Source organism: Lonchura striata, chromosome 10 (genome assembly GCF_046129695.1).
Source record: "Lonchura striata isolate bLonStr1 chromosome 10, bLonStr1.mat, whole genome shotgun sequence".
In the NCBI taxonomy this organism is placed as follows: Eukaryota; Metazoa; Chordata; class Aves; order Passeriformes; family Estrildidae; genus Lonchura; species Lonchura striata.
The window spans coordinates 16,695,280-16,837,819 of record NC_134612.1 but is presented as its reverse complement, the minus strand read 5'-3'; the positions used below and the strand labels follow the sequence as shown (position 1 = coordinate 16,837,819).

General features: G+C 46.0%; 1 protein-coding gene across 1 annotated transcript; it reads left to right on the top strand.

Moving 5' to 3' along the window:
* Positions 1-34,206: 34,206 nt before the first annotated feature.
* Positions 34,207-134,427, top strand: TP63 (tumor protein p63). Its single transcript, XM_021536798.2, has 15 exons — positions 34,207-34,272; positions 36,556-36,645; positions 55,035-55,163; positions 55,883-56,015; positions 88,405-88,659; positions 115,164-115,350; positions 117,039-117,154; positions 117,477-117,586; positions 117,832-117,968; positions 118,969-119,051; positions 119,969-120,105; positions 130,804-130,961; positions 131,853-131,997; positions 132,800-132,893; positions 134,131-134,427. Exons 1-15 carry the CDS (start codon positions 34,235-34,237, stop codon positions 134,425-134,427), a joined length of 2,109 nt encoding a protein of 702 aa, XP_021392473.2. The 5' UTR covers positions 34,207-34,234.
* Positions 134,428-142,540: the final 8,113 nt, after the last annotated feature.

The window sequence follows — 142,540 nt, the reverse complement described above, 5'->3', positions numbered from 1 at the left end:
AGCCATTTGCTAGTGTCTTGGGTGATTTCATCAGCTTATAATATTGTAGCATCTTTTGCTAATTCAGCATTTCATAGAATTGTAGCTGCTGAGGGGGGAGTCAGATTTTGGGGAGTCTCAAGATGGTGTCATTTTGTCTCTCTCTGCAATGACAGCTGGAGCTTTCACATGCTGAAACCCAAGAGAGAATTAGAAAACTTATGTTCAAGCTTTCCATACCATCTGCCAGCACTGGCCAGTGAACTGTAATGTATGTACTGTCATATAATGGACATCTAAGCATTTATATGGAAGGGAATTAGCTCCGAGAGGAGAACTCCAGGAGCCCAGAGATCTGCTAAAGGCTAAGGACTGGAGTAAGCCAAGCACTGCCTCTGGCTGTACCCATTTATGGCTCGGAATAAGTCTGAAAACAGGACACGTCCTGGTGCTTGCAACCAGGTGCTTTCCCAGACCATCCTGATACTTTCATGATACTTAATAGCTGAAAATTCCGTGAATGTGTTTGGTCACCTCTTCCACTCGTTTAAGGTTTTAGTGACTTGCCCTTTCCTTGAGCAGATGACCAGTCCACAGTGCCCAATGCTGCACATCTCACTGCCATTGAGTGGCAGAATCTTGCTTGTATTTTCCTTAATGTTCTGCCTCCTGGATGTGATCCTGGAATATGGCTTTTGGCAGACCATGGCCTTTCCCATCCCAAAAGCTGTCAGAGCTTTGCTGAGGTTGAGGTATGTTAGGTCAGGACCTGGCAGAGGAAAAGGTTGACTCTTACAAAATGTCTCCTTTTGTCTCCAAAATCCAGTACAACCATCACTTCTCACCTCAAGAGTCAAAATTTAATTTTATTACTGAATTTTCTCCTGAAGTCTGAGCTTATGGTGCAAACGATTTATGAATTTGTTTGTGAGGAATTATTCCCCCAAGTCTGCTGGCTGTGTGTCCGCCCTGCTGGTTATTCAGATGTTCTTCAGAGCAGGGATTGTTCTGACTGTGCACCAGTCAGCAGCTGCTCCCTGGGGTGTCTCATCAGTCACCTGCTTCATGAGCACAGCTCTCACTCTTCAGTGAGCTGAAGCCCACAATATTTTCATGATGCCCACACAAGCACTTTCAGGATGAATGTGCCTCAGTGAAGAGTGTTTGTGAACCTTCCTTGTCTTTCTCCAAGGACCTTGCCAAAGGAAAGGACCCTCCCTTTCTTTTTTAAGGAAAAATGCTCTCCATTGTACATGAAGTGAATGCACTTGGAGCAAAATTGTTCCATGAAATCTAGTATTTATTCAAGATCACAGATGCAGGTATTTAAGCACCTGAGGCTTCATAGAAGCACCCAGAGACGCCAACTTTCAAACATCCCTTGTTCTGCAATGCCAGTTTTTTTCAGACACTCTCAGGAGAGGTGAGAGAGAGTCTGGAAGACAGCCCAATTTTGAGACACTGCTTAGTCCATATTTTTCTCTGTAGGTAAAGTTTCTTACAAAAAGAAAGCTAAGAATTTGGGAGTTTAATGTCTCTGGGGAATTGCAGCTCAACCTCTGTCTTACTTTATACATCTGGTTTTCCTGCTTTGCAGGATTGTATTTCTTTGATCAAAATCATGAAGGATTGGCTCCATTGGGATTAAGAAGGACCCGTGAGCCTGGTTCCCATTGCTGAGTTTTAGGCACACAGCTCCCTGATGGAGTTGCAGAGAGACAGAGGTGCCTTACTCAAAAAGTGTTAATATAGAAACAGTTAACAGGAGATCTCTCTCTGATTGGTGTTCAGATTTTCAGGACCTTTCCTTTCCTAACTTTTCTTGCTAAATTTACAAGCCACCCCATTTTACAGAGTTTTCATTCAAGAGGTTGAGTTCCTGCCTATTGTGTCAAATGCAGCTCCCTAGGAAAGGACACAGGCACTGTTCCCTTTACAACAGCTCAACACTATCCATTGCCATATGATAACAGTGCACACATACAGACACTACTTTGCAGTGAATTGCATTTAATGTGAAGAAAGAGAGCCAAGCTTCATTTGCTGCAGTCAAAGCCCAGGACATAATCTCTTGCACCATGTCAGAGGATGTGCAATAGTTCATTAGGCAATAGCAACTTCATCACACATCAGATCCTCATGTCCTGACCAATGTGGGAGGAGGATGGGAAGTAGACCATCCAATTTCCTGATATCCCTGCACGATTCTGTCATCACAGTAGCTGCAAATCTATCTTGAAGGTATTTTTACTCAAAATTTCACTTCAGCCTGAAACCAGTGTACACACTCCTCACTGAAAAAAAGCATGTCTCCAAGCAGGCAGCTGAGCTTAGATCTCCCAGAGTGTCAAGAAACGTTCTCCAAGGAGCAGAACAAATTCAGAAAAACTACTGAAGGGTTTTTGGCATCATCAACATTCACTTTGGTTACCACTCAGCATCTTCCTGAGGCAAGGCAGATCTCCCTCCACCTGTGCTCCTGTGTGCCCTTTGTGCTAAGATCACAGCATGGGATATTTTTGTAAATTATCTAATGACCAAACTGAAAAGATAGTCTTTCTAAGGTTACCACTGAAGGCAGGACACGTCTGCAGAGCACAGTATCCAAGCATCTTTGCTTACCCTGGGAGGGTGGTTGGCTGCAGTGTCTGCCCCCTGCACCCAATGAGAAGGGCTGCAGGGCTCGGGTGAGCAGTATCTCCGTGATATGAGCCCCCATAGGGTTTATGTCATACCTATATTTCAGAAGTTACAGAATGTGGAAGATATTATTACCAAAGAAGCATGTTGCAGAGCCAGCTCCTCTGGCCTAACGACACCTTCTTTTTAAAGGTGTCTGTGTAATGCAAATTTAAAATAAGGACTGTGGAGTGGTTCTTTATTAGAAGTAATATGAATTCCTCTTGTCCCTTTACACAGAGAATGGAATAGTTGTGCAGCAGTAAATGTACCTCAGGAGGAGTCCAATGTATAAAGCTGAAATCTGGTTTGGGAGAGCACAATATTAGCAAGGGCAGGTCTTGTGGTCACAATGACACTCACAATCTCTCTTCTGTACCTGATATGAAGCTGAAATTATTCCAGGACATGAATACTGTCATATTGATCCTGCTGATGCATCTGTTAGTCAAACACATTGTTCAAATATTGTAGTGTTGGAATTCAGTTTGGTTTTTTTTTAATATTTGTGAAGCCAGGCAAAATGTTTGTCCTTGTTTTTTAATGGAAAATTATAGCTCCTTTGGTTTGTGATTTTTGATCCTACTGAATTGTTTTGTTTACTTGTAATCCTGTAAGATAAATAAGCTTACATTAGATCTAAAAAAGGGAATCTAAATTTAGAGGGGTTGGTTAAAAGAACTTTTCATCTAACAATTTTCTTCCCACTTTAGTTTGCACTCTGGTGTTTTAACTTTTATATTCTTTTAAGCAATCTTTCCTGATTAGACAAAACATTTCCTTCAGAAGCAGTCTTTATTTTCCATATGTGCTATGCAATGAAATTACCAGGCTTCTGTCTACATCCCAAGACAGCAGAGTTCTCTCATTCTGATTATCAAAACTGCCTGTGATTGTAAAAAAGCAGTGATTTTAGTAATTCTGGGCCTTGGGCTGAGCGAGGGCTCCTGCCCTCCCCTGGAAGGAATGCCAGATCTCTGGTCATGCCTAAGAGCATCCATTCCTAATTCTGGGACCAAGCCCTTGACCATGGCTGGAGCATTTTTAGGACTAGGGCACATAGCACAGCAAAGGTGGTCCCAGAAGTGACTTCAACCAGCAAATTGCAAGCAAATATGGTTCTGTGCACCAAAAACTAACATAAGGAAATTCTGTGGCCAGCTCTAATGGAACAGGAACTTTATTCCTACTTTTTCTATTACTAATTGTGTCCAAGTGGCAGTATCTTCTACTTTGGGGAGTAGAGAGCTCTGGAGGTGTATCTCATCCCCCAAATGAATGCCAAGAAATTGTTGTGAAGTGATTCAGAAAGACTATTATTGCCTGTGCATGGGCTAGTCCCCATCATTCCCCCAGAGCTGGAAGGACTTGGAATGATTCACTGTACCACTCTTTAATACAAATTGGGCTGCTATGAAGAGGCAACCCCCAAAAACATACAACAGAGAATGAAATCAGAGCAAAGTTCTCAGTCATGGCTCTGAATTAGCAGAAATTTTCACTGTGTAAATGAAGCAAGGCACATAAGCCCAAAGGTTCATAGGCATATGAGAACACTTGCCCCTCAAGCAACAAAGAATTATTTAAAGGTAGGATACTGGAGAGATCAGGTTATAAGTTAAGAGGCAAAGCTGGGGCATTATGAAGAGCTCTCCTGTAGGTCATCTGGAAAACTGTTCTGCTTTTTGAGAGAAAGAACCATACACAGGTGTCTGTCCTTCGTAGGGATATGGTCTCCTGCAGGAGATATAAAATCCCTTTGGATGCTTGAGGTCCCTTATCTGGCTTTGGAAAAGAAAAGATGCAAAAACTTTTTTCAAAGGACAGAAAATGGGGCAATATTTGACTTAATCCATTTCCAGTCCTAATTCCCTCTGCAGGTTTTTGCTTTTTGACATTTTTCCTAGCCCTTTTCCTTTCCCCACACGATCTGTGAAATTGGTTGGACAATATCCCATCTCTGCGCCTGACTTTCTATGCCTGACAGGCAATTCTGCTTTTCCCTCCTCCCAGGAGTCATCAGGCCTAAGGGGATAGTGGGCAGGAGTGAATGTTTGCAGGATGGTGTGAACTGGAAAACCCTGAAAGGGTCACCAGGTGGGATCTAAGGCTTGTGAAGTTTTGTAAGGTTTGAGGAACAAAACAGCAGAAGCCCAAAGTGTGTTTTTGCTTTCTCTCTCCCAACTTCATTTACTTGCTCATTAAACTCAGAAGCATGTAGCTACACCCAGAGAAAATTACTGCATTTCGTAACCTTTAATTGATTTGCCTATTTATGGGGAAACTGGTTTCGGGACTATCCAACTGTGCCATCACTATCTCCTTTTCATGGGTCTCTGTCTGCTTGGTGCTGCAGAGAAGCCCTGATGTGTGTTTGCCTGGCACAGACCTGGCAGACCCATAGGCTGAATTCCTCACTGCAGGTTACTGAAATCAGGAGAGCTCTTATTTGTAGATGGGGCAGATATTAGTTGCAGCATGCTCAGCTCTGTTTATTTGCCTGGGTGTTGGTATTCCAGAAAAGATTTTGAAACACATCAGCGTGCTGTTTGCTGCTAGTTATGTTCCTTTTCTGTATTGTTAGGAAAGGTAGGGACATGGCTGGCATGGAAAATGCTTCAGCCCACAGTTACTGACAGGGTAATTGCTCCCTGTGTTACTTCTCTCAGTCTCCTGGGATTTTCAGCCATTGTAAATTCAGGGATGCAGTAGGATGTCCATGTGAGCTGGGAAGGAGGTAAAGGTCCTCCCAACTCCTCTTCTGTCTCAAGGGCACAGTTGCTGAAAATCCAGTTCAGTGGCCCCAGCCTTTGCTTTGATGGTCACAGCTGTAAGGAGACCACGCGGGACAAGAAAATGCTGCTTAAAGCACTTTGTTGACCTCAGTTTTAACTTCTGCTTCTACCTTGTGAGGCTAGAAAACCTCACAGATAATGCACTGGCCATGAAAACTGATCACTGATCACTTGGTGTCCTTTCTGTAGCTATTGCTGGGTTTGGAGTTGGGTAAACTGCTAACCCTGCTGGTGTGAAAACTATTGCTTCAGGCTTGGATGTTACAAGAGTCTTGCCGTGCATAAATAATGTTTGGGCTGCCCAAAATAGCCCAGGACAAGACCACCCAACCCACAGCTGATGTATAATTCAGAACTGAGGGTCAGCTCCAGCCTCAGCTGAGGGGTTTGCCACTGCTCAAAGGTGGTGCTGGGTACTTGGTCCAGTAAATCCCTCCTCAACAAACCTGGTTTCCTCAGGGAGAGCACAGCCCAGTGTGCCCTGCTCTGCCTCCAGCAGGGATTTGGAGCATATGAGCAGAGTGGGGCCTTGCTGTTGATGTCCAGACCTTCTTGGTGAAGCTGCAGCCAGCTTGGGCAAGCCCAGGGTGTGCTGGGGGACAGCCGGGCAGTGGTGGCAGGGAGACCACGGCTGCTGCTGCCAGCTTTAGGAACTGATGTCCAGCCAAGCTGCAGCCTTGGCAGGAGGACAAGCAGGGCAGGCAGGAGGCTCTGCAGGAAGCTGAGACCGTATGACACAGCAGTGAGGAGAAGAACCTGCAGCCCAGAGGCACCTGAGGTCACTCTGTGGCAGCTGGGATTCAGTGAGGCTTTCAAGCCAGACTGGCTCACAGCAAGCTGAGGGCACTGCATGACCATAATGTGACCTGCCTTTCTTTCTAACCCAAGAGCATGAACACTTATTAAATTTTCTATGTCTGGTGGGAAAAACCATTCCTCAGCAGCTAGAGTTGATGCAAGAATGCTTTGTGGAAAGCAAAAAGAACATTCATCTGTAAAACACCCTGCCCATGCTGTGGGACCTTGCAAAAGTGTTAGCTCAGGGTCGCTTTGCAGCAGAAACTGGAGCTGTCAGATGGGGCTGTATTCACAAATGCAAACCCAACAAAAGAAACCAAAGTGGAGAAAGAGTCTGTGTTTTCTTGCAAGCATTTTCAAGCACTGCAGTCTTCATGGGTTTTCTGTTCCCTCCACCACACCCCCACACCCCCACCCCCCCACATTGTTCCTCTCTTCTATTTCTCCATCTCTTTCTTCCTCTTCTTTTTGGATGCCAAGTTATGCCCATTTGTTCAAGCATCTCTGCAAACCCCAGTCTGAAACCAGTCACATTGTGTAAGAACCCCATTTCACTCCATCCAAACTGTGGTCCTCAAAGGGGTCAGACTGACAGGCCAGGAGCTGGATGTTCCTTTGTTGCACTTGGCCCAATGTCTGGAGCTTATTGCTACACCAGAAGCCATCACACACCCTCTCCCTAGAGAAAAATGACCTCAGGCCATGCCACCATCTCCAGGTTATCCCCTACTAATTGCAGGACATCCTGGGGAAGATGGTGGCATTTACACCTTTGATCCCAGTGCTGCAAGGTTGGATTCTCTCTTCTGCAGGCTCAGGAGAGTGTAGGTGTTTGCTTTAGGCTACGATGACATGAGAAATACCTCAGTGAGGCGAGGCGTGGGTGTATTGGGGCGTGACTCAGAGGAAGTCAATGTACAGGGATTTGTTTTGTGTGCAAGAAATCTATTCATTTTAGTTACCAGCATGGGTGTAATTACATTTTTTTTTTTATATTTTATTATTTTGATTATTAATCATGGCTTAAGAATGGCTGAGCCAATGAAGATTATGTATGCAATTTCAAAATGCCCAAGATACATATTAACAAGGGCTGACTTGGGAGAGCCAGGGAATTTGATGACAGTTCTCTAGATTCTGATGAGGGACCAAGGCAAATCAAAGGGGCTGGTAGCCTGGGGCAGGATGTCTTTCTTTAGAAAGAGAATAGTGAAGGATATGTTTAAAATTGGATTGGAGAGGTCTTGTCAGACAACTGTGCAGAAGATCAGTATGGAAACAGCAAGATTCAAAGAAAAGGAAGCTGCTTGTTTAATTAATCCAGATGCCCTTGGATTTGGAGTTGGACATCTTTTTCTCTTATTTGTTTTAATTGACAGTAGACAAGATTAACTACAGTTCTTATACAGGACAAGAATCACTCTGAGGTTATTCAAGTTTGCAGAGCCCTTAGCCTTGTCTGAATACATGCAGAGTCAATCTCCCTGAAGCAAAAGTCTTGCCACTGTTTGGGGCCCTATTCTGGTTCTGGACTCCTCAATCCAGGAGGGACATTGAGGCGCTGGAGCAAGTCCAGGGCAGGGCAATGAAGCTGGCGAAGGGTTTGGAGCACAAGTCCTGTGAGGAATGGCTGAGGGATCTGAGGACATTCAGCCTGGAAAAGGGGAGGCTCAGAAAGGACCTCATCCCTCTCTGTAACTCCCTGAAAGGAGGCTGTAGCCAGGTGGAGGTCAGGCTCTTCTCCCAGACAACCAGCACCAGGATGAGAAGACAGAGTCTCATTCTGAGCCAAGGCAGGTTTGGGTTGGACATTAGTAAGGAATTCTTCACAGAAAGGGTGATTAACATTGGGATGGGCTGCCCAGAGAGGTGGTGGAGTTACTGTTGCTGGAGGTGTTTAAGGAAAGACTGCATGTGGCATTCAGTGCCATGGTCTAGTTGACATTATGGTGTTTGGTCAGAGATTGGACTCAGTGATTTCAGAGATTGTTTCCAATCTAAATGTGACCTGATTCCATTAATCTGTGATTCTGTGATAGGCCAGTAGAGCTGCTGTGGTGTGTCTAGAACAAATCTGAGAGGAATGCACAAGGACCACACGGCCCTGCTGCAGGAAAGCTCCTCTTGTCACCACCCTGCTGCATTCAGCAGTGAGATCACTACAGTAATACAACAATTTATGCCAAACCAAGTCAGCAAGCAGGTTACAAATCCTATAAAAGTTAACTTGAGAGAAATATTACTTCAAAGCAAATAGTAATTCATTTTCCGAGAAGAAGAGGGTAGATTGAAGTGAGAGGCATATGAATCATGCTGCCTGTAATTTGACTTCTGCCCCAGTTTGAGAATAAAATCACCATGTTAGGAGGTGAGTCAAAAGAAGCACCTGGGCCATCTTGTGCTGATCAAAACCAAAAAACGTTCCTACAAACTGTGCAAGCCTGGAATGTTCTAATAGGCAGGTTCAGAGGATTTGATAATGTATTTCTGTTCCTTTGGAAACTCTAAGATGTGTTTGCATTCACTCTAAGAGGGAGAAACAGTGTCAAGATATTCAGGAAATAATGAAGGGATTTTTTACAACTAAGTACAGTATGTTGATCTGGATATATTCTGTAAAACTTCTGTAATATATTTGATTTAAATGAAATTTTATTGGATCTGCAAGTATTAAGAATTCTGAAGCAGTTCTCAAAAGTTGGTTTAAAATGAAAGGTTTTGGTTTGCTTAGAAATTCCAGTTCAAATTATACTTGAGCCAAGACAGGCAAGAGGAAGAGTGAGGTCTGGAGGTTTTTGTCATGGGAAGATCTGGGTTGTTTTTCCATGGTAGAACATAAAACGGTCAACTGGACACATGAGACAGTACGAGCAGGCTGGAAAAGTGCCATGTCAGTGTGTTAACCCTGTTCAGAAACACAGTGACTGGGTTTGCACAGCAGTGCCTGGAGCTGTGACCAGGCCACCTGCAGAGTGAAGCTGCTTGTGTGCCACCAGCACAGGAAGATGTGCATGCGCTGCCTTCACACGTCATGTCAACCCAAGGCTGCCACGTGCTGAGCCTGCTTGGGCATCCCTGCACTACTGCACTGACTCCTGTGGCTCTGTCGTGTTTTGGGAGGAGTGACAGCCTCACTGCAGCTCCTGGAGAATCAACCAGTCTTCTTCCCTTTTGCATTTCCAATGCTCCCACAAATGAGGTGCCAGCATCTTCCTCTTTTTATTGCTGGAAAAGTACATGTCAGTGCTGATGTTGAGGTGATGAAATTACAAAAGTCTCTTATCAAGGACAAAAAAGGGAAAGAGACAAAAAGAGGCCAGTGCTGGTGAGTGTCAGGCACAGTAAGGGCTGGGAAAATTTCCAAGCTCTTTCTTGCAGTTTCTCAAATCCCTGGTTGACTTTTCCACAACTCATTCCTTGTACCTTATAAATAATACTTAAGTCAACGCAGACAATTGTGGCTACTGGTGAAAACCACAGAGAGCAGCTAAACACAATGGAAATTACTTATTCCACCATTTGGTTTTACTTTGGAGCAAGCAAAAAACTTAGGAAAAGAAATGAGTCATTCCTTTTTTTCATCTGTCTTGGCTTTTGTCTGTTCAACAACATGTCCTTTTTGTGTGTCGTTGTGGTCTTAATGTTTTTTGTTGCTTTTTATTTATTTACTTTTTTCTTGCTTTGCTTTCTTGGTTTATGATTGTCTCCCAATGACAACTGCTAGCACCACAGGGCTAGAACCTGGTAAAAGACAAAGCAAAACCACCATGCCTTTGGGGAAATGACTCTGCTACCTTGCCAAGAAACATGTTTGTCAGGTTTATAAGCCAAGGTGGAGTTGGAGTTCTCTGAGCACTTCTGCCCTCCTTGAAAGATGTCAGGTGGGAACCTCAGCAAAGCTAATATCTTGAGTAGCATCTCCAGGGTTGGGCAAACTGGTTCAGGTAGAAGAAACTGTAGCTCAGACTGAACCTTTGCCCATTTCTTGATGGGTTGAGACTAAATTTTGTCTTCTTCCACCTTAGAATTCTAAACCTGGAATATGTCTGTCCTCAGAGCTTAACCTTCACAGACATTGAGAAATGTATAGTTGGTATCTTAACATCTCTTGCATGTCTGCCCCTCTGTCCTACCTTGAGGCTGATTATTTGAACATCAGCCAGAATATACTCCATGCACACCTATCCCAGAGTGGTGTAGGCTCCAGGCCTTTGGTAGAGATTTACTCCCCACAGGACCACAAACTGATGTGTCCCTCTGGCTTTGCCAAGAGGGTGTTAGAAAGTAGGGGCTGTGGGGATGCATGTGGTTAGCCCAAGCAGCCTCTTGTCATTGTTAGAGAGTCTGTGTGGTTTTTGTGAGGAAAGGGATTGAATAGTCTTCCTCTGAGTTGACTTAGATAAATAGAGTGAGGGGCTACATGGAGAGGTTAATTTCTGCCCTTAGGGCAATCCTGGTCATTACACCTCCATAAAAAATTGGTCTTTGCACAACAAAGTTGTTTTTGGTTGTAGTAGCCCTAACTCGTTGCTGAAAGGGTTACAAGCTGCTCACCCAGCCTTTGTCTCAGCTGCTCTAGGAGGAAGAACAATGAGCTAGATTTTGTAAAAGGACACTTGGCCATTTAGGGAAAGGTGATCTGCCAGTTACTTCCACAGAAGTAACCTGTTAAAGCATTGGTCCCTCCCAGGTCATGTAGAATGGGAAGTACAAGATGGCCCAGTGATAAGGAGATGCCCAAGGAAAGGAGCCTGCATGGAGGACATCTAGTATACAGATGGAAAGAAGGCTACAGGACACAGAGCAATGGGAGAAGGCACAGAAAAGGGAACAGCTTCTGACAGGGTAATCAGAAGCATTTGCTGGCTCAACATCTTCTGACATTTACCAGCAACAGGAGAAAATGGTGAGTGATGAAGAGCAGGGCTATGTACTGTATCCCTGAAATCTGGGATGGGCTCTGGACTGAGGATGTCTGTGTACATTTTGTCAGTAAGCCACAATGAGCAGGACAACATCAAGATTTGTTTTAAATTAAATTAAGAATTTTGGTTTAAAATGGCTCAAAATCCAGACTGTTGCCTTATTTTGCAACTGCATCTGAATCTGTAAACTCCTGATGCCTCTGCCAAAGGGATGGAGGTACCCTTAACAGCTGCTCAAGCCTATAACACCAGCAACTCTTCTAAGCAGAAATCACAGTCCTTGAGTTAGCAAACTAATGCTCCTCTGGCCTGAAACTCAGCTCAGAAAATGCTTCCTGGGCTCCTTATGCAGCTGCTGCCCTGCTGCAAATCTTCATAGAACAGAGAGCCTTCTGTTTATATTTTTGCTTGCAGTTGGCAGGGGTTGGCAGGTTATCTGAATACTCTATCTCTGTCTATATTTGCCTACTTCTGATCTGTTGACAGTATAAGAGTGTCAATATTTTTTTCCTTGTAAGGTGATATAAGCAACTGCTTAACTGTTGACTCAACTGAGGATTACTAATTCCAATAGCTAGTTAACAAATCAGCCTACACTCCAGGGAGACAGTAAGTGCCTGCCACTTCTGAAAGAGCCCTGGGAAGCTAACAGTGATCAGTTGCTTGGAGCCCAAGGCTAAGCCAGGGTGGAGCACTACGATGCTCCCTTTGGGAGGTGGCTCACCTGGCCAAGAGATAACCTGGGTGGGGCAGGAGCAGGAATGGTGCTCCATGGGATCCATTCTTCTAGTTCTTTGGATGGTAGTTTGCAGTAACTGTTGGATTTCCCTTTCCTTCTCTTTGCATGATTTTATAAAACTTACCCATCTTGCTTGAATCTCTTCAGAGAGAGAATGGAAGAGCAGGCTATAGTTAAGGTTTGTAAAAATGTTCACAGGGAGATTGCCAGCCCAAATCCCACCTGGCTGGGTCATAGAGAGTTTTTTTTGCCATGTGGCAGCTGTGAAGTGCTTTTAAGAAATAGGGTGGTTCCATGTTGTGCTGAGCTGTCTTCCTCCAAGCATACAGGCATTGACTCTGAACGTGCACAGTGTCTTCAACATCTGTGCCAGCTCTGTAGTGCTTCTGCTCTAATTTTTATTTTTAGTAATCTTTGACATACCAAAAAATGTCTCAGTAGAAATCTCCTGTTCCATTTATCTTTGTCTTAAAATGCTATTCAGATGGCCATGAGAACGTGGCATCGGCTGGCTGTATTTATCTGGCTCTGCTTTCTATTTGTTCTGCAATTATCTTGTGAAACACTGTGTATGCTTTTAGTCATGTTTTGTTTTTTCCCAGCTCTGCTCATCCCTTTCTTTTTCTCATATGCACTTACAGTTAATGTTTTCTAATGGAAATAATGTCCTGCAAAGGTCTCGGGTTGAGGGAAGGGGAGGAGCTGTGTGTGAGCTCTTTTCATTACACTGGAAATGAGTGTTGATCAAGTTCCACTAGAGTATTTTCATGTAACAATAGCCTGGAGACAAGTTTTTTGTCTTTTTTTTTTTACAGTTCTCCTATGTGTATGACCAAAATGAGCTCAAAATCTCAGCAAAAGATGTGGTGATGGGAGATGCCCATCTTGGCAGTTTGGGCACATATCCACATTGCTCTGTTAAGAGTTGATCTGGTGTCCCTAACTTTCATAAATGTTTTTGTCAGCTTCTGTGGAAAATACCCCAAAATTATCAAACCTATTCATATTTTCTGTCAGTGCTGAGGGACATGCATTTTGCCTAAAAAGCTTGCATTTCAGTATTCAGCTACCTACCCAAATGCCCAGTGACACACGAAAGCAGCTGGCACCTCTGCAGGACCAAAGCCACAGTTTAGTTACAGGTACTGTTCATTGCCACAAATTCTGGGTGCCTTGCTGTTTCACACCACCTTTTACATGTAAAATGACTTCTCACATAGATTGACAAGACAAAGAGTGGGAGAAAGGAAATATTGTCCCTCTTTCTCTGGGGGGACCTATTGCCCAGACAAGTTCATCGATGCATCTGAGGTTATTTGAGGACTCTGTAGCAAGCTCTGAGCTGTGCTGGAGTGAGTGGGACACCATCACCCCTCTTCTTTCTACACAGCTGGGACAGTCATGGTGTTGATGTGACAGAGGGAATTGTGCACCAACTCTGTGGTTAACCCATGAGAAGCTTCTCAAGGTCCTCTAGGTTGATGTAGAGACATAAACCTGCACCTCCTGGTGTCTCACTCTGTGACTATTTTGAGCACTGAAGACCTTCAATTTACAGATTCAGTTGCAGTTTCAAAATAATCCAATAGAGTTGGATTTTGATCCACTTTAAATCAAATCCCTAATTTGGATTAAAATAAATCTTGATCATTTGGACCCATTATTTCTCTTTCAGTGATTAAAAAGTTCCTATCCAGGTTGGTTGGGATAACTGTTTGCTCCTTACCTTCTTTACAAGAACAAGTATTTCCATGCTTATCTCACTCAAAATCATCTATTTCACATTCATCATCTGAATTCACTTAAAAATAACCTGCAGCTGTAATTGTTAAGGGCTGTTTTTAACTGAACTCCCTTCATCCCAGAGCATGTGGGATTTCCCCCTACAGTTTTAAGAGCAGGTGGTCAGTGGGAAATTCCTATAAGCTCCTCAGTATAAGGTTGCTCTTGGGGGCTGTTTTCAGAGTATCAGATGTGATTTAGCATTCATCCCTCCAAAGCACAAGACTGATTACTTCCCCACCCCCCTTTCTATCCAGACTTGACACAAGCTAATGTGAAAAGGGGGGTTATGAGATGCAGATTCATCCCTGAGTTTTCCAGAGCATGTGTAGGGTATTTGCAATAGCCAGCCAGAGCATCCTCCTGCAAATAAGTTTGTGCAGCCTGCAGTACAGTGCAGGGGCAAGATGTGCCACAGAACCATTTTGGTTGATTTTAAACATACAGACTTGAAGTTCCCTGAAAAACTTGTGTGACTTGGTTTATATCATACAACCATTAGAAGTGAATGGGTTTGGAGAGTATGTAAAATTTCATTTGTCATCCATCTCTTATTGTTAATGGGAAGCTTCCTGTTAAGAACTGGGTGAGGCACTGCCTTGCAGAAATGGGTACAAGCACCGTGAGAGATTCTTGCTTTTGTTTCCACTTTGTGGGAACTGTGCAGAGTCTGCAGCTCAGACTGAACTTCTGCAAAATCCACACCTCAGTCATGGAGACAGAGCTTACTGTAGATGAGAATTATGTGTTTTGGCTTGAGTTGTCTTAGCTCTTCTATTCCCTGCTCCTTTTTCAGGAATCTTGGTAAAATGTCCTATCCTTTTTTTTTAATTAGACTGATATTTTGGTTTGTTTTTTTTGGTTTTTTTTTTTTTTTTGGAAATTCAAGGCTCCGTGGTTTAACTCTCCTCTCTGACTAATAGCAGAGAAAAATGTTAAAACTTGTTACTCTTTCTTTTTGTTCAACTTGGCACGTGAGGAGAAATAGTTTACTCAGGGAAAATTTGGCAAGGGAGTTATCTTGATTTCATCCATGGTCTTTGAGTGTTGTAGTGAAAATGGGTTTTGATTAGACAAAGTCAAAAGCCCTTGAAATTCTAATATGTACAATGTAAGAAGTAGAATCCTTCTCTTGCAACTTGTCATCACCGTGTAAATTTGAGCTCTTGGTACCTCTTTCACTGGCTTTGAAAAGGCTTTGGATCCAAGAGCTGGTCTTAGAGAAAAAGGCTTCTGCTGTCTGCTTGTCTGCTTGACAGCATGTTCTTTCACTCGTGGTCCGAGACAGAGGCACACTGTGCATGTCCCACCCCATCAAACAGGAGCATTCAGTGTGGAGCAGTGCTCCCCACAACCTGCTCTGAATTAGGGATCTGCTTGCACATTCTGTCATTTTTCAGCTGGAGAAGCTCCATTTCTGCTCCAGCTGGGGAACTTGGCCTCCCCCTCCCCTGCTTCCTCATCCCTCAATGCAACACTAAAAGTGATATTAACTTAGAAAGGTACTCAGCATCCAAAATAACACACCCATACCGGAGCTTGTCCAAAGTTACATCTCCAAAGCAACCAATCCTATACCCACTGATGACTTTTTCAGTGACAGGGTGGGTGTCCCTGAGGTCCAGGGACACATCTTTGCAGCCATACTCTGGAGCAATGTTTGGCTCCTGTTCCCAGTGTGTCCCTCCCAAAGCCCTGCTCAGGTAGGCAGTTTCATTGCAGTGATGCTCAAGTGGTTGCAATCAGAGCTGCAATCACAAAACCCACCTCCTGTCACTTGTGTTTTGCAGGGCTTTCCTTGCCTGTGCACATCTGCTTCGTGTGTCCCCAGGCCAGCTCTATCCCTGCAGCACAGGCTCTGGGACAGGAACCCAGAGCTGCTTCCTTCTGCAGTAAATCCACCCCCAGCTCCCTCTCAGCCCAGTGGGAAAGCAAAGCTTGTAAAATGAGTGCTTTTCCAGGCTCTCTTTCTCCATGCTGAGACAGACCATGAATTTTTCAATTTTAACAATAGGCAACTGGGTTCAGTGATTGGCAGACAATGAAGTCAGATTTCCTAGGGCTTTGTCTGGTGGATAATGAAGGACTGGCTTTGTTTGGGTTTTTCTCCAAAACTTTCTTTCCCCTACTGCATTATATTGAGGCTGCAATATAATAATAAGAATTATAAATGCAGAGCAGAGATCCCCTGATGAACAAAGGGATCCTCTACTGTTTAATAAAATAGTCTCCCCCGTGGCTACTTCTCCTACATCCTAGTTTTGTAGATGTTCTCATTAAGATTAATTTAAATCTGATGAAGGCTGAACCACTTCTTGCATCCTTCCCTTTAAGGAACATAGGGCACTCATGTTTTCTACCTACCTGATCACCAGGCAGCATAAAATTTGTAAGAATTGGGAATTTTCCTGAGCATCTGTCAGCAGCATTGGGAACTAGCCAGTTCCAAAAGGAAAGTAGGGAAGTTGTAAAGGCAGAGGGAGGAAAAGCATGTTATTACGATCTTCTTTCTGGCAAAGACAGTACTGCCTTCTGCTGAAACCTTTGTAAAGAGAAATGGAAACAAAGCATTCAGACGCTGTCACAGTGCACAGACCCTGAAGAAAGACACCCTAACTGTTCTCTGGAGGTTTCTACATGTGTACTGTAGGGATGCAAACTGGAACACATACTCCTTTTTACTTGTGCTTGAGAAAATGGCTCAGTTCTTGCAGGTCTCTCTCTCTGTGGTTTCTTACATTTCCTGTCCTGTTCCCCAGCACTGCCACATATCTCCCCTATAGAGAATGTTTTTCATTCACCAATTCCTAGAAGGTCTTACCAGGTAAGAAGAGCTGCAGCATCTGCATGTGGTTGACATACAGATTTTATCTGAGCCAGGGCCCCACTACAGCTCTTCTTTTCCCCTTTCCATCTCTGCCTGATACCTCTTAAGGGATGTGTGTGCATCTCCCTGTGCTGCTTGAATCCCAAGCTACAGGGCTTTACAGAACCATCCAAAGCAGTTCAGTAATGTCCCTTTACTCTCTGCTGATCACATGGCCATTTCAAATGACTGGAGCATTTCACATTTTTGTGTAATCTCCTTAATGTGGGGACACTTGGGGAGCTCTCGGATTGCAGGGACTTCAGGGTAACTTGAACTTGTTGGAACACTGCAAGTTTCCACAGATCATGGATGTTTGGTGGGGTTAGGAGCTGCAATACTTGCCTGAGAAATGAGGAGGGGAATCAGTAGGTCCATTTGCCTTTCTGCAGGAGCAGGCACTTACTGAATGAGTAAGGACACTGGCTGCCACCCAATAGCCACCTTGCAGTGATGAAGGCACAAGGAGATCTGCATGTGGTCCTTTGCAGAGGTGATATTTCAGATTGAAGTGGATAATGATGCTGCCTGGAAAAGTTAATGTAGGTATTTGCTGAAGAGTTGGACTTCATTTTACAAGGTTACCATTCAGTCAGGTTTTATTGACAGCTCATTGACACACAGATTATTATGCAAATTCTCAGAAATGCTTATCTGTGGTTTGTCATCTATTAACAGTTATAATCTCCTTGCCTTCATAAATTTTCCTGCTCTTGGGAGATGTAAAATGTTACAGGAGTAAAAGGTATTTAGGTGTAGCAGTTACCCTGAGTTTCTTGCTCATTATATTTCCCTGTGAATTTTTGGGAAACATTTAGGCTTCTGGTAATGTAGTCAAGATTCAAATGAATCAATTGATGAGTAAAGATATGAAGCAGTTCTGATAAAAGAGACAGCTAAGGAGATGATAATTCCAGCCTCGAAAAAGTGAGGGAAAGGGAAAGAGGCATCCACTAACTAGTGAGTGACAGGGAGAAGGTTATCCAGATGCTTCCTGCTCACTTTCTCTCAGGAACTGGAGCATAAAAGTGGCTGTGAAGAGCAGAACAACCCAAAGGAGAATGCCTGCAACTTGCAGCTGTGCATTTCTTTCCTTTTATCAGAGTTGTTCTTGTCACACTTAGCCATTACACAGTGTAACTTGTTACTAGAGGAAGCTGTGAGTACAAAAAGCTCCTTCCAGTTTAAAATTAGGTAACTAATGAAAGATATATGACTGGGTTATTAAGTGCAATATTAACATCTCTGACTTGATTCTCACTATTCCAGCTTCCCAAAGGTGGAAAAGATTAAAGAATGATAAAGTGCTGCAGGTAGGGTCCTGGTGAGTCTGGTGTGCTGTAACCCACCCTCTTACCCAAGGATGAGCCTGGTCCCTCTCCCTTAAGCTTCTCTTCAGGGTCGGACAGAACAGCAGAAAATGTGGGAGATTAATTGTCCTGTATTAGCTGCAGGATAATGAGACCTGTAAGGCACCAGCTCAGGAAAGATATTGCTGTGGTTGAGATCCCACCATTCTCAAGTGGTGCAGAAGGAAGTCTGCATTGGAACTGGGTTCAGCCTTCAGAGGGCAGATTTTGTGTGTCAGCATCAGTGGGGATAGGGTGATGCAATAAACTTCAGCAGCCTTCTCTTTTTTTTTTTTTTTTTGGAGAAACTCTATCTGCTCCTTGTCCTTCATCCTCTAGCTGAAGCCTAGAACATGAATCCTTGCCTTGTGTTTGTCCTTGGGAAATCATGAAGAGAACAAATGCTGAGCCCAGGCTGAGTCTGCTCCAGCAGTCAGAGAAAGAGAGTTTGCAGGGTTATGTGGAACATCTGGGGCTGAACACAGCAATGGCAAAAAGCAGAACATGCTGAAATACAATGCTGAATGTGTGTTGTCTGGCTCCCTGAGACATTAGTTCTTGAAACAGAAGCTGTGAAGTCTGAGAGGTTCCTGTGTGCCAGCTACCCCCAAGGCCCGTGGGCATCCTGCTCCTGCTCCATGCTTGGTGGCAGGGTCAGGGCTGCAGATGCTGCCAGCATCCCTGTCTCTGCTGACACCTGGGAGAGATGTGAGGAAAAGGAGCTTGCTGCCTTCAATAGCTAGACTGCATCTGATTGTCAAAGACAGCCTAATTTAATTAGAGTTGAACTGGATCTTTATTTAATGAGATCTGAGACTAATTAATTTTTGGAGTCACAGTATGAAAGACGCTTTGTTCCTTTTGAATAGGTAATTAAGTAAGGCATATGCAGACAGTCAATGCCCTGCTGCATTTGCAAAGGGTTTGTTCTCCTTCTTATCTTCATCTTCTTTGTATAAGCACTTTGGAATTAGGAATTAATTGTTTTGCTGCTAATGATGTTGGGTATAATTATCTTGCTTTAGAACGACAGACTTTGTCCAAGTCATGGGTCATTGGTACAGAGTAGAAGACAAGCTGCCCAGGATGATGAGTTGTCTTTGAACTTCCCAGAGCTAAAGCTACTTTTGCTCAGGAGCAGAGTGGCCAACTGGGATCCACTGCAGAGTGGCAGGTGACAGTATTTCTCAACACCAGCTCCAGCTGGCTTTCCAGTGTGGACAAGTTGTCTTTCATGTGGTTTATCCTCACCTGGTTCTACCAGAGTAGCATGGTCACACCACAGTATTTAGCTGCCTGGTTCTCGGAGAAGGAGATTTTTTTGTCCTTTTTCTTTCATTTGTAGTGGCGCTGCGTGTACCACTGCACTGGATCAGAACAGCTTGGCTGTTTTGATCCTCATGCCCATAAAAGCCTCAGGGCCTCCGATGTTTGCAAACACAAGGCAGCATCTCCTTAATTGAAGTGACATTCATTTGCAAGCCAAGAATTAATATTTTGAGTTCTGATGTTTATGAATTAATCTTGTGTGACTTGTTCCCCATTGGCACCAGCAAATAACCCACAATGTTCAATATCTAGCAGGTCATTTCCATTAGAAAGCAAACTTGGTGTTTGAGCCCAGCATTTCTTCGCATGTTCTTGATGAATCTTTTTTCATTTGTCATGCTCAAGGCAGAGGTTCATGGTCACTGACAGCTGTGTTAGCACATAGATGAGAACAACTTTGATTTTTCTGAGGACCATCCTTGTCCTGACTATTTTGTAGGCTCTCTTTTCTACCTCACTGCACAGTTATGTACATAATCTATACCTGGGATGTATATCTGCATGAGTCTGCAAGGAAACCAGGTGACATTCACAAGAGTTTTGTTTTGTGTGCACGTGTTCTTTGTTGCAAAAGCTCAGTCTTTAAGGCTGTGGGTTGGTACAAGATCATGGGTGTATGATCAGCTCAAGACATTGGCATAATGTACGTACTAAAACTTCTGACCTCAGCTTGACCCATTAGTTCAAAAAAAAAAAAAAAAAAAAGAAAGTAAAATTGTAACTTCATGATGACCCAACTTTATCAGAAAGAAAAGGAATAGTTAATACTGACAATATATAGAAGCTAGGGCAATGAGAGTGTATCCCTGTCATGATACCACCCTGCCACATCTCTAGACTGATTTCTTTTTTTTCCCTCCCACCCATATCTTTGGAGATCCATTCTCATGTTCCAATGTCTTTCCAAGATTGTAGCAAAACCTCTTCCAGCAGGCTGCTCCAGAATGCCACATATTTCGGATTTGTAGCACAAACAGGCAATGACTGTTAAACCATTTCTGCAAATCCTAGTTTCTACAGCTATATATGCAACTTTGGAGGAGACCTGTACTCAAACACATCATCAGAGAATCCCTTAACTTTGGGACCCCAGCCTATCGTCTCTGCTGGGGTCTGTCTGTGCTGAATAGTTTGCTATAATCATGCTTTTTTAATCTTTCATTGCTTAAGGGCTGCTTTCTTATTCCCTGACAGAGTCATTAATTTTTTCCTACGCTTATGAACATCTTTCTACACTTTTAGATGGTCCAAACCTCTTGGATTTTCTTCAGAAATTCCCCACAAGAGGGATCTGGTGCTCTTGCCTGTAGGGCAGTCTGTAACCACAGGCAGTCGCCTGTGTTAGCTGGCTGCCAAAACTGCAAGGCAGTCCTGGCAAAGCTGCTCTCCATTTCACTGAGACTGGAGCCCAAGAAAGCCATGCTGGTGGCCACACCAGCTGTGTGCCTGCTGCAGGACACTTGGCCCATATGGCTCTTGCAGGGCAGGGGATGTTTGCAGAAAGGGGCTGCTGTTCCTTTGATCCTTTCCACGTGGCAAACAAGCAGTGACCGCAGGGCTCTTTGCTCTTTCTCTTACCCTTTCCAGCTCCCTGTCCCAGCTCTGCCCCTCTCCCTGCTCCTGTTCCTGCACTGCTGGGAATTCCTGAGCTGCCTCAGGCACGGAGAGGTGCACGGGGCTTGCATTGATGTGGCAGTGCGGGAAGGCGAGGTGAGGGTGCCGAGGGCTGGAGCAGGAGAGCCTGAGAGCAGGTGCACTGCGGTTAGGGCATATGACTCTATCCACTTAATCACTCCGAGCAGGTCTCCACCTATTCCTCCCTCTCCTTTTCTGGAAAGTTACTGTAACTCGCATATTTGTGATGCTTTCTGCTGCTGCAAGCGGGATGACTTGTTTACTGCTGCCCAGTCACCTGCAAATAACTTGCTTTTGGTCAGCTGCATTACCTAAGGACAGCCTGAATCTGCTGAATGGCTTCCCCAGCCTGGCTTGCACAGTTCTGGACCATTGTGAAGTGCAGGAGTTTCTCCTACAGCCTATGTTTGTTCTGAACAGAGATGATGGGGCTCAGAGCCCTGCAGGATCAGAGCTGGCTGGATGGAGAGGACGGCAGTGCAGCGTTTGCAGCCCCTGTTTGGCCTGGATTAAGGCAGCACTAGACTGAGCCATGGCCACGCTGGTGCTGGGTTTATTGGTCTGGGGTCTCAGCCAGACTCAAATAACTGCACAGCTTTGGGTCCTGAGCTGAACCTTGCCTGGCTGGGGCTGAGCTTGCCATGGGTTTGCTCAGAGACCAGCAGGACAGCTCCACATACATGTCTCACAGACATGGCAAATTTGTCTACAGAATCTAGTAGATAATCCATCCAGATTCCTCACCATTAATCTTCATCTGGTATCACACATCTTAAGGTCAATAGTGTTGAGATCAGCCAAAATCAATATAATTCTACTTTGCTAGTGTAGCCTCAGTGCAGTGCAGCTGTCCCTGCTATGCAGGGAGCATAACTTCATCTCCCAGAGCGTCATGTTGAATTTATTGCTTGGGTGTTCAGCAAATGTGGGGTGGTGGGTGGGGAAAATCGGGGGGGTTGATTCAGAATTTGTGCTATATCTGCGAGTAAGAACACACATCTGACTCAAAGCACACAGCTCCTGTTTGGGCTCCTGTCTTCCACTGTGCTGCTTCCTCCCTTCTTGGGCTTTGCAGTACAGAACTGGCTGGTTCAGGGGTGCAGTAAAGGAAGATCAGGAACAGAAATCATCTTGAATAAAATTGATAATGTGTGGGAAGAAAAGCAGGTTTTTATCCTTTTATGCAAGGGGGAGAGGGGATAATTCATATGAAGAGATTGATTCCCTTTTAACTTAGTTTTGAAAAATGCCACAGTGAATTATTTAATCTCCTTAAGCAGATCCCCTCATCTGGCTTCCTTGCAGGCATTTGCTCACAATCTCCATGTCAGCCTCAGCACAGGGAAAGTTGCTCACAGCTCTGGCTCCTGTGCTAAGAGGGATTTCTGCATACATGCTCCCCAGGTTGCTTCCTTGCTTCCTTGCTGAGCACTCCCCAGGGCATGAAAAGTGGGAAAATTAAAAAAAAAAAAAAAAAAAAAAAAAAGATACAGCTGGAGTCTGTTAATTAAACTGAAAACAATATCCCAGTGGCAAAAACATTACTTAAACCTTACTTAAGTCAGTGAGAATTCTTTTGTGACTAGAATAAGGAAAGTTTCAGCCCAGGCCTTGATCCATGTGTCCTGTTTAGATTGCTTTTGGGTAATTTAAACCTCTGCTGCTTATATTTAGGCTTTGAACTTCATGTTGCACTCTCATCCGTGGGCTTCTCTTGGTTCTGGTCATTTCTCAAATGGTTCCTGAATGCAACATCAAGTCCAAACCAAACAGACCTCTGTGGCAGAAAGGGAAGACACCACTTTTCAGGATCTTTGCAGAGATAAATAAGACTTTGCTTTGCCCAAGGGCATAACTCCACATATGGTTCTGGAAAGCTTTAGGAGGTTTTTGGAGAATGCTAAACTTTGTTCTGCTTCTTCCTTGAGGCTGAAGCAACTGATATTATTCTGCTGCTGCTTTCCCTATAGCCTAAAGTTGAACTAGAATGACAGAGCAGGATTTTCTGGCTCTAGGACCAACTTCAAGGAAGTCATCATGGAGAGTGGCTTCTTTTCATGCATGGTGTCTCCTGCAGGGTTATTCTCAGTGTGCATGTTATCACCTTGTGTGATATATAATCACCCAGAGCCTAGGACATGCAAGCACATGGTTATGAATACCCACAGAAACACTGTGATCCCTTGCCCTGATGTTAGAGATAAATACTTTGACTCTGGACTCTATTATATTCTCAGAACCAAACCACTCAGCAAACCTGCCTCGTGATTCCACTCAGCCCTGTCATAATGATTTTAGAAGAAAACCACAAGAAACGTGGTGGTTTTGGGTCCTTGTCAAAATACAGCAGAGGAGTGTTGGTTGATTACTTTTTAAAAATTCAATTTAACATTACATTCAGAGTGAAAGTCTGGGCGTATACCTAAATGTTAGAAATGTAAAGAGGGTCTTACATATAATTGTGGTGAGGAACCACTGGATATAATTTGAAAATTTACTGTGGATACAGGAGATGAGATAATATAAATATAACTATGTGAAATCCCACCATGGAAACTGTATGAGCTTCTGGGTTACTCTACCCTTCCGTAGCTTTCTGTTTTGTCTAAAAAGCTATATTGTTTCTGGTACACTAACAAATACAAACATTCACACTTCAGCTCTGTGAATCCAACCTTTTCTTCTCCTTTCCTCTGTCTGTGCTTTCCCCAGACATGCACACACACAAAAAGTAGCCCATGGCATATACCTGGAGAGGACGTGCCTTCCTCTCCACAACTGGGCATGGACACAGTTGCAGGCAGCTGCTGTGAAACCAAATCTTTTTGTGATGAATAACAGCTCTGGAGCTCACCAGGCATCTGACTCTGACTGGTGAAGGGATTGCTGAGGTCAGTGGCGGCGTGTGCAATTACAAAACACCGGGCAGTTGTCCAGGTGGCTGGTGGAGACACAAGCACAACCCTACAGCTACGAGTGCACTTGAGGCTCTGGACAGGGCAGGGTTCAGGACAGGGCAGTGTGGTGGTGGCAGCTCAGACAACTGCAGCAGTGTCTCATGACAGTGAGCAGAGCTGTGGGGAAGGTGACTGAGAGGATCCAGAGTCTGCAGCAAGCTTCTCCTCCTGGGCTATCCAACAGCTTATGGGCAAGGAGAGCCAGCCCCAGCTGTGCAGGGACCATGCATCTAACCATGCTCCCAGCCAGGCCAGATGTGCTGCTCTGGGTGGTTGGGGTTCTATCATGTCTTCATCCAACCCTTTTCTCTGCTGAGATAATTATTGTTGCAGCAGGCATGGAACACAGTGGGGGATTTGTCTTCAAATGCTTCTGACCACAGGATGATGTCTGAAGTCCCACCTTTCCTCTTGTGGATGAGAAACTGGCCCATGAAGTGACAAAGCTGAAGCACTTGAAGGGATTTACCCTAGCAGGATGTATGTGGTGTGAGAACAGCCACAGCAAGAGGAGCCAGGTGGGCAGCTGGGGTTGAAGCACCTTTAGCATCCACACCAAAAAAACACAGAATTTATGTCAGAGTCCTTTCCCAATGCTGTAACTGCTGATGCATCAGGTGTTCCGAATTGCTCATCTTTCTTTCAAGTCCTTGTGGGACAGGAACATCTGGGTTAGAGGCCACCAGCACGTAGCACTGCCGTGGCTCTCTTTAGTTTACAGTCCTTCCAAGAGCTGTGACATAGCAAAGGCCTCAATTAATAACAGGATCTGCTTCATGTGCATAGGACCCACTGCTTTTCCCCAGTGCTTAATAAAGGAGTGCAAAGGGCCCCAATGAAGTCAACCTTGCACACCGTAGATGGAGCTTTCTTAGATCTCTTTAACGGTCGGAATTGTGAAATATTTGTTGCATCTGTAATTAGGGAGTAGAAAAGATGGCTAAAGCTTAGCTATAATTAAAGTCTAATGCACAGGAAAATAACCCAATGCAGCTGGTGATTCAGCAACAACCAAAGAATTTCATTTCTTCCTTTGCTGGGCTTAAGCTTCAATTGTAGGAACTGGGACTTCAGGGAAAGTCTGTTGCATCATTTATTATGTAGGGACATGGCTTTATATTAAAAGATGATGTGGAAATTTTTGATTGCTATGTATTAAGTTATATTGTGTGGTCTTGCCTACCTTAGTGACTTGAAATCATGTGTGAAAAAGGCAGGTGAATTGTTTAAATAACACAGAATCTGCATGTTGCAATTCATTTTAGAAGAGATTTTCTTAAAACCTGTGTGCCTAGTCATTGATTGCCAATGCTTCAGGTTAAGGTATTTGGAAAGAGGCATTAATTAGGTGCTCTTAGACTGAAACATATTTTATTTGTAAATCTGTTTTAAAAGGCGCTTTCAGAAATATCATTTAAATCACATTTAACACCACTTTCAAGTAGAGACCTCATGACGTGAGAACTGGAAGCAATTGAATAAGTTTCTCATTTCCTGGGAGGCAGGAGAACAGATCAGGAGTTAGTGTAAGGCAAAGAAACATGGAGTAGTGTTACTGAGAGCTTTGCAGACTCTGGAAATGGTTTATATGTTTGGGGTGTTTTTTTTTTGCACCCTGCTCTTACAAGAGCAGAAGGAGGTCTATAAAACATCCTGGCAGAGGTGTGTGAAGCCAGCTCTCCCAGAAGGAGAACATGAACAGTTCTGGACCATTCCTGGAAACTGGAGAAAACATCAGAGAAAAGACCTTTTGAGCATTCCCTTTCTCATCTTCTGAGGAGGTTTACTGGAAAGATTCACCTGTATCTCCTTGGGATATGGGGACATCCACTGCTCCATTACTGATGCTGGGGCTACAGCTGCCTGAGAGGTTTGACAGGCATCCCCTCCTCCCTTTGCAGCAGGCTGGAAAGAGCAACGTTAAGTGACAGGTTTTTCTCAAAGCTGTCATCAGCCTTGAGTGGCCACTGCTCTTTCAGAACCTGTCCCTGGAGGACCTGAATGGCATGTCTTTGATTGTGAGCATGAAGGGAACAATAAATGCCAGTTATTTGATATTTATGGTGGATTATAGGCATGTAGACAGCCCATCACTGCTCAATGGCTAACCAGCATCCTTTTCATTTTGGTTGTCCCTCAGTGCTGTCTTAATCTATGGCAGATTTTGGTGTAGGAGTGGTGTGTATTCTGTCTGGGCTCCACAGGACTTGTAAGAGATGCTAGGTTTAGTGGAGATATTGCTGGGAATCCTTGAGCAGGAGGCAGGTGGTGTTAAGGTTTCTGAACTGATGCTGTTTGAGCAACTTGTGCCATGCTTTGGAGCCCTACTTCTAAGAAGGGTGACTTGGGAAAAAAAAAAATCAAACAAAACAACCAGAGGGGGAAAAAAAAAAAAAAAAAAAAAAAAAAAAAAAAAAAGTGGGAATATTTCCCATCTCTTGTCTAAATGTGGACCTAGGGGCTAAAATACCCTTGCTCTTCAGGGCTAGAACACTCCTGCAAGACAGAGCTGACCTCTGCTTTCACACCCACACAGACCATGGACTCTAAGTGAATCTGGAGCAGCCCCCAGGAAAAAGCTATGGAAAGTTAATGGCCACCATGAAAGGCAGGATTTGGCTCACAAAGCCTTTTCATGGATGGCAATAGGATGGGGAATAGAGGGACCTAGCTCGGTTTCACTAAAACTCACGCCTGCAGGACTTTCCAGGAAAGCTAATCTGCAGGGAGAACAAAAAGCACCCTCCTTCACCTTTATCCCTGCTCTGGAGTGTTTCTGACCTGTTACCCCATAAGACAGCAGCAGTGAGACTTGGCAGTAAAGGGTCTGTGGAGCACGTTGGAGCCAGTCCCACTGGCACCAGGAGTTTTGGGTGCCACTGACCAGCTGTGAAGAATGCCATGGGCAGGGATCCCCAGTGACAGGGATTCCCGGTGACAGGGATCCCCAGTGACAGGGATCCCCGGTGGCAGGGATCCCTGGTGGCAGGGATCACCAGATGTCTGGGATCCCCAGTGGCAGGGATCCCCAGATGTCTGGGATCCCCAGTGACAGGGATCCCCAGTGACGGGGATCCCCGGTGGCAGGGATCCCCGGTGGCAGGGATCCCCAGATGTCTGGGATCCCCAGTGACAGGGATCCCCGGTGGCAGGGATCCCCGGTGGCAGGGATCCCCAGATGTCTGGGATCCCCAGTGACAGGGATCCCCGGTGGCAGGGATCCCCGGTGGCAGGGATCACCAGATGTCTGGGATCCCCAGTGACAGGGATCCCCAGTGACAGGGATTCCCGGTGGCAGGGATCCCCAGTGACAGGGATCCCCGGTGGCAGGGATCCCCAGTGGCAGGGATCACCAGATGTTTGGGATCCCCAGTGGCAGGGATCCCCGGTGGCAGGGATCCCCAGATGTCTGGGATCCCCGGTGACAGGGATCCCCAGTGACGGGGATCCCCAGTGGCAGGGATCCCCGGTGGCAGGGATCCCCAGATGTCTGGGATCCCCAGTGGCAGGGATCCCCAGATGTCTGGGATCCCCAGTGACAGGGATCCCCAGTGACGGGGATCCCCGGTGGCAGGGATCCCTGGTGGCGGGGATCCCCGGTGGCAGGGATCCCCGGTGGCAGGGATCCCCGGTGGCAGGGATCACCAGATGGCACTGTTACGTGCTCCACAGTCCCTTTCCTGCACGCCACTGTCTCGGATCAAGCAGCGTTGCCGAGTTTTTTAAGAAGCTGATGGTTGAAAACCAACTCTTGGTTCTCAGGCTGCCCACAGTGCTGCCGCCCGGGGGAGATTTGATCCTCTCAGTAGGAGGGATTGGGCTTCTCAAATGTAGGATTACCTGTCACCTCTGGTTTTAGCTGTGTTACCGATGGTGTCACTTCTGGCAGCTTCACCTCCCAAGGATGAGCAATACTGGCTTCTGCCATCCCATGGCCGTGGGAAAATTACCCTGGTTTGAAGAGCTGAAGGCTGAGTTGGGAGTTTGGGACAGGGAGTTATCTTTTGCCTACTACAAGAGTGCAATGTATGACGTGCTTAGGCTGAGTCACAGCAGAAATTGTTTCACTTTGGAAAAAGTGAGGTGCGAAGATTTGATCATATCACATACGAGGCTTTGTTTTTTTTTCAGGGATGCATGTATGGTTATTAACATCAAAGCACAAGGATGGGGGTAATGCAAGAGACTCTCTTTTAGTTGTTATCTTCTCCACAAAGACATGAAACACTGGCTCTTCAGCTTTCCTCAGCTTTGCTCTGAGACAGGAAAGATGGTTTTATTAATTTAAGTGATTCCAAACTCTTATTTTATGCCCATGTACTGTACTGTCTCTGATTAAGTGGGTTTTATGCTCCATCCTGAGGAAGATGCACCAACTAGCAGAGTTAAGCATGTCCCACCCCTAGTGTTTTTCAAACTGTAACCCTGGAAAAGGACCTGTGCCCCTAACTGCAGGCTTTCTTGGGCTCTATCTCCAGCACAGACAGGAGGGAAATTACTACCTATGTGAACACACCCACCTTAAGGTGAGCTGGGTACTGCTGGCTGGGGAGGTGTGGAAGTGCAGGCTTTAGCAGAGGATATGCAGGTTTGCAACTAGGGCTTCCATCGCTAGTGGTTAATGCTTTAGGGATTTTTGTTTTAATTGCTACTGTTCTTGAACTGGCTTTAATCCCATTAGTTCAGGTATGCCTGCAGGAGCTGTGCTTGCACCTTGGATTGCAGGAGAGACATAGCCTTAATCCTGGGAACTAGAGCTCTGCCAGCCAAGCAGTGAGATTTTTTTGTATCCTGTTTGGAAATGAGAAATTCTTTTGAGACCAATGCTTTTGCATTGAGGATTTATTTTCTGAAGCTGCCAAAAGGGCAGAGAGGTTTCTACTTTTGCAGAGCAGGCAGGAGATGGGAAGGTGCAGGAACAGCAGGGTTGATAGCAGCATGACATTGCTACAGTTCAGCTCAGCTCTGACTCACAAGGAAGAGTCTGTGAAAGATGAGTGATGCAGCAATAAACTTGGTTTACTGCATTTCTGTGTCTTCCATCGAGGCTGACAGTAAATGCTGTCCTTGTTAGGAACTTTCTCTCTGAGTCAGTCTCTCCACACAGACAACTTCATTCAGCAAATCTTTTGCTTTGCTTCACATAGAGGAAGCCTCTTCTTTCATTTGCTGCTGGGCTGGTACTGCTGCCTGTCACCAGCACTTCAGAAGCTGATACCGTGGAATTCCATGAACCAGCCTCTGCAGCTTCTGATGTGAACACCTGGAAGATACAAGCAGAGCGTGAGAAAACTCTGGGATGGGTCTGGGTGAGAGGATGAGTGTGAGCCTGTGCTAGAAAACTGATGGGAAATTGCAGGGAGCTCCCCGTCCTGCCGTCCTTCACCACGCACTCCACTGCACAGCAGGGCTGGGGCAGACCTTCACCCACAAGGGATGTGGCCACTGAGGTTCCTGTCCCCAACCTGGGCTTGACCCTACAGGGTGTGATGATGCTGTGTGTATTTGTGGCGCAGTTCTTGCCAGAATGCCAGACATGTCGTGTGGCAGCTGAATGGGGAGACCAAGCCTTCCACCTACACAGCCCCTGCCACCCCTTTGATATGCAATCCTGACCCCAGGGCAGGGTGGTGCCACCTGTCCTGGGGAGCTCTGTCCCCCAGAGCCGCTTTGGGCCGGGCTGTGGCCCCGCTGTGTCTCGGAACGCCTGGAGATGTGGTGCAGCTGCGCTGACGTCAGGCAGGGAAATTCCCTCTCTCCTGCCTCGGGTGGCAGGAGTTTCCCGTGGGAGTTGCACAGTGGCCTGCCAGCTCTCGAGGACAGGGCAGGCTCTCCTGGGGCCAGAGCTGAGAGAGAGCCTCCTTTTGGCCTTGTTTTTGATTTATCACTGTCGTCGCTGCTTTGTGTGTGGCCTTCTTCACATGTGCCTGAATAACCATAAAGCTTGGCAAGGGAGATAGAGCAATATTCCAAATATTCCAAATTTGGTCTCTCAGACCTGCTTCCCCCTGCTCCCTATTCTTAGAGAGAAGTGCTCTTTTTTTTAGTAACAGTGGAAAGAAACTTCTCCAGTGCTCATATCTGTTTTTCGCTGATGGCATTACCCTTATAGTTAGTTTTGTTTGATGACCCCTCAAAGGGGAGAAAATGGAGACTGCAGCTTCCAAAACGTATAGTCAACTCAAGTCTGCTCCTATGCCATCTCCTTCCAGCTTGAAGACAGCAGCTTCTGCTGCCCTCACTTTTGGAGAAAGAAGACAAAATGTGGCCCTCAGTGGTGAGAATGTCCCCATAGAGGGGACAGCCATGACTGTACTGAGGTTTAACCAACAGACTGTGACACAGGAAACTACAACTCTGAAAACTTTGATGGGGGGGGTCAGTGAGATAAAGAGGCTGATGGATTAGAAGTGAGGCCAGCCTTAGGCAAGCTTTTTGGCGTGGCCCGATACCATGAAAACACAAAGAGTTGGTGCTTGCAGGAAGCCCAGAGCACAACTCAATTAACCTGCTGAGATGGGTGCTCTGGGCTTTCTCCTAGAACCAGTCTCTGCCCTGGGACTTGGAAGATGGGAAAGCCTAGAGCAAACAAAGGATGCCACTATGTGTCTCGTGGGAGATGGAAGTCTCCATAATCATGTGGGAGAACAGGAAAGGAGCAAAAGGTGCTTTGCTAGAAGCTGTGGGGTTGGAATAGAAAGGGAGGCAGTGGGAAACTCCTGGTGTAGCTGTTCTGGGTTACTTAAAAGTATTAATAGTTTCAAGATTGCTCAAGCAGAGAACTATGGCATGCCCTAAAAAAACTACAAAGTAGGTGATGGTGAGGGATGAGATCATGGAAGACTTGAGCTTTTCCCCTCTGAGGTGGTCAGTCCTCTAGTCCCTGTCATCTGAGCTTCTGCTGAGATAAGATCCTGGGGACAAACATTCAAGAAGTGGTTTGTGCCTCATGAAAACATCTGTTATCCCTGCAAATGAAAACACCAAACTCTACTGACCTTTGCTCTGTGTGCATGATGCTCTGACACTACAAGTGTGACACAGGAGATACCAAAGGCAACCAGACAGCTCTGAAAGCAGTTCCCATTGTCCTGTTGAACAGGGTTGGAACAGTGCCCTGTCCTTTGTTTCCTCCTAACTCTACTTAAGCAGTTGATGACCAGCATGAGGATTGTGCAGAGTTCCAGGTGTGTGGTATTCACATGGAGATGGTAGCTTTCAGCTGGTGTGTATTGCACAGTTGTTGGCACTGAGATGTCCAGGTTTAGCTGGAGAAGGATGTGAGGAGTAGGACATTAAGACACCTTTGCCATCTTCTCTCCAGTTGTGCCCATAGGGTTGTGCTGGACTGCTTGCACACTGGATTGTCATCAGTCCTGGGCCCACACTTGGCCATCAGTGACCAAGCATGACCTGCACAGATGTTGCACAGATGTGAGGAGCTGCTGTCTGGGCTCAGCCCCCACAGCAGGTCTGTGCTCCCCAGGCAGGGCAGTGCCAGCATGGGGGGCCTGGGGTATGAGTGCCCTTCTTTACTGCTTTGTGTTTGCACTAGGAAAAAAGATGCTGGGAGGAATGGGCAGGATCATGTGTGGAATTGTGGTGGTTTCATTTATTAGTTTATTTTTTAAGTTTGCTCTCCTCCCCGTCCGTCCCTTGTCTCTCAAATATGGAAGGTGCAGGGGGGAAGGCTTGAAAAAAAAAAGCCAGAAATTTGACACTTCTGAAGCAGTGGGATCAGAAATTAGCTGGAGGCAAAATCTGAATTCTTAACGAAGCTTTTCCCCTACCATCACAGCATTTGGGTACATCCTCCAGATTCTGTGAGTGTCATACTCCTGTTTCGTCTTTCCCTTCAATTGCGTTGCTGAAGAGTCATCTTTTCTTACTTCTGTTCATGAAACTTCTAAAGCCTTAATTCCTTTGAAACCTTTAAACATCCCTAATATTTAGTTAAAATTGAAAAATGTGCTCAAAAGGCATGCTGACGTGACTTTCTGTTGCCTTGGATAGCCAAGCTAAAAACATTTCATTGATGATAGGAGGGAATTATTTCCTTCTCTTCAACTTTTTTAAACAAAAAAAATTAAAAAAAAATCCTGAAATATCCTACAGACTTCTTACTCTTAAAAGAAATAATTAAGTGTAATGTAACAAACAGACAAACAAACAAAAAAAATCAAACAAACCAACAAAGGACCACAACCACTCCCCTGGAAACCCCGAGCTGTGAATGAATCGTTTCATGCCCTGGCATAAAGGGTGGGTCTGATTTCAGGCAAATCCTGAAGCCAGCAGTTGCAAAGGAGACTCAGAGCAAAGCATCTTTCTGTCTTCTTCAGCTCCAAGTGGTTCAGGGGTCCCCGAGCAATGGAACATGCATGGCCGGAGGCGCAGAGATGCCAGGAAACTGCCTCTGCCTTGTGCCCTTTTCAGGAGTGAGGCTGCTCGCAGGCATCCCGACCTCGGTGCGGGGACCATCATAAATCCCCCGCGGTCTCCTCCCGGCGATAGAAATGTTTGCCTCTGCTATAAAAGATAATCTCCCGGTCATTTCAGCGACAGCTTAAGTCGAGCGAGGGTGCACGGAGGGGTAACGGGAGAGTGTTCCACAGCTGTTTCCTGGCTGTTCGTCCGCCGCAGCCGTGGAAGCGGCGGAGCGGAGCGCATTCCTGCCCACCTACACACATGCTTGGTGCGCTGCCTGCCCGCCGCTCGGCTGGAAAAGCGCTGCGCGGGCAGATCCCGCCGGCCCCGCTTCCTGAGCGCCGCGGCGGCTCGCCGGGGATGCCGCCTGCCCCTTTTCCTCTCCAGGTCTGCCACTGAAAGGAGCTCCCCATCCTTGCCTGTGCTCCCAGGATCACAGAGCCGTGGACTGGTTTGGGATGGAAGGGACCTTACAGATCATCCCGTTCCAAGCGCCCAAACAACCTTCCACTAGAGCTTGTTTCTCAGAGCTCCGTCCTGCCTGGCCTTGAACACTTACAGGGATGGCGCTCTCCTGTTCTACTGTTCTCCTGTTCTACTGTCTCACCAACCTCACAGCAAAGAATTTCTTCTTAAAGATTTTCTCCTTCAAGAAAGAATTTCTTCCTAAATGAAGTTTACTAGTGGTCACATACTCACTCAGACCCCCCCCTGAAATCCCCAACACTCAATCACCTCGGGCTCCATCTCCCTGTAGGTTTCCTCTAAGCCAGTGCAAATGAACTTGGCCAAATACCACTGAGCCCTGAGAGACTCCCAGCTATGCATGGGGCACTGGCAATTCCCACAGGCACACACCCTGTGTTTGTGTTTCCACTGCTGCCTGTGCTATGCAATGTGCCTTGCAGCTGAGAGGAGCTGCATGCAACCTCGCTGCACTGGTGAATATCTCTGCCCAAATTCCTGGTCGATCAGCCCATAGCTATGTGTTGGCTGTGAGCAGGAGGGAGGAAGGCTGTTTGGGTTGTTGCAGGAGAGAAATCAAAACACTTGCTGGCTTTTGCAGGGGGCTTTTGTACATTACTGCCACTGGGTTTGCATGGCTCTGTTTTCCAGCTGGGTAAAGCAAAAGATGGACATTTTGAGCTACCTCAGAATGTGTCCAGATCTCTGTGGGAGACTGAAAATGTCCAGTTCCCTGGGAAAAGCAGGCAGCAACTGTGTGCACTGCCACAACAAGCCAAATCATGAGCAATTTGTATTTACCCAACCCCTGGCATGAGGGGTTGTACATGTCTTAGGGAGTTGGTGGCCCCTTTTGAAGTTTTTGTGGAAATGTCCTTGCTAGAAATGTCTCTCATCAATGCCTTGTAAGTGAGAAGAGAGCCCTGCTACAAGCCACTATTTCTCATCAGAATTATGTGGTGCTGCTTTTTAAATTTTTTTTTCAGAAGTTATTATTTTGGTGTGAATTGCTAGCTGGAGACTACAACTTCTTAACTGTGGCACTGCAAGACGTGTTCAGCACTGCAAACAGGAGCCACAGGATGGTTTGGGCTGTAACAGACTTGTATTTACTGTGCCTGGGGTACCACGGCTGTGCAGAGCTAGGGCAGGGTAAAACCAGAGGGCACATTCACTCTCTGAGACAGGGGCCAGCCCAACAGCAGCAATGTCAGGAGCTGCCAGTTTTACTTCACAAAGCCCTTGGGATGTGTGGTCTGGGCATGTGCTGGGTGAGGAGACTGGCCAAAATCAGAAGAGGGTCTATCTCCATCTGGGAGTTATTCCCAGCTCCTAATGCATTGGTCATTGCACCCAGGCCATTCTAGGAAAGATTCTCCAGCTCCCATGAAGAAGTAGGTAGAGCAGGGTTTCACAAAAACTGCACTTTTCTCACGACATTTCTTTTGCCTTTTAGGTTGAAACCTATGAGGAGAGACAAACTTTTCCAGACTGTTTGGAGAGCACACAATGCATGACCACTCTTCCATGAAGTCAGGCTTGAGGAGGTAACAGCTAATCCCACCATGGGCATGGTAGATGAAATCCAACCAGCTTCTGGTGTTTCTCCAGGAGCAAGCACGAGGTCTCAGCAGTGTGTCCAGAGCCCAGCCTGCTGCCTGTGTGCATGGTTGTTTATCCATACCCACATCCATGGGTGCAGATTGAAACCATGACCTGGAATATGAGAGCACGAACCCAAGCTCTTGCTCCAATGGTCTGGGCAGGGACAGCACTTCTTTTCTGTGTCTGTAGTTAAGGGTGGATGCTCAAGGCCTAGAACAGAGCCAGGCTGGCAGTGTGGACCATGAGTTGGTGTGGCCCTCCTTGCCCATTCCCTGGAGGTATTTGCCCACAGCCCTGATTTCAGCAGCAGAAGAAGATGCAGCCACTCTGAAGCTCTCCCTGGGCTGCTTTGTGTGCGTGCAAACCCTGCTGTGAATCTTTCTTTCTCCTCCCCAGCAGATTTGGAGATTCCCATACCTCTTCCCCAATAACACAAGCTAAAAGGCTTGATGTTTATCCAGGGTTCAGCCTAAGAGAGAAAAGCTGTTTGATATTACATTTCTTCCCTGGGCCAGGTAGGGAAAGCAGCTTCCAGCAGTAGGGAGCCCTTGACTCTAATTAATAAACATATCCTTCACTTCCAGCCTCTCTTCCTTGGTGAGTGCCACTTAGTGAAACTGCTTGGACTTGGCCAGGGATCAGCCCTGCGAGTTTACAGGATTCACAATTCACAGATGTTAGAAACTATCAGGCTGAGTGTGGGTGGAGAATGTCAAGTCTGAAATAGCTCTCCTGCCACCCTGGCAAAGGCAGCAAAGAAAATGTTTCCACGTGACATTCTTCGAACCAATATTTCCTACAAGGAAAACACAGAGGGGAAAAATAAGAGGCAACTGCTGCCATATCGGAGGTTCTTGACTTTTGCTTCAGAAGTGGCTGGAATTAGTGCTGACACTGGCACAAAATATGCACTATAGGTGAGCCATAGGGCAGTCCCTTACACTTCTCCTCGTCCACACAAATGTATAGGTCTGCTTGAAGATGCAATCCCTCTGGTGCACAGATATGTGGGTGCTATTTTTTTCCTGCTGGAATCCATTTTAATTTAGCTCCTGATTCATATTTCATTCATTCTCCAAACCCACAAAACCAGGATAGGTTTACAGCCTGTACTATTTGGATAAATCATGGAGGGGGAAAAAACAGGGGGAAAAACCAGGTTGCTTTCCTGAATGATTTTCTGTGTGACTCAAAAGAGAGAAGAAAAAATAAAACGAGGTGGTGAGGAGGGAATTAAAGCCATCTTTTTTTGCTTTCATGCTTCTTCAGGAAAATCAGATCTGCTTTTCATCTTTGGTGGTTTGTTTTGGTGGACTTCACTCTTGTTTCTCTAATCTTTAATGTCTGACAAAGATGTGTTTTCTGTTTTCTTCCTTTTACTTTCTCCTCAAAAGAATTGAAAATATTGGGGTTTTTTAATGTGGAAAATGTCTAGGTTATTTATAGGACACCAGAAAAATGCAAGATTTCTGTATCATCTCACTTTTTTTGGAAAAAATGAAAGGCTATAAAGGGAAAGATTAACACATATAACTGACAGCTTTCTTGCAGGGAGGAGGGCAGGAAGGGGAGGCAGAGAAGCAAAAGTAAAAAAAAAAGTTTTAAAAAAAGTTATTTTTAATCGAGGAATTTCCCCGTATTTTGTCATTCACTTTTGAAACTGTGACCACAACAGACTGTGTGAACTGTGTGTGGTGGGAGGGAGACTGAAAATTTCCCCAGGCAGCTATAAGCAGGTAGTAACCCCAGCGCCAAAAAGCAAAGCTTTTAAAGTAGGATGAAATTCAGCACGGGTGCTGCACCCAGCAGAGGAAACTCCGGCCATCTGGAAACGAGGATGACCAGCAGCCACAGCAGTTTGTAAAATTGCAAGAGCTGCCAAAATTAAACTGTGAAGTCAGGCGGGAAGGCAACCAATGACCGGCGAGATCAGAAGTTCAGAGAAGCCCCAGATGAGCTCCCAACAACAAGTGTGGCCAGCGTACACCAAAGTTTATTAAGGATGTTGAGAGGAGGGGAAAATATCTGTGCAGAAGATGCCCAGCTGGCGAGGAGGGAGTGGTGGTGATGCTCGGGTAACTGGATGAATCCCATTGGCCAAGTCCCTGGCAGATCCCACCCATCCACAAGTGTAAAATAAATCTCTAAAGTTGTACCTCGTGTACCACTTGACCTTATTGCTTTTAGCCTGCTGGCTTTATATCTATTTATTTATTTTATTTCAGTTTGTCCCCAAGGAGGGGCTGGAAGGCAATGAATTTTGAAGCAGCACCTTTCAGCACCTTGCCGTACTACCCTGATCCCTGCATCCAGCGGTGAGTGTGAGCGTGACGTAGCTCTGCTATCGCAGGTTTGATCGGAGCCTCCTGTGTAATTGTTAACTTTCCCGCTATCGGCCGGCGGCAGCTGGGCTGCACGCGGAAAAAATGCGCCGCTCTCTTCACGCTCAGTGGAGCTTATTATTATTTTTGGCTTTCTAACAGGTTACTGTTTAATTATAGGCATCCGTTTAAGATATCCCCTTTTCCTCTTTGGCATTAGAGGGGAAAAAAAATAGATGATAAATAAGACAAAAGCTGATATTATCTTTCCCTGGTGTTTTGGAGCAGAAGGTTACATTGTGCTTTGGGTAGTACAGGAATGGCTTTAGGTTTCTGTTGTGTGTTTGTTTGTTTGTTTAAGTGAAAAAACTCCTGGGAATAATATGAGCTGAATGATTGAGCCATGAGATTTTTGGAATTTAAAGGATAAATAATTAATTTAAAAGACTGAGAGATGAAAAAACTGTCTTCTAAGAGAGAGCAATTTTCCAGGAATATTTTTTCCTTCTGTCCAACAGCCAGCATCAGAGCCTGACAACCACTCTTATTTTAGCTTTGTTGTTACACCGAGTTTTATAACTTTCCAGCAGATAAAAGAGCATGTCCACACGAGGTGTCACAGTATCACATTGTCGGTTTGTTTGTTTCTCCCAATAGAAGATACTATATTTAAGCATGCAAATGACATGTAGATGGTATTTTTCCAGTCATAAAGTTCAGAGAGGTGAAATCCTCTGGGCACAGTCACTTGTTGAGCTCCTTTATAAGACTGGTTTCTGTCTGTGCTTTGTAAAAGCCCTGGCTGGTGTCACACGGAGGCATTAATCCCTGGAAGAGTTAAATATTAACTCTGCATCCTCCAAAGGGTGCTGGGGAAGGCTACCCTGCTGCATTGCTCTGTGTTGGAGAAAGGGCTCGGCCACCATCACCCAGCCCATGGCACTGCAGGCAGCATTGTGATCTCTGTGTTCTTTCCCCGCTGTTGTGTTTTGTTACAAGATTTGTGGGGGCTTTTATCCCCCCCCAAGTCCGGGTGTTTGGTGCCACTGCTGTGTGAAGGTCCTGGGGAGGAGAGTGGAGATCTGGCAGCGAGGAGGGGCCGCGTTTGGGGCCAGCAGAGGGAAAGGAGAGAGGCTGGGAAATTGCGCACGGTCCTTGGCCGCGCTGCGTGGCACAGGAAGATGAAATGAAGCCGGGGGTATTGGATTCCCCAGGGAGACCTTCCACAACACCAGCCCAGGGCTGGCCAGGCACATGCAGCCACGCTCTGACCTCCTGCCAATGCAGCCAGCCCTGCTGACCCCGGCGGGGATGTGCCTGTGGCCAGGAGAAAGCGGTACCAGAGCAGTGCCCACCCAGAAAGGTGGATTTGGGCTGGCAGCACAATTTGAGTTTTTAGTACATTAATCTTTCCATGACTGGAAGCCCCAGCCAGGCAAATTCCAAAACTGAAAATGAAGAAAAAGGAAAAAAGGGGGAAACCCTGATACTGGAAAGCGAGAAGATGCACTGGGAAGTGTACCTGAGCTCTGGGACAGCTTCCCAGCCCGTCAGCTCCTGCTGGTTTGTATCCACCTCATGCCAAATAACAGGTCCTGAAAATTGGTGCTGTGGCTCAGGAAAAAAATTCAGCTGAAGCATGAATTAAAGAGAAAAATAATCCACTGGCTGTATTTGGTAGAGCTTTTTAACAAGCCTTTCAACCCCTGCAAATCTGCCTCATCCAGCAAGTCAGGCCTTATAGTAGAAATGCTGCTCCTCACCACATGCCTTAGCAGCATGATGAGTTTTTAAGTGACCATTGCAGTGTGGGAAGCCTCAGGACACACAGAATTTGTGACACCCCTCAGTCATAAAACCTGTTTGAAATAGAGCTTACAGTAACAACATATCTCAGCTGTTATGCATGTCTGTTTACACGAGTCAAGAGTGGCATTTGTTCAATTATTAGTGACTGTGCTCTGCCACAGGTCAAAATCAGCTCAAAGCTGATCCCAAAGATATTTTTCTCAGTCTGAGACATAGATGGTCTTCATCTTTAAGCTCCATTGGTTGCATATTCATGAGGTGTTATGTGACATTTCTCTGAGTGCTTTAACAAAATTCAATAGTTTCAGAATTGCATTTATTTTACACAGTTTGAAACACTTCTGCTTTGATGTGGCCAAAATACTTTATTTAGCTAATACCAGTGTGCTTCTTTGCAACTTTAAAATTGCATCGAGTAATTATCTAACCAGCAAACTGATAACGTTGAGGTATGCTGGCAAAAAACAAGAGTGAAAAGTGTTTTAAACTCTGTTAAACTGGTGGGAGGGTATGCATGCCATACTGATTTCCCTGTAGTTCAGTGTGGAGGGGGAAGCAGTTATAAATCCCAGTTAACTCTAAGATTTGTGGCTTTGATTTACCCTCTGCTTTGCTTCATCTAGTTCTCTCTTCAGGTCGGGGGTGTCCAGCAGGAGGACACGTGGGAGCCAGCAAAAACATTTCCTCTGTCAAGAGGTTAACACAGAGCACACTGAGGAGCATTAGCTAATGCACCTTTATGATGCTCATGTGCCTAATGCCTGTCATTTCACATGCCACTGTGAAATGATATATCCAAAGAACACAGTAATTCAGTGCCACAGATGAGGAAAAATAGCTGAGTGTCCAGAGTCTGTGCTGTGTGTGATTGTTGAGGCCACTTCAGCCTCTGTCTCAGCAGCCCAGCTCCCTCATTAAGTTCTTTGTAAATGTGGATATCAAAGCAAAGCATCACAAAAAATCATAGGGAACTCAGCTGGGTCACAGAGCAGCAGCCTCCTCCTTCACAGCCCCTCACTGCTGTGTGCTGGAGCTGCAGCCCAGCTGGCAGAGGGGCAGAGGAATAGTGGGTGCTGATGGGATGCAAATGTAGGTTGTGACTGAAGTGAGGTTGTTTGGACAGGTGTATCCTGAGTCTGCCCATCTTTCTTCCTCTTAAACAGAAAGAGCTGAGAGATGCTAAAATTCAGCAAACCCCAAAGTCTTTTTTCTTCTACTTCCCTTGAAATCAGGAATATGCACACTCAGTGCTCTGGCTCTGGGATTTGGGAAGTGCTGCTGTAATGACAGAAGCACCTGCACTGAAGTACCAGGCCACTGACCCCCATGAATTCCTGCCTTGGATGGTACTGTGGGAGCTCATCCTGTGCTGCAGAAAACCCAGGTCAGCTCTGAGTCATAAAAAGAGCTGGTTATCTGAAACAGGCGGGATTTCCACCTTCCAAGAAGTGCCCACCTAGCTACAGCTGAAAGCCACTAATGTAAGATGAAAAAGGCACTGTAATTATGATCAAAGTCCAGCTGTTGAGAGCTATGTAATTAGTATCTCTCCCCAAAGCTGCTTTTTTTTCAGCTAATGCCTGGTTGGGGGAGTGATGTTTACAGATAAGTTACTTGTGTTCTTGGAAATAATGGTCATTAGGCTGTGTTTTACCCAGGAGCCCTCTTCTCTGGGGGCTGTTGGGAATGCACCTGCTGGTGCACTGGACTGTAGTCCTGCCTGCTCTGCTCCTCCTGCTCCCCATGCCCAGGCTAATTGGTGGCTTCAGGATTTCACATCGGAGCTGTGTTGAAGGTGTTCACTGTAGCTCACTCTTCCCTTTTGAATGAAAGGGCTCTCACACAAGCTGCTCTTTCTCCTTTCATTTCTCACTTTGTATTCTCAGCACAATGTGATACAGTCCAGCCTCCCAATTCTCGCTAATAACAGAGGAACAGCCCTGAAAATCACTGCTCTCTGCAGCATCTGTGCTGGAAACCTGATTTCTCAGACATGGTCCTGGGTTTTGAGGAGGTTGCTAAAATGAAAAAAATCAAACAAAACCCCTTAACCATGTATGTAGGAAAAAAAAAAAAAGAAAACAATGAGGAAAACTGTAAGAAATTACTTAAGAAGAGTATTAAAAGTTAGTGTTTGGGCCATGGAAACTTCATCTATTGGGTGCTGTATCTGGATGAATTTTGGTGAGCAGGGCCTAGTTCCAGCCAGCCAGAGCTCCAGGGTTCAAAGAGATCTTTCATCAGGAGCATTGCTTGTGTCACCTCACCTTCCCTCACTGGCTCCCACACGTATCAGACAGGGCTGTGAGTGGACTGCAGTTGTCAGATCGGAGTCTGGCCGAGCTCAGTGCTGCAGTAGGGCACAAAGGTGGAAACTCACGGTACCCCGTGCTCATCAGTGCCAACAGGCACTAGTGAGACTGCAGCCTTCTGTCCCTTGGGCTGGGAGGGGACAGATCAGGCAAAACATGCTGGCTGCAGGCAGCAGAGTGCTGTACCCCTCATGGCTGGAGGAATCAGCCCTCCTTTCACTCGGGGATCAGCTGGGTGACACTGTGACAGAGATTTGCTAAAGTTGTCACAGGGTCGTGTCCCACAGGAGCATCTCATCCCACATGCAGGCTCTGCAGAATCCTTGCATTTGAGCAACTTCACATTTTTTTCTCTTTCCTCATGATATCCTTTGCTGAGGAATACCTATGACAGAGTGGACAAATTTCAGTTGCCTTCACCTATGCAATGGGAGCCCAAATTTGCTGTATTGGCAGAAAGATTTGAAGTCAAGTAAAGGAAGACACATGACTTGGTATAGATCTGTTTGCAGAAACAGCCAGTGATAGTGCAGGTACTTTCCAGAGATTCAGAGGGGCCCAGGAATTGTTCTGAGCAGCTTGTGGTGTGCTCAGGGCAGCTGGTGACTCCTGAAGGAGCAGAATTGGCTCGATGCAGGAAGGAGAGGTGAGAAGGTGCTTTTGTTTCCGACCTTTGTGAGCTCTCCTGTGGTCACATTCACAGCTATGCTGCCACCACTGGAAAAAATTCCATGGGAAAAAGACCACAGCTGGAGGCAGATGCACATGAGAGAACAGCACTCCATGTGCCAAAGCAGCTCTTGCAGAGTGGCCTCCTTGGCAGGAGGGCTTTGCAGAGCAGCTCTACAGTGGATGCCAGCATGGGACCTCTCAGCTGCCTCCAGCACCTCATCAGGCATGTGTGCTGCTCATGGTGAGGAGGGGAGGGTATTTATCTCATCTTTGAGGTCTGTTTTTTGGTCACTGTCCTGTTCTTGTACTGCAATCTCATCAGAAGATCGGTTTGAAATACAGAATCTTTGCAAAACAGAACTCAAGAGTTGCATATTAAACCCTCTTCAGTTCTCTCTTCGTGGCAGAGCCCCTGAAATCTGCTTATCCCTGCTGCCCTCCTCCGTTCTGTCTCTGCTGGACCTCTTTACTCCACAGTCAGTGACAAGGACAGCACTTTTCCCTCTTCAAAACAGTATAGGCTTCTCAAGAAAATACCTGTCTTCTTGGAGGTCCTTTTAGTGCTGCTTAAAGCATTAAAGTGGAAGCAAACCAAGCACTTTTTTTCTCAGATCCCAAAGGACTGCGAGGAGAATATGTAAAATCTTTCATGGGTTCATTTGTACTGTGAGGAGATAATATCTGATTCATAGTGCCTTGCCCAACTTCCAAAATCCTGAAGGAATTAGAAAAGCAAGTTCTTAATAGTTCATCTGTTCAGAGGTGTTTAGGATGTTCATGGTGCATGTTATATTCCATGCTAATTTACATTGTACCTTCTGCTACAAGCTAATTTGCAAAAGTTCCTCTCAACAAACACCAAGATTTCTGGCCTGATACAAAGCAAAAGGGCTCAGCTTTGATATGGGGAAAAATAAAACCCTCTGCCATTCAACAGGTGTCCAAAACTGTATTGAAGCCTTCCGCATAAAAACATTTCAATAGGAGTAATAAAGTATGGGGGAGGAAGGAGGGGCTTCGATGAGGAAGAAATCAAAGAAACTTGGCTTTCAGTTTGGAGCTTGGCTCTAAACTAATTTAAAACTTATGTGAAAACCTTCCTGGGAATATGGACATGGTGGTGGGAGCCAGTGGTTATAATGCCATACAAATTGTGACTTCTTTTTACCTTAAAATTTTGTAGCCTGCGATCAACACTGAAATAATCAGAAGGAAAATGTTTTGCTGTAATAGATTTCTGAGGTTTGACTAGCTCTGCTGATAGTAGATAACATCGGCTCAGATAGATTCATGAAAACATCTGTATCTGTTCTTAGGCCTTACTTGGGAGTTTTTGGTGCCTGTTTACAATCACTCCTGTGTAGCAGATCACCTCCCCACAGGATTTTGCTGCTGTGTCATTTCCAATCAGGTGTTTAAATGCCACAGGTGGTCTGATGTGATAAATACCAGTACACACAAGCAAGGGGAATTCAGTTAGTGCATGGAGCTATAAAGAGAACAGCCACCTCCCCAAGTGAGAAGGGGGAAACCCTGCAGTAAGTGATCAGGGCTTCAGTAGGTTCTTTGCAACATAAAAATAAGCCTGCTTACAAAACCTTGCCCTGGGAGGTTCAGTGCCTGTATGGTTTAGCAATGTTGATAGGCACAAAAGCCACTGCAGGCTGAAAAAATGCATGGAAAGAAGCCTGAATTGTGCTGGTGAGCTGGATGTTGCAAACAGCAGTGTATTGCTCGTATTGCCAGCAGTGCCTGGGGAGCAGGAGCTGGGGGGAAATATCAGTAGGATGGCTGGAATTACTGTCAGTGGGGTATATGAAGTGGTGGTAGCAAGTGTGAAACTAGTTCAGCTGGCTTTGAGAGTTAACATGGGCATTAGGTGGTCAAATATTGCAGAGCTAAAACTCTCCACGTAAAACAACAAAAGTTCTTTACACAGTTTTCCAAGTTTGGTTGCTCATATTTGTGAATTTTCCTCTTAAAATGAACAGGCTGGAAACATCATTCCTGTTTTTGATGAAAAGGGTGATGCTATACGTATTCATAGCACTACAGCAGCTACAGCTTTAAGATTATCACAAGCAACAATCATAAATCTCATTAGGTGTGGCAATGTATTGATAAAATTATAGGGAGCCAACCCTGTAATTTCTTAGCACCCGGCATAGTTACAAAAGCAAAGATCCTGTGAGCGCTCCAGGTAGCATTCCCTTACACACCAGCAGGGCTCCTGACAAACAGTTCATTTGTTCCTGTCTTCCAGGACTATAATCTGCTCTTAATTCTTTGTCCTTCATCTGCCCTGTCTTCGAGCTATTTCGTGACACACAGAAAGGTTTTTGTAAGTGCTCTTATTTTTGAGAGAAGGATTCTCTGCCCTTGGGCTTAGGAATAGCTGCCCTGCCACAGAGTTGCTACACGCTGAAAAATGCAGCCCACATGGTATTTAGCAGAGCTCCTTTTCCTGTAGCAGTATCACTGGTGGCAAGGGTGAGGAGAGGGAGTTAATGCTCAGTGTCCAAAACACACCAGATCTCACCAGTTGGCTGGGGGTCAACAAGTTTGGGGAGCTGCAACCAAATTCATATTACAGGAATCTGCACTAACATCTGCTTTGCTGGTGTTTCTGTTTTGCATTTTAATTATTTACTGAAACTCAGGATGTTGCTGTTTACAGTTTCCTGCTTCTAAAGAGTTCTGGGGACTTTCTGTATTATCATGATGGTTTATTTGATATTTTTTAAAAATTCAACTTGTGAGAGAAAGCTTGTGAGAAGAACTTTATTGTCCCCTGAGTAGTTCATAAGGAGTTTGTGTAACTAAAGATAGAAGCAGTTTTTGTAAGAGTAGGTACCTTGGGGAGCCAAGTGTCTTACCTAGCTCAACAAAAAATGTCACAAGCCTTTTGCAGTAGTCAGTCTGAGAAGCCTCCAGTTCTAAAAAAAAAAAGCATGTATTTCATGCCCCCTGTCTGTCCCTCTCTTCTCTCACTATATTTATACAACTAAATGCCCTGCAATGCATAGTTTCCCAGGGCTGAAAATCAGTGTGGGCTGCATGATTTCTCTTGCTTTGCTTCCTCTTGGTGGGGGGACCATGCTGAGATAGCCCATGTGGGATGTCCTCCCTGCCACCTCCTCACAGTGGCTGAATTTGGGAAATGCCTGTCCTGCATGCACTGGGACAGCTCAGCACCTGCTGCTCAGCATGCAGGGGTGCCCAGTGCCTTCCTGGAGGTTGCAGCTGCAGCACATCAAGCACTCAGCCAAAAAAAACCCAGGAGCTGTTGGGGCAACCCTGGCAGAGACACGATCTGCCTCCTTGACATGTCAAAAATGTTCAGATCTCAGCAAGTTTAAAAGCTGCACTCTTGGCAGAGTGTGTTGCTGTCCTTGGGAGTACTGATAGTGACATGGTGCGAGCAGGGAACATGCCAGATTTTGAACAGAGCTCAGAGCATGTTGCAGGGCTACAACCCCATCATGAGCCATCAGGGCTGCAGGCTTTTGCTCTTTGTACCACACAGTCTCCACTCATGTTGCCAAGAGCAGGGCAGTCAGGAACTCAAAGAGATCTCCCTTGCAGGGCTCCTGGTTTGGGGGCCCAGCCATGCTTGTGATGAACCTCATCTGGGGTTTTCTCTCAGGCTCTGGTGTCAGGTACTGCCTGCAGCTGGCACTTGCTCTGAGGCTGCACGGTCCTTAGGAAGAGATGAGCTCAGATCATTTGGGGGTGGGCTGGACTGACACTGTGCCTAACTTACCTACACTACATCAAATGAGAGGTTTGGGTTAACAGTGCTCATGGGCATTTCTTCTCCAGTCAGCCCAGAGCTCAGGCCATGGCTTGCGTGTAGGTAAGGGATAGTACACAAACCAGACCTTGAACTCTGGCCAGAGCAGCAGTGTGGATGTAGCTGAGGTCTTTCCTTGCTACTCTCCTCCTGCTGCAAGTGGAATTTTCTGTTACGTTTGGATATTTCTTTTCCTTTGGCTCTGGCCTCTTTCAGAGCCTTGTGGAACCAGAACCAGTTTCTGACATCCTGACTGCCTTCCCAAAGCTCTGATCTGCTGAATTATTTTACCATCTGTAATAAATAAAGCAATTTTTCATTCTGTGCTGTGGTCTCTGTATTGGTGTGATGGAGGTAGACCAGTGAAAACTTAGAGATGCTGGCTTCACTCAACACTGCAAAAGTTTGGCAGACAATAATTAAGACAGTCCCATTTCTGTGGGAAATACCGAAAGCTCCTTGTAAAAAATAGTAATGAAATCGGGTAGATATCTTTATTGGGTAAATACTGTGATAGCAGAAAAATTACTAATAACCAAATCTCAGAAGAGGGGAATTTGATTTTGCAAGCCTCAGGAAGATGACTTCTGGCTATTGCCTCTCCAAAACTTTGGAATTTTCCTTATTAAATCTCTAAAATCACTGGAGAAGAGTAGTGATGAAGACCTGTGATAGCTGTATTTTTCTCATGACTGTTTCCTCCTGAAAATTACCTTGCCTACTTTTATTTCTGAGTTTGTTGTTTTATTTCTTCTAATATTCCCTGGCACTGCAGAGATCTGAGTATCTGAAAGGATATTGTTAACTGGTTTAGGCTCCTTTGGGCATTTAACACTGCTCCTCCAGGAAAGATGAGGCGTCTCCCCATTTGTGCAGGAGAATGAAAAAGCAGAGGTGTCTGAGCTCCTACTTCCCCACATGCCCCCAGGCACCTGCTGCAGATTATTGATGGTGGATGGGTGGGCCATGGAGTGATTTTGAGTTAGGCACTGACCCCAGAGAGACAAAAAATGGTCTCTGTTGTCTTCAGTTGCAGCTGCAGCTGGACAGCAGAGGTTGGCACGTGGCAGCAGGGCTGGAGGCAGCACTGACCCATCAGGAGATGCCTCAGCAGAGAGCTGTGAAACTACCAGGGCTGTCTGGCTACAAAACTCCTGTATAAACTTTGAAAGTTAGACCCAAATACATGTTCTCAGCTGGGTATTTCAAATAGAGCAAATGATATCTGTTACTTAGACCAAAGAGATTTCTTTTTTATTAAGGGACTTGTAAATGCTTTGTGGCTTATGGACAGTTTGCCTGTAAAGTTTTTCTTACAGCATTTATTTTTGGACTTGGACCAAAAATACCTCAGAATTTTGAGGGCTGGGCCTGGATTTTCCACTTGTGCTGCTTTTGAGAAGACTTTCTCACTTACTGCAGTAAAAGATCTTATCTCTGTCCAGCAGCTCTGACTCTTTCTTCTCCAGATGGGCACTGCTTCTCACCACCACTACAATAGGTTTGGGAAAGGGATTGACTGGAAAAGTGAGTTACAAAATAATGCAAATGCTTTTAATTGGTTTTGGGTTCAAGGCTCTCTTAAAATTGATTATTTACATTTTCTTTTATTATCTAAATTTGGAAAGTCTTGGGACCATGTTTCCCTGGAAATGCACTGATTGTTAACACGTCTCTATGTGCTTTACCAATCTGGGGATACTGTTATACCTTTGGAATGGAAGAACAAAGGTGGACAGGTCACCCGGGGGCTGGGGGTTGAGTTTGGTATCCTGAGCTCCAGGTTTGCATTCTAACTCTGGGCTTCCCCACACAGGTTGGACGGTCTTCTGCAGGTTTTGAAGAGTTTGTACCTCAGATGAAAAAGCACCAATTGCAGTGGGCAGGTGGGGAAATTGCTGTGGCAGTGCTTCATCTTGGCCAGGGCTGAGAAAGAGAGTGGGTGTCAGGGCTGAGCAGAAAGGAGGGGATGTCCATGGCTGAGCTTCTGAGGATGGATAAAAAGAGGGTGTCAAAAGCTGAGTGGGAGATAAGAGATGTCTGGGAAAGTTCACAAGATGCTGAAGGAAATCCTGAAGGAAAAAAATAGAGTTTACAGTTAGGGGAAAGTGTCTCAAGTGCTGGTGGAGTGCTGAGCTGCCTGAAGCCCTGAGGATGAAATCTCTGTTATGCAAAAGTGGTCCCTGTTGTCAGGCTGACAATGATGATATGCAGATAGCTGATTAGATGAGCTGTTGATAGGAAATGCAGTGGGTTCCTGGGCTGTGGAGGTACTGAACTTGCTCAGCTTCAAGAAGCCACTCCCAGCAGTTTGCAGAGAGCAGGCCATGCAGTGCTCATTCTGGGAACCCCAGTGGGAATGCAGAGGGAGTCTTTTCCTCCCAGAGGAGCCCTGCAGCCAGCACTGGAGCAGGACACTGGTGTGGGGCACAGGGCTGCAGTGACAGAATGTGCTTTGAGGGGCTGCCACAAAGCTGCAAATGTTGCATTCACTGCAGGCAGTCTTACTCAAGATGAAAGGAGATGATGAAAGGAGGAAAATCCCCCTTGTGTTTTGCAGCATGGTGAATTAGGATTACTCTGTACAGCCAGTTTCACTTTCTTTGATTAGATCAGTGTTGCCCATGCACTGAAGACTTGAGTAAAGAGCAAGCAGGAAGCTGAACCATCCCTTCCTACCACTTTCCATTCATCTCACACACTTATGCTTCCAAAAGACAAATCCAAGTCACAGGGAGATCAGGAGGCACTGTTAGAGCAGACCCTAGCAGAACACTCAGCATTCCTGTGAGACAGAACTGCTTTATTTTGCCAAAATACCATACAGCTCACAGCTGAAACAGGGTGTGTGCAGGAGAAGCTAACAGTCCTCCCTGGTCTGTCCTTGACAGATGCCATAGGACAGCAGCAGTGTCACAGAGCCCTTTGCTGCTGCCACTCCCTGTTCCTTCATGTGTTCCCCACATCTCCTTGCTGTTGGCCTCTTCTAAGATCAGGGTTCACCCTTCTGGCAGTCAGCTGCTTTCATTTGCTAATGCATATCCCTGTGTGACTCGGCCACTTTTCTCACTGCTGCTCCTCTCCATAACCTGTGCTGCTGTCCACATTTTTTTGTGAAAGACCAGATCATTGACAAATCTGACAAATGTGGGAACTGGAAAAAAACCTGAACCATAGGTGGAAGTTTTATTCTGTCTCAAAAGAATCCTGTGTTGGTGTTATTCCTTACATTTGTTCTTTCTAACCCATGCATCTGTCACTATTCACTTGGAGTTATTTTTTAGGACTGACATAGGAGCAGCATTATGTGCAAAGACAATCTGAAGGATTTAATGAACTTGCTGGAAGCCTAAATTTTAAAATGCTAAACCTGAAACCTCGGCTTAAAATTGAAAGGAGAATAACAACTTGTGAGTTCAGTTCAGCACAACCTACCTCTGCCAGGATGGGAGTCAGTCTTTTTTGGGCTCGTGTGAGTCAAGACCTTGGAATATGGCATCAGGCAAAGAAAGAAGCAGGAAAATGCATCCTACAGTTCAATTCATGCTGCAAAGAGAGTTTTCTTGCTGAAGTAGACATAGAAAGAAATGCAAAGGAGGTAGATGAAATTCAACTGCAATCTCCTCCCTATCTCCCATTTGGCTTTCATTTTGCCCTCCTGTTTAGGGGGGTAGCACAGAACCTGTTTGATTTCCAAAGGTCTCTAGGCTTCGGAAAAGCGTTACAAGGGGGAGCTTCCAGGGTGTGCTCTGCTGGCTGAGGGTGGCTGCTCCAGGCAGGGGGACAAGAGCGCTCCGCAAGCCGGGGAATTCCAGATGACATCGCCTGCCAGGCGCACGCCTGGCCCGTGCTGCCAGACCCAGCATCCTTCTCCTCTTGCACAGCTGTGAGCTTCATTAGGTACCGATGTCTACAAATCACTGCAGTGTTACAATGCAGAGCAGGGGGAATTCCAGCAGGACAAGGGCTGCCAAGTTCCTGCAGTTTTAACGGTGTGATCTGAAAAGGAGCCCCCTCCCCACGCAAAAACTAAAAATACAACTGACTCCAAGATTCAGGCATTTAGACATAATGTTCATGAACTTTAAATCGTTTCCCATTGCTTTTGATGAGCTTCAAGGTGTAACTGGAGAAGGCAAGGACGAGCATGTGGACTGGGATTGCTGGAGCTGAAACTGTCAACTCCTCTGTGACTTAAATCTCTATCCAGCTCACACCCTGTGGTGGCTGAGGGCTAATATATTAATATGCACACGGATTAAGGGATTTTAAGGGTTAAGTGCTGTATAAATTCAGGAAGAAATATTAGATTTTAGTCTGGATTGGAATTCTCCTCCACCCTGAACTCTGTGTGTGTCTTAAAGCTGGTCACAGCATTTCTGCAGCCCCTTGATTTTCATTACTGGGCATCAGCATTTTGGGGTCTGAAGGTAAATGAAGTATGAGAGTTTCTTAGTGCAGGAGGTACAATATATACTCTACATGAAGACATTAAAGCCTTTCTGAATTTCTCTATCTAAACACCCAAAATCACTAGCTCCTTTTAGAGCAAGTCCCACATTGTGACTTGGGTGACCAAGGTTGTATTTATGGCTTGCTGACTAATGGTGAGTAATTCTATAACCTCCTGGTGTCTTCGTTTTCTCACAGGTAATATGGGAGTAATCACACGATCTTGCTTTGTATAAGACTTTGAGAACGATGAATAAAATGAGGCATATTAGATATCATTATTTAGACCTTATTAATAATTTGTCGGGTATGTTTGTATCATGTGGAAGTGCTGTCTTCACCAGAACAGATGTACTTCTCTCTACATCAAGGTTTCCTGAGTACTCCACTAATATATTCTTTAGGGGACTGTAACTTGTGAAAAAAGAGTGAAATTTGTAGCTTACAGAAAAAGACTTCGCTGACCCCATCTGCATGTCCACTGACTGAGAACTACAGGATCAGTGACAGAAAATTGTACACCATTGATAGATGTTTCCTAGGGAGAAGCAGAAAGCAATGCTCTGTAGTTTGGGAACAAGCAGAAAGAAAGCTCCAAATCATTTTGCTCATCCCTGCTGTGAAAGATTTTATTTTACAAAATTTTACACTGTGGCTTTACACCAACATCGAGCCACAAAGATCTGCACCCATAAACCATACTGATAATTTCTGAGAACCTGCATACTGCTGGAGAAACACAAACCAAACCATAGCTGCAGTTTTTTAAGAGAAGTTATGGAGAAATTGAGGTGCTTGGACCTCTTGAAACCCAACACAGCAGCTTCACTGAAATACCTTATTCATTTCTGGCTTCCTCACAAACCATACTATTACCCCAGAGTGTTGAAGCACCAAGCCCATTTTGGATGAAAACACAAAGGAAACCAGCTACCTCTTGGCTGCCACAGCCTTTATTTTCGGGAGGAGGTTGCTGGACTCCCCTTGGCCAGCGGTGCTCGGGCTGTGCCCGGTGTCAGAGCTGACCCCCGGTCAGTGCAAGCAGGAGCCATCTGCCTTTAAGGTTCACAGCTACAGAGGAGGGGCTGGGCTGTGCATGCTCAGTGTCAAGACTGGGTCTTGCTTTACTCTGGAGCTCGTGGCTTTTCCCCAGTGGTAAGTCAAACCTGGGCGTTTTGGTTTAAGCCCTTTCTAAGAAAGATTGGTCACAGTGGAAGGTGGTATTTTGGGTGAGAAGTGTTGCTGTGTTGCAATAGTTGAGTTTAATGGCTTTCTGTCATTGTTTCCTGGGGTGGAGAGTGGTTTGTTTGCTTTTATCTTTAACCTCTTAATTTTGAAGGTAGGAAGGGGGTGATGTGGTGAAGAATGGAAGGATGTGCTTAGATGGAGCAGTGGGAGCAGAAGTGGTCTTGTTTCTCTCCACTTTTATGTCTTGCGGGGCCAAGAAGTCAGGGCTTCATTTCCTCCTGTGATGGGACACTCAGCTCCAGGGAAAGGTGATAGCAGTGTGGCCGCAGCTTATGAGAGACAAATGCTGTGCTTTTCCTTTTTTGGAAGGGCGGGTTGGTTTTGGTTTGGGTGTTTTTCTGTAAACTCTGAAATGGAGCGCTGTGTGGGCACAGCTACAGGTGCACGTTGCTGTCACTGCCGTGCTTTGCAGAGGTGTCACTCATCAGTGGGGTGGCAAGGGGGATCAGCTGGGACACATCCCCAGCACAGCTCTGCTGGGGGAGTGCTCAGGAGGCAGCACAGCAATCAGTGTGCCTGCGGCTCCAGCCCACCCAGAGAATTTGGAGAAGTGCTTTCACCTGGGCTCTGGGCTGCTCTTGTTTCAGCAGATAAATAGGACCTCGGTGGGAGGGCAGGGCTGCCTGAAACCTGTCCTGGGATTCACCAGCTCGGGAGCAGTGCCCAGCACTGCACAAAGGAACGCTGCTCTTGGTGAGGTGCTGCTGCTGCTGTGAGAAGACTTAACTTGCTATTAATAATCCCCTGGTGGTTTTTAAAGGAGGGGATTGTGGATGCAATGTCCTATTCAGCTTGCAGTTTGATGGGGTTGTAAATCCCCCTGTAGTTCCTGGTGCAGTTTGTGCTCTCTGTTTGTGAAAAGCATCCTGCCAGGTAGTTCAGCACTTGGTGCAGGGACCTGGCAGACTTTAGACAGAGACAGCCTAGACAAGACTTACTGCTATGCTTTGTTCTGTTGCAGTCAGTATTTTAGTATAAGAGGCTGTATTCAGTAGTGCCATGGGCCTTTGGGATGATCAGATGTAGGTAAAAGATTCTTGTTAATAAAAAAAAGCATCTGGTTCATAGAAGCAATTTAAGCAATACAATCTTGTGATTAACTTTAGGCACTTAACAATTATTTTACTGAAAGTAGAGCATTTGCTGATGTGGGAAAAGACAATTAACTAAACTAGTGAAATTTATGCACAGATTTTACATAGGCTTTAGCTGTTATTTTCCAGTGGAAATTCAGACACTTAAGTATGTGTTTGGAGACAGAAGCTTTTCCTCTGTGTTGAAGGCTGTTAGTTAAGGAAAGTAGCACTAGGTTTGGATTCTGCTGAGACCACATGGAAGGATAGAGTTTATCTTGTATGCAGCTTTGTGCTGAGCTGAAGTTGGTTTTCTTGCTTTTTGACTGCTGTTTCCCACCTGGGAACCTGGTGCACCAAACTGAGTTTACTGTAGTGCAGTGGCCTTGCTTTGCCAAGGCTGACTGACTAATCTTTCTGCCTCCTTTGGAAATAGAGCTGTACAGGTGGTAAAGGCGTTGAAGGCATCTCTGTGAAAACATTAACCAGGAGACTCCTTGTGCTTGGTGCTTTTGTGGCCCTCGGGTAAGATCTGGCAATGCTTTTCCTAGAAACAGTGAGCTGGGAGCTTGTCTGACTACAAGGATAAAGATGATGAAGCTGGAAAGTGTCCCTCTCTGGAGAAATTTGGAGTTGTGTTTAGTAGAGGGATGCACCAGCTGTGTCCTGAACTGGTGCAATGCTTTCCAACAGCTCTGTTAGCTGCAAAGGTGTAGAGGAACAAACCTGGCTGTATCAGTTTGTGCAGCTGGTGTCTCCTACACTGCTTGTTTGGGGCAGGTTTGTGGAATTGCATTTGAACAGGACCACCAGGACCAGAACAGGCAGGGTGAACTGGGACACTGTGCCTTGTTGAGACAGAACTTTGTCCAGCAGTGAATCAAAGTTGGGGCATGCCATGGCATGCAGGAACCTTGCTGTACTGAGACTTTTTGAAGGAAAGGTATCTGAGAGAGGCCTAGTTTGTTATAACTCTCTTTTCATTGAAATCAGTTCCTGTCTGTGTAGTAATGAAATGTGATTTTTAGTGTATAAGTCAAAAGCAGTTGTTATAAGTGGCAAATAATGAGCACTTTGATGGCTTGAGAGAGCCCATTGTGGAGTTTCTCTGCCTGTTCCTGGTGGTCAGGACTGGGTGCAGGGGATTGAGCAATGCCTGTGGTCTGCCTGGGTTGAGCAGCACAGGAGGATGCAGTTTCCCATTGTGCTCCTCCAAGGCTTGTGGTGGCATTGACCTGCAGTTTGTATGACAGCCTTTAGGGCAGATCTGTTCTTCTGGGTTTCAATATGGCATTCTTGAAAGTGTCTTACCTCACTGAAAGCCTGAAAGGAGTAATTTTGGGTACTTTGTGGGATAACTGCTGTTCTCAGAGGATTTGTGATTACTTTTTCACATGTAGTGTGGGCATGTACTCCCATCTGTGAGGCAGAACTATTATCCATGCACATCTGCATTTCATTTTTGTTTCTGGCTGTTCATGAACTTCTAAATTATGCTACAGGTTTTTTCCCTAATCACAAAAAGGATGAGGAACTGAAGTGATGTTTTCACCTATTTTGGGGCGTACCCAGCACTGGCTCCAGGGGGTTTTTAAGGCACTTTGATTTCCTTTAGCTTAGAATGTCAGTCTGCTCTTTTCTAAGAGCATGCAGCTCTGTGGAGAGCAGAGGTGTGGTATGCCCAGCTTTTTGCAGACCAGAATCATCCTCAAAATGAAAGAGGGTATAAAAGTTCAGTAAAGAGAGCTAGATATCTCTCTGACAGCAGCCAAAAGTGAATACTTCAGGAAAAGTTGAGTAAAAGCACTATAGTGTTACCCTCCCTCTGAAACACTTTCTTAATTTTGGCAGCTTGATAAATTAGGGTCTTCCATTGTGTTAATCAGGACCAATATGTGCCAAACCAAATATTAGTTCCATTTTCTTTGGAATCCAGTTGTAACCTTGGCTCCTGCCGTGGCCATTCCCCTGGCAGGGAATGTGGTTGTTCACTTGCATTGTGCTGAAATAACTCTCATATGGAAATTTTGCAGGACAGCCCCAACCCTGTAGCAGGAAAGGTGGTCACCTGCCTCATACTCTGAAGTTGAACTGAGAGTTTTTGTCAACTGCGAATATTCTGGAGAAATTCCTCTCACCCCCTTTACATCCTTAGAGCCGTCAAGTATTTTGACATGAGTATAAAAGCTGCTGTGTTTGAATTTAGAAATTGGCCAGTGGGATGAGAATGTGCAGCTGTGGAAGGCATGAGGGCTCCAGCTCTGTCACTGCTCCTCTTGGGCCCACCTATTTCTGTGAGGCTTGTGGGAGCTTAAGGGGATAAAAATGGCCAAGATAATTAGCAGATCTGGTGGAAATTGGTTGGTCTGGCTCAGAAAATGGTGGATGTGAGAAGGCAGTAGATAAGCAGATAAAATCTGATGTAATTTTACTTATTTCCATAGAAAAGAAGACAAAAATATTATTTTATTATTATTCAAAATAAAAAGAGAAAAACATCAAAAACCCCCAAACCAAGCCAAAACACAATCCAATACTTGGCTCTTGACCTCAGCTGTAGTGGCTGGGTGTAGAAGTCACTCAAGTCATTCAGGGGCATGCCATTTAGATAGGCAAACAGCCTGGGACAGTGGAATCCCACATTGCTTAGCTGCTTCACCCACTACAAAGACTACTTGCTTCATGTGGGAAGTTGATTATTTGGGGGAAAAGGGAAAATGGTTTGTTTAGGATTTTTTTTCCCCCTCTCAGGGATTCTCACAGCATCCCAGTGGACTCTGATGGTATTTAACTTACAGGGAAGGGTGGCCAGATTCTCTCCCATCTAAATACAGCATCTGCAGCAGTGTGGAATGTGTGTTGTACAGCTGTGAATGTCTCAGGCATTCAGCATGTCTCCTTTTTCACACAATAACTTCTGTTTATGGGTTTTCATCAAGTTGGACTCATGAATTCAATATGTTTTTGTGTGTGTTTTTCTTTTGGTTTGTGATTTTTTTTCTTTTTTTTTTATTATTTTTTAAGGTTTGTAGAAACTGCGAGCCCCTTCTCCTGGAAGGAGAGTTACTACCGATCAGCCATGTCCCAAAGCTCTCAGCCCAGGGAATTCCTCAGCCCAGAGGTCATCCAGCATATCTGGGACTTCCTGGAACAGTAAGTAGCCCTTATGTGGAACATATGGAAGGTGTTTTAAGACAAGATGCCTCTATAATTAGGCTGCCCAGGGATTGATGCTGTGGAGTTTGGAATCTTCTGTACTCGTTGATTAGATATGGATGTGATGATTGGATGTGTCAGTCTGTGGTGACTGACGGCTCTGGAGCTCTCCAGAGGTCCTCACCCAGGCTGTGGGGACCGAGTGCAGCAGTGAGCAGTGACACTGATTCTCTGCCAGCCTCTGGTGGCTGAGCTGGCTGCTTCCCATGGCTCATTTCACCTCAGGAAACAGGCTCCTCACGCCGTGTCCAGGCTGCATGTTTTCCCCTTGATGATGCCAGGGAGGGAGAGGAAGTGAAGATGGTGCAGAGTTCTCAGGTCCATTGGCTGAAAGAAAACCAGCTCTCTTCCCATTCCTGACTTGCCATGACTGATGCTGAAACAATCACTGCTGTAAATCCTCCATGAGTTCTGTCTTTGAGTGATTTGACTCCTCTGCTCCTCAGAGCAAGTGACAGTCCCTCAGGGCCCTGTCCTGTTCAGGGGCTGCTGTTGTACACTGGTGAGGAGGTGGCTGTTCCCCAGTAATTCCTGACTTTGTCATGAGACCGGCTTGTGGTAATGCCAAAATTCTGGGTACAGGGGAAGGGAAGGAAGGTGGGGTGGTGGAAAACAGAACTTGGCCAGTTTTAACTCCATTACTGTGTTCTTCCCAGGCCAATATGCTCAGTTCAGCCAATTGACTTAAACTTCATTGACGGCCCATCTGAAGATGGCTCCACAAACAAAATTGAGATCAGCATGGATTGTGTCCGGGTGCAGGACACCGAGCTCAACGACCCAATGTGGGTGAGTAATGGGAAACTTCCTTAACCTTTGGGGACAGAAGGGGAGTTTTTGCAGGAGCTATTCCAGCTGCATTGCCCCAGGGCCATTGTCCCACCTTGGCTGGCTCCTCACCTGCTCTTCTCCTGCAGCAGCAGTGGCAGGAGGGAGGGATGAGGCAGCTGAACTGGCAGGAGAGCTGAGGAGCCTCTTACACAGGCTACTCGACCATCCCTGCACTCTCCCTGCTTAGAGCTAGTTTGACCTCAGGGTTAAAATGATTTGGATTCTGGGCACAGTTGCAATTTTGCTGACCAAGGCCAGAGAGTCTTCGCTGGTTTTTGTTCTCTTGAGGGTCATATATGAATGTAAACTTGTTCTCGGACCATGGTTGGGCTCTTTTCCCCTCCAGTTTCTTCAGACTAGAGAGGGTTTGTAATGAGTCTTGGCCATGGGTGTCTCAGGGATATGGCTGAAGACTGGAATGCAGATGAGGCACTGGTACTTGCTGGTTCATTGCCTTTGGCACTAACAGACTGGCTCTTTCTTAGCAATAGCTCTTCTGAAGAAGCCAGGTGCTTTTCTTGCAGGCTGGAGCAGGAGGTATTTCAGGAGTTTGAGTTGCTCATGTCCTGTTTCTGTTCTTCCTGGGTTTTTTATACTTTGGGGTAAAAATAAAGTGTAGTTTGGAATTTGTGTTGCTATCTGTAAATTTTCTCGTTGTACTGTTTCCATCCTGAGAAGCTTGTTTAATTCCCTGGCTAACCAACCACAATTTCTGATGTGCCCAGTGATGGTGTGTTGGCAGGCTGTATCCTGGTAGTGTTTGTGACCTGGAGGATTGTGTCTGCAAGGAAGGAGCTCCTGGGTCATTGTGGATGCAGTCCCTGGTGACAGGAGGTTTGACCTGTCAGTGCCGTGCTGGGGAAGCTGCAGTGCTCTTCCCTTTCCATGCAGGTTACAAAGGGTTAAAAAGCTGCTTTGAGGTTGGGTATGTGCCTGGATAATGAGGTGAACTAATCCAAGTGCACAAGGAGAGATGACCTACATCATGTCTGGTGATCTTTTGATAAAGATATTTGGTGGGGCATGAGGGGTGCAAGCCTTCCATCAGCATCTAGATCTTGTCTTTTTCCACCATTACAGCACAGCTCCAGTGAAATACTGGCTCCTTCATAGTCCAAAAGATTCTCCATGTTTACAGGGGATTTGTATTTTCAAAATTGATCTGTTTGAACTATGTCCTCCTAAAAAACAATTCCCAACACTTTAAAGGTCATTAGCAGTAAGTTTTCTCCTTCCATACTCAAATCTGGATTTGTGGCATTGGGCACAAGCTCACCTCCCCATCTCCCATTCCTCCAAGGTGTCTGCAGAGCCCTGTGGTGGCTGCTGGGCTCACTGAAGGCCTGTTCAGTCTCCCTCTCCCTCACTGGTGCAGTGAAACATAAATGGAAAGTCCCTTCCCCTTCTTCTCTCTGAGCACTGCTGCCTGGGAAGGGGACAAAAAGCTTTCTCTATGCAATTACTTCTTGCTGATGATGAGTTTGAGCCCAGCCTTGCAAGAGGCATTTCTGGAGAGGCCAGGCTGCAGGGTGACTTCTTTTTAAGAAGTGTTTTTCACTGACATGACAAGCTGAAGGGGGAGCGGGGAAATTCCATCCCATCCTCACCCTTACTGTAAAGGCAGCAGCTCGGAGTACATTAATGTATGTACATTAATAAATGTTCCAGTTTGTCTTTGGTGGAAGACAGCACCTTCTCTCAGTTGAATGCTGGACAAAAGCCTTCACAAAGCAAAATATGCACTGCAAACCTGTGCAAACAGCCCGTCTTTTAAAATGAGGAAAGCTCTTTTTACTCCCCTTACCACCACCACCACCTCCCTATAAATTTGCAAACATCCCTGACAGGTGACAACTCCCCTTGCAGAGAAGTCTGTGTTTGCTTTGCTGTTTCTGGGGCTCGCAGCGGCTGCAGCTTTCATTGGCAGAGAATGTGTAGCCTGGGGCAAGGTGTTTGCTTTAATCTGAAATACCTTACAACTCTCTTCCCCTCCAGCTTCTCTTTTCCTTTGGATGGCTTCGGGGCACGAGCTTCCCTTGCACCTGTCTCTCCTGTAACCTCAGCCATGTCACTTCTAGACACGAGGTGCTGCACGCAGCTGATTGCAGCAAAGGGTTGAAGAGGGCAGATAAACACAAAGGAATGCAGCAGAAACAGAGGGGCCCTAGGAGATGAGCACTGAGATCAAGGCAGAGTGCTTTATAGTATTACATTTGTTTTACAAAAAGAGCAAGGCCAGTTTTTCTCCAACATGCATCACCATGTGAGATTTAAATGGATGCAGAGCAATTCAGAGTGGTTTATTTAAATCAATTGTCCTTGTGTGGTATTTAAAGCAATTACAATCAGCTTTTAAAATAAGATTTGCACCTTCTTGAAATTTATGGCTGAAAAATGAAACTTGCAGTCTTAAAAGATGTCTATGTTTGAGCCTAAGAGTTGTGCTGGTGTAACCTGTGATTTTTAATTGGCTTAGTGTTTTTTATTATTTGACTTTTGGGAGTTCACGTGCTTGTTCACAACAGAACTAGTAGTGGGAAAGAAGCTGCAGGGCCTGAAGAAACTGTCCCACAAGTGGGCTGGAAAATGAGCACGAGTCCTGCCCTGTTCAGCACCCATCAGTTGTGTCCATTGCCTTGAAAATGCAGCTTTTTGGGGAGAAACCTAGGGAGGAGGTTGGGTGACAGAGAAACCCCTCTGATCTGGGCTGTAGCCCTGTCTCTTGCTGAGACCTTGCAGTTCTGACACACTTGTTTTGAGAAAGGAATAAACTTCTGTGCCTGTGTAAGAAAGGAGTAAGAGAAACTGGTGATCTGCACTACCTTGGGATGAAAAGATCTGAAGGGGGCAGGAGGAGTTTCTGGGTCTGGTATAACTTTAGGCAGTCAGCAGCCTTCCCCAGCCGTGTGCCTTGTGACCAGCTCTTTCACAATGTCCTGGGTGACCCATCCTGGCTGTCAGCTGTGGCCTTTCCTTTCCCCTGCTGTGAACCACAGGCAGCCTGGGAAACCCCAGCGAAGATCTGCCTTTTTTGCATATCTGGAGTGAAGGGCTGGTGGTCCCTGTGGGTGTGGAGAACACTTAGTCTGTGCCATGGCCCTGGTGTGGGAAGGAGCTGCGGATGGCCAGGAAGGTAAGGTGCATGTGTGTCCTTGTGGGCCTCCTGACATTCATTAAGTGCACCAAAGAAGGTGGTCCCCAGCCTCCCCTCTGGTCAGGGATGTGACCAGCAGCTGTGGGGTGTGGTGGGGTGATGTCTAGTTCCCTGCATTCAGGATGAACACTGATTGCAAAGCCTGTATCCTGCAGTGCTGGAAATCAGGTAATGTTACAGCAGTTTTATATGTGTGTCTGACTGGTTAAATGCCCTGGGGAATCAGGGAGGAGGGGTCTGGAGATATCTCTCTAGGAGTGGTGTGTGGCAGTGCAATAACCCCTGCATTGTCCTGGAGCCTTCTTAGTGCTGTCGGCGTGCTCTACCAGGTGCAAAATTGCTTTCTCTTACCATGTCTCAAAAGTCCTGTAAACTCTCTGATGCTAAGAGATGCTGGTCTGGACCCAAAGCTGCTTTGGGCTAAGGATTTCAGCAAGAGCACCCTGGTAAAAGTGCTATTTGAGGGGTTTGTGGAGTCTGAGTCTCTGCCACCACCATCGCAGCAGTGTGGCCAGGCCTGTGGGGACCCTGTTGGCAGGAGCTGGAGAGTTGTCCCCAGGGATGGAGCAGCTCATCCCCCTCCCCCTGTACATACCTTCCTGTCATGCCCCTGAGCGAGCCGCCCCTTGCCTAACCAGTTCAGCGGAATGCCTGCTCCCCAGACAGTGCCTGGTCAGAGTTTTCTTAACCTGGATCCATCCCTCCCCATAAAAGGCAGAGAGAATTCCTTGCCTTTTTTTTTTTTCCTTTTCTTTTTTTAATTTATTTGTTCTCCTCCATCTTTCGCAAATAATCGTGGGGATTTGCTGTGTGTGGCTTGATTAGGCAGTGCTGAGCAGCCTGTGGGGTGGGTTTCTGGGGATGGTGGTGTGTGTAGGGCTGTGTTTGGGTTTGGGTGTACAGCTTTATGGGCTGTTGGTATCCCAAGCCTGGTAGCTACAGAAATTTTGGAAGTGCAGCGTGTGTATTTCATAGTTCTAAAACTGAGAGCTTCAACTCTGTGGCTCTGCTGTTCTCCCTTACACAGAGAGGTGGAAGTAACAGTAGGCTGTAGGGTAGCTAGATCGGATTCATCTTGTGTAGGAAATGGAGGTGTTGAGGCTCTCAACCTCAGTCCTTTTCCAATGACATGTCTCAGAGTTGCTATGATGCTTCCCAATGGAAACAAGCAACCTTTCCCATATTTAATCTGCTGTAGGCTCATGAAAGTGCCACCAAACCACCCAGTACAGGATACATTCCCAGGCTGCAGCCCAGCAAGCTGTAGAAGAGCTGTTCTGCCCCAAGGTGGCTGCTGGCTCTCCTGTGCATGCTCTCAGCCTTAGCACCATGTAAATCAGTAATTCATATTTGATGTCCATGCACAGAATTCCTGGTCTCCATGTGGGCATTGTGGTCAGGATCAGCTGTGCATCTGATAGACACAAAAAGCTCCCCCCTCCTGTCCTGCACAACTGCTGCATTCTATCCAGTGCTTTATTAAAGTGCAGGCTCTGAACTCTGTTAATTTTAATTGCTTCTTGCAATGTTTTTCTGGGTCAGGAGAAAAGAACTCCACTTGTTGCAAGGTAATGGCTGAAGAAGGAGATGAAAGCTGGTTACGGGCTGGTGGAAGTGTGGGATGGAAGGATGTCCCTGTGTGCCCACAGCAGGGCGGGGAGCTGATGTGGTGAGCAGTGCAGGAATGGTGCCTCCATGCAGGGACTAACATGTGATGTGTGCTGCCACGGGCTCTGGCAGCTGCCACAGCCCTGTGTTTTCTTGGGAAATGGTTTTGCACCTGGAGGATGAGGCTGATTTGATAAGGAGATGCAGCAAAGTGGCTTGTGTGGCCATCTGTTTCCATGCCTATGTATTCCAGGATTGACCATAACAGAGAAGGAAGGAAGGACTTTGTACAGCACAGGGATGTGATCAAAGCTTTTATTACTGTCTGGTTTTTGTTTGAGAGAGTTTGAGGCTTGCCAAGTTTCTCTTCTTTGTGGTTATTTATTCGTTCCATAGCTGTGCAAAGAAAGTTGAGATTATGCAGAGACATTTCCATAATGAGCAAAGGCATTATTCTATTGGAAGCTTCCCTCCAGCACCTCTCCTGTTTGCAGTTGAACTCAGAAGTTCTCCTAATTTAAGCTTGGCTTTGTAAGCCTGCCAATGTTAATTTGCTGTAGGTCCCTCCAAATGGTCTGATGATTACATTTAGGGATGCTGATCTAGATCCAGAAATGGTCACTTCTTTCAGATAAGTAGGTATCTGTATGTTCAGTTTAATCAAATTCTGAAGACTTCCCTTGTCTTGTGTGTAGCAGGGCTCTAAAGACATAAATATGTTTCTTTAAAATAATTTTTTCCTATTTCCCTTTCCTCTGCTATTTGGTCCTGGTTCTGGCTGCAGACCAGGGATGGGTACGTTCCTTCTTGTAGGAATGCAGCCAGTTGATGAGTATCCTTGCACCAAGTGTTTTTTTTTTTAATGTCACTTCCCAGGATTCTCAGTGGTACTGAAGAAAACTAGTGGGTGATCTGTATGCTGTGTGATCATTTTGGAAGCATATTTAAAATTCCTTTAAATATTTATTCCCTTCCAGCATCTGGCTGTACATTCATCTTGGGAAGGAATAAACTAATTTTAAGCTGAAAAAAACCAAACCTACAGGGAGAGAGTCACAGTGAAATGGGGTGCTTCAGGAGGTGTGGCTTTAACTCCCCAACTCTATTGCTATGAGCACCTGATGTGGAAGAGTGTGGTAATTGGACTCCTCTGCCTATATGCAAATGCCTCCAAACAAAAGAAGCAGTCACTTCAGAAAACATCTTCCTCAAGCAGCTGGGACTACCTCCAAAGGTTTCCATGGTGCTACACATGCTCCTTGAGCAAGCATGGAGCAATAATGCATTAGTGCTTATTTCTCATCTTTAAAAGATCTCCACAAACGCCTAATTAAAAGGCATCTTGATCTTGAAACAATGGATGGTAGGCACTTTTTCCTCTGGAGCAAGTTTAAGGTTTATGCTGTCTTGATGGGAACTTCACTCATTGTTTATACCTAGTTGATAGGATCTTCTTTTTTCCCCAAAATTCACCTTCCTTTGGCTGTTTTGTTTTGTGTTGTTTGGGGTTTTTTGTTAGGGTTTTTTTTTGGTTTTTTTTTTTTCCATTATAAACCAGATTATGTGAAGAAGGAAAATAAGGTCCGTTTCTCCTGTTTGCTAGAAGGGTGATGAATTGAGCTGTCCATATCCAGCCAAATGAAAACTCTGTGGAGCTTTATGGTACCCCTCTTTGTGGGGTGAGTAGAGGATGGGAAGAACCTCAGTGCTGTTTCAAGCTGCAGAGCTGACCATACCAGGGAGAGGTTTCTCCTTCCACACTAAAACAAACCTGGAGTGCAGCCCTGGGAGTGTCCTGCTCCCCTTCCTTGTCCAGCACAGCAAAGTGTCTGTGCTGCAGCCAGCTGTGGGGTGTAGCTTTTGTTTTAAAAGTTCTCTTTTGCATTAATTGGGATTCTTGCTTTGAAGAGTCTCAGGCATCCAGAGTCTCACTATATATGTTGCTTTGTGGTTCTGCAGATCCTGCCCACAGTCCTCTTAATGACTGTTATTTTTTCCCTCCAATATTTCACTAGGAGACTTCTGGAATAGGCAGTGTTTTCTACTGAATGTCTCTACCATCTGCTTTCCACCTCACTGTCACTGATTTGATAGCACTGAAATTAATGAGGGAGTGAATTGTCAGGCAGTCACAAAAAATTACACCTGTCTCTGTGAAGCATAGATTTAAGGAGTGGTTTGTGGCCTGGGTTCGTTTGCTCACTGCTGACTGAACTCTTCTCTAATCAGCAGCTGAATTTGCAGAGATTAATGAAAGATCAAAGGAGTTTTCAGTAACAAATATAATTGTCACTCTAAAAGTGTAGATTTCTATCTCCAGCCTGTTTAAGTAGAAGGAAAAGGTACTCTGAATCACTTTTATTCCTCCTTGAGAGCATGGATGGGTATAGCGGACCTATGGTAATGTCCAGACTGGATTCAAATTAAACAACTCTGAAGCAAAAGTGATCAATCTTCTGGGGAAGACCAGCACTGCAAAATGCAGCATTTCTTCATAGGAAAAAAAGGCATAAACAGGTTTCCAGGCTTCCTGCCTTGGGAAGTCTGTTGTACTCCAAAGTGCCTGGGTAATATTGGGTAACAGTGATGTTTTAATAGGAGAAGTGTGAATGGCCATGGGTTGTAGGGTCAGGGTGTAACCACACATTTGGAAGGCTCTTCTTGAATTATTGCAAAGTGGTAACTTTCTTTTAAATACTGGATTATTGTAAGAGGGGTTGTTGGGTGGGAGGGAGTTGGCAGCAGAGCAGAGGCTGGTTAGAGAGAGCTGCTGTGGTTGTGCGTTTAGAAACAGTTGTGCATTTCATGAGACCAGTCTGTAGTTTATATAAGATAAGGGACTTTCCCCTCATCTGCTTGTGCAAGAACAGCCCTGGTCTGTCAACAGTTGCTCCTTTCTCTAAGTGAAAACAAAAGCTCTCTAATCTGTTGCTATCTTGCTCTCCCTTTCCCTGGCTAAAGCGCTTGGTCTTGGGGGATGTAGTTTGTGCCATGACCCTGTCCTGCCTCCAGCTGGAGGGATGGGACTGTTTATGCCAATTAGGAGCAATTTTCATTAATTTTCTTGTGTAAGTTATTCTCTCTTAACTTTTGAAAACTATTTTATACGTATGGGGTGTTTGGGATGGTCAATCATGCTGTGCTGAGCATCCAAAGATCCTCATGAGGCAAAAATGCAGTTTGAATGTTGAGGGTTGTTACTCCAACCAAAGAGCTGCCCTGGCTTAAGCCCCCAGAGTCCCCTGGACACATCTACATGCATGAGTGTCTACTGACCCGTGGGTTTGCATTCATCAATGCAAAATTGTCTGCTGGCTGGTAGTTTTGTGGGCTTGTGTACTGCCTTGCCAAGATAAGAGTCCATATAGTTTTACCTCTAAGCTTTCATAGTGAAAGCAAATTCCTTTGAAAAGAATCACTAGGGTACAGTAAAAGTGGGAAAATTAGATTAAAGGTGTGCCAGGAAGCAGAAACACTTTTTGATAAATGATCTCTGTGCTTTGTCGCCTCCTACATCATACACCAGCTGTGGGAGGTCAGTCGCTGCTGGCACTTTGCTGGGAATGACCCTTGATGGGGTTACAGGGTTTTTGGTTGTGCAGACAGTGGGGAAGGTGTGGGTACCTTGCATCACCTTGGCTGGAGAGCTGAAGCTCTCTGGAGGAGTGTCTCGCTCCCCCTTATTAAATGAAGCTCAGCAGCTGCAGGGCAGAGGCCCCGGGGGCTGCGTGCTCCCTTCCTAAACCAATATTGCACAGCGGTTGTGAAGGGAACTGGTTTTGTTTCACAATTCCTTTCCACCTTCCCTCTCCCTGCTCCCCCACCACGTAGCGTTATCTCTTGACATGATGCCATTAACTCTCTAATTAGCCCTCGGGGTGTTCTGGGGGAGATAAGGAGACTGTAGGAGCTCAAATAAGCAGCGTGTGCAGATGTTTACCCAGGGTCGGAGGGCAGGGCTGTTGTGACAGGCGATTGCCTTGGGGAGGGCATGTTCCTTGGGAAGGAGAAGCTAACCTGCACCATGGGCAGAGCCAGGAGCTGGGCTCTCCTCCTGCCTTTGGCAAGTCCGGCTATTTACCCTGCCCTTTTAAAATGTGGGGGAAAAAAATGCAGTTAGGAGTCCTTGGAAGAAGGGATTGAACCTCAGTACTAAAAACTTGCAGACAGGGCATGTTTCTAATGTGAAGGTTTGTACATATGAGTGCATTTCAAAGAAATTCCTGGGCTTCAGACCTGTCCCTGGGTGAGTGGTGAGGAAATCAGGAGGTTTGAATTGGTGCTCCCAGGTGCAGCAGAGAGGTTTCTCTGAGAGCTGGCAGTGCCTGGTCCCTTTCTTGTGTGTGGCTCAGCTGTGGTTCCATGCGGTGCTGGGATGCACACAAGGCTGTGGCAGTCAGCAGCAAGTAGGATAATGCCCTTTATACCTCATCTTTTTTTTATTTGTTCTGTATTGCCATAAATGGTTGGATTGAAAACAAACAAGAGGAAAGTCCCTGTTTCAGGGACCATGTTGTTTCTCCCTCTCTTCCTTGTGGTTTGGGCAACGAAGATCAGCTCTGCATGAGTTTTCAAGAAGGCAGGTAGATTTTTGGGTTTTTTTTGAAAGTTTTCTTTTTGTTCTTTAACCTGGCTTCCTTCTATCACAGAGTACATGTGTCCCTGTAAGATCTGCTCTAGAAAGACTATTAAAGCAAATTGGCAGAGGCTTGTTTTTCAAGCATTCAGCAGTTATTCAGAGGTAACAGGGAAAAGAAATCCATCAAAAACTATGTTCTATTTTTTCCCTCCTCCTCCTGTTATCTCAGGTCTAATTTGTAAACATTTCTGAGTTAAGTGAATGTCACAGTCTGTGGTGACGCAGTCTATCCAGATGCTATTTTTATATGAGTGGAGAGGTCTGAGCAGATTTTTTAAATTTGATCTGCAGGAAATTCTGCATGAACTGCCTAACATGCAGGCAGGTGTTCATGCACACACACCCCTTCTATAAGAAATTACACAATCTCCAATAAACGCTGCAGCTGTGGTAATGACATTTTTAATCGTCACAATTTTTTGCACTTACCCTGGGACCAGAGAGGGTTATTGAGAACTTGCCCGTGGTACTGGTGAGAGGAGCTGGGATGAGCCGTGTAAGAGCACAAGGAAAGAGCATTCAAACAAAGACTCTGAATCAGCCGTCTGACTTGGCCGACAGCTCCTTTTGGAAACTTAGGGGTCTTGTTTACATTTTATTTTGTTCTTCGGCATACCAGCGGGAGCCACAAAGCATTGCCAAAAGCTTTCTAGAATATCTGAGTCAGACCTGGGAGAGTTGCAGCTGAAACTTTTAAATCTAACTAGCAATTATTACTTTTAGTTTCCTACAGTATTGGAGGTAAATTGCTTTAGGAAGACTTCCTTTCCTGAGGCTGAGCTACTTTTTTAATTTCAATCCAACTAATCATCCAGAGCATAAGTGCCAGGTTTTTCTCTTGGCACTTAGTTTTCTTTGTTTTCTACTTTATTCATTTTCTCTTTGGGGTGGGGGAGAGCTTGTTGGACTCTAAAAACAAAGTTAAACCTTGTTCATCTGCCCTCGGTGTGAAGTCATCCTAATTAATGTGCAAAAGGAGGCCCTTTGCCTGAATCTGTTTGCTTTTTCTGATTAGGCTAATTGGTATGATAAGGCATAATCTCTGTTTACAAAGATTGTCTTGCCATGACTTCAGAGCATTACAGTTGGTGATTCCCTTGCAGACTTGTCCAGAAGGCTCAGACAAATTATGACTATCACTGTCCCACAGCTGAAAAGTGAGTGTGCAGTTTGAGGACGGTGGGGGTGTCCTTTTGCTTTTATGACTCAGCCGTTTAAGCATATGATATTTCAGGAAATCAAGTTTTCCTCTGAGAACCCCAAAGAGATGCAGCCTGGCTGCCATTAGGTGTTGTTTCATCTATACGAAAATTTTGTACCTGCAAAGGACAGAATCAAATGAGGGTCTGGAAGCTTTTCTTCCTTTTGATAAGGTAGAAAGGTTCAAGCCTTTACTTTTCACTGGTGCCAGTGTAAATAATCAAGGCATGGCACCAGCCTGGGAGACAGGAGAGTATCTTAGGAGGAGAGTGCATTTAGATCTGAAACCAGTCAACAAAGTTTGGGTCTCTGGGGTGATGAGAGGGACAGATGACCTGTGCCTGGGCTGCAGCAGTGTTGGTGGGCTCAGTGTCTGGTGCCTGCTCTGTTACCTCCTACAACCCCTGCTGCCATGGTGGTGTCCTCTTTTGTGTCCCATGTGGATGACAGATTTGCAAAAAGCCACTTGTCCAGCATCTGGTTCAGGGTGACCACCCAGGGTAATGCATCTGAAACACTGAGCCAGGTTGGGGCTGTGTGTACAGAGGGCAGGGATTTGTGCTGACATGTCAATTTATTCATGCTATATACACCTCTCCTCGTGTTTGACATGCAGATCTCTTTGGATAAACTTCCACGTATCTCTCTGTATCTGGGTGTTGCTTCACCCACAGCCACCTCCAGCCACCTGTGGGGCAGAAGATGGCAGATACCTCACACAACAATGCTGCATTAATGACCTGGAAAAGGAGGCTCTTCCGAGTTTCAGAGCATAGCTATGAAAGAGGAGTTTACAATACCTGCTCAGATTGGGAGATTTATCTATGTACCTTCTCCTGCTGTCTCCTTCCCCTCCATAGTTTTTGAACTCAGTATGGGCCAGTTTGAAAAACTTAAAAATTTGACAATATTTAGGGATCAAAATGGTCATCTGAGCACAGCATAACTTTTCCTCACTATTAGACAATAGAAGATCCATGGGTGACATAAATTCTTGCTTTGTGTCCAGCTCTGTGTAAGCTTTGCAGTGGTACTGCAAAGTGCCCCGTTCGGCTAACGGAGCTGTGGCTGCTCCCTGCAAACTTTACCTGGATCTCCAGATTAGCACTGGTGTGGCTTTTTGGCTTGTGCCCATCTCGGGTGAGGTCAGATAAGTACATCAGGCACAGTCCCTGGTCTAAGGTGGTGCTGGGGAAGATGGAGAGGAGGGCAAGAGGCTGTGACAGTGGTCTGTTGAGTTGTTCCTATGCTGTGGGAAACTGGCTGTGTGCTCAGCAGCTCTAGCTGGTAGCTCAGAAGCACTGAAGGTATGTGTGAAGCTCAGGTTGCCCCGAGCTGAGCTGGGATGTTGCTGGTATGTCGGGAGGGCTCAGTGATCCTCTCTGCAGCCTGTTCTCAGAAGTGCCTCCTTGCACTGTGCTCGGTGAGGAGCAGTAGGGAAGGTGCACTGGAAATGCTTCCCACCTTTTGCTTGCACCCAGCAGCTTCCATGAGCTGTGCTTGCAGGGTGAGAGCTACATCGGACCCCTGGTTCTTGTGGCAAGTGGCTGCTGCAGGGGAGGGGGACACTGTAATCCTCTATTTTGTGTTCTTGTTTCGCTTCCTGCCTGAAGATGGTTTTGCCCCGTTTTATTAGTGACAGCCTTAGGAATGTGCAGCCTGCTCCAGCCTGGAATAGGCTGGTGAGCTTGCAGAGCTGCCATGTGCTGGGAAGGCAGCCCAGGAGCCGCCAGTGCTGTGAGCAGCTCAGGCTGCTCGCTGCCATCTCCCCGGGAGCAGCTCAGTGAGCAGCTCAGGCTGCTCGCTGCCATCTCCCTGGGAGCAGCTCAGTGAGCAGCACAGCCTGCTCGCTGCCATCTCCCTGGGAGCAGCTCAGGCTGCTCGCTGCCATCTCCCTGGGAGCAGCACAGGCTGCTCGCTGCCATCTCCCCGGGAGCAGCTCAGTGAGCAGCACAGCCTGCTCGCTGCCATCTCCCCGGGAGCAGCTCAGTGAGCAGCTCATCTGCTCGCTGCCATCTCCCCGGGAGCAGCTCAGTGAGCAGCTCCTCTGCTCGCTGCCATCTCCCCGGGAGCAGCTCAGTGAGCAGCTCAGCCTGCTCGCTGCCATCTCCCTGGGAGCAGCTCAGTGAGCAGCTCATCTGCTCGCTGCCATCTCCCCGGGAGCAGCACAGGCTGCTCGCTGCCATCTCCCTGGGAGCAGCTCAGTGAGCAGCTCATCTGCTCGCTGCCATCTCCCCGGGAGCCCGGGTCCCTCCCTGCGTGCCCGGAGACGCTGGGGTTAGATGATGCCCGGGGCCAGGCGTGGCAGGAGCAGCAGCGGGGAGGTGCTGAGGCTGTGTGTGGGTGGCAGCCCTGCCCAGGACCCCTGTCCCTCCCTGCCAGGTGCCTGTGGTCGGTCTCTCCGCCCGCAGCGGAGGCTCGGTGTTCCCGGCAGCGCTGGCATCCGTGCTCTGCGTTTGAGGACAGGTCCTCCAGCCGAGTTCGGAGCGCTGTCGTGATGCTGCGCGGGCCGGGCCGCGCTCCGATCGGGACGTTTGGTTTCCTGCCTCTCCCTGCCCAGCCCTTCGCAAAGGTGTTCTGCTTCCCCCGGCGCGGCGCTTCGGGAGCAGCTCCCTTTGTTCTGCCGTGCGGCCCCTCTGCCGGCGGATCTCCCGGGGCTCGGGGTGCGCAGCGCTGACCTCGCACCCCCGGCACGCTCCGGGGGCTCCCTGGGGGACATCAGAACAGAACAGGGGGATGGTCTAAGTAAAATCACACTGGGAATCTCTCCTGCAAATCTCGGCTAAGTGCTCTTCCTATCTTTTGAAAAGTTTGCCGTGGGCATCCTGTCCAGGTGGCTTTTACTGAGCGGCACCCTAAAGTTTCTCCCGTGTATTAATTCAACATCGCGAGTCCCTTTGGACGAGTTGGGGCTTTTTACTTATTTTTTAATCATGATGCAAGTTCGGAGCAACTGCAAAGGAGGGGGGGGAAATATAGCTGGAGTGATGCCCTGCAAGCACAGGACCTGTTGGCTGTGTGTGTGGATGGGAGCACACAGGTGACGGAGAATGTAGCTGGATTATGGTGCATGGAACCAGTGACTGATTCTCAGAAAGCTCCTTGGGGAGTTTTGTCCCAGATCCGCACACTTGGCTGCATTACTGTTCCACTGGTGTCGAGCATTGCATCTCGATCCCTTCATGAACGTTTTGGTTCTTGGTAGCAGCAAAGTTTGTGCCTGGAAAAAAACAGCCCTAGAATCTTTGTAAAAAATAAATAGGAGAAGTTTCTTGGAGCAACTCCTTTAGCGCAATTTCATGTCTCTCTTTTGAGTTCCCAAACTTGTAGAAAAGTGACAGGGGAAAGTTATTGTTTCCTTTCTTTTCCCTGCCTGTCTCTTTTTTTCTTTTCTCTTTTTTTGGCCATTTCCACACACACCCCCCCTTCCCTTCCCTTTGCTTTTTAGAGATTGGTGATAAGGAATTCTAACTACTTAATGAGCTGGGAGAGGCCTCTCTCCATTGGAGTGGAGGACTCCAGGTGGCACTTTGACAGATTGGACAGGTAAGGCAGGAGAGCCCCACCTCCTCCTCCTTGCCTATAGTTAGGTATATAAGGGAAACTTCAATTATGCAGAGAGGCACACTCTGAGTCCTGTTATCTCCACAGTAGCATCACATATTTTTAGGGTCTTTTAGGGGGTGGGAGGTGTTTGTCAAAATCCTGGAGCCAGAAGAAAGAACAGCAGCGTTGATCAATTTGACTGCTAACATGTTGTACCTGGAAAACAATGCCCAGTCCCAGTATAGCGAGGTAAGGACTCTAGGTTTCAGCTGTGATATCACTAATGTATTTTTATTTTTAGTGAATACGTGCAGTTTCTTCACCCCTGAAATTAGGTGTGGAATATACACTTGTTTTCGTGAGACTTTTGCATTTTATAGTGGGAAGCAGAGTTTGTTGGAGTAAATGAGAGTGAACTTCAAATCTTTGTTTGGGACAGCGAATTTGTTTTGGGAAGCTTGATCAGCCAAGATAATTTTTTTCACTGGAGAAGCAAGGCAAGGCAGTTTTTATGGTGGGCAGTGCACACAGATTGCATTCCTATAGCAGTCTGAATACTAGCTGTGTTGTCTGCATTATAACTCTTTTACGAGTCTTTTATTGCCAAAATTGCTGCTTGTGGTTTCAAGTGGATGGCATCTTGGAAATAACTAAAAATGTGTTATAAATCCCTTCTTAGGTTACTTTTCAAAGCAAAGTAATGTGAAAAGGTTTTCTGCTGCAAATACTGCGTTAGTGTCCGCACCAACACTTCTTTTACTCACTGCTGTTAATACCTTGTCTCATAACTTGCAGCAGCAAGGTATTTTACACAGGGTGTTTGTAGAAGTATATTATCCACATATAAATGCGTGTACAATAGATGATTTTGCTTTCTACAGCCCTTTGCTCTTCATGGGCATGAGTGGGACGCAAACTTCAGATGCAGCTTTGATTTAATTTTTAAAAATTATTTATTTAATTGCTTTTAGCCAGCTCGGGTCGATGTTTTGTAAGGTGGTAGTGGAGAGGATTGCCACACGCTGTGCAAATCTTGGAGGAAGTTACTGGGGTTGAGGGAGATCTAACGACAATATTGGTTTACATTCCAGCGGAGACAGCAGCTGTGTTGACACTTGCCAGAGTGGCAAAGCAGCCAAAGCTCTGCGTGTGCGTGTGTATTCCTGAAGAAAAGGCTTCAAGTGGAGGGCATGGGGTACGAGCCCCAAAGCAGACAGAACCTCAGCCACTTGGAAGAGAAAACGAAATAGAGACTGAAAGGCCGAGAGCGTAGCTAGGAGATGAGACAGGTGGTGAGGAGAAGTCTGTTGAAGGTTTATTTGAGGCTTGCAGGCCTGGGGTGGTGGGTCTGTGACTGGGGGACAGCGAGAGGTAAACTGAAACCAGCGTGTTCTGCCCGTCCCTGTCTGCAGGGAGCCCAAACCCCTGCGTGTGCCTGGCTCCTCCGCTGCCTCCGTGCAGGACACCCAAACGGGTGACGTTTGGTTTTTTCCTAGGTTAATTATAAACTCTTAAATGTGGAGAGAGCACTTCTTGGAGTGTTTGCTTGGTGTTATTTGTCTGCTGCTATCTGATCAACTTTCGCTGAATAGCAGCGGTGGGGCTCTGGAGTCCCTATGGTTGACTGGCTGGGCTCATCTGTCAGAAGCGATGCGCTCAGCAGCGTTCTCGCTCTGCTTAAATGCCACTCGTCACTGTTGCTGTCAGGGGAGGCTTTTAAAAGGCTTTAGCTCTGATTTTATTTTTTTCTCCCCCTCCCCTTGCTCTCCCTCTTACCTTGTTGGATTTGAACAAGGTGCACTGACTTTGTTCATCCAGCGAAGCATTGTACTCTGGGGACAGAAAACCCGATTAGCATTGACTTGGCTTCGTTTCTGAGGAAGAGCAGCCTCGCTAATGACTTGTCTCAAAAGAGAGGGAGACTTGTTAATGCTCAATTAAAATATATTGGTGATGATGAACCTCGCCCATCTTAAGCTCGCAAACAAGAAGTAGACTTTGGCATGATTTCCTTAGAAAAGAAGAAAAAAAAAAGTTCTCAATGTGCAAATAAAATCAGTGCTTTGTTGTCACTGGTAATTGCAGTTCAAATTTTGGAGCTGTTGCTGGGTTGGTCACAAGGCAGACATACCAACTCATGAAAATCTTAGTATTGACTAGCTTCTGTATTTAGAAATGGACTTTATTTAAGGGGAGGAAGTCATTCCCCCCATATTAAAATCAAGTTTCAAGATGAAGAGCAGGGATTCCTCTCTGATCCCAAGCCCATTTCTTGGGGTGCTGTGTCCAGCCACCCCAGATGTTGGTTGTGTGCTGGCAGATGCCGGGCTCTGCCGTCCTCACACGTTGGCTGTGCGGTGCCTTCGGCCCCGGGAATGCGTTCCCAGCCTGGGAAGGGGCCATTGCACAAGCCCCAGTGCAGCTGTGTGGTCAGGGCGGCGAGCTCGCACCATCGCCCACGGCCCTGGGCTGCCCGTGCCTGCGATCAGATGGGTTCCTTCCCAATGGGTCAAATCTGCTTGGGAAAAGCTGAGAGAGGGAAGAAGGGTGTTCAAGTGAATCACAGCCCTGAGAGGCTGGAGGTGGAACCTGTTTGAACCACTTTTTCAGCTCAATCTATCCCAGCATTTGATCTGGGTCAGCTGTAAGAACAATTAAGTTCTTTGTTGGTAGAGTGCTGGACTTGATGACCCTGGAGATCTGTTCTTGTGAGCTTATGAGTGGGAGATGTGAAAAGGAGACTTTGGATAGTTATTAATAGGATGATGAGGTACTGAGGAATAGAAACCCTTTGAATGTCATTGTGTCTTCTTGCCTCATCTCCACATGTGGAATTTTGTGTTGTGTACAAATGTTTGTGAGGAAGCATGCACAGAATTGGGTGTGAAGGAGAGAACCTGCAAGTTTGTCTGGTCTTGTCCAAGTTTCCTGTGTCCTTGTGAGGGGAGATGAGAGCAATAGAAATTCCCTTTAGGGACTCCGAGTTCCTCTGCAGTTTGGCTGAGTGATGATGCAGAGTTTGGAGCGCTTGCTAAAATGAAATTAAATCATTGCCAAAAGAATAAACAAATCTTGTTCAAACACTGATAAGAAATATGTGCCATGACTTTTGATTATATCCGTCATCCTTCCCAAAGATCTTCCTGCTCTTTGTGGGAGACGAATTAAAGAATCTCTTTCCGTTAAGATTTTTATCATAGTTTTGGGAGGGGTGGGGGGGAACTAGTTTTATACTAAAAGACCTTGTGCACTGCTTTATGGGTTTTGGCAGCATTCCTTAACGCTGAAAATTAAGAAGAGCTATATACATATGACAAATATCTTTGAGGTTTAGGATAGCCTCTTCAGAAGGGTGCATTTTGGTTTTGCTTTTCTTTTCCCTCTTAGATTTTAAGTAATAATTCAGATGTGTGTGTTTGAGCTACAGTGCCCTGGGTGTGAGTCCTTTCTTTGTAGGAGCAGGCCTGTGGGGCTCTGGGGTGGTCTGTAAGGATGTCCTGAGAGAGCTGCACCTCCTCAGTGAGAGAAACATTTGTGTCTATCTGGGATATTGGTTCAGAAAATCTTAGTTTAAGGTGAAAGAGTCTGGGGGTTGAGATATAACTGGTAGTTTGAGCATTAGCTTCATTTGTGTGCACTAAAAGTGTGTCCAGGGTTTATCATCCTTGTCAGCCTGGATTTGGCTGAGAAGTACCAGAGGACAAAGCCGTGGCTTTCCTTGGCTGATTTTGCCACATGGCATAGTCATGACTGCATTTGACAAAGGCTCTTCCCCTCTTGCTGCCCCTTCTCTGTGGACCTCAGCCAAACCCTGGGGTAAAGGAAGAGATCTGAGGGATGCTGCCTGGTTACTGCCCAGAAGAGCAGCCCACCTGCTTCATTCCCAGAGGTACCAGGAAGAAAGGATTATCTGTGCATTACCCTCTGAACCCCACATCTTGTTCTACCCTAAGATGAAAACACTTGGATAGATGCTATATAAAGCCTAATTTTTTTTTCTCAAGGAAGAAGGCTTTGGCTAAATCTCAACCAATCTCCTGCTTTCCTATTTGTGATACTATCTTGGAGTTCTGCTGGCTCTGAGCAGGCAAACAATTCCCAATCCCTGGGGAAGGAAATCTCTTCTCATCTGAATCTCTGTGCAGGATTCAGATGTGAGTTCCATGCCTTCCAGTGGCCTCTCTTTATTTAAATGGTATCAACGCCCCACCTTTTTGGGCACAGCCTGTCATTAAGAGCAAGAAATTGGGAGATGCATTGGAGGTTGTGTTTCTTTATGGTATTCCTGCAATTACAGCTACGCTTCTTTTGCATTCATCCTTGATTTTGCTGTAATTGCACTTACAGGATTAAAGCTTTTGTGATGTGATGGCATCTGTGCAGGCTTGAGAGGCATATGTCGTATCCTTGAGCTGCAAAGGTCTTCTGCAAGATTGTAGAGGCCTATATAACCAGGTTCTTTTTTTTTTCCAAGAGGTTTTCAAACTGCATTCCAGTTGCAAAGGTTTAATCTGTGGTAGAAAAGCCTGAGGTTGGAAATAAGTTGATCTTTTATTTGGAGAGACTAAGTGGATGCTACTGCCCTGTTTGGGTTTGCCAGGGAAGAGGGTTAAGTAGACCAGAAAGATGGGTAGTGGGAAGCTGAGACCTGCCTCTTGCCATGTGCCCACCTCCCTCCTGGCTGAAACAAGGGGATGCTGCTGCAGGATAAACACAGGGAAGGGCAAGAGTTGAGTATGCTTCCAGTTAAGATCCAGCCCCTCACTGCGGGGCTTGTCATGCCATGGATGGTCTTTTGTTCTATTGTAGGATATCAAAAATTTCTTGTGGTTGTACAGGTGATGTGACCCCCATTATGAGCAGTGAACTGGGGATTTTTGCCTGGAGAAATCCTCTCCCTCTTCCAGTGGAGGGATCGAGCTCAGCAGTCTAAGACTATGAGCATAGCCCAGAAAAAAGTGATCGTAACCTGCATGTGGATGGAAAGAATAAAATGCATGCTTTATCACACAAAAATGAAACCTGCTGGCATTTGGCCATCTGCACTGCTTTAACTGTGCAGTACTTGTGCAGAAATCAGGACAATCTGGCTGTGTGTGAAGTGTTGGTGCTGCTCAGTTACGTGCATGCTCTGGGGTTTTTGCAGTCATGTAATTACACTTGACATCAGATTGGAAATGGCAGCTTTGTTTTACAATTTTCCATGGTCAAAAGAAAGGTTAGTAAGTAGTATGAAATCGGGGACAGATGATCCTCTCAGCTCCTTGTTTAATTTGGCAAAAAAAAAAAAAACCCTAAATATTTTCTAGTATAAAAATACAGTTTTTCAGTGTGAGACATGAAAAAAAGCTGCCATTGCAGTGTGGTCAGGATGTTTTACATGTTGAAGTGGTTGCAACAGATGATCCATTTTGTTTGCTGGAAGTTGACCTTGGTTGAGACAGGATTAAATTATCCATATATATGTGTGTATATATCTCCATAGTCTGGTAATGTTCTTTCCTTAGGGACTAGAATTGCTTTTTTGAATAGTTATTTTTATTGGTCTGACTTGAATCTTCAACAGTGTCACCAACACCCAATTTCTGATTTCTTCCAACATGAGCCCAGCTATGCTATTGCCTAGCTCCCTCAGGAGCTATTTTTATTTCTTTTTACCTGCTTTGTTTTAAATAACAAACTGATGGCTTTGAGTGAAATTGCTTTGGTTTTTTTTCTCCCTGCGCATAGAGAAACACCAGAAAGTAACTTTTTCAACCTCGTGTTTCAGCCCATCTGGTGGCAACCTTTTGGTTTACATTTGTGAAGTTATGCCTTGTGGAAGGCATAAACTCTGTGGAAGGGTTTTTTTCCAGTTGCAGCTCTGTTTACTGTGAGACAGAAGCTTCAGTAGATCTGTGAAGAAGACATGGCATCTGCAACAAGAAAGTTGTGGATGTGGGATGTGAGAGGGTGTAAACCATTTACTTTGCACTTTTTCCTCTGGAAGGCATTAGTTATAACTAGTGGAGAAACTACTTATTTCATTATCGTGAAGGGCTGAATAAAAGCGGGTGTTGCCTGGCTCAAGGCAAATTTTAAATTCTATTTACAAAATGTTCCCACTGAAAAAAAAAAATCTGGAAACGCTTCAGAAAGGAGCTCTTGCACCGATGGATTTGTGCTAGACATTGTTAAACCCTGTTATTTTTCTGGCACTGCCTCCAACGCCTCTTGAGAATGTGCAGAGTAGGCAATAAAATGAATGCAACTCTTTTAAAGCTAGGTTGCATAAATCATCAGAAAGGAGAGGAGCTTCTTGTACTCTTAAGAGCAGCACTCACTCCATCCTCTCCAGCAGAGAAGTGAGCTCAAAGCTCTTTGTGCCACTTGGCCTGGATTAGTATTAAGTCACTTTTGGTATCAAGTAGAATTAAGAGGAAAATAATTTCTCACCAAGGGTGTTAAGGTTTGACTTTTTTTCCCTTGCACGTGTTTTCTGGATTCTCTGCTGTCTCAGTGCCATGATCTTGCAGTCCCTTGCCAGCTCTCCAAGGCCGTGATCTTTAGGGTGACACATGAGCTCAGCCATGGTCAGGCATGCAGGTGGGTCTCTACAATGAATAAACCTGCTGTTCTTAAAGATCTCCGTTTTGTTTTGTCTTCTCCAGTTACAGTAGTAAATGATTCCTGAGAAATCTTCCAGTTTTCAGTCTCCTAGAGCTTCCCATCAGAACTTTGCTGTGCTGGGAGAAGAGGCTGTAATTGTCAGATGGATTAAAGAGCTGCTTTTCAGTAGGAGCAGACCATGGCATAAAAGTTTTGTACAGCAGTGCAGAACATACAAAGCTTTGCAAGTGATGATTTGGCTGTGGGCTACTGACAAGTCAGTAGGAGTTCAGAAAGGTTCATGCCTATGTTTCTCTGCACTATTTCATATAAACACACTGAGTCCAGGGCAAGTCTTGGCTCTCTGCTCTGTGAGAGGCTGTCCAGCTTAGCTGCTTGAGCAAGGAACAAAGGGCAGGATGACATTTAAGGTGATTGGGGGTTTACTTCTGTAAGGCTGCTAATATAAGGAGCAAACCCGTAAGAAACAGCTGTTCAGGAAGTCTCAGAAAAGACACAGGAAAGGTTTAGGTCCTTGCCATTGGCAAAGTAGACTTGGATCCTCTTTGGGAACTTGAATCTAAATTTGGTAGCTTTATTTAAAATTACTGACCATTGTTATTAGCTCCGTGCACAGGCAAGTGATAAAAACATGGGAGATGGGTGGGGGAACTTTTCAATGGTTGCCTTTTTTTTTTTTTTTATGCCTGTTGGGTTTTGTTTTTTAATTTGTACTAGAATTGAGTCACCTGGGAGTTGATCCAAGAATGCTCAGTGATATCTTGTATTTTTGCAAATCCCTTGCCACTGCTGTTTCACCTGGGGTACAACTAAAGGAGCAGTGTTTTAACCAGGATGTGTGTGTTAATATCTTGAGTGGATGGCTTGAGGTGTGATGTATTTTTGGGCTTGTGCTCAGTCATCCTCTCACTTTGGAAGTGGACCCAAGTGGCAAGGCTGAGCATGCTTGAAAATTAATGCATTGATTGGAGCCCAGCAGCCTCTTGGGATGGATTCCAGAGTTTGGATCCGGATTAAACTTCCCCCCAAGGACTTTGGGAAGTGGCATACAAGGGGACCTGGTGAAATTTGAGATGAGTCCAACTTCCTCAAGATGGCAAGAAGATGAATGTTTTTACCAAGGGCAAGAAAGTGGGAGGAAACGCCCAGTTTAGGGAGGGAAGGGGAAATATTTTATGGTGGGGTAGTGTCTGGGAATGAAAGGGATGGATTGTGTCTCAGCAGATATGAATCTTTCAGTTTTAATCCACATCTAGGAAGTAAATACAAAGAATCTTGTCAACTTTGGGGAGAGGGGAGGAGGTGCTGGGCTTTTGGGCTGTGCTGCTGAGGCAGAAATCCCTGTGCTGCAGAGCTGTGGTCCAGCTGTGTCAGGGAATGGTGCACAGGGCTGGAGCCTCAGGAGCCAAGGGGAACAGAACAATAGGAATAGGTGGATGCCCACAGAAGTGTTGAGTCAGCAACTGGATCTCTGCTCTATGGGAAATGACTGAAAAGTGTATTTAATAATTTTGCTTGTTTGTTTTGGCTTTTTTAGGTAGTGTCATGGGGTCTTCAGGAATCAGAAAAGTCTTTTTTGGAGAGCGATGGCTCAAAAAAAAAAAAAGTTGCTGACTAAATGCTCTGTAAAATTTGGATTTTGCAGATTTAAGTTAGTCTGTGAGATTCTCAGTAGCCTCTGCAAGCTTCTACCATGATTTCTCACTGCTGCAGTCTTATTCTGCATTTCATCCATAGCTGAAGAATTGGCTCCCTCAGGAGTGCTGGTGGTGATTCACTAGAACTGAATAGATGAGTAAATCTCCCTCCACCTTCTTTCAGCAGCAGGAAAGCATGCAAGAAGTTATTTTAAAGTAAACCAGAATATGCCCGGGCTAGATGTCACCAATACTTTGGAAACAGGAAATTACTTCTTGATACTAAAGCTGGAAAGTTGTTGAGATGTGCCTTGGTCAGTCCACTGTGTTTTGTGTCTGGCAGGAATTGTGAATGTTCAAGTTGGAGGGGTAGCAAGTTTAATGTGGTGTCAGATGGAAATTAGTAGGTATATTGTTACTCAAAAATCTGGAACACCTTTCTGTCTGCACAGGGAAAGGTCTGTGCAGCTGACTACCTCAAATGTAAATCTCTGAAGCTGTGCCTTGCATAAGTGACCATGGCACCATGTGTCCTGGTGTTTGCTGAAGTCAGTAGTATTGGGCAGGGAGGGAAGTACTGAAAACTGAGTTCAGTTTTGCTGTTAGACATTGGAAGCCCCATGCCAGAGAGCCCACTGGAAATACTGCATGCACGGTATATGTGGCGAAGTTATTTAAATAGTTGGGGAAAATATTCTTGATATTTGTAAAGCTGATGGAGTGAAGTCACTGTGGAAGAGCAGTACCTTTGCTGTTGTGTCTGTGTGCAATCCCACCCACCTCTCTCAAAGACCAGCTTTTGTGTTTTGTGTATGCACAGCCTGGCGTCTTTGGAAAACACCACATGAAGTTCCTGCTCACCTCTGAGTAGGCTGCAGTGTGAAGTGGAGCTGTTTCTGATGTGAGCTACAGGGGCAGGGTGGGTCGGAGGGTCCCCTGGCTCTGTGTATCCTGCAGTACTGAGCCCCAACAGATCCCTGGGCTCAGGCAATGCCAGCTTGGTGCAGGCCAGGAGCTGCCGTCATACAAAAAATAGTGTTGAAAGGCAAAGCCCTGCCTCCTTTTGTTCCCTGCAGTTCGGATCTAACCAGAATTTGGCATCCAGTCCTCTTGACTCCCCCTCAACCTTGAAAGCTTTTCAGTCTGCTGTTTAGTGTCCAGGCTTTTGGGAGCACCATCCAGGAGTTTTCTTGCTTGATTTGGACCGAAGAAATGGCCAAATACATTAGAAAATACACTAGATCTTCCTTTTAATCTATAAGGACTCTGCTGCTGTGTAGCCCTTTACCTCTGCTTGCTCTAACTTGTCTTACTCTGCCCTTTGCCCTCGTTTAACTCTTCTTATGAATTCTTATATTCCATAGTTGCACCATGCTTCAAAGAGTGGGCGTGGGGGGTTTATGTGTGTGGCTTTTTTTTCTTTTTTATCTCTTTTTTTTTTTTTCCCTGTGTATTTAACTGCTTGACTTATTTAACTTGCAGATGATCTGAATTTCTTGTTCTGACTAAAATGCTACCTAGCTGGAGTATTTTACTTTCATGTCTAAGAGGTGATGCATTTGGATTCTATTGAGCATAATGATGAATTTAGGAGCTACCTTCAATTCCTGGTTCTGTTCTGACCCTGGTTATTCACTGTCCTTGTGCCCTTTGGCCATACTTTGGTGGTTACTGTGCCTGCAGCCTTTCACTGTGGATGACACACAGATATCCTGTCCAGCCTAAGCTGCCCTCTCAACGCAATAAAATGCTGCATGTCTGAGGTGACTGATAACATCAATGGTTACTGTCCAGTAAAGAGTTTAAGAAACAAGGCAGCTTTAATCAGCTACTTTAGTTTTCCTCTCCAGCCCCTGCTTCTCCTCCACAGCTCCCCATTTGTATTTTCATTGGTTCCTCTTAATGTTTAAAGTTCTGTTTTTATTTTTTTTATCCAACATTGTATTGTTGTACAAACTCAGCATTGTTGTACAAACTCAGCACATAGAATTTCAGCTCACCTGTCTGAACTGACAGTTGCTCTCAGCCCCTGAAATTTGGCAAAAAAAAAGCCTAGCCGAGATCTTGGGAGTCTTTTTCTGGTTTTTCTGATGCAGGTCTTTGTCTTCAGTTATGTTTACATCTCCTGGGAGGGTGAGGGGGTGCTTTTCCTATTTATCTATGCTTTATGGCTCTTCAGATCTTTGTTGATGTTGTGTTGTCCAGCTGGTAATAGGAGAACGTAGGAAACTCTTGTCTTCTCTTTCAGTTTTAGGAAGCTGAGTGTTTGGGTTATTAATCAATTTCTTTTAAGATCACAGAGTTGTAATGTCTTGTGATTTCATGCATTTCGTAGAGATTATATTATATTATTTACTTTTTTTTTGCTACCTTCTCTTTTTTGTTTGTATGTTTTCAAATTCCATGTCAAATAAATTGCTGAGCACAAGCGCAGAGTCAAGAAATGACTGTGTGCAGTGGGGGTGGGTCTTGGACTTTCCTGTTTTAAACTGTCTGAATTTTCAAAATAACTGAGCAGAGCCGAGATACTCTAATGAAAGCAGTTTATGTTTATGAAAGGGATTTTTTGCTTTATGAAAGCTTTATAGTCTAAAAACCCTAAAATGATCTGACTTTCAGAAACATCGATGCTTTCTACGCAAGTAGAACTATTTTCAAGAGCCCAATTTAGTTTTTTTTTTTAAGAGCCTAAAATGATGCTCTAGGGAAATCACGGGTATTATTTTTATATGCACTGGAAAATATTTAGAAGTACTTACACAGTGTAGGGTGTCCAGCCTTAATACTTCTGTGAAGTGGGATGCACTGTCATTCTGATAATCCTTGAATTAGACAAGGTCTTTTACATGGACCTGTGGCAGGTGGTAGGAGTCAGGAATTGCAGGCATTCCTGCTTTGGGCTGTACTTGTTTTAAAAGACACCCTGCTCCTGGCTGAAAAACATTTCTTGCTGAGTTAAATGAATTAACCAAGGGGCAAAACTCAAAGTTTAGCTGAAACAGAAAATTATTGCAGCTGGAGGGAGCAAGACAAATCCAAAGCTTTCAGCCCTTGTGGGTGGACAGGAGCTCACCCTCACATTGCTTTTTGTTAATTTGTCTCATTCCTGAGCCCACAAATACTTGCATATGTGGACTCTAACTTGAGCATGAAGTTCTCTTGTGTTCAACAAGTACTGTGGCTCAGTGAAATGTGACCTGCAGCTGCACAGGGTATGGCTCTTAAAATTGTGCTGCTGCTGTGAACCTAAAGGGTGCAGATGTGGCACTGCGTGCCTGCTGGAACAGCTCATCCCAGTGAAAATGGCCCAGACTCTTCTGCCTCCTCCAGTGTACAAGGCAGATAGTTTTTCAGGTGTGATTCTGTGTGTGTTTGCAGATTACTGATGTGCACGGATTTCTCCTGTTCAGCTGCTGCGGTGTACTGTTCACCTAATGGGCCATAGGGCAGTTTGGGATGGAAGGGATGCTCTGGTCAAGTGGGCAGAGCAGTCAAGGTTTTAAGCTTGAAGCATAGTGGTGTGATTTGAGTAGGTCATTTAATGGTGGAATTTTTTGAGGGTTAGAGTAGTTGTTGTAGTAGTTTTTTTTTCTTCTCCCTAGCTGATTGAAATAGAGTGTCTTCCTTAGGCTTTCTTTACATGTTTAGGTGGTGTTGGAAACTGTCCAGGCAACTCCTGGGTTTATCTAAGTACTTAATATGAAATACCTGTGCAGGAGGATTGTGTGTGTCACTCATAGGGTTTTGTTTTTTGTTCTTCTTAGAAGAATGTTTTTTTTCCTTATTAGTCTTGAATTTAATTTTTTTAAATCATGGTGGTTGTGCATACAGCCCTGTAGATCTCAAATAGATTCCCTTCTTAATAGTGCAGGAGGAAATATGCAGACATATTTGTGCTCCCTGCTTACAGGTGGGCTTGAGCTGAGGAGAGGCTGTTTGGTTGTGCTGCAGCAGGTCTAATATCCAGAACAAGAGTGATTGACTCCAGGGCTTCTTTTAATCCAATGCCCTCCATTGCACTGGGAACCTGTTACACCACTGGGATGGGAAATTGCCTCCTCTCTTCCTGGAAGAAGCAATGACCCAAGAGTAGGATTACTCAAATCAGATAGGTTTCCAGGCACTCTACTAGAGCAAATCAATCTTGATAACTGTTGGTATCTTCGGTTCAACTGAAGTTACTTGTTCCCTTGCTTTTCACATTTAGTGTATGGTGCACATTATCATTTTATCTGAGGGTTTCCAAGTGCTTGGTGTACTCAGCTGCACACTAGCTCTGTGGAAAAGCCTCTGCAAAATAGACCCACAGGATTTGTTTCCATTTTAGAACTGGAGCTGGAGGGAGTGTGGCTGAGCTGGTGTTGAAATGAGCTGTGCACTTCTTCCCCTCATAGCTTGAAAGGGACCAAGAGCAGTGTCCAAACTGAGTTTGTTCCTCATAAACAAAATTTTCAGTCTTTCTCTCCCTTTTTTCCTTAAATTTGTTTTTTTGTTGCTTTTTGTTTGTTTGTTTGAGGTTTTTATATGAGAAAACAGACTAGAGAAGCAAAGCAAATCACAGTTTTCGTTGCAGTGAGTGAGCTGTCTCTGCTTCATCCCTGATCTTAGCTGAGGGCCATGGGTGGAGCCCTTTATTTCTTGGCACGGCTCTGTCATGGCACAAGCAGAGTGCTGACATGGGGTATTGTATCAGCTGCCATCAGAGCAACTGGCAGTCAGCAATATCTTGGTTAATAATTGTGACAGAAGCCCTTCTGTTGGGCTTAAGGGACTTATTTCCACCTACTTAAAATCCTTAGCTAGGAAGGTTTGAAAACTTAAGTGGGTTTAAATATTTCTGGGCATATTTGAGGTGTCTATCATCTGATTTGGATAGGAAATGTGGACATTTGTCCTGCTGCTTTTAAGATACCTATTCTCCCACAGGAATCTGAATGTTTCCCTGTGCCAGCACTCAAATATTGCTCTAAGTTGCTTACTAGTCCTACAAGAGTTAGCCCTAGTACTTCATTGTGCTGCAGTTAAGAACAAAGCACAGGATGTCCAAAGTGCTGTGCAAATCTTATTGTTGCTGATAACAATGGTAGTTTATTAGTTTCATCATCTCATATCTTTGGAGAATAAGCACCAGGTGTTTTTGCAAGGCTTTTGAGTAGTTGGACACTGCTCTTGAGCTGTGTAGACCCGGTGGTGAGAATTAAAATGCAGTCAGTAGGTGCATATGGTAATGATTGTTCTTTTGGTACTGGGAGAAGGGTTTTGATAGGGGTGGAGGCATCTAGGTGTTCTACACCTGAAGATGGTAACTTCTCATCTATTTTCTCAAGTGGAGAAACTCTCAAAACTCTCTGAAATGCTGCTAACTGGGTAGTTAATCGGTGGAGCTGTGTATTTAGGGGATTTTTTGGCGTGGAAGTCCCCTCCAGAGCTTTTCATGACTTGCATTAGTTACTTCCTTTCCAACGGAGGGTCTTTTTGCAGATCTTTCTCATAACCTTATTAATGCGCGCAGTGGGTTTAAGCCGGAGGGGCCGGGTGGCTCTTGCTGCAGGAGGGTCGCGGTTCGGGTGGGCTGGGGCAGCTCCCCTCGCTCGCACTCCCGTTGCCCTCTGGTGGCGAGTGGCCCCGAGCCGCTGGCCCGGCTCTGCTGTGCCCGTGCCCCGCATCCCTGGGGACATCCACCTCCCCCGGCAGAGCCCTGCTTAAACCATCGCCGCTTTGCAGTCTGGCTTTAACCCGGCAGCCCCTCCAGCAGAGCCCACAAGCAGGAGTTAGCATGAGAGCCTGAAAGTGAAGCTGATGGGATGTAGGAAGCGAAACTGATAGTTCAAGATGCGCTGTTGAAATGATGTTCCGAAATACATAGTCTAAGATCTAATTGGAGCTCTCTAATTATTTGCTGTTAGACTGCCTGAAGGGTTTTATAATGGTTCAGTGATATTAATGGAGGGAACGAAATAGCAAACAAAGGCACTGAAAATTAGATCATCTGTTCTTTCAGCTTTATATGCAATTCACTTCTTTCCACTCTTTATATCAGGAATCAGTGGTCGGGCTACATTTCAGTCATTTAAAACAACCCCACAGCAAAATAATGAGCATGTGTTAAATTCTGGGCTCCCAGCCTGCCACGAATTAATTTCTGGATTAAAGGCTGTCGTGCTCCTTTCCGTGAATGGTGAAAGGAAGCGGTGTGTGTGCGAACACACGCCCTGCAGCCCCTCCCGAGGGGCAATGCCTTGCAGACGGTCTGCAGCCTCTTTGTTCTCCCCATCCAAGGGGCCAAGGGGGTGAATTCCTGCGTGTGCCTTCCCCGGGCCTGCTGCCCCTCTAATTGTCCTGTTGTCAGAAGGCGTGTGCCTCCCCGGGCCTTATCAGATTCCTCCAAAACCTTGCAAGCAGTTCAGGTGTTGACCCCTTGAGCGCAAACAACTCCGCGCCTGCCCCGGGGCATAGCTTGGAGCCCGGGCTTAGTGCTGGGGTGTGTGCAGCCCCGGTGGCTTTGTCACAGGGATGGAGCACCTGCCCAGGGAGGGGACCCGGGGGCCAGGGAAGGTGAAAGGCTGCCGGGACTCAAGCAGCAGAAGGGGAGCCCAACAGCTGCTTGTGTCAGCATGAGGATAAGTGCAAGGAGATTAATAGTTATTTAAAGAGCAAATGGGGACACGGCATTCGGCTGTGGCATGTGAGTGTATAAATGCACTGGAATGGCTGCTCCGCCGATAACATTTAGACAGATGGTCCCTGGACTGAAAGGAATGAAAAGGATCTTGGAATATCTGAAGGATAGCTTACATTTTAATGGGGCACTTATTTTATTATTTTTGTTTAATTGGATCCCAGGCAGCACCTTCAGCATTTCCAGGCTGTACTGTCTTGTTAACACTGACCACTTGGTTGGCCATCTTTCCCCATTAGCTTACTTAAGTGGCCTGGGATTAGAGAAATAGTTTTTAAGTGAAAGCTGAAACACAATTGTTCTGCTGTCTGTGTGTCTGAGCTGGTGTAGGAGACTGTTTTCATCACAGCTGTCTTCTCATCATTTGCTGGTTAGGGAGTGTATCTGATTATAATCTCCGTGAGGAATGAAATAATTGAATGATACTTTTAGATTTTTGAGAAGTCTTCAGGTCTCACTAGGGTATTCTGGGGCAGGAGGGTTGTTTTTTGATGAAATGCAAAATTATCGATCAGGTAAAAGACTCTTCCTGGTACAGCACATCAGAATTCTGGCTCTTTCCCTATGGAATTAGCCTCAAGGGAAGACATGTACCCAAAGTCCGTTAAATAGGTCTTGGTTGAGTGAATAGCCTGCAGGAGATGAGACATAACTGTCATCTGTGTTGCCAAAGCTGCAATCTCCTTTTGGAGAAGAAGAACCAGTCTGGATCGCTCTCTCCCCCATCAACTGTTTAGCTTTGAGTCCAATTAAATCCAAGATCTCCCATCTAACAGGGGTGCTGGGCAATAATAACATCCACACTGCTCCAGAGGGGGAAACTGAGGCAAGGAGGGCAAATGACTAACCTGAGTCACTGGTTCACCCAGGATTAGGACTCAATATGTAATTGCTTTTATTACTCTTCTGCCTGCAGGCCTGAGACAAAGGAGGCCCATTAAGTGCAGGGCTTTTTACAGGGTGAGGAGCAATCCCTGCCCTGCAGACCTTGCTGCCTGCAGTAGGCTGAGGGTGGAGGGGGAGGAGAGGTGCCTTGCCCAAGGACACAGCAAGTCTCTGACAGAGCGAGGGAGGGAACCAACTCTCCCTTCTCTCTGTGGCTTATCCCAGCTTCCAAAATGAAGTTTTCTGTGCTGTTTCCCCCTGCCCGGACCTTCACAGCACAGCTCCTAGTAGCAAGTTGATCCATCTCTAGAAGGTCACTTGTGCCTCACTGAAGATCCCAGAGCACCAGCCTCACCTTGAGTGTTTAATAAAATCCCCAGAAAATATTAGGTTGTTTTAGTGAAACAGAAACCTAAGGAAGAGCTGCAGTGGGTGGTTTAAATTTCTCTACTTCAATTCTGGAAGCACAGCTGAGAATGTGAGGTCTTTGGGCACATGGAAGACCCTTCATCTTTGCAAAGGGACCATCCTGTTTTCCTCTGTGGCTGAACTGACTGGTAAAGCTGGGTGTTACATGGCTTATCTAAAGTTCCCAGGAGAGCTCAGCAGATAGGTTGTGCCCTTCCCTTTCAGGTCTTTGGAGGAGTGATGTGCTACTTGAAGCTTTAGTAGGGCTACTGGGATTCCCAGTATTGAGAAAGCTTTTTGTTATGGATCTTGTGGTTGGTGCTCTGACTCAGGGAGCCTTTGCTTTGTGGCTGATAAGTAGAGGAATAACTGTTGGAAAGATGAGGGAAGTTGTGAGCAGAGTAGCTGAAATAGGTGAGCTTGATCACTCTGGGTGGGACTGGAGCTACAGGACACTGAAGGACATGAGCTGCTTGGAGCCTTGGATGAGAGAAGGAGCCTGAGTCCCTTCTGCTGTGTCAGCAGCTAACACCAGAACCAGGTGCCTTTATTGCTGCATGTTCTTGGCTGAGCCCAGAGCTGCTGGGAATGGGCACCACAAACTTTGTGTTGCTGCTTGCCCCGAGATGGGTACAGTGCCCTTTGGACACACACAAGGATGGGGCTGTGAACTCAACATATCTGACTGAATCCCTCTTGCCTGCTGCCCTGTCACTCTGGCCAGTGCCATGTTTTGATGGATTTTTCTCAAGCAGAACTTGTCTCCTGCCTTTTTGAACTTAGGCTTTTAGTATTGTGACATTTTGTGGCAAAAAAATATCCATGCTTATTTGTGGGTTTTGTGAAGTGTAAGTCTTTTGTGAAGAGTAACTGTGTGTTTAAGCCAAAATTCTGCTCAAGGTGTTTGCTTATTCCCCAACTCCTCTTTTAAGAGAACATGAAAATTAATTTTGTATTTGCTCTTTTTCCATGTTGTCTAGGAATTTATCACCTTCATCATGCTGAGTTCCACCTTTCTTCTCATAGTCTTTCCTAGGATGAAAAGTTGCCATTGACTGTCACATTACAGGAGGGCATTAAAGGGATTTGCTTATTCTGCTTCCTCTAGACTGTATTCCCCTCTATTTGAGGTGGGGGGGCTACAGCTACACATTGAATTTTGGTATTAGATGTATTTTTTCTGTTAACCTCTCCTTAATCCAATCTTTGCCCTTTCTGTATTCTATTCTCAGAGGTTTGTGGTTTTGATGTCTTCCAGTTTAATATATTGTTTGTACTTGAAGGCTTTTAAAGTGCTAAGTAGTACTTTACTACTACTACTGCCTGTACAACTCTTACTTCCTAAGAAGCCTTCCATGCAGTCTGTTTCTGTTCTGCTTGATAGAACTTTAATTCTCCACCACCATCTGTGACTGTCACTGGGAGTTGAATGCAAGGTACAGATAGGCTGGTGGCACCTAACTGTTTTTCTAGTGAGTCACATTTCAGCACAGTTACCACCTGAGTTAGACGTCCTGATGTCGTCTTGTCTAGTGGGATCAGATCCATAGCCTTTGTGTAGAGCATCAGATGGTTGAGGATGGTGTAGCCTAGTACAAGTTAGAGCCAGTTGCACTGTAATGAACCTGCTGGCTTCCATCAGGTTTCAGCAGTACCTTTGAAAAGGTCTGACTGTGTGTTGGTAGACATAGCAAGCCTGTCTCTCTCTTTGCTTTCTGCCCTGCCAATCACCTCCTGGCTATGTACAGGCTGTTTTTCCAGCTCTGCTGTTGGTCCAGTGTGTGACTGAGAAGCTGTACTCCTTTCTGTTTCAGTCACCAGTGTAAAGAGGGGGATATCCTTTGCAAATCTCCCTCCTGGTGTGATAAGAAGAGTGGTGCTGAGATGATGCTGTGCATCCTCCATGGTGGAGGCTGTGCCATGTCTGCCATCCTGTGCTGATGCTGCTCCTCTAACACTCCTGTGCATCTGTTTGCCTGCAGCCACAGTACACGAACCTGGGGCTCCTGAACAGCATGGACCAGCAGATCCAGAATGGCTCTTCCTCCACCAGCCCTTACAACACGGAGCACGCGCAGAACAGTGTCACGGCCCCCTCGCCCTACGCCCAGCCCAGCTCGACTTTTGACGCCCTCTCTCCCTCCCCAGCCATCCCTTCCAACACAGACTACCCAGGACCTCACAGCTTCGATGTATCATTTCAACAGTCCAGCACAGCAAAGTCAGCAACATGGACGGTAAGGACACAGCATCCCTGCGCTGCCTTTGGTCCCCCTGCCTGTAGAGACTTTATTTGTCTATTACATATGCAGGCTTGTGCAAGAACAGAGTGACCCGAGTCCTCTGCAGGGTGATGTGTCACACAGAAGGGAGACATTTATCTTGGTTGCTTTGAGAGGGTGTGGTGGGAATTTAACCCTCAGTAATACCACTAAATCCCAGGAGACTAAAATGCCTTGCAAAAAACCAGTCACGTAGAGATCATGCACGATGAACGAGTGGCTCTCTTTTTGGGCCTAGCAGGAGCACTGGAGTAAAACCCGAGTGTGGGCATTAGCATTGCCTCAGTGCTTCCCTTGGCTTTCTCCAGCATCCATGGGTTTGTATGAGGTTTGGCACTTAGGGCCGTGCCAGCAGGATGGAGGTGGTGCTCCTCGCTCAGCCCCAGCGAGTGTGAGGCTGTCATCCTGTGTCCTTTTCCTCTTGCAGCTGGTATGGGGGTCAGCCCTGTGTGTTGTTTGGGGTTTTGTTCAAAGGGGTGGGGTTGTTTTAGTGTAGGGTTTTTTTGGTTGTTTGGGTTTTTTATGTAACACTTTTTTGTCAGAACACTTCTTAACAAAAAAAAAGGCAGAAGCTTGAAGCCTGAAGCCCAGCTCTCGATCCTTGGTGGTGCTGGCTTGATTGTTCCAGCTCTAGAGACTTCATAGCTCAGGACACAGCACTGCTGGAGCTGTAAGTCCAGCTGGTGTGGTTTAGGGCTCTAGAGTAGAGATGTTTACAATGGAGAATATTGCTATCTTAGAGGTGTTCAATATTTACCTTCCTCTCCTGCTGGCACTTGGAGTAGGTGCAGTGAATAATGTCCTGCCCCATGCTAGCTGAAGAAAAGCAAGGACTTAATTTTTTTTTTTTTAAGCAAAAAAGGAGAGACTTTTTAGCAAAAGCTAAGAGCATTAAAATAGTGTGGGTTTTTTATTTTTCTTTTTAATCTGAGGAACTGCTTTGATCTCAGATAAAATCTAGCTGCAAACGCAACTAAAAAAAATCTCCTAGCTACTCTTGCCAGCAAAGCAGCAGAGCCCTTGTGCTCTCATCTGGAAAAAGATGCCATATAACCACAGATCACTATAAGGCTATGTCCCTTATATTTTAAAAGGCTTTTCTGGTAAAATTTGTCTAGAACTGACATTAATAACTTTGTTCAGAAAATTGTGTTAAGAGGGGTAAAAATGTGATAGGTCCAGTCACAACCAGATTTCCATTTGTTTATGCATAAAAGGGTGAAGTATTTCTAAGTGAGGTTGAAATTGCATTTTTCACTCATCAGCGTGCGGAGTGCTGCTCTGCTGTACTTCACACTTGTTTTTATGTCCTTGTTTCTCCTATTACATTACACATAATATTTATTTTCAATTCCCTTTAGGTAAGGAAACTCTTGGTCAGTTCTACTTTGCATTTCTCAGGGCAAGAAAATGCTGGCTTCGATTTTTGCTAACTGTTCTGGAGAGGGTCCTTTGAAGGAGATATGAAAAGACGTTCTCTTTTGATACGTACGGTACAAAGAATTATCTAATGCAGCTGCAGGGAGCCAGAGTGTTTGATGCTGTCCTTTCAACTACGAAAAGCAGTCTTTTGAAATGAGGTTTGAACGTATCTAGTAGGCTGCTCCAGCAGAGATGAAGGCAAGAGAGCTACTAGCAAGCTTAAATGAGATGTTTCACCTCAGTGATAGTGGCTTTTTGGGGTAAAAGTGAGGGCTGAATTTCAATGTGGATCTAGGTAGTGGTCAAAGCTCAGATTAAATGCTGATTTTGAAAAATAAGTAAAATTACTGTTTGGGGACTGCAGTCATCAGATGTCTGCATCCTGGGGAAAGGCTAATCCAGCCTTCCCTACTTTTTCATTGCCCTGATGTGGACTGGGAGATGAAGGTGTATATTCCCCATGCATGTTGCAAGTCTGTTCAGGTCTAAATCCATGTATTTTACTAAAGGAATGGGCTCTTAAACAACTGTCTGATTAGGGAGGAGGGAGTGTGGTCCAGGTGTCCCTGCACTGAGCCAAGTGACCCACATTTAGCTGCTTGTGCCAGGAGCTGGCAGTGTGCTGTACGTTCCCAGTGGATTATGACAGTCCTGTGGTGCTGGCTGGGGACCTTCAATCAATAGAACTTGCAAAGTGGAGCATCTATCCATCTTCAGAGCTCTGCCCTTCTGCTAATTAATCCACCAACTCATTTCACATGAGCTCTTGAGCAGTTGGTAATCTGTGTTCGACAGCTTTATCAGTGGGGTGGGTGGGGAAGGACGTGAAGGCTCTGCTTCCCACTGTTGTCCTGAGAAGTGTGGAAACACGCATGAAATGTTGATGAAAGCAGGAGTGATTGCCCCATCCTTTCAGCAAGAGCAAGTTCTTGGAGTTGCTCCCCCCACATGTGACTTCATACACTTTGATTAATGCCTGTCGTCTTTTTTAATGATGGATTAGGAACTTACCCAACTGGAAGAGTTTCTTCCACTGCAGTGACCTATTAAAAGTGTAATTACTTGATGGCCCCACCCTTATTAAGAGTCCAAAACTTGAAAGCCTTGTTTCTTAGTTTGTTTGGTTTAGTTTTCTATTTTTTTTTCCCTGTTTTCCCTCTTACAGTTCCCCAGGTAACAATATTATGAAAGGAAATCCATTGTGTTGCACTTTCCCCCTTTATGGAGGGGATGAGCCAGTCTGACCCACCTTGTCCTTCTGGGGAGGGGTTGGTGGTGCCTGGCAGAGGATCTGCTGTCCTGGCCAGCAGTGTGCTTCACCAGAGCTCCTCTGATCCTCTGGGCTGAGTCATGTCAGATTAGGTCATGGGAGTGCAGGCAGTGAGCTGGGTAAGAGGAAGAATGGATTATTCCTCCAAAAAGCAAGAGTTGCTTTCCTGGAGTGATTGGAGACCTGTGAAAATGCTTCAGGTTTCTAAACTACTTTGTGCATTTAGATCCCAAGGTTACTTCTGTTGGAGGTGGGGGAAAGTAGAGAGCGTACTTGCTGGTGACTTAGCTGCACTATTTCTGAAAACAGACCTGGAATTGTTTTTTTCTTAAAACTTTTTGGTATTGTTTTTTCTCCTCCAAATTCTGCCGAGGGGGAGGTTTATTGTCCTAGCACAGTGGACACCATTTGCAAAATCAGCAGTATTTGTGTATTATAGGCTGGGAGGGAGATGAGTGTGACAGCTTCTCTGCTCAGGGTTGAGATGGGCTCCTGATTAAGGGAGGAGGGGAGCTGTGGGCAGAGGAATTAAAAACGGCCAAAATTACAAAGAGAAACACTAGCTGATGCTAGGTGACAGGGTGATTCCATATATATGAGCAGCTCACTTTGAAAATATCCCAAGTTTTCTCTCTGAAGTCTTTCATGACTGTAAGTAGGAATTCCAGTAAAACATGCTGCCTAATCAGGTTAGGTCTCATTTGTATGCAATGTTGATCTAATTAATGATGACAAATTGAGATTGGATTGCAGAGGACTTTATAAGCATCCTTGATTATTTTTTTAATTAATGACCTCAGAACGTGAGTAAGGCTATAAGCAGGTTAATCGGCCTTTTTAGAAGGAAAATCTTTAACAATTGAAACTATTGAAGTGTTTGAAAACAAAAGCCTTTATAGTCTAAATTGAACAAAGTTTCTCGCATGCACCCTCATATAATAAAACCTCCTTGAAAACCATGCTGCAAAGGAACAAGCAGTTACTGTTTGTAATGATGAAACAGAGTAGGTTGTTGAGGTTGAAGGAGAAGCCCTCTCAATTGGGTAAAGTAAGAACTAAAGCAGAATAGTGTCTCATTTAGTGTGGGAGAATTCCCTTATGCTCATGCATCACAGTATCTTCTCCCTTTTCTGCAGCAGAAGAAAACAAGGCATTTCCAAAGTGTGCCACCTCAGATTTTTTTTCCTTGTGGAAGCTGCATGCTGGCCTTTGCCACCTGGAGCTCAAATAAATAAACAGCTGCACTCCCTTTTCCCCCTAAAAAATATTTGGCAATCACCTGCCACTAGCAGAACCTGTTAAATAGGGGAAAGCATGATTGCAGTAGGAAAGTAAAAATTAGAGTTGTATATCAAGGTAAGTAAAAGTTAACATTACTGCCAAATGCAAGCTATCAAAAAATGAATCTCATCCGCCCATCCCCAAAAGCAAGATACCACCTTATAAGTCATAAGACTCTTTTCTAAAAGACAAACAGGTTCTTCTTATTCTCTCCCAGGTTTTTGAGCCTTTAGGGTGCATCTGCTAAATATTTTAAAACTTTTCTTGTTAATCACAAGAAGGCAGAAATTGCTTTAAGTTTTTTTTAAATGAAAACTGAAATTTATTTGCAAATTTTTGATTCTGCTGAAGAAAGACACACCAAGCCCTGTGAGACTTGCATAATTCTGGTGTTGGCAATACTTGAGTTTAGCAGTTTATTCTCATGCCCTGCAGTAGGCTGGAGCTGAGCTGGGTTGGTCCTTTCAGGGTTTGTTATGAAACATGGAGCACTCCAAAGCTGCAATCCATGTTCCAGGCAGGCTCACTGGTTTTCCTGTTCTCAGTAAACTCGGCTGTACCTTCAGCCATCAGAAAGTGCTCAGATTTCAGACTCTCTTTGCTAGCAAAGCTGGATAGTGTGTGTGACATGCATGAAAGCGACTAAGTGGATTGTGCTGGCTGGGGTTAGTGAATTTGGAAAAGCTGCATTTTAAGGAAGCTGAAAAGAATGCACTTAAATTAGTCCACACAAGCAATAACAGGTTTTTGTGGTTGAGAGAACAGATTCCTTGGCTGGGCTATCTCAGTATTTCTGTTTCAGATTGACTCATTCCATTTTTATTTTAAATTACATTCTGTGTTCTGATCCACATAGAAAATTCGGGGCATTTTTTGCCAGTCTCTATAAAATGAATTAGAGGACTGTGCATAAACACAGTGAAGCAGTGACATGGCAATTAGATGTGTACATTGCCTTGACTCAGCAGTTCCTAATTGTGTGTTCAGTGTTCTCTTAAATAATCTGTTCAAATAGTGCATCATTTCAGTAACTCTAGTCATGTCCAGTATGTCCTGACTGCTGTTTCTCAGTCTCTTAAGTGAAAACTGTTTTTAAAGGCTGGTGACTCTCGGTGCATACAGTGAAAGCCGTGCTGAGTGTTCCTGTGGAATCTTGGCTTTGTGCTTCCCTGGTGGTGTTGGTCAGTGTCATTTGAGCTTTCTGGTTTCACCCTCTAACATTGTATTTAAAGCTGTCAGGAGAGAGGGATTGAATGTGGCCTTGTTGCAGGATTTTGGGTTTTCTTCTCCTCAGAGGCTCCTAGTCAGCAGGGGTGTAGGCTTTGCCTGTTTGCCCAGGGCAGCTGAGAAGGGTCCTAGTGAGAGGCTCATTTGTACAGGGGGTTTGAGCCCTCCTCGAGCAGACAAATGGGGCACCATGGGCTGCTCTGGAGTAAATGTCTGCAGCCCAGCAGGCTCCCCAGCAGAGTTTAATTTACTGGTGATAGCCCCCACTTGTTAAGGCAGAGAGGAAGGGAAAAGGTGGTGCAATCCAAAGGGTGAGAAGCGACCTGGAAGGCAAAGGCAGTGGAGGAGAGGATGGTGTTGCAGTTTGGGATGCAGGTGCTGCAGGCTGATGCAGTGCTGTGAGTACTTGGCCATTAGTCTCAGGTGAAAAGTGGCTCAGATTTGCCTTCCTTAAGCCCTTGGCAGCCGTGCCTGCCTCAAGAGCTGCTTGCAGCATGCTGGGCTCCTGGCACAGCTCGGGTGGCAGCTGCCACTGTCGCTCTCATGCAGGGTGAGGTGGCGTTTGTGTTTCTTGCTTGAGGAGCTTCTGAGGTGTTTCCCTCTGTGTGGCATTACAGGGCCTAACACCAAGGCTGTTCAGGCATAAGTAATTTCTCCTAGGTCATCTGCCTGGAAAGAGAGGAGCCAGGCTTATTGTCTTTGAAGGAGGTGCCTTTCTCACGGCAGGGAGGTGTTTTCAAACTCACAAAGCTGGGAAGAACCAGTTCACCTGTGAGAACCAGTCAGGAGGGGACTGCTGGCTTCTGTTTGGGTTTTTATGCTTGAGTAAAATGAGATCTCAGTGCATTAGGTTCCCATTAGAATGTAATTGTGTTTTTTCCCCATAATATCTTTGTCATGTATATTTTGTTTTTATTACCAGTTACCATCTTCTGTTACTCCTTACAAGCAGTTGTAGAGACCCGTGCAGCAGTTTCTAGAAAATGTCTTGTGATGTAAGCCATCTTGCTTTTTTTTTCCTGTTTTTTTTATGTCCCATATTGTTTGTAAATCCTATTAAGGCAGTGTGGTCTCTGTGTGTGAGCAGGAATTTTGCTCTATGCTCTGTTAGACCAGTGCCCTCCATGGTGATGGTGACAAAGCTGAACTGTGGTGCAGGACTGTGCTGTAAGGGACAGTCTGTACCCTGTGTAGTGGTGCCCAGGAAGGATGAGAAGGGAAGTTATTTACTTACTGTATGAACTGGTATTTGTCAGCACTGGGAACTGAAAATTTGGGTTTCCTGCTTTGAGTGTGATCTTCAAACAGCACAGTCAGTGTGGGCACCCAGGATGCTGGGAGGAAGCATCAGCTGGTGTGAGTGACCTCCTCTCCCCACTAGGATTTAGCTTCTTGGTTGCAATGTTTGTGACTGGTTCCCTCCCACTGTAACTGGAGATGAGTTAGGGCTCCCTACTACTACACTACTCCTGGGATCTGCAAGTGAAAAATCAAGAGACATTAGAGCATAGGATGGGGAGGGGTTGTGTCCCCCACTGGGGCAGAAGATCCCTCTGCTGTTTTGTACAAGCAATTTATAGTTTTACTGGCATCATAATTTTTTTCTTCTTCATTAAATTTGTTTTAAGGTTTTAGCTATTTTTGAAGGAAAACTCAGGGGAAAAATTAGGTGCAAGAAACTTTTTTTGGTTTTTAAGGAGACTTTTTTTTTTGTCTATGTGGAGAGGAAAAAGCATAATTAAACATAATTTTCATCAGTGCAACTTGCACAAAAAAGGCCCCACCTACTTTCATGAGAAAGGAATAAAGAGAATCATAATCCTGGATTAGGTATCTTTCACTACACATATATAAAAACAACACCGTGTGAAAAGGGGGAAAATATATATGTGTACATACACACACCAAACATACCAATGTGCCTCCAGCAGTATTACCAAAGGAATTAACTTTACAAGAAACAGCCACAGCCTGGAAAGAAGCCATTTCTCAAATAAAAGCTGAATGAGACCTGTGGTTTCTGAGAACTGTGAGAAGGAAGGGTTAAAAAAACATCTACAGATAAGAATAGCTGATGTTGGGAGATGAGTGAACATCTTGAAGTAGGGGAGGGTCACTATTTAAATCAGCTTTTCTTTTTTTTTTTCCTCCTCTTAGTTAAAAATTGGCTTGTACTAAGAACAACATGTAGGATTAATGTAGTACTTTAAATCTTCAAAGTGCTGCACAAACATTACTTCCCTAATCAGCAAACACCTTTGCTTGGTAGGCAAATCAGGAGTGGAGTCGCCATTTTAGAGAAGGGAAACCAAGGCGCCAGAAATGCCAAAGTTTCCACACCAGCAGCTTTCGGAGTAAAATTTTTTTTTTTTTTTATGCTTTGTTTTTTTGGTGTTTTGTTTTTGTTTGATTGGGTTTTTTTTTTTTTTTTTGGGGGGGGTTGTTGCTTTTGTTGTTTGTGTTTTGATTGTTTTTTTTTTTTTTTAATTTTCGTAGCGTTCAACACTGGGACTGCCTCTGGGCTGGCGTGTAAAAGCTGCTGAGCTCTCCTGGATTTCTCAAGTGCTGGGCATGCAGAGCAGCCTGGCAGAGCTGCGAGAGGCATCAGCACAGTTGCCTCCTTACCTTCCCAAAGGTCACGGCTGCTGGCCCAGAAGGGAGGCAGCAGCTCCAGGGCAAGGAGGGTTTCCTAATAGGTCACCAGTTTCCCCCACGCCATTGATCTCTGTAACTTAAACTACTAACTGAGCACTGTTAGAAGGTATCTCAACCCTACCAAAAAAACAAATTGTGCAAAAACTATTTGAGTGGCTGTTGAATAAGTTGCTTTTGGGTAAATTTTTTCAGGAAGGCTGGTGCAAGTGATATTGCTTGCTGTGTAGACAAAGACCGCCCTTGGAGATGATCATTCCTTTCTTTAGGTCAGCTGAAATACTGCATTTGTCATAGATATTGTGTCCCTGCCGACTCTGTACAGAGCACACAGCAGTTTGGAGGTGTGCTGAAGTGAGAATAATTCTCTGTGTTGCATTGGTGATGCTCTGTGTGCTGAGGGTTTAGCTGCAGCGCTTGGCAAGCCATATACTGTGAAGAAATTCCTACTTTGTTTTAAGTGTCCTGAGTAGGAATGGCTTCTATATAGAAAGAGCATGAACTTTATTATGCAATGGAAGTCTTTTCATGAGGTTTTGCTATGTGCAGGTGTGTCAGATTTGTTATTGTAAACACAGCAGGATGGCTACCCAAGTAAGAGCGTAGATCCTCTTGCAAATAGACCTGAGTCAAATGTTACAATTTCCAGTTGTTCGAGATAACACTTAAACATTGGAACAAAACTCAGTGGAGCTGCAGGAGAGTGGTACTTCTGCCTCATTTTTATTTATTTATTTATTTATTTTTAAATGTATTCTGTGAGAGTTTTCTTAACAGACCAAAGTATTACATGTCTGATAGGAAGCAGTGTTTTATGTTCTGCTGATACGTGTTAGCTGCTGAAGTCCATCTAAATTCAGCTTTGTGGAAAGGTGAAAAATGTGCTAGAGGAAACAGGAAAACAGCACCTGAAGGCTGACCTGGCTTCCCTAAACAAATGAGACAGGACTTGGGTCTACATTTTATGGCCCTGTTGTTTTCCCCATGATGGCCACGCGGCCCCGGGGCTCTCCTCCCCTGCATGTTTTGTGCCCTGGGGTGCACCACGCTCTCCTGGGAGAGGAGATGCCCAGCTCAGGAGCAGCACTGCCTGGCTGTTGGCTCCCAGCCCAGCCTCCCAGCTGCTCCTGCCCTGTGATTTAGATGTGATCTGGGTAACGTTGTGCAAGTCATTGCCTCTGCTCCCCCTCCTCCCCCTTTCTGCATACCCACCCTCAAATATGGAGCTGTGATCCCATGCTGTAAAACACTTAGACCCCCGATGTGAGATGCCCAAGGGGGGCAACTGGATACTGCTGCTTGCTGTGTGTGCCCCATCACTAGCTTTAGCTTTCAGGTTTCTTATTTTGCTTTGTTTATAGGACATCAGAGTCTTTCTACAGACTGACTTTTAGTGTCTTCAGGCTAAAACCACTTGGGTTATTGCTTCCCCTGCTTGAGATACTGAGTTTTACCAGCACTGGGCCTGCCAGGTGTGAGAATTCCTGACACACAGGCGGTTCGGGGCTGTGGCGAGAGGGAAAGCCTGTTCCTGTTCTGTAGGCAGAGCACAGGGCTGTACCAGTGCTGTGTTAGCTGTGGTCCTGAGCCTTAACAGACTCCCTGAGCCTTACCCTGCCACTTGTCTGGGCTCATTAGCTCAACTGTGTGAGCTGTGGTTAGGAGCTGCCTCCCTCCTCACCTTACAGTGGGAGAAAATGAGCCCAGGTTTACTATCTGACCTTCACCCAGAGCTCCTTGGACACCCCCTTACAAGGCAGGGCTGGAAGGGATTCCCATGGGGAAGGGATGTGAGTGGTGCCACTGGGCTTGGTGCCCAGCCTGAAGGGTGCTTGCAGAGCCAGCAGCAGGGCAGGCAGTGCATCCGCTCTGTCTGCATTTGGGCATCAGCACTGCCACGGGTGGGAGAGTCTTCCCATGAGATGTTTGTCCAGTGTCTGAGCACTGAATGATCCCTCTTCATTAATCAGCAGGGTGGTGGCTGGTTTTGCAATGAGTTCCTTGTCTCCCATCTCTTTTCCTGCAAATCTCTCATACAACTCACTCTTAGTCATTTTTTTAGACCCGTACTTGGTGAGTTCTAGTGGGCATACGAGCAAGCAGGACTTCAACAAAAAGGACTCTGTGCTCTTCTAGATAACCTAGTAAAAACTCTTATGGTATTGGCACTCACAAAGAACGTGGTGAGGCCCTAGGAAAATCTTGAGAAGTGTTATCATTAGTTCTGTAAGGTTTGATGAAGATAAAGCATGTGGACTGATTGCTTTGCAATCAGCTTCTAAAAGGAATTCATAAATTTGACCTTTATTTGGCATTCCCTTTGTGTGCTGACTTCTCTGATGAGTCATTTTTGCCCATTTCCTTTGCCATGTCTCTTGAGGTTGGAGTCTGTCTTTCTGGGCTTGTTTTTCAGCAGACTGATCTGTGCAAGATAAAGATGGGGAGAGCTGGGTTGTGCTGATGCTGCTGGCATTCAGAGGGAGCGCTGCAGCACAGGAAGAGCAGCTGCATAGGCGAGACGAGTTCCAGGATGAATTTGCTGGGACACGTGCTGGAAGAAAACCATTTCCATGCTGCTTGTCTGGTGTCAAGGAACAAAAATGCTCTGATGCTGTTAGTCACCCTGCTGATCTCAGTCTGTTTAATGGCTGTATTTTGTTTCAGTGCACTGATATTCTGATGCATGTTTTGCAGTTTATTTCAGAGAAGTTTCCTAAACACAGAATTCATGGGAGCCTTTCTCTTAAGATGGTTTGGGCAGCATGTTAAATATTGATAAATCACCTGGCCAAGATTGATTCTGTTAGTGATTAGGAATGACTGCCTTGTGACCTCCTCTCTCTCCACCACGCAGATCAGAGCTGTTGGCAACCCTTGCCTCTGAGCAGGGAGCTCCTGGGGTGCCCCTTACACTGGACCCTTGAGATGGCACTGTGTCCACAGTGTGACCCCAGTGTGACCTGCTTGCTGGGGAAGTCAGCATTTCTCTGCTCCCTGGAGGAGCAGAGCTGGTGCTGGCTGCCAGGGGGTGGTGCAGGATGGCCAGGTATTCCTGCCTGCTGGGGTCTCAGGGCCAGCAAGCTGCCCTGAGCCTTTCCAGCATGGCTCAGCAAGGGTGTAGCAGTTCACTCAGCCTTTTTAAATGTTTTTCCTTTTGTTTTTTTCCCCCCCTTTTTTCCACTGGCCATACCAATCTGATTACACCTTCGAGGGATCATCTGCCCCTAAAGCTTAATTGAGGAGCTCGTCTGACTCGTCACTGACTCACCTGCCACTGTATGAGCTCATGTCTGACTTGTCCTAGGAAGATAGTGAAATATGTCAGGCTTCTCTGAAATATAGCAGGTTTTTTGCTTTATTGCACCCTTGACACTGCTGTTGGCTCCTGCAGAGGTGAGCAGAAAGATGACTGCCCCAACTTTGTTACTTTTATCTAAACTTAGTCGCTTGCCTCTTTGTGCCTTGAAAAACCAGATGGGGTTTTGCTTGCACAGCTGTAGGTATGTTGGAGTTAAAAAAAATATTAAAAATTAAATAACCTTTGCGTTTTGGCTTCAGGCAAACTAGGTGAAATGATGTGTTTTGGAGATGAATGCTCTTGCAGGAGGCAAGATGTAGCTTGCAGGAGAACATCTGCAACCAATCCATTCTGTATGAGATGGGGCCAAGACTTGTTTGTATCTCAGTACCTGTTCAAACATGTTATACCATAGCAAAAAGAGGTTTTGAATGCATTGAGGAAGGGTGGGTAAGAAGGAAAAGAGACATCAAGCTGAATGTTTGCTTAATAGCCTTGATTTCTTCATTAAACTTTTAAAGCACTTTAATAATCTGATTAGCTGCTTTCAGAGCATGGAACAGTTTCTTTATTTTTTTTTTTTTTCATTTTCTTTCTTAAAAGAGAAAAATCTCTACTCATCTTGGTGCTGTGAGATGGGCTTGCTTTGTGACCTGGAGCAAATCCGCTGCTAACTGTTTGCTACTTTTCTGTACTCACCTACTCGCCCTGAGGACTGTTGGTGGAAGGATGTTCTGTAATACTTGGATCAAAGACGGTGCAGAGATTCAGTTACCAGGCTGCCCGCCTGGACCCTGGAATGCAACTTCCCAGTCCAAAGCTCCTTGCCAGCTACTCCCATCCTCTGTGTCCTGTCAGAACTGAATGTAGCATGAACATCTTGCAAGGGCAGCTTGCTGAGCTCATTTGCCTGCCTTTAATTGTGCATTTGAAATGCCTCTGGAGGCCTGTGGCAGCAGAGAACTGTTACATGACTCAGGAGTGGCTGGAGTGGTGAGGCTGGCAATAGAGGCTCTCATGCTGAGGTTCTCTTATCATTGCACTGATGGTTCTCATCATCATGTTGAGCTCTGCATTCTTTTGGGGTTTTTTTTTGTAAGACAACCCCAGAGATGTACTTGCAGCTGTATTTCTGGTTTGCACGTGTAGCTCATGTGGGTGTTGAAGGTGCGGAGTGTGTGTGACTGGGATTTGTTGTCAGTGGAATGTAGCAATTGTTAGATCTTTTTGCTTGTCTAATAGGCTGAATTCCTTGCTGTGGAGATGAGAGAACTGATTTCGGCTGATTCAGGTGGACAGTGTGAACACAGTGCCTAAAATCCATTCAGAGGACAGGGGCATGCATTTCAAAGGGTCTGTTATAGATAGAGATGGGGTTGTAGTACAACCTGAGTAGTATTTTGCTAGTGCTTAAAACCAGCAGACTGTTGAGGTTTTTCCTCCCCTTTTGTCAAACTAAATCCTGCTGTGACTTCACCGAAAGTGCTTGTGTAAGTGGGGCAGCCCTGGTCATCTTTGTCAAGACCTCAACACAGAAGCACATTAAAGAGCAGCAAGATGCACATATGCCTGTTCTCTGCCTTTGATGTCGTCAGGGCTCTTCCACTTTGCACTGGCTCTTCAGAGGGAGGTTATTCTTTCTCCCAAGTCTTCATGCCCTTTTCAAATCCCTGATGACTCTTGGTGCTGCTGTCCATATGTGTTACCTGGCCTCCTACAGCTTGTCCCCAGTTGGCAGATAAGCACACATGGGAGGCCCCTGGGCTCCTGCAGTGCTGCGTGGACATGCAGGCTGTGCCTAGAAAGATGTGCCATGTCTGTGTGGGGCTGCAGCAATGGGCAGGGTCATTCCAGCTGCAGTGTGCCAGAGCCAGTAGGATGGTTTAGGGGCTGTGCAGGATGTCTTGCTGTGCCTGAACTTCTCCTGCATGTCACACATGGGGTCAGCATATGACCAGCCAGCAGTCCCTGTAGCTGCACCAGGGCCATGCCTTGAGCAGGAGCACTGTTTGCTTTTGCCTTGCCTTGCAAGACTCATCCTGACCTGGAGAGGCAGTCAGGGTTGTGTTCAGGTGCACATTATACCTCACTGCAGTGTATTTAGGGCTTCAGACAAGAGGAATTTAGGTAGCCCTCTTGTCCTTCCTTGAGTTTGCTCTTGCTGGGGCTGCATGAAGTCCCTGGTATTTATTGCAAGCTGCCCAAATGGTCTCTGTCCTGATGCTCTGGTGGCTTATGCAGTCTTTATTTCTTCCTTCAGAGCTGGGTTGCTTTTGAGAAACAGCAGAAATCACCTTTTGGAGGGATTTTCCAAAGTGACTGACTGTCTGGGGTTCTGTTTGCTTGCTTAAGAGCTCCCATTCCAAAATCACTGAGAAAGATGGCTGAAGCCACTAATGGCACTCTCTTAGCCAAGCATTGCCTTAGCACACCAGTTTTATCCCTGCCATGTGCAAACATTGCCTTGTTCCCAGAAACCTCTGTTGGCTCCTTATCTGAATTGGATGATGTAATTATGCCTTCCAGCCCACTATTGCAATGGGAAAATGGGTTCCTCTTGTCGGAATTTCCAAGGAGCTTGCTCCTTGGAGAAGCACCCATCAGCCTGTGTGGGAATGGGGTGTTGGAGGTGTATGTTTTGTTTAGTATTTTTCCCCTTGGCTACAAGAGCAGCTAAAACCTGTAACCTACAGGAGTTGGAAGCTTCATGCAGAAAATTAGCTTAGGTTGGTAGAAGAGTTGAGATCACATTTTTCTTGGCTAATTAAAGGATTAAAGGTGCAGAGATTTAGAGCGAACTGTCAGTGTGCTACAGGAGAGAGCCTTTGATGGTTGAATCCAACTTGAGATTAAACAAATTGCATTTAAATAAGAAATACATGGCAACAGTTACAGTCTATCTGGGTCTCTCTATTCCTTGGTGTCCTTCAGGGTCAGGTAGATGGTGTGCTGTGGCTAGGGCTTCTCCTCCCTAACCAGCTTCCTTCTTCCCACACAGCTCCCTCTGGAGCATTTGAATATGTTGCCTCTACATTTTGTAAAGTTGGGGTTTTTTTCTTCTAGCCCAGTGCTTTGTGCAAAGGAGCCTTGCAATGCACAATAGTGAACTGTTGTCTGTCCTAGAAGTAGCATGGCCACATGCTTGTTGTGTGTTTTGTAGTATCTCTGATCCTATTTTGGGTCTTTCTGCAACCTGCTGCTTTGCTGTCTGCAGCTGGAGAGCTAAATGTTTACTCCCCTGTGAATTTTTTTCTGTTGTTCAGTTGAGAAGCTGGTGGACAGAAAGAGTTGATTGTTTAATGTTGTCTTCCTCTACAGAGTGGCTGGTAAAATTCTGGAGAGCCAGTGAACTTGTGCAGGTTCCAAGTCCTTGACTTCTTTGGTTCCATTTGATTGTCTTCAGTGGGCTTCAGTGGGCTACACTTGCAGCCCTTTTCCTGCCTTTTCATTTGGACAGCATTGCGTCCAGAGCTGCTAAAGGGATGCTTTTAAGTGTTACCCTTGCTAGCACTTGCAGTGGTGAAGGGTTATGAGATTCATGGTAGCTATCTCAGAACAAAGCTTGCTTTCTGCTTGGGCAGGAATTCATCTGCACAGCATGGTGCAGGGCAGCAGCCTGTTCTGCCCGTGGAGACTTTGCACCTTTCTCTGATGCGCCACATATGAGCTGTAAGGAAAATGGGAGTGCCAGACAGTGTGAGTGAATAACTTCTGATGTTGCAACCCTGTCTTGTTTTGTTCCATTTTGTTTTACTCCTTTTTAGTGAGGAAGGGGCTTGCCTTTTCATACTTGCCACCCATATAAGACCATGAGAGGGTTTCATTTCCTTTTTTCGTCATTATTGTGGCAATATAGAAAAATCACAAAATCAAAACTGGTACAAAATCTGCTGGGATTCCATAATCACTCAAAAACATGGCATTACTTACTAATTGGGTGTGGTTAGTTGGGAAATCTGACTTTAAAATTATGTTTCCCAGGGAACTATTCCTGTTCTCATTGTTATCCAGTAACAAAGACTGCTTTTTGGTTGGGAAAGCAGTCTTGCTTTGAATGGGCTAGGTCTTCTCACAAAGCATCTGTTGCTTGGGGTCTTCAGAGCTTGGAGTTTGCAAATGAAGCAGTGCAGAGTAGTGAGGTCTGCAGGGACAAAGGGCTGTTTGGTGTTTTCCTTGGAAAGCTATCTTCAGGTTGTGGTTGCAAGGATTTGCATCTAAAATCCACATTAATTCCTGTTAAATTTCCAGTTAGATCATGCAGATGGCATTATTATCTTTTCTACCAAGTGAAATAAATCAATTGCTAGGTATTGAGAGACTTGATGTAATCTGTTTCCAATAATTTATAGATCTGTTACTATGTCATGGTGTATTTGAGTAGTCATTCCTTTGGAGTTTACCTAGCAGACTTTTGTAGAGCTGTCTGTGAAGTGCATCCAGGTCCATGCAAGCTTGTTTTATACATTTGTGCTTTCTTGCTGAAATTTCAAAGCAGCCTAAAAATCAGAGATCTGAGCTTTGCTGTGTTCAAGCCTTCCACTTCTTCTGTGGCATGTTACTGCACAATTCCCTTTGAGTTGCATATCCACTGGGATGTGGTTTTACATTCTACTCTTTGGGGGCAGGAGATGTAAAACTGAAGATTAGTTCTTTCTCTGAGGGGCATGAAGGACTGCTGATAACATTTTCTGAACTCATTGCAAGTCCTCCTTCCTTTCTAAGTGCTGCCCTGTGGAACAGCTTTCTTCCCTTTGGTGCAGTTGTGCAGCTCCAGGGAGTGTGAGGCAAAATGAAGGAATGCCCCAAACCTGGTATGGGCTTGTTGATCTTCCTAGCAGAGCTGATGCCACAGCACGGACCTCACTGTCTGGCTGGAGGTGAGGTGCTGTGTTTTTGAGCAGGGAATGTCCTGATGGCTGCTGCAGCAGCTCTGCTGTGTTCCTCAGCATGGAACTTGATGAATTGTTTCCCACGGTACGTAGGAAAATCAAGGTCTCAGTTCAGTAAGGCACTGGAGTGAGTGCATAACCTCTAGCACGTGAATATTCCAGTGAAATCTCTTGGGTTCTGTTGGAGTCAGCAAGGCTGCTCCCAACCTTAAAGGTAGGCATCTGCTTAAACACCTTGCTGAATCATGTCTTGACTTTGAAAGTAGGCTCAGGAGAAACCACATGAGTTGACTCAAGGACTGTGCTTAGCTAGGTCATTGAGGATGGAAGAAGGCTGAGAAGGAGGAGGATCTGGGTAAAATACAGATCCCAGAACTCCGTAAATGCTAGTAATAGTTGACTTTCTTGCCATTCATCCCTAAAGCTTAATTGTATGAATAAAAGGTTTAACTGTTTGACTTAGTCACCATTCATCCTAAATATTCTGGAGCTGCTGTCATGCTTTGTTGACCTAACTAAGATCTGAGTTACTGCATCTTTATGTTCTCAGTAAAACTATGACTTGCTCAGTTAGGTGTAATTTTTGTCTTTCCTAATCCTTATGTTTTCACTGTGACTCAGATATAGAGTGTGGCCTTGTTGGGTCAGTAATTCCAGAAAACAGAGGGATGTTTGCAGAAATGGTTTGGTTTGGTCTGGATTCTCTATTGTCTATGAGGAGAGGGCCCTTGTCTGCTGGTCTTCATACATAGGAAGAACATTTGTTCCTGCTTGGTGTCTCTGTGTGAGTTTGTTGCCTTGCTCACCATCCTGGCCAGAAAAGCTTTGCTGGCTTTTCAGTTTAATTATCAATGAAATGCTCGACAAGCAGGAGAACAATATTTGCATAGATGTAATTCTGGAAGTTGAGCGTAACGTGATCAGGAAATGGGACAGGCCCTGGCTGTTATCATGGAAGAGACTTGCTGGTACTTGCACTTAGTTTAAAATGTAATAAGATCTGACTCAGGATAGTTTCCTGGACGTTAACAGAGAAGACTCAATGCCATTTTGGCAAGGATCTGGCACTATCCTTTCTGCACAGGAACAAAAGAGATTTCTGGCGAATTCATACATTTGTTCTGAAAGGGCTTCTAACAGTACACTGACGATTTAGAGGGAAATGGTCTCCCTTGGAGCAGAAAAGCAGGGGCGTGTGTGTGTTTTCAGGACTTTCTTTTTCTGAGATAGAAGCCAAGGAACAAGGCGCTTGCGTGCTGTGCCAGTGAAATCTCCCTGGGAAGACATGATGCTACTTGCAAGGTATGCACAAGACAAGACCAGAGGCGCCGCAGTGCTTGATTACTGTCAAGGACTCAGTTGGAACTTGCCTTTGCTCTTTGGCCTGCAGCATTTATGTAGAAATTGGGGACGCTGCTGCTTGCTTCCAAAGCTTTGCCTTGATGGGTCCTGCCCACATCTAGGCAGGGAGGAAGGAGCGGGGGGGGGGGCTCAGAGCCTATGAAGTAAACAGGAAAATTACTCACCTTAATGATGCATTTCACTGGCATTGCCACTTTGAGAGCCTGTCAGATTTAATACTTTCTGTCTTCCCTTCCATCGCCTCCCATGGGTGTGATTAATAGTCTATTAGAAGGATGAAGTGGAGAGGTATCAACACCTTCCCTCAGGTGGAATAAATGGGAGGGGAAGCAAAGTGAGTAGGAGAAAGGGGATCACCTTTGTCCATCTGAGCAATCTGCTCTTTGTTGAGAGGGCACATCCAGAAGAGCACTCATTTACTGACTTGGTTGGTCACCCCATGGCCTCCCAGTTAGCTACCAGTCCTGCTCCATGGGGTGCATTGGCCAGTTCCCCACTCCAGAAACAGTCAGGGAGCAGTCCTGCACCTGGTCACAGCAAAACAGCCATAGCACTGTAGGAAGGCAATACAGGAATACATACTGTAGGAAAAAAATACAGATTATTTGTATGTGAAGTTCTTCAGGGATTATTTGCCCTTTTTATAAAGTACACTGAATCTGAAACCTAAGTCAAGAAAGAACAAATGGGATAGAAAATGTATCTGGGCAAAGGTGTTTAGTATGAGAGGTCATAAGACATTAAACCTGTTTTTAGCTTGGAATTACTTGAACTTTCTTTCCTATATCAGAATGAATATGCAAAAACTGGTTCACATCTCCTGTGACCCTGTCCGTGCCCCAGCTAGGAAGATGGGCCAGTATTTGATGTAAATACTTTTACCCTCACAACGTGCTGACCCTGTGGTATTTTACAAGTAGGCTGGTCCTTTGGCATGAGCCAGAATTTGGGTGGAAATCTGTCACCATCTAGTAAAGTGTCCTGCTTTCCAGGGTGTTGATGGCTGGTGCAGTGTGTGGCAGAGTGCCTGATATTCTGGGACTGCCTCTGACACTAGTGTGCAGGCTTAGGATGTTGCTGATTGAAAAGACTATATTGCCAGACCAACTTTGTTGTTGTTTTTTTAATGAGTTGTCTTGTCCAGCTTGGTGTAACAGATACTGTACCAGTGACTCATTCACTTTCCTCTGAGTTATTAATGAAATCCCCTTAGTTGCAGATGAAGGAACTAAAAGGAATTTTGTACTAACATCTTATATTGGGCTTTTGCTTGTACTCTGCTTCTTCCCCTGATCTTTAGCTGGTGTAGAGCTACCTGAATCTGTGGCTGTGTCACAAATTGCAGAGGACCCAAAGCCTCTATCTGCTCTCTATGGGGCTGCCAGATCTGACCTGTTTGTCTGGGACTTCTTCTGCTGACTCATGCTTTTGAAACCAGGTTAGAATTGGTGGGAGCAGACTCATTTTGGAGAGCTTTGGGATTTTTGCTTTGCTGTTTACTTTGTCATAATTGTATTGCTGTGCTTCTTCCCTCATGGTTGAGTTCATCACCCTTTGACTTTCAGCAGGGGACAAAAGTGACAGGGAGATGCACTAAAAATTGGTATCTGGTTACTCCAGATGATGTTTCCTCTAGCTGATGAGAGTTTTTGGAGTTTGGCTGGTAGGATGGAGCATGCTGCAACATGCAAACTTGAAACAAATGAGATCTGGGAGGCTAATAGGAAACACACAGCAGCCTTCCTCTTTGACTGAGCCTGGGAGAGGTGTCTGTAAGAAAGTTGAATCCCCCACAGCAAGCTAGGAGGAGGTTTGAAATAGCCAACCTGGACTTTACTTAAAGTAGTCCATGAGCAGAACAGGTTCTGGTGCTCAGTATCAGAGGCCAAGGCACGTGAGTCAGGAGCAGTATGTGGTGGGGTGGGTTTGTTGTTGGGGGCCCGAATATGTTATTTTCAGTTCATTTCTGGAGTCCTTTATAACAGAAATCAGTTTTTTAATAAAATACAGGCTGAATCAGATCTTAAATTCAGGTTTGAGCTCACAAATTCCCTTACACAGAGGCACACTGACTTGAGCAGGCACTGCTTAACAGTGCTACCAAAAGTTAAGTGTAATGCTGAAGATTTTTTTACTAAATCAAGTCCTGGAGGTTTTTGCCTGCAGCACTGGAGTGTTCATTCTGGTGTAATGAGCAGAATTGCCTGGAGGGACTATTGCTGGTTGTGTCACTGTTGCTGTGTTCAGCTGCTCTGAAGCTTGAGGTCCTACAATCAGCTTAGTTTCATGTAGGCAAACATTTGGTCCTATGTGTACTGTCCACTCACTTGCATTACCTGCAAGCAGGTGTGTGTATTTTATAGAGATGCAAATATTTGTAACTCCAGTGTAGTGCTTTGTTAGCAGTGGGTTACCCTCTTGCTAGGAGGATGTGAAGTAGCCACGTGTCTTTGAGAGTAGGCCTGTAGAAGGAGGGAAGAACTGCAATGGAGTTATCCACAAAGCTGCTTTGGCAATCACTGTAAGGATTAAAAATTTTGCTGTTGAATTTTGTTGGCTTACTAATTAATGCTTAATAATTGAAGTGGATGTTTTCCAGATCCAGTTTTAAGTAATTATTTAGACTAACGCTGATCACCCCTCACTATTCTGCTGGAGTTTAACACATAGGTCAATATAGGTGAGTGTAGGTGAATTTGGGTAGAATTAGAGTGAATCTCTAATAGTGTATGTTCCTTAATGTTGTATTTTCTGTGGTAGGCAACTAGGTTGCTTATTTGTTGTGCATTCATAGTGGAGAAATTGCTGGCAGATGTAGATACTGAGGAAGATGTTCAGCAGCAGATCAGCTTGCCTTTCACCAGATTTGCTCTCATTTCATACTTCTACCTCACAGAACTTCTGCTGCAAAGCAATCTGTTGGAAATGTAAATTACTAGACATTTATAGCATCTGAAGCTTGTTTGTTACTGCTAAACTTTTGGTTTAGAAACTGGACAAAATATACAAGTAGTGTGTGAGCTGGCTGCACAAGCTAAGGCCATTTTACTGCAGGAGTCTCGTGATTTTGGTTTTTAAATAAATGACTTTCAAAAATATTTAAATAATAGACTAGCAAAGGAAGAGAACTCACAAAACCAAAGAATAAAGCCTTCCTTTACACCCATCACTTCCTATCAAAAAAATGTGTAAAGCTTGCGTCCGACGTTTTCCATTTGAGGTTTTTTCCCTTGATACAGGATACTTTCCAGTTGATTATTTTTTGTTGTTGTTTGTTTTTAAGATGGCTTCCAAGCTGAACCTCAAGAGGTTTTTGTTTGTTGATGAAGTAAGTCTGTAGATATGAAACTGAAATGTAAAAGCCCACATATGTAAAGTTTTCACAGTTACAATAGTTTCATAGTGCAAAAGCAGTATGGGAAATTATCAGTATTACTTCTGTTATTATCGTGGCTTTGCTGACAGTGTTAGGTAGAGGTGATACATCCTGATGGGGGGTAGTTTTGAATTAAAACCCCTGGGGCAGGCCTCAAGCGAGATGCTGAATATCGTCATATGAAGGAATTACCTTTATTATCCTAAAGATGCGAGAATCTAGCAGATGCTCGGTATTTTGGGGAATTTCAGGGGGTCTTCTCTACCACGCCCAGGTGTGCATGCCGCCTTTTCGGCATGTGTTGGGCTGTGCTTGCAGGCGGTGGGAGTGCTGCTCCCAGGGCAGGGATGGGGAGCGCGGAGCTGCCGGTGTGCCAAGGCGAGAGAGAGGTGGCTGTGCCTCTGCCGCGGGGGCAGAGATGCTGGTTTCCCTGTCGTTTTCCTGCGCGGCACAGCGCCGGAGCCCCGGGGAGCGCCCCGCGGTACCCGCGGCCGGGGAGCGGCTCCGCGGCGGGACCCGGCGCAGTTCAGTTAAATCCCTGTCCGCAGGCTACGTTTCTGCGCTCTCCTCCGTGCCACCCCTCCCGTTCCCCGTTTACCTAAGCAGGTCAGCACACACACACACACACACACGCACGCACCCGTGTATTTATTTTCTCGCTAAGGCTGCACGGTGCAGCAGCTGCCGCCCGCCGCGGGCACCCCGCGCTCCAGCCCCGCGTCCCGCCGGGCCCCGCAGCCGCGGCTCGGGGGGATGCGGGGCCCACCTGCCTGATGTCAACATCCCGGCGGGCGAGGCCAGCAGGAATGTGCCGCTCCCCGCCCGGCGCAGGTAATTAATCCCCGCGACTGACAGGTGGCAACAGGCGGCCTTTGGCTGCGGCTCCCGGGGAAAAGCGCTCGGAGGAAGGATTTTAATAACTCATCAGCACCGTTCGTGCGCGCCTGGCGAGGCGGTGGGGACGGGGAGGGGGCAGAAGAGCCCCAGGGGAAAATGAAGTTTAAGTCCTTGCGAAGGCGAACGCCCTTGGGCGATTCACTGCCCTTCTTCAAGAGTGAAAAGAGTGTGACATGGTTTTTCCTTTGCCCCGGGTTGGAGATATTTGGTAAATGCCTGCAAAGCACTTGTGGGGCTGCATCAGCATCCCCTCCTGCTCCCGTGCTCCGAGGCATCACACAGTAGGGATGTTCACAGGCATGCCTGTCTCCCTGGTGCCCAGGGTTGTGTGGCTGGGGGTTGTTGCCCCACTTGGTGGATCTGTGTCACTGGACCCATTGGCCATGCCCATCCATGGTTTGAATGTCAGCTATGCCCACCAGCAGCAAGCTGCCCACTTTTCTCTGGAGCCTGGTGGGACAGATGATTTCAAACAGAACTGCAACAAGTCAGCTCACAAGCCATGTGGCTAAGGTTTTGCTGAGCTGAAAGTTAAATCTGGAAGGAGATGCCCATGTGTGCAGCACTCCTGGTACAACTCCTCTTCACTGAGTGTCCTCGGGGTACGAGTTGGTTCCTAAGAGTGTGTGTGCATGTGCACATATGTGTTTCTGATGTGCCCCGACATATCTCCAGCAGTTTTTGTAAATAAAAAGTTAAATCATGGTAAAGCATACCAAAATACTTAAGGTAGTCGTGTAAATTTTACTTTTTGTTCTTAGTTGGTAGCTTCCTTTCTTCCCACTGCCTGTTGTTCTCCTAAATAATTAAAACATGTTCAAATTATTTTCCATTTCTTTGTGACTCTCCTTGTTTTCACCTGCGAATACTTTGGTGCAGGTAGCTATTCCATTCCCACTTTTCTAACCTGTTCTTTTCCCCCCCCTCTTTTTAGGGAGTTAGCTTGGTAGGGCAGAAAGCATAGCTGATTGACAGCTTTGAAAGCATCAAGTAAAATGAATCTAGTTAACTGATTTGAACTAAAACATGACTGCTTGAAAGAAGCTTGCAAAAGATTTGAAAGACCTGTTGATCTGAGCAGGAGGGGCTCAGGGAGCTGTAATGCCTTAAGCCAACCTCTGGGATCACCTTCAAGCTGACATCCATCAGCATTTGTAGAGCTGACTGAACCCTATTCCTTTTAAAGATTTAGGAACCATAATCCCTCTGCTGGATCAGATGGTAAAATAGATATTAGAGGTAGATTTTGAAAGTAGTGTTCAGGGGATTTCACTGCATCAGAGTTCTGCAGAGGAATTGAGTACTCTGTAAAAAGCCATTGTGGCTTGTATTGCATTGAGCACTTTCTTTCAGGAGACTACGGTCCTTTCTAGCAAACATTCTCCATTTGAGAGTCAAGAAGTGTTTTGTTTTTGCCTTTCAACTCTTTGTTGACACACCTTCAGTTAGAAGGGGCTTACTGAGAAATCAGACAGGTGTTGCCTGATGGTAGCTGGCGTGTGTATTGTGATACTGAATTACCAGCCAGGGTGCCTGGAGTGGGTAATACAGTATGTCTGCACAGGCAGGTGGGGAGAGCAGAGCTGCAGGCACTGCTATGTTTGTATCTTTCATTTTAAAATGTATTATTGAGCAAAAAGCTGAATTCCTGACAGGCAGCAGTGGAATTCCAAAGAAAAGTCGAAGCCAAAGCTCTTTCCTCTCTCTTGAGTAGATAACACATTTCCAGGCTCAGCTCTTTTGTTTTAAATGGCTTTCAGGTCTGTACTCTGGTGGCAGTGGTGTTGCACTCCTGAGGCTGTTGGCACAACCTTTGTTCCTGCTGCTGGATAGTGGTTGTTGTCATCTTGTTAACTGATAGATTTGTTTGGTCAAACTCATTTTTTATATTGGTACTTCTAATTAGTTTAGTTTTCCTGCTCAAGTATGTTGATTCATAGTCATGCTTTGGATTTCTGGAAATTGCTCACAATCTTACCCCTCATTACAGCAAGTGTCATTTCACAGCAAATTGGTGAGCGGGGGAACTGTCACCTCTGCAGGGTGGGGGTGGTGTGGGACCACTGAGGAGCAGCACCTGTGCCAAGAGGGTGATCCTGGCTTTCAGGCAGTGAGTGCACAAACAGCTTCTGCCTCGGGTTTTCTTTCTGAAGTGCCTTTGCTTTGAAATCTATATACAATATCCTGTCTTGCTCTGTGGATATAGCGATTATCACTGATCCAGGACGAAGTCACTATGACCTAGTTGTTGGCATCTATTTGTGCCAGTAAATGGCTGTGCATCAGGTTACTCCTGGTTGCAGCAAAGTTGGCGGGGTGGGAAACTCAAGCCCGTCTCTGTCTGACAGCAGGTACCCCATGGACAGATTTACACCGGTGTTAAATGACTGTCCCTTCAGTGATTACACACTCACAGGCGGCTGTGCCTGGGGTAGATGTGAAATCATGGCACTGTGCCATGTCCCCAAGCCTGTGCAATGCCTGTGAGGCTTGAACTCCTCTTGCAGTCAGGTGACAAAAAGGCAGCTCAGCCCCTGTTGCCTCTTTTGACTCTGCTGGGCACTGTCGCTAAATCTTCCCACATCCTGACTGTGGCAGAGGTGGGCTCCTGGTTACCCTCCTTTCCTGACATGCCAAGTTCAAGTTGTTGGCCAGTACCTGCAGCTCTTGAGTCTGCCCTGTGTTTCTTTGTTGGATAGGCTTGTTCATCATAACCCATTAGCTCTTGGCTGTTTGCTTTCTGTGAATTTAGAGTGTAGTCTAATGCCTTCCTTGCTGGTTGTAGCCCAAGGGGTCCAACAGTTGGGTTGCCAAAGGGTGGATGAAAAGCAAATCCCTTTCTCTGCTCACTGAGGGACTGTGCTGTTTGATCACAATCCTCAATATTCATGCTGGTTTTGGGTACATGTCAGTCCTTCTGAAAGCAATGATTATTGGTTTTCCCCTTTCTTGTAACCCCAGCTTTCTGTCTTTGAAGATACATAAAATTACAGTCAGCACCACGAGTCCTGATCAGCGGCTGAGGGTGTGTATCTCCTTCCATTTGTTCAATTCTCTGCATGCCTGCAGACACTGGACACGTATGCCATGCCTTCTGTGCATCACTGCTCTTCAATATTTATGCCTGCATTTCAGCCCATCACCTTTGGGTGCCCAATTCTCTATGCTTCAGTGATGTCAAGGCATCCAGGTGATTAGTTGGCATTTTGAGATTTTTGAGGCTTTCTATCCTTGAAACCTTCACAGTGCTATAAGCAAGCTGATGTGTTGAAGGAAATAACACTTTACAGGTTTTCTTCCTTTTTAAATAAAAGTGATTCTTTTTCTACCTCTTGAGATGGAAAGACAACATGGTGATCTCATTCTTAACCTTCATAAAGGAATTACTTTTTAATTAAAAAACAATAAGGAATTTCAGGCTTAAAAGATGTATGATACAAATCGCCATCTAGATGCGTTTCGCAACTTTTTTTTTGTAATTGTTTGGCATGTTCCCTGTTTCCGCGGGCTGGGTAAATCCTTTGTGGGTTTAATCTTTAGCCTGCAGGCACATAAAACACATTGCACAATTTGGCCTTTACATTTTAAAGAAATCTTTTTTTTGTATCTTAAATACCTGTAGCATCTTCTCTGCCACATGGCAGGATGGTGTTGAGTGAGGAGGGAGGGGACTGGCTTCGTTTATGTTTAATTCCTCTCTCCTACTCAGTGTCTCTTGCAAGTTTGGTTTTTCCTATGTTAGCAGTGTGTACACTCTGAAATGCAAATAATCCCTGACTATCACTAGCTAATCCTTTTCCTGCTGCATCATCTGCCACCCACCCTTGCACGTGCTGGCTCTCCCCATCCCAGTGAGGTCCATGGCCACAGGGTGCTCCTGACCAGTATGAACCTGTCACTGCTGTGTTTGAACAGCTGGGTACAGGGCTCTATTGGCCCATGGCTGCTAGAGACCTTTTCCTGTGAGGAAACAAACACCCTGGGGCTTTCACTTTTCTTTATCTGCAAGAACTGAGGACACAGGAGATGGGGAAATGCCAGCAATTCCTGTGGGTTAGGTTGTTACAGGGAGAGCTCTGCAGTCGTAAATGTCTGAATACCAGGAGAAAACTGAATGCCTCTGGAATAGGGTTCTGAAAAACCTGCTGTGTTTTGGAACAACCTTATACAGGAGGGAAGACTGGAGAGAGAGAGAGACTGGGATTGCTACAGAGATGTTCAATAGATGTAGGAGATGATTTTAAGAGATGGCTGAAATGTCATATTTGGTGTAAGTCCCAAATTGATCAAGGTCTTGTTTTCAAGTACTGTTCAGTTCCAAGGTTGATGTTTTTATTTAATCCCTCTGCAAGAGTAGGAGGGCTTCTTAGAAAAGAGGATGAAGCACTTTTATGTCTGTGGTTTTGAGTGCTTCCAGGATTACAGGATGCTGTGAAAAGAATAGCATCTGTTTTGTTAGGTGGGTGTTGGGTGTCCTTTGCAAGAGGGAGTGTGAGCCCAAGAGAAATAAAGGCTTTATTTGTTCGAGTAAATGAAGTGCTCTTTATCTGAAGATTTTTGCTTTTGGGAAAGCTGGGATGTAGATTTATGCTCTGCTATTTTACAGCAGGTAAAGCTCTAGAGGGTTTGTCACTTTTCTGGAAGCATGGCTGTTGTACAAACAAATGCAGTGCCTGTTCAGTGGCTGGTGCTTTCAGTCACATGTACAAAGCCATCTCCATGTTCCTGGTGTGCTTTTATCCCTAGCTGAACTTCTGACTCTCTTTTGATCTGTTCCCCATTCAGTATTCTACCGAACTGAAAAAGCTGTACTGCCAGATCGCCAAGACATGTCCCATCCAGATCAAAGTGATGACCCCACCGCCTCAGGGAGCTGTCATCAGGGCTATGCCAGTCTACAAGAAAGCTGAACACGTCACTGAAGTGGTGAAACGCTGCCCGAACCACGAGCTGAGCCGGGAGTTCAACGAGGGTAAGGAGGGCAGTGCTGTGCTGGCAGCCCCTCTCCAGAGCTGCTTGGCTGATGAGCGGCCACTGAGGGGTGTGACAGCAGCTTCAGAGCAAACCTTCTGAAAACAGACCTCCCTGTGATGCCTTGTGCAGCTTTTTATTTTCTGTGCTTGGCAGGAAGGATCATGCAATCAATGCTTTAGCTGTCCCTGTGCATGCTCGTCCTTGGGAGGAAGGCACTGAAATAAACCTCGTGCCTGCCCAGGTCGGATGGATGTCTGTCCCCATGGCAGGCACTGTCCCTCTGGTAGCCTTTCTCTGCTCTGCTTTTGCTCCTGCAATGAGAAGCAGCTGTTCTTGTGCTCAGGAATGAGCTTCCATGTGGCTGGGACAGGGATCTAGTAACAGGATGCAATATCATCTCCAGTCCCTAATCCACACCTCAAAGACAGAGGGGCTGTTTATCTCTGGCAGGGTAATGCTAAGTGCCAGCATCAGCTGTAGGCAACGTTCTTCTACATGTAACACTCTCAGTTCAGTATAATGTTTTAATCTTTTACTTGCTTATCCTCATGTTAGTGAAGTAGCAGCTGTTTTTAAAATGTCCTTTGGTTTTCTGCAAGCTCATGAGCTGGGCTCCATTTTACCTTGGTCATTTAAGTTCACATAAGTTCAGATGAGCATCTGTTTTATTCTACGTACATTATTTATCTCCTACTGTAAAAAAACCCAGTTGGTGTCAGTTAGCAGGATGTTTTGGGAGTCTGGATCCCATTGCTGGTTGCAGTGCAGCCAGCTAGACAAGCCCCAGAAATAAGCAAGGACTTGGGAGTGTAAAATCAGAGTGAGGTGAGACAGTTCCTCAAAACAGTTTTTTATATTAAAATGTGCTTTTATGACAGGACTGGATTTATTGAGGTTTGACACCATTCAGTAATGGAGTTTTAAGAAAGGAAAAAACCCTATAAATTCTTATTCTGAAATAATTATTTCTGTAGAAATAGGTTGTATTTTGAGTAAGAAATGAACAGTTAATACACAAAACAAATTCTTGAGATGAATCCATAGCAGACTCCTCTCCTCAGAATTCAGTTGTATGTTGTAAAAATGCTGAAGAAAATTTGGAAAGTGGCCAGCCTAGGAACCAAGAAGATCATGTCCCCTTCTGCTGCTGCTGTAAGCAAGCATGATTTTTCAAGCTGACCAGTAATTAAATACATAGTTCTTTTGCTTCTTGAATCTTTTTTTTAAGGATAAAGACTGATGGAAGGGAGCAGAAGACACCTAACAATTGATGTGGGAAAGAGTGGGAATTGAGACTTGAAGGAATTTGCTTTGTATATGAATTAGAGGGAAGAAAATAAAGGATTTCAGCTGGTGTGAAAAATCCAGTAGGAGTTATCTGCTGGAAGAACTGCTGTGAGCTGCCATTCAGTTCACATTTTGGCTCACTTCTTCTGGGATCTTGGGAAGCCCTTGTTCAAATTTAGCCACAGGCATCCAGAGTGAGCTTGAGAAAGCCTGTGTTTCCTTTGGTGTCTGGCAGCAGGGATCTTGGGAAGGGATGCTTCAAGGGCTGAGAGGCAGCTCTGTGTACTCTGATGGACCTCTGGTGCCATGTGCATCCCCCTTGATGGCAGATCTTGCCACCCTGTGCATGACCTTACTTCACTGAACAGTCTGTCATTTTTTTCCTCTTTGCCTTTGCAGGACAGATTGCACCTCCCAGCCACCTGATCAGAGTGGAAGGGAACAGCCATGCCCAGTATGTAGAAGACCCCATCACTGGGAGGCAGAGTGTGCTGGTCCCCTACGAGCCACCCCAGGTGTGTTGTGAGCTCGAGCTGGTGCCATCCTGGCACACAAGGGCTGGGGGTTGTAACTCTGGTCAAAGGAGATGGGATCTTGGGCTTTCCCTATCCTCATCACAATGAATCCCTTCTTCCTTTCTGTCAGAAATGAGCTGTGAAACACCCTCCTTATCCCTTGGGAGCAGGGATTCTTCATTTCTTTTAAGGAAGCTTTGCATTGAGGGCCTATTTCATACTGGTCCACTTGCAGCCCAGCTTGGCAAATGCAAGAGCAGAGCTTGGGGAAAGCAGAGCTTTCCATCCACCATCTCTCCCTCTCTGCCTTTGTCTCACGCAGGTCGGTACCGAGTTCACCACAGTCTTGTACAACTTCATGTGCAACAGCAGCTGCGTTGGAGGGATGAACCGCCGCCCGATCCTTATCATTGTGACCCTGGAAACCAGAGAGTGAGTTGTGCATCATGAGTGGAACCCTTCTGCCTCCTCTTCCACTTAGGCAGCATTCCAAACCCCTAGGAACAGCTTAATTCAAGGGGCTATAGGATATTCTTTAGATCTTTGCAGCTGGGAGTTGCCCAGCACTGGAGACATGTAGACTGAGGAATGGAAGGTGCAGAGTGTGGTGTGAAGCTGAGAGCTGCTGGCCCGTGCCCAGGATGCCAGCTGATGTTTCTCCTCACCTCTCTTCCCAGTGGGCAAGTGTTGGGCCGCCGATGTTTCGAAGCCCGTATTTGTGCTTGCCCAGGCAGAGACCGCAAGGCAGACGAGGACAGCATCCGCAAGCAGCAAGTGTCCGACAGCACAAAGAATGGTGATGGTACGAAGCGCCGTAAGTAGCTGCAGAGCTGGGCAGATGGCAATGGGGCTGTCTCTGGGTGCTTGTGCCACAGGGACACAGTGGTGCTGTGCATGGGCTTGCAGGCAGAGGGGCATTAGAGGTCTGTTCTCCCAGGGTGAATCGGCCTAAAAATCGAGCTGGTGTTCACAAAGCAGTGTTTGACAGTCTGGGTGTGTGGGCTCCTTTGCAGCATTGCTGGTGTTAGATTAGCCCTGCCAGTGGTGACTGGAGGGGGTGTTTATTTGCCACTTTTCAATTGTATGTCTGGAACTCTAACCTTTTGAACCTTTGCTGCTTGTTTGGGGTCATGCTGTTATTCTTTGCTTCATCTAGCCAGTGTTCTGTGCTGTGGCAGGTGTCTTCCAGCCACAGGGATCTAGACTGAGGCTGCACACAAAGCCTGCTGTGCATCACAGACACCCTGGCAAACAGCCTCTCTGTGCTCTCAAGAGAGCCAGTCCTCACTGGACATGCAGGATGTGGAAATCCGCCTTTGGTTTCCCCTGTACTCAGTGAAGGCAGCAGGCTGAACAGCAGGGCACAGGTTATGACAGGAGGCAGACTAGAGAGGGACTTTGTTTTCTTAGGGAGTTCTGCTCCCTGCCAATGGTCTCACCTTCATGGATCACTGATTTCACCAGCAGCCTTGTGAGCCTTGTAATACCAAAACTTGCTGTAACTTTGCTGTAAAGAGCCAGTGCTTGTTTGGAGTGTGACTTGCCAGGGTTTTGCCAGCACTCCTTGTGTTTCCCCAAGTGACATGGCCAGCTAGCATCTGCAGTCATATCTGCCTTAAGGAGCCAGGAGCTGCAAGGACAGTTCTGGAGTGGCTCAGGCAGAGATCCCTTTAGAGCATTACAGATCTGAGCTGGTCATGCACTTCATATCTATTTGTATCTCTCTTTTTGCCTTTTTCTTCTTTGTATGCTCCTCCCCTCCCTCTTCTCCCTTTTTTTTTTTTAATGGGATGGCTTTGGGGTTTCTTTTCCAGCTTTTCGGCAAGGAACTCATGGCATACAGATGACATCTATCAAAAAAAGACGCTCCCCAGATGATGAGCTCTTGTACTTGCCAGTGAGTTCTCTCTTTATTTACCCTATGTTTAGTATCTTTAATGGTGACTCAAGGCTCACCTAGACTTCAGAAAGAACTGAGGATGGGGCTGGGGTGTGAAAGAATAATTTTTATTTTCTTTAACTCCATTAACTGTTAATTTTAAATACATATTCCAAATAAAAATATTAAAAATCCCACTAGGTGCTAAGAATGGCTTATGCAAGGCATATGAGAATATCCCAAGGGATCTCTCTGTTCTGGTAGAAGCACTATCTTTGAGATCTAACTAGGTTTCCTCCTCTGTCCTTTCTGGGTCTGTGGAACATGACTTTTCTCTAGGAGACTGGGTGGATGCTTCTGTGGCTTTTATGTTTATTGCAATTGTAATGCAGTGATAGAAGTAAAATATGCTGTATTAAGTGCAGACTCGGAAAGGACAAGAAATACCTCTAACTGGCCATTTAGCTCCTTCTCATGAGCCATGTTTAGTTGCTTAAATCACAAATCGTGGTGTGCTTGGAGAAGAAGGGAGAGCCAAACCCAGCTCCCAAATTCATGTGCTGTCTTTTCTGAGGGCATGTAATATTCAGCACCAGATCTGCTTACATCTGAGGCAAGTAAAGACATTTTCTGTCTAAATAAGTTGGATCAGAATGTTGCTTTTGGCTGGCATAGATCCACACTGAGCCGTATGACAGCCCCAAGATGTTCATCAGCCTGCAGTGAGATTATCACTCTTCAGAATTTGCTGCACCTCTAGAACAAAGATAGCATTTTTATTGTGTGAGCATACTGTATAAACAGACTATTCGCATCCTGCTCTGGTTGTTTACTTGACATTCTCAAAGACTTTCTAAGACTGTCAATAAGGTCTATAAGTGCAGTCCTTTAAAGCTTTTCTTTCCCCCAACCCCCGTCCTTTTCCCGTGACCCAGGTGAGGGGACGGGAGACATACGAAATGCTGCTGAAGATCAAAGAGTCCCTGGAGCTGATGCAGTTCCTTCCCCAGCACACGATCGAGACCTACCGGCAGCAGCAGCAGCAGCAGCACCAGCACTTACTCCAGAAGCAGTGAGTACCAGCGTGCTTGCAGTGTCAGTGCAGTGGGGAGAGAGGAGAGAGACACAGAAGGTTCTGCAAGGTGTTCACAGGGACACGGCGCTCAGTTGAGGGCTGAGCAATGGGACAAAGCAGTCCTGCTTCCCACAGTGCACGTCTTGACTGCTTGCAAGGTCCCTCTCTACTTTCATTCCACATATTTCAACTTTTGGCCTTAGAGGGTGAATGAGGATGGGCTCAGTGCCTCATTTGATTTCTAGCCAGAGCCCCAAGGCACAGCACAGCGAGGCAGAGCCATTGACAGCCTGTGGCCAGAAGCCTGCTGTGTTTGCCCATCCCTGCTGGGCAGCACAGGCTGGGGACACTCCTGTCCCATTGCTCTGTGGGAATGGCAGCAAACATGGAATCATGTCCAGGGTATCCATCTGACCACCTTGCTAAGAGTGTGTAGAGCTGGGACTGTAAGCACAAGCTCAGCCAAGTGCTTTCACCCTGCTGCAGTGCATGCCTCGTGCATTGGAGGGCTGGTGTTTCAGTGGTACAGCAATCCTTCAGGTTGTTCAGCTGTAGAACATGCAGCTGAAAGTTGAGAGCAAAGCTGAAACACAAAAAATGTCCTTTGTGGCTAGTGTGGCTAGTAAACACTTAAAAAAAATTTTATACATACTTTTGAAGTATTGTCAAAAACTGCCCTTTGCCAGATTACTCTTCACATTGCTCATGAGAAGTTTTCCATCCTTTCTGAACTCGGTTAACAGGGATTGCTCTGGGTGCTGTAAGTGTGAGGAGGATGGGGAAAAGAAAGGCCAAATAGGTGTCTGGGTTCCCAAAGCTTTGCAGACAGAGGCTTGGGCAGAGACTGACTTCCCAGATGGGCAGTAAGCAGTGTCATTCATGGGCATTGCTTCACCTGCTGTCTCGGGTGACAGAAAATAGCACCCGGGCTGTAGGTGGCTGCCAGCAGCAGTGCTTGGGATCTCGTGCATTCCTGGAGGCTGTGGGTATAACTCATTCCTCTGCAGAGGTTAGCATGGGGCCAAGGCACCACATAAGGCCCACTAGAGCCTGTAGGGATTTGTTTCAGTGCCTCGGCCTTGTCTCAGGACTTCTGCAATACCACAGCTTTCTGCCAGATCTCTGCATGTGTTCACATTTCGACCTGTGTGTTTTTAGTGTCAGCTGGAGTCTTGTGGAGGTGTGAGAAAAGCCTTCTGCCAAAATGTCTGGAGCATCCGGGGGCTCTGGACTTTTTTTTGGGGCACTTAAAAATCTCATTATTGTTATTTACTTTTATCAGTCATCTGCACTGTTTGTATATACTACAGCTTGTATTTACTAGCTCCTGGGCATTGTGGCATTTGTGTGCTCTACTGCTTGTCTTCAAAGCTTCACCTGAACCACAGGCTTTTCAGCTGAGAAGTGGTTTTGTAAGCAGAAATGGACAGCAGCAGATGACAGCTTTCCCTTGGTGCTGACAGTTGGCTTTGCCATAATTACTTTTTTCATTCCTTCTATATAAGTAGAATAGGTTCCTGGCAAATGAGGTTGGTATTTGTGTTACCTTTAAGACCAGCATGTAGAAGTTTAGCCATTTAATTTATTGAAACTTCTATTGGCATGTCTCCTGGCACTTGTCCAGTTACAGACTCATTTTTCTCAGTTGCTGAGTGTGCTCATGCAGGGAAGAAAGATTAAGAGCTTTAAAGGGTGCCAGGAGCATGGAGAAAAATAACTTGTAGTATTTGTCCAGAGCTGCTGCAGTTGTCTCTGTCCACAGCCTGTCATCAAGCAGTGTCCTCTGTGCTGAAATGCATATTCAGGCAACAGTTTCTTAAGTGCATTTTGGGTTTGGGTGCTTTTTCTTCAGTAATCCATGGTATGACTTGATATCTGAAGGAATGTGTTCAGGACAGAGGGATGTTTAGGCTGAAAAGACTCTAAGATGCAATTGCACCCCAAAAGAGGAGTTTCAGGTCTCAATGTGAGAATGGGGAGAGCAGCTGCTTTGTAGGGAATGGTTTGGACAAGAGCAGCCCTGCATGTGAGCAGGTTGCTGGGAGATGTCTTGCCACTGCTTCCTTGTCAGACTGGCCAAACTCAGGAGCACAGGGACTCCTTCCTGAGTCTGTTCTGGCCTTTCACTTTGAATGCAGGGATGTACTTCAAAATTTTTGTCCTGGTTCACCTTTAGTTCAATGCACATTTGAAAAGTGGGAACTGGGAAGTGTGTATGCAATGACCAAGATGGAATGTATTGGAAGCTGTGGGTCCTAGCAGGGCTCTGTGGGAATGGAATATTTGAAAATTGCCTTCAGTTCTTCCTTCTCAAAATGGAGCAGCATGCACATGTGCTCCAGAGTCACACCTTGGTGGAGGAACTGCTGGGATTTTCAGTTTACTTTTTGGGGCAGTGGTTAACATAGGAAAGCTATCTAGGTGTGGAAAGAGTTTTCCCTGTCATTCCTACAACATGGAAAGCTTCATCTCTTTTGAAGAGTAGGAAAAGTAAGGTTAAGATGATCATGGTGAAACTAGTTTTAAAAATATAAATCTGTAATTTTGGAAAGCAACTGTATAATGGCTCTTGTGCACATTCAGACCAGCATTGCATTTGACAGGCCAGCAGATGCAGCTGTCTGACTGTTCTGGAGTAGGAACAACAAATCTGGTGACAGTCAGAATGCTTGTCTCCCACTAGATGACTAAAATACTGCAGTGCTCCACATTGTGCCAGACCACAATATTTCTCTGTCTCATCTCCTCTCTCTGCTTGCTCCTTTGTGCATGGTTTTCTCCTATTTACTGTTATGCCAAATACCTTCATGATCATAGGTGGGAAGTTGTTGGATTTTTTCTTTCAGTTTCTATTCTCCTTTTTTCACTGACAAATCCTGGGGCCCATACTTGAACTGCAGCACACGTTTATTTAGAAGAGTTCATAGCCTGCTACCACTTGTGTAAAACAGATTTGCCAGATGATTACTGCTGCAAGAGATATCAGAGGTGGCTCATGCTTTGTGGAGAGAATGTCTCCTCATTGCCCCGCTGTGAAATATATTTGCCATCAATATTCTCACAGAGCTACCTGCATAGTCTTTAAGGCTTTCACTAGAAAACACTTTTTCATGTAGTGGGTTTCACTCTGCCGAAAACTATCTGTATTTCAGTTTCCTGCAGCAGAGAATCACAGAATATTTCAAGTTGGAAGAGACCCATAAAGTTCATAAGGAACACCAAGCCCAACTCCTGTGATTGAAGGGTTTTTACAAAGTCTTCCAATGGCTGCCAAGAAGGGAGCTTTCACATCCAAGTGGGATCTTGCACCCCAGCATTTCTTTCCTATCTGCTGGGCTGCAGCTATGAGCCCACTGGCTGCCCTTCAGTCTAGGGAGCAGCAAAACTCACTATCCAAATGAGAAGGAATTAACCTCATTAGTGAGCTGTGACAGAACTGAGCTATCCATGTCTGGAGTGCTCTAGCTGAGCTGCAAGGATCCCAGTGCCTGCTGTTGTGGGAAGGCATTCTTTGTACCTTCATTAATCTCACTTTTGGTGTGAAAGCTAACAGTGGATTTTTGCATGATTTGGTTTGGTTTTGTAGTGCTGTGCTTGCATGTGAGCTCCAGGCACCTGGATAGTGTTCTCAGTACAGCATGGCCAAGATGAAAGGAACCAGCTTTAAGGGCTCTTAGGATACAGTGCCCTCTGCATCAGCTGGTGGCCCCAGGGAACCCTCAGCTTTTCAAAGGACAATAATTGAGCTGTGATCAGTATGGCCAATAGGTACTGTTCTCCCTCTCTAGCACCAGCTTCTGGTTTTGAAGTGACTGTAGTTAGAAGTCGACTCCTTTTCCTCTTTGTTGAGTGCTTTTATTCCTGGATTTGTCACTGGAAACATAATCAGGGCCTTATTTGTACCCATGAGACTAGGACAGCATCAGATTTCTCTATCAACTGGTTGTTTTCCCTTCCTTGCCAAGCACTTGCTTGTGCCTGGGGCTTTCCAGCTTCCTAAATCTCCCTGTTACATACCCTCACTGTAGGTGCTAAGACATTTGCTTTTTCCCCTCTTTGAAAGCCCATACTGTGATCATGAAGGTGGAAAATAACTGTTTCTCTCATGGTGGCTGGCAAAGGGTCCTGTACATTCATGTCTTTCTTTTCTCTGGTTCCTTCTTTACAGTCTCCTTTCGGCCTGCTTCAGGAGTGAACTCATGGACTCGAGGAGAGACCCTCCCAAACAGACCGATGCCATCCTAAAACATTCCAGCCCCCCAAACCCATCAGTATATCCATAAACCGAGCTGGCAAGGGCCACTTTGCCCAGCTGGCAGGACTAGGAACAGTGGGGCAAATACACAGCCTGATAGCAGCAGAGTGAATAGTGAGAGTAAACTTCTGAAGGGACTCAAACTTTACAAAAACAACAGACACTTCTACAGACCTCTTAGCTGTAGCCAATAGCATTGCGAGGTCGGGAACCATGATGTTGTCTGTCTTGGTGTAACTTTTTTTCCCCCTGTTTTTGTAACGTGTTAAATACTCTTTCTTCTTACTTCTGTATTTGTGGAACTCGGCAGAGTTTCTCTGAGCAGGTCTCAATTTTAAAATGGCTTTTGTCTTGTTTAAGTTAAAAAGTGTGTCCATGGACTGGGGGGATGGAAGCAGAGGATATGTGTTTAAATGGTCTGTGATAGTCAATTTGGCCTGTTTCAGTGCTGGTCATGCACTAGTATAAGTAGCTGATGTATTTGTACTGCTGGGCAGGGAGAGGTAATAATTATATGAAGTGGCACTGCTAAGAAACTTTTTTATGCCTGCAGAAATGCCCTCGACTTTGGCATCATGAGTTGTTTCCACTTATTTCCTACCTTAAGGGGTCTGATGTAAAGTACATCAAAATTGCAAGGAAGGCTGTGTGACTTTGCCTTTGCACGAGCTCTGCTGATACTGATCCAGCTTTACTGAGCTTAGGGAGTTCCTCCTGACTCTATGGGCTTGATCCAAGTGGTGGGCTGAACTGCCCACCAGTGGAATGTGTGGTAGAGTTGTAATGATACCCATGTGTGCCCAGTGTCCCTGTCACTTTGCAGCCTGGGGTGTAAAGGGTAGAGTGTGCAAAACTCCCTAGCTGTGAAAAGGGGTTGGAGCTAGCCCCTTTCCTTACAGATGTTCAGAAGTTTAGATGTTGCCTTAGCATTTCCATCAACCCTATCTTTTGCCCCATCTCTCCAAGCTTCATAGTTCAAAGGAAAGCAGTGTCATCACATGTTGCAGTTGACTCAGCCAAGTGGCCTCAGGCCATGTCCACCTTGCCCATTAATCCTGCAACCAGAGGGTCCTGCTAATTGTGTCTGAAGTGCTTCTGGGTTTAGCAACTCCTGCACAGAAGACTTTTTCTCAGCAAAGACTTGTAAATTCTCACACTTGTTTTATCAAACTCTGTCTCTGAGACAGAGCCATTCAAACAGGGCTTGGCTAGGAGGGGTCTGTGCCAAGCCCAGACTGTCACAAAAGAGTAACAATCAGCAGGCAAATGACATGCCATGGAGTTAAGCTGGCCAGGTTGAGCATGGCACTGGATGTGGATACTTCCGGTGAGGGAGGAGGGATTCGAGGGTGGACGTTTTGCCCACTGAGAGGTGCTCAAACATCTTTACATGAATAGGAGCCCCTGATGCTGGGAGAGAAGGGTTCTTCAACCCACACTCTCAGGCACTGCTTCTTAGGAGCCCTCCAATGTTCACAGCAGCAAGACAGAAATGTGAGGAAGTTACTGAAGGTACACCAGGAACAGTGGCTGGGGAGCAGAGCTTGGTTGCAAATGCCAATGATCAGCAGCTCCTGAGAAACTCAAGAGGCTGTCCAAGTCCTGCTGGGGACCTGTGTGCCCTGCACTGCAGTCTGCTGGATTTATCTGGGGCAGACACAGATCTGACAAACTTGCTTAGGCAATGTGAAAAGAAGGTGCCTCCCAAACACAGAGCAGGCTGCCTGGCCACCCACCAAGGAAAAAAGCCTGATGCTGTTGGAGAAGACTCTTATCTCTGACCATCACCACATCTGCTGCTAGTCAGCAGAGCAGGGATCTGAGCAGGTGATAACTCCTATTGACATCCCCTTTGGGAGCCATATCCCATCTCTGGCTGTCTCCAATGTCTTAGCAAGACTTGCTCTACCATAGCACTGTGGAGGAGGGCTGATGGAAAAGAGCCCCCAAAACTGGGGTTAAGTATATAAATACCAGCTAATTAAGCACTAGCAGTGCCTATTTCATACAGTTGCAGCTCTACGATCCTTCCTTGTGTAAAGATAATCAAAATCAAGTGCCTTGTTACCTTGCCTAGAAATACCAGGAAGTTCTTTGAGATCACAAAGCAGGTCACTATTGTTCTGTGCCTTTTTATTTGGGAAAAGAAAGGCAGTATGATTCCTTTCCCTGTGAGAGGTGGGAACCTGAACTGTAAATGCAGTCCAGACATGGGATTATGTTTGGCATGGTTTTCTGTTCTTCCAGTGAAGGTTTATTCCTAGATTTTTGAATTTTCTGCTTCTGGATGGCAATATGAGACAGGAAAATACTGAATTGTATTTAGAGCACTGCTCCTGGACCTGTTCACCAGCAAGTTTGAGGAGGCATCCACAGCCTACACTGGAAGATTCCAGTTCATCATTTGGTGTGGCCTCTAGGAAATGCCTTGTACTGTAATGGGCAATACAACATCTCAGACTTCCATGAAACAAGAATGTAAATTATTTGGATCCTATTGTTTTCTGGAATGCCTTTCTGATTTGTCCTACTTGGCTGTAAGAGGGTGATGATTGTGATGCTGATCTTAGTGGTGACTTGATTTGCTTTCCAACTAGCAGGTGGTTATATTAGAAGGTGCTATTCTTTTTTTCTTTTATCAAATACCTGGAGCTGAAAGCAATTTGAGTTGCTTTGTAGTCTGTCCTCTAGAGATAAAATGAAAACTTCATCCCAGCTATCTTTTCATTGCTTCTTTGCCATCTCTGCGTCTTCAGGAAAATAAGCCTTTTCCTTTCAAGGAATAACCAAGTGGACTAATTGAGCCTTATCAGGTACTCAGGTTATATCAGTCTGTGTCAGCTACTTGATATATATCCACTCACTGTATTGCAGCTCCATTCTTGAAGAGCAGATTGCATTCATGGCCTGCCTTGAGAAATTCCCATAAAATTCCCATACCTGAAATCTAAGGGGAGTCATTATTGCCACCCCTGGCCCTGTGCTGTAGCTCCTGTCTGCCCAGTAACTACTGGAGCTCCTCCTTTCCATGCTCCCCGTGAGGTACCAAGCCTTCAATCCACTGGAGTTATTGAAAAGATTCTCTGTTGTTTGCTTTAGAATTGAAGCAATTTGGGATGGGGGCAGTGAGGGCATCTTGCTGCTTCATGGCCCTGCAAAGCAGATGAATGAAACTGAGCACATCTGTGTCACTTGTGTGCTGTTACTACATCAGTGGCACCCCAGTGCTACACAGCCCTGTGGGAAACCTTGCTTTAAAGACCCTTGTCCGTGAGCACACTGGCCTTGTGTGAACCTGGGATGTGATCCTTGGTGTGGCTGCTGAGAGGACAGACACAGAACTGGACAGCTCTGATTCTGCTTGTCTGTCTCTGCACTGACTGGCAGGGACAGCAAACTGCAGGCACAGGGGCTTGGGTGGAATCTGGAACTCTGAGCCTGATCTGCCCAATTGCATTTAATTAACTTTTGATGTCATTTAAGGCTGCTTACATGGCTGTGTGCTCCTCTAGCCAACGAGGACTCTGGTCTGCTCAGTCAGGTAGTTGGTCTGTCCCAGCAGTTTGCTGCCTCTGCTGAAGGGCTGGTATCTGTGAGCTGGGAAAATGCAGAGTTATACGAGACTGTGAACTGAACTTTGTTCATGTATGGGACAAGAAAGTTCCTTCATGACCTCCTGAGATGATCAGTATATGCCTTGAAGCATGGGAGACTGATTGCCCTCATATGAGCTTGCGTAACTACAAATGTTATTTGCTCAATAATTACATAGCCTCTTGAAGAGAGAAAACTCAGTTGCAGAATGTGACTCAGTGCCTTTTGTATCAGACTGTTCCAAGAAGTATAATAGTCTCTTAATTGAAGTCCTTATACCTTGATATTAAAATGGATTTAATTGGCATTGATATCAAAGAAATGTTAATGCTGACTCCTAATCTTTCTTGAGACTTAGTAAGTAAAATTTTAATGAAAATCACTGTGCATGACATTCTTATATCTGTTTTTAAAAATCGAGGGGAAAAAAAAGCTATATATTTTAAATGGGTCCTCAAACACCATGTAGTCCTTGTGCTTAATACAAAAACCATTTTCTTGTGTTTCTAAGGCTCTTGCATATTGATGTGTGACATTAATTTTCAATAAAATTTTGCATCTTGGTTTATCTTGAGACTTCTCTTTGGCTAGATGGCTTTCTGTAGGCCTTTTAAACATCTGCTCATGTGATGGAATGGCTTAGCTGAAACTAGTGGGGGTACAAAGAAAAATGCTTTTGTTTTGTTTTATTTTCTTGATCATGTTAATCTTAAGTCTTAGGAGTATGAATGAGATGAGCATGGAGTCCCTAAGCTATATGTTAAAGTATGGCTTTGTTTTCTAAAGTGTTTTCTGAAGTTTTGGTCTGGCTTGTGTTTGATTGCCTTTTGTTTCTCTTTTACCCCCAAAGTATTTTATAGTCTCCTAAGTAGCTTTGGTGATGGAGAGGGCAAAGATGGGCCCACTGCTGACCTCAAACAGTGCAGCTCTCTCCTTTGGGAAGCCTTTGTTGATTTGATTTGGAATTTTGCTGTGTTCATTGACCTCCTCACGACCTTGCAGATCATGCAGATTTTGCTGTAAGAGACTCTTCAGGTGTGTATTAATTTCAGCTGAAGCTTAGTTAAGATAAGTGCCTGAACCCACGAATTAGAAATACTCACTGCTCCTAAATCCAGAAGCGTTTTAGGCTAAGGGCGGTGTCAACTTGACTTGAATTTCATGGCTGGCCTCAACTTTCATAATTGGGGAATTGAAATGTCAGATCTGAATCTTTCCCTTCACTCTGGAAAGTTAGGTCTGAACTTCATGGCTTAGTTTCACTTCCCCTTGGGAGCTGCTGCCATTGTTAATATTAATTTGTGAAGCTTCTTGTGCTTTCCACTTCCTTGAGTCTGTGAAGTTTGCTGGATCTTGTCCTGCATCTTCACTGCCAAAGGACAGTTCACACCCTTCTGTACCTCCTGTAATTGTTTAATTAGGTAACATTTCTTCAGGGCCTTAGATACTCCAGCCTGTTAGCATAGATGTTTTCTCCACCCAGCACTGCAAGTCTTGAAAGTGCAGGAAGCTGGAGACAATGTAATTGTATGGAACTTGACCTTGAATGCTGAAGGTTTTAATAAATTGTCTAGGAATAAGCCTTTTCTTTCCTTTTACACTTTGGTTCTTTGGAGTAATAATTATTTTATTTGCATAGAAGAAAAGCCAGTTCCCAGGAATTGGTGTAACCAGTTATACCCAGATGGGAACAAGTTTCCCAGTGGGAAATAAGATAGGAATGTGCCCTTGGACACTCACCATGGGGTCAGTGTGATAGGAGTGCTGGGTGGCAAGCTGGGTGACCTCTGCTCTGCAGGGTGATCACAGCTTGAGGCTACTTGTGCCTGGGAACAGGCACGTGTCCCAAACCTTTGCCCAGTCCTACAAATGCCCCTGGTGTCAGAGAAAAAAGGGAGTCCTTATGGCATGGCAGTGCTATGCCAACTGTGCCGTTGGACCAGCTTTAATGATAATTTTCTGCATGTCCCACATAACACCCCACTCCAGATGGGATGCCAGAGCCGTAAATCAATCTGGGAGCTGGGCTGCTGTTCAGAAGCAGCCCAGTCTTGGCAGTCTGGATCACTTACATGGCAGGATTGCAGCTGGGACCCTCAGGGCTGGGCAGTGGGGGGCTCTGGCAAGCCTCTCTGGCCCACTCCATGAATATGCTGGATGGAGTTTGGGGCTGAATGGACTTGAGGAAGGCTGTTGGTGGTAGCAGGAACCTGATCCTCTTTGCAAACAGCCTACAGGGTTTGGATACCAAGTTTGACTTAACACCAGCAAAAGCTGCCTGTTGGCATCCCAGGCAGCTCTGACCATCTCTGTAGTGGTCCCTAAAGTGCCTGGAATCTGTCTTGAGCAAGGAGACTCTGGCTGTTATAACTAGGAATTTTGGAAAAAAAAAAAGGTAGTAAGCATGACCCAGTTTGAAAACTATTTCTGCAGTCAGGTTTCAGGGGCATTTAGGATGGTTTGGGATGGTTTCCTCAGTTCTTGTTCATTTGAAAAATTTTTGACTACAAGGAGAGGTTTAACTTAAAAATATTCTTCTAATCTTGGCACATGTTTGCTGGCATTCCATATATTCTTTAGAACTGAAAAACTTGCATAGACACTTCTCTTTAAATAAGAAGTTTCAACCAAAAATTAAGCTTTCCTTTTTTTTTTGGTATTTCACTTTTTTAAAGTGCTGAGAATATCTGCGAAACCTCTTACTTCCTGCTGACTCATTTTCCAAGGATCTTTATCTGTGATGATCCTATGGCATAAGTGATTTCACTGGCCAGGTAGCCCCTTGGGTGCACGCTCTCAACAACCAGCTGCTGTGATCCCTGCCCTAACATCTCCTTGGTTTGCAGGACCTCCATGCAGTCGCAGTCCTCCTATGGCTCCAACTCTCCACCACTCAGCAAAATGAACAGCATGAACAAGCTGCCCTCGGTCAGCCAGCTCATCAACCCCCAGCAGCGCAACGCCCTGACCCCAACCACCATCCCCGACAGCATGGGAACCAACAGTAAGAAACTCTTATTCCTCCTTCTCCTGTTGCCTGCGTGCTCCCTGCTAGTCTGGACAAGGAAACTTGGCATCTCCACAGGGCTAGTGTTAAGCTGGAGAGCCTGGAGTCATTCGCTGTAAACCTACAGAGCCAAATAAATATTGCTCGCTGCTGTGCCACGGGGCAAGGCTTCAGCATCCTGCTCAGAGCCTCACAGGGTGATCAGAGCTGCTTCTTGCTGCAGATCTAGCTGGCTGCACTGTCCTCTGGCTTTCGAGACTTGTTTCTTCTTCCTTTCCCAGCAGAGGAGATGCAAACATTGGCAGCTTTTTTTTCCCTTGGTTCAGTCAAGACAGTTCATAATTTTAAAGGAAACATCTCACAGTTCTATTCCTCCTGGCTGCTGCTGTGTGCTCAGCAGGCTTGTAAATCCAGGATGACAGACATGGTTCTGGGGCTGAGTTTTGTTGAGGCTTTTTTGGTCGGTGTTTTGTTTTTTAATTTATTTCAAAACAGCTGGACTCTTGCCCACACTTGTTGCTGAGCCCCTTCTGGTGCTCTTGCTGTCTCTGAAAACAAAGCTGTTTGGCTGCTGTATTAGGTTGCTCTGCTGGCTCTGTGCTGCTCCTCTCCTGTGGCAGGGCAAGCCAGGCTTTCTATCCAGCCTGTCTGGGAGGGAAGGTGACGTGACAGTGGCACTTTCTCCTGTGAGGGGAGAGTGCCAGAAGGACTCTGTCATCTGGTCCTTGGCCCTGCCTGAACATTCTCATGAGCTCGCCCTGACAGGGCTTTACAGGGGATTTCAGGCTGCTTCAGCTGTGGGTGCTGTCCTGGGTGCCGTGCTGGGGGCAAAGCCAGGGTCTGGGCATGCCTGGGTAACAATGTGCTCCTCCTTCTTCTCTCCTCCAGTTCCCATGATGGGCACCCACATGGCCATGACCGGTGACATGAATGGCCTCAGCCCCACGCAGGCGCTGCCTCCTCCCCTCTCCATGCCTTCAACGTCCCACTGCACCCCCCCTCCTCCATACCCCTCAGACTGCAGCATCGTCAGGTGAGCGGGAGCAGGCTGCCCAGCACACTGCCCACATCAAGGCAGCAGAGCCCTTGGGTCTGGAGCACCTGATCCCACTGAGCTCTTGGCTGTCCTGAGGCTGGCACCCTCTGGGCACTGACCCTCAAATCCCCACCTCTGAGCAGATGAGAGAAACAGGGATGTTAGGACTGCTAGAAAGCTGAGGGATGCAGCATCTGTTGGACTGGTGGAGTTTGAGGGTGCCAGGCTGTCTTGCAAACATTTCTTGTTTTTCTTTTTTTCCCCTCTGGCCCCTTGACAAGCCATGGCTGGGATCAGAAGCCCCTCTGCCCTTTGTGAGGTCAAACAAGTTGAAAAATGCTGCCCATAAATGAGGAATCCTTTACACTTAGGGAAGAAGGTGCTGATTGGCAGTGCATGATGTGTCTGAACCCTAGACCCCATGCCGTGCTACAGCCCTCTGTGCATGCACCAGGCTGCCATGGGCTCAGCCACCTTCTGGGTGATGTGACCTGGCAGGAGGGTCTGTGTGAGCCCTCCTGCCTCAACACCCAGGCTGTGTAGCACCGGCTCTTGACTTAGGCAGGATGCTGCCATGAGGGCTGTCTGCTGGGGGCTGAGCTGAAGGACTCCCTCGTTTGTTTGATGTGGCAGCGATGTGGCTTGCTGGCCTGGGATGTCTTGGAGGAGGTCAAGCCAAGGGTGAAAGCTTTGTTTCCTGTTGCTGCAGATTGGCTGAGTGTTTGGTTTTCTGTGGTTTGGGCTGTTGCAGCCAGGGTGATCCTATTTTCTCTCTCCTTCCTTCCTTCCTCCTCTGCAGCTTCTTAGCGAGGTTGGGCTGCTCATCCTGTGTGGATTATTTCACGACCCAGGGGCTGACCACCATCTATCAGATTGAGCATTACTCCATGGATGTAAGTAACTCCTCACCATTTCCTTTGTTTGCGCTCTTGGCCCTGCTTTAGGAACAGGTCAGAAATCCAGACTGAGTATACTTTTATTCTTATATGAATCGTTTGATTTAAGGCTGTTGCGCATAGCGTAAAGATGTTGTGAGGTGAAGAGAGGCTGGATTTGGGGCCAGCACTGCAACTGCCTTGCCTGGAACAGAGGAGGAGTGTCTCCCCTTGCCCAGCTCTGTCTGTCTGAGCCCCTGAAGTGGCCCCAGCCCACGTTCCTGTTGATTCTGCAGGGCTCGGTTTCAGTTTACACCTCACTCGCCTGCAGACAAGTAGGCTCTCCAGAAGTGGTCTGCAATTTTCCCTCCCTGCCCGTTTCTGGCCTTACCTTAATCATCTTCCCTTGCCACTGACATTTCATCCCTGTTTGTTGTTTTCACTTTTTTACTCTTGCATGGCTTTTGCTGCAGGGTTGCTGCTTCTTCTCCAGGGCCATTGCTCTATTCTGAGCTGGCTGTCCTGGGTTTTTTCCCCAAGACTTTGGGAGACTGTCATGCTTTTGCTCCCTAGCATAGGCTGCCTTCCTTCTGCTGCTGCTCTAATTAGAAAAGCTGACCCAAATTAACTAAAGTTGGTTGCTAACTTTTTCAGAAGCTGATACTGTGTATCCCAGAGTTTAGGTAATGCAACCCTCAGGTTTTGCACCAGAAATTATGGGGCCTCAAAGTACACGTTTTCTAAGGCTATGTGTCTGTTACTAAATTTGGTTATGTTAAAGTAATTAAGACAGTTCTGTAGAGTCACACCCAGAGCTCTGGATACTAGAACTCAGGCTTGGATTCTAAAATCTTTTTGCAGGCCTTGTAATTAACATGGAGATTTTCCAGGCCATTGACCTTCAGCAGCCCAGCATCCTCCACCACTGACAGCCAGCAGATCTCCCTGAGGTTGTCTTGGAGGCCTTGCAGTCCAGTTAAGATTCTAGCTTTAGATCACCACATCTTATGCATGAACAAGTGTTTTGTGCGACTTAAGAACAGACTTTGTGCCTTCAAAACAGGCTGCTGCTGCCTTGTGGCCACACATGCCTGTTCTGGAGTGAACCACCACTTCCAGGAGTAGTGGTTTGTTTTCTGCTGTGCATCGTGGCCACCTGGGTTTTAGCAGCTTTGGTGGCCCAGAGGCTGTGTTCACTCCTGGAGCCCAGCTTGCCCCGGGATTCCCCTGCTAAGCCCTGCACTTTGCCTTGCAGGATCTGGTGAGCCTCAAGATCCCGGAGCAGTTCCGCCATGCCATCTGGAAGGGCATCCTGGACCACCGGCAGCTCCATGACTTCTCCTCCCCTCCCCACCTGCTGCGCACCCCCAGCGGCGCCTCCACGGTGAGCGTGGGCTCGAGCGAGACGCGCGGGGAGCGGGTCATCGACGCCGTGCGCTTCACGCTGCGCCAGACCATCTCCTTCCCGCCCCGCGACGAGTGGAACGACTTCAACTTCGACATGGATGCCCGGCGCAACAAACAGCAACGCATCAAAGAGGAGGGGGAGTGAGAGCCGCGGGCCCCCCTCCACCCCGCCCCAGCCACGAACTGCTCAGCCCTTCATTTGTCTTCCTTCTGCTTGGTACTGCACCCCGGACGGAGCGCGGAGGGAACCTTCCTGCTCACTCCTGCTAGGTCATGCCCTGGGTGCTGTCTAGGTCGTGCTCCTGGACTGCAGCCTCCACCCCAGCTCTTGCAAGGGGAAGAGCTGAGCAAAGGGGGAAGGTGGGTGGTATTTCTTTGACTACCATTGACCTTCGTGAGAAGGCCAACTTGTTTTGTGTTTTCCTTTGGGGAGAGGGCTTCTTTTCTTGACTTTTGAATCCTCACACACCTTATGGGTGCCCTGACCTGAAATGTGTTTCTCTCGCCCAGCTCTCCCACTTTGTAAAGCCGGAAGGTTGAAATAAAATTCTAAAAAGCCCCCAGAAAACCCAAAACTCTGGGGAAAAAAACCAAAAACAAAAACCCAAGCATCCAAACGCACTGCAACAGCAAAACTAAATATAAAAACCACAACTTTGAACTGACAGTTTATCTGAAAAGTAAATGGAAATCGGTCTGCCGAACGCTGCACTTAAACAGCCTCTTCCTATGGAGCTGAGTGCTCTGTTCATGAGTAATATTCTCCAGCGGAGACAGCACATGCACTTTGCTGGGCAGGCCGCACTTCAGCACCTGCATCCATCCTCCTTTTGCCTCGCCTTCTCTGGAAAAACCAAGCTAGCTGTCTCTCCTTGTTTTGGGTATACATTCATATGTATGTCCTGGTTGGCATCCTTCAGGCTTGGAAGTGTAAATAAAGGTGCAGGTTACTCTTGAATTCTGTCCCCACCTGACCTTTAACCCTGCCATGATACTACTGACATTTAAGCTACAGAATTAGGCTTTGCCACGCATGCAGCCTGGCTAGTTTAGCATAAGGATTTGCCCACCTAGCCTCAGTTAAATGGAAGAGTGAGAGCTGCACACTGGTTTGTAGGACTTCAGCTATCCTAAATTCAGAAAACCTTTTGTTTGGACCTTGCTAGATTACCTGTGAGGAAGCCAGACTTGTCTTTAGATACATCTGTAATGGGTTGGAACCTGTTGTGTTTGTTGCTATAAGTTAGGTGATACGGAACTAGAAGAAAAACCATAAGCTGCCTTAAAACAAAGAGCATTTCTGGGAACTATGAGTATTGTTACCGCAGTAAGACATGTTTACATGAGAAATTGATTTTTCTGGGTTTTTTTTACTCGTTCTACCATAGTTGTGCTCTGAGGCATTTCCTCTGACTGCCAGTGCTCCTGTGGACAAATAACTGAACAATGTGTGTTTTCACATTTATATTAGCCAAAGTACTGACTGAGACTCTACGGTATACAACTTAAGCTGAGGGGCAAGGCTCTGCACAGCTGCTTGCAAGTTGCCCTGTTCTTTTTAACAGTAAGCCTGACTTTTTTTTTTCTTTTTTTTTCTTTTTTTTGGAGGGAGAGGGATTACAAAAGCAACTTAAATGACTCATTATCCTACCTTACTACAGATGAATATTCCTGTCTCAATGCAGTGGCTGTTTGTGGGCCCTGCTCTGTGTCACATATTTCATTTAAGCACGATATGATTAGTATCCTCCATCTGTCTGTTGTGCCAGATCTGTGTTGCATTCAAGGACTGCCTTTTGGTGGCTCTGCAAGCCTCTTTTGGTTAGCCATAAATGCTAACGCCAGATGATTACACTGTCAAGTTTGTATATAAATATTTTTGTATGTATGATTTTTTGTTTTCCTACAGTGCAACATGATCAGTTTTATTTCTTCTTGGGCGACTGGGCTGACAGAACCACAATTAAATGTTGTTGTTTGTTTTTCTGTTTTTTAATTATTATTTTTATGCAGAAGGCGTGCAGTTACAAATCATGTAACAAACAGCCAGTCACTGGATGAATATATTTGTATTTTTCATACTGAGATTACCGTGTTACTTTGCAGTTGAGGGGGGAGCAAGCACCTACTGAAAGCCTGTGGTATCATTTTATTTTGTAACACTTCAAAGAGCAGTGTCCTAGATTTCAAAGTATTTAACATGCTCAGTGTGAGAAATTGCTATAGCTCTTCATTTTTTTTCTATATGGTACAAAACACAAGAGTAGTTCTGTTCTTGACTTGATGCAATGATTAATTCAGCAGGGCAGTGTTAGCATGGGGAAGGAGTTAGAGTAGATACTTTACAAATCCCTGGAGGTGAATTAGGCTGTGCCCTTCTCACCTCCAAGGTTTTGCATCTCCATTGTGTAGTCCTTCTGAGCTGCTTCAGTATTGTACATACATACATACAAAAGACACTGTCACTTTTAGGATCCAGGGAGCTTCTGACTATAATGCTGTGCCCAGAATCGGTACAAGAACTTCAGTATCTGCTTTTCAACTCAGCAGTGAGATGGAGCTTTTCTGCTGCATCACTAATGATTAATATATATGCTGTGAAAACCTTCTTTCCACTGTATGCCACTCTGGAGCCCACTTCTGTATAACTGGAATCTTCAAGTGACTTTGAACTGCTGTAGCTTTTGCCCTCCCCTATAGAGCTGTGATTTTGTTTTGTTTTGATGCATCAAAGTGTTATGGCTTAATGGAGCTGAGAATCTGCCAATGCTTGTAGCAATGACCATGTTACCTGGACCAAGGCGTGTCTCTGTGTGTTCAAACACCTTGTTGTTGAAGTGAATGAAAATAAAAGCCAAAACTGAAAATGATGCTGAATTCCCAAGCAACTTCTCTTCCTCCCTGTGCGCCTTCTTGGAAATGTCCTCCTCTGAGCAGCTGGGGCTTAGTGTCACCTTTGCCCATGGGTGCAGTTTTCTGTCCCCACAGAATCTATGTGGTCCAAAGTGTTGTCACACATCCCTCTGCTGCCCTTCTGACAGATGCAGCGGGTCAGCTCTCTAAGCCTCTTGCTGAACTGTGATGTCTTCAGCCTTTGGCATGGCTCTTTTTTGGCCTTTCATCAATTTTCCATACTTTATTTCTGAGCAGGGCACCAGTTAGCACCCCACATTCCATGTCCTGCTGGAGGGAGGGTGTGCGTGCTTGGAGCAGGCAGGATCAGTGGTGTCTTTTGATGTCCACACTTGGGAAATAGCCTTGCACCAAAGGCTTTATGCATCACCCTGTGCATCCTAGCAAAGCCATTTCCTTCTCCTTTGCAGCTCAATTTTTCTTCCAAGGATTTGAAGAACCAGGTCCAAACTGGTGGGGTGGTTGTCCTGAAGGGGATGGGAGTGGAGTTCCCTCCATCATCTGGGGCTTCATTCTGTTTATGAGCCACCATGTTAACAGCCCAGCTTCATCAGGTTTTTGACAGGGGCCCCACAGCTGTCTTAGAGTTTTTATGGGTTATGGCCGGGGGAGGATGCTTAGGAACAGGGAGAGTGGAAAGAAAACCCCACAAAGGTCTTAAAAGAAGAGGCTGCCTCAGCCTCCCTTGGGAGCTAATTTAATTGGAGTAGGGAATACCTGCCTGATTTCTTTGGTTCTGGTTGCTGATGCTTTTTCCTTTTCCCAAATTAGAGAAATAGTTGACTCCAGATACCAATATCCAGAGGTAACAGCAACCTGGTTGCACCCTGGCAGTCAGGAACTGCCTGAATGTGGTATTAAAAATTAGTATCTTGGTCTCAAAAGACAGAAGTGCTGCTAGAATAGCTGTGAGAACTTGCTGTTTCAGCTGATGGATTCTGCCTCTAGATGAGTGGATTGGATCACGTAGAACAAGATTTCAGTTTCCATTGAACAGGTAGGCTTCAAATGTGGTTGTAATTTCTGACTGCTGTGATCCATGCTGAAGTGCAGAACCTCTACATTGCTTAGGTTACAGCAGAGGTTTGCATATTAGAATGCTTTGTAGACAAGCACAAAGTTTCCAGGGCAGGGATCCACTACCAGCTTCCAGCTATGTTTTGCAAGCCTGGCTGGACCTCTGAAGACGTGCATGCCCTTCTCTGCTGTTAGTCCTAAGTGTGCTGAAGTTAGCAGTCCCTTGGAATGAAGCTTACCCGGATGCAACAAAACTTGGCAAGTGTCTGAGTGGAGCCTGTGGAGGGTGTCTTGCTCATCACGTTCTTCCTGTCCTGTGTGCCTTAGCAAAAACCCCCTTCTGATGGCAGAGCAGCTGCCTGTGCCATGGGGGAAGGATTGCAGGACCTGGCCTCCCACTCTGCCTCTTCCCGAGTTGTTTCTCCATGGGAAAACCATGTGGGCAGCCCAGCCCTGCAGGGAGTCAGAGCTTGGGCTGTTTGCCCTGATTTACAGAGCTTTGGAATGTGTGCCTCTTGCCATTTGCTGGGTGGGGGTTGGTGGGGAGCTGTGGCAGGCCCTGCAGGGCTGCCCTGCCTGGTCCCCTGGGCTGTGCCCGTGCTGAGCCTGTGCCACGGAGGTTTGGCAAACAGCTCCTCTGCCTGCCAGGCTCCAGCTCGTGGTTTCTGGGTCCTCAGTTGTTTTGCTTCTCTGTGACCCATGGCAGAATTGTCTTCCTGAGCACATACCAGAAGGTGGATGCTGGAGGTTTGGAGCCTTATTGTTGATATTTGGATACATTGGCCATGAAGGTCAAATAAACAGGAAGGAGAAGCTAATCTTTATGCTCTGCTGGCAAGGACTGGCTTGGCTTTCTCCCAGCTTGCTTCCCTGAGATGAAGGAGCCAAAATTTTATTCAGAGGTATATTCTAGTTGTCCTTTGTCCTGCTGCAGGGTGAGTGTTGCTATGGACTTAATTGGCTCAAACTGGTCAAAGTCATTTATTTGGGGGCGGGTTTGGAGGATTAACTGGTTTTGTTAAAATGTTTCGACTTCCTTGCAAAAACTCCTAGTGTCATATGTTTTATTCTTAGGAACATCAGCTCTGCCTTCATGAAATAAGCCAGGTGCCTGGGGCCACAGGTGAGTAAAGGAAAGACTTTGTGGGATTTAAGGGGCAGGAGATGCAGGAATTGGGGCAGGACAAGGGATCTGCAGCTACAGGTCCAGGGCATGGATGAGCACTGAGAGGTATCACTGAGGGTGGTATACAGCGATTGGGTATCTGCAGCATTGAAGCCAAGACCAGAAGTGTCCCTGCTACACCTGAGGACATTGGCCAGTGCCATGCCTCACCCTGTTCCCACAGCAATATCCATAAGAGGCCCATGGACCACTGGATTTCGATTTGAGTGCTCTAAGATTGTTTGGTGAAGGTCACTGCTGATTTTCTCAGTGTTGCAGTGCACTGCCCTTTGCCTTTGTGGTAATGTGGGCACAGCAGCCAGTGGCTTTTTGGCTGTGCCACTTCCCCGGATGATGGGGATACGTGCTCCAACAGGAGGTGTGTGCCTGCTGGCACCCTCAGCAATTACTCACCAAAAGCTGGGCTGATACCAACCATTACAGCATGCAAGGCAGATGCTTACATTGTCTCTCCCAACAGCCTAGGGAAGGAGATTAGGCTCTCTGCATCATCAGTGGCAAGAAAGTCCCTGGGGAGCCATTCAGGGCATATTAGATTCCCACTCTGAATCATGCCCTGGAAGATGCAGTCTCATTATTGCCTGCATCAAGGCCAAGGGAAGACTAAGCTTGTTTGTTAGTATTTAGCAAGGTGGCTCTGTCCCGTGCAATCAGCTTTCCTGAGTTCCAAAATCTTGTGGCTGTGCCGCGAGAGACACTGTCATGGCACAGCTGTGTGCAGCAAAGAGGCTGGTGTGGGGCTAAGGAGAACAGTGAAACAAATCTGCAAGCCTGGGGAAGAGATGGTGCTTTTCCTCTTCTGTTCAGCTGCCAGCAGTCTCACAATGAGTATCTCGAGAAGAGGAGATCCAAACTTTTATTAAACAAAAAAAAAGAAACTATTGAGACAAGGTGCGAGCTGGCAGCACAGAAGCCAGGACTCTCCCGTGTCCATCGTCTCCCGCCGCGTGGGTTCCCTGTCGAGGGGATTTGCGGAGCAAAAAAATCACAAAAATCACAAAAAAAGAGGGACGAGCCCAAGGCGCTGCCGGGCGGCCACTGCCCCCTGGCGGCCCCGCGCGGCCCCGCAGCCTCGCTCGGCCCCGGGAGCCGCGTGTCCCCCGGGCCCTCACAGCGTGGGCACGCGTTTGTAAACCCTTCCCTTCCCTTCCCTTCCCTTCCCTTCCCTTCCCTTCCCTTCCCTTCCCTTCCCTTCCCTTCCCTTCCCTTCCCTTCCCTTCCCTTCCCTTCCCTTCCCTTCCCTTCCCTTCCCTTCCCTTCCCTTCCCTTCCCTTCCCTTCCCTTCCCTTCCCTTCCCTTCCCTTCCCACCGCTGCACCGCACGTGCAAGGGCAGCAGCACCAACTCCTGTTTGTTTATTTTACATGGGCGGAATAAGCGAACGACTTCTTGGTGTTGCAAAACAAATCTTCCTGCGGCCGCCGCTTGGGAAAGCTGCTGCTCCCCCAGCCTTTGCTGTGCACACAGGGAACCCCCCAGTGTTGTGCACACAGGGTGCGAGAGCAACATTGCTGGCTTGTGCCCTAGCCGCTCCGGCACAAATGAGAAATTCAGAAGATGAAGAAAACCCATCAGCTGGCAAACCAGGAGAGATGACTCCTCTCACCCCAGGCAGCCTTTAGGTGCAAGAAGCCTGAAGCTGTGCCCTTAGATGGTGACTCTCTGCCTAGAGACACCGTCAGAGGCAGAGCCTACCCACCCCGGGAGGCACACGGGAGGCAGCAGCCCTGCACGGCTGCCCCGTGCTGCAGCAGCCCCCAGGCAAGGCCAGGTGCAGCGGTGCCCCGAGCGGTGCTGCCCCTTCCCTCGGCTGCAGAGCGATACACATCGCTTCTTCCAGCTGAGCAAACACCGCCGGCTAATTGCCGAGAGCACACGCCGCAGGCAGGAGCTCCCGGGGCAGCAGCTGATGCAGCTCCCGGGGCCCAGCCGGGCTGGGTGCGAGCCCGGCACCCCGCCAGGCCCGGCCCCGGCCGCTGCTGCCCGGGGCTGCTGGTCCGGGGGCTGCGAGCTGCCGCGCCTCAGTTTGATGGTCTTTCAGAGCTCGCCCTGGCACATGTGGGTCCTGCTCTGGGGAGGCCAAATGTGAGAAGAGCCCCCAGCACTGGGCAGGCACCTGCTGCAGCTCGGGGCTGTGCCACGGAGACGGTGTGCAGCCCCCAAGGATGGCACCCACCGTGGCTGGCAGGTGGAGAACGGTGCTGTGCTGGCAGTCATGGGCAGTGCTTGTGCGGGGCCACCTCTCTGCTCGGCAGCAGATCCACCCCCGCTGCTCACCCCTGCCTCGGACCCCAGGTCTGGGGTTGCCACAATGTTCAGGGAGCCTGGAAAGAAGTGCCCATTTGCACTCAAAGGTGTGGGAGTGCTGCTCAGCTCTCAGGTGTGCACAGGCGTTTTTCAGGCACTTCTGTTCAGGTGTTCAGCATTCGGCCCAACCATCTCCAGGCTTTACCTGCACTCCCCTTTTCCCCATCAGCAGCACCAACATGAAACTGGGCAGAGGGTTTGAGGGGGAGGATGTTATGGTAGCCCCTTGGAAAGGATTTTCAGCTCTGTCCTAAAACAGTGAAGTCTAGCAAGGTGTTTCCCAGATTTTTAGGAGATTCTCTGATGTCCTCCAGTTTTTCCTGAGCTTCGTAAGTAAAACCCCAGGAAATCTGCTGACTTCTTCCTGTTTTCTTCTTGAGGTTGTTTTCATTTGTTGGCTGGGGGTTTTTTTGGGTTTTTTTTATTGGTTTTTTTTGTTCGTTTTTGTTTTCCCAAATCTCTTTGTGAAGCTCTGATTAATTCAGCTTCTGATTCCTTGGCAGTCACCCCTGGAGACAACGCTGAAGATTTCCACACATGTGATCCATCTTCTTCTTGGCTGCATAGCCCTCAGTGCTGGAATTGGGTAAGAAATGTTACAACAGACCCTAGTACACCGGAGCAGGGACGTTAGGAAATAAAATATTGCACAGTGCTGCGTGAAAAGCTCTTTGATTAATTAAAGGTGTGGGTGGCTACACAATTGCATCAAATTATCCACGCGCCGTGGCAAGACGTGAGATAAAGGCATTGATTTCTTATTCCAAGGACACAGTCAAGCAGCCCTTGCCGAGCCTGCACAGAGTTTCTGGCCTGAAGGTGAACAGGAGTATTTC

What these genes read in the sequence shown, in the direction of transcription:
- TP63 (XM_021536798.2), top strand. Translation starts at nt 34,235, where the DNA reads ATGCATGACCACTCTTCCATGAAGTCAGGCTTGAGGAG. An exon ending in GAGCCGGGAGTTCAACGAGG is followed by an intron (nt 115,351 to 117,038) that starts GTAAGGAGGGCA and finishes TTGCCTTTGCAG; the next exon opens with GACAGATTGCACCTCCCAGC. An exon ending in GTGACCCTGGAAACCAGAGA is followed by an intron (nt 117,587 to 117,831) that starts GTGAGTTGTGCA and finishes CTCTCTTCCCAG; the next exon opens with TGGGCAAGTGTTGGGCCGCC.